Raw genomic sequence first — 144179 nt, 5'->3', positions numbered from 1 at the left:
CAGTTCAAATGTAAAAAAAGAAAAGTAAAAAAAAAAAGAAATGTTGGTTATGAAACAGCGAGAGCTTCCCATGCCTGTCATCTGCATTTGTCTTTGAGTCTCCGTTTCCAGCGGGCATGGCTGTGCCTGTGCGGCGGGCTTACCGAGCCTCTCCCATAGGCAGCCTGGCAGGACGGCAGCCTTCCCGGGAATGCCGACGAGCGCACTGCGGAAGTCTCGGCGCCCGTAAGCAGCCGTAACTCAAACAGATAGCTATCAGGTGGGCCCGCGCTCCGCTCAGGACCCCGACGGTGGCCCCTTCTCACGGAGTCGCCAGCACCGGGGCCTTTAAAGCGGGACCGTCATTGGTCATTCTCTACCCCCCGGTCGTCTCCGAGCACGGCTTGAAGCAAACGCTCACCAGCAGGCTTTGTTAAACTCTGCTTTCTTCTGCCCGGGCCTCACATGAAGACCCGACAAAAACAGTCGCAGTCATTACCCATCGCTGAATGGGCAGAAAACACACAGTGAGTGTGTACTGCTACGGTAAAAGTTTAAAGGCACAAGAATGAATGTGGGGTTCTACTTTGCATTTCGTGCAGGTGTATGACTATGGTAAATCAGAGCAAACACAAATGGACTAATTCTTTGGCACTCGAATTTTGCTAGGTGGCAGGTTATTGATTTGACTTAATTGTTTGGCAGTTTTTTTTCTGAAAATAGACACCACAGCCTTCTAGACATTGACTTATGACTGCCCATTGGACATCAATTACTGTTATAAAGCGACCATGGACTTGTTTTTCAGAGCTTGTCTTAACATCAATTATAAAGACTGGGCAATTTCAAGACAGCACAATTTTAAGACTGGCAGCGCAGCAAGCATTTTAACAATGTATGAATTAATGAAAGGTAGCAGAATATAAAGTATTATTTACATACTTGACATAAGCAGGAAGATTACTAGGGCCTTTTACAGATGGAAATGAGTAAGCTCGACTGAAATAATAAACTAAAAAACTGCATTGCGTGGGAAGCATACTGAATTGAAAAATAGCTTTGGGTTTAGCTAGAAACAGGATGTTTCTGTACTGGATGAAGTAACTCAAACAGAGAGACAGATAGAGGGGGGGGAGGTGGGAGGGGGGGGGGTAATAATAAGACCTTGGGGCGCAGCCTGCCACAATAATCAGAAATGCAGACGGTGAGATTAACCGAATTTTAAGTCGGGATACCCAGTGCTCCAGGTTTAATACAGGCGTAAAAACAGCTGGACACAGCATTAATAAGGCTCATACAGTGAACACGCAGTGAACATCTCACATATCAAATACACAAGAAAACAAAGTAAGCACAGTCGCGATGGGGACTTCAGTTTATAGTAATACCATTTATAGCCTTTGATACTAAGACCTCAGCCAATGGTGGTGTAAATTCAGGGTGTGTATCCTGTTTTCCCTCTGCAGAATGTTCGGCAGCGTAACTGGCACTATAAACAAAAACCTACTTGTTCATGCAATGACGGGTAAAGTGGTTCACTGTCTTTAAAAAAAAAAAAATCAGGCTAATTACTACCTAAGTAAATTTATACCAAATCCATTACGCCGTAGTTTCTTTTTCCAGATTACTTAGCATTGTAATGCAGCCTCCTTGGCTAAATGGAAACTGTTATTCTTCAGCTTAATTGACCTTTATAAAAAATAAATCAGCCAGCGTGTTTCCGTAAAGCAATACATGGAGCCTTAATATACAAAGTGTATTTCCATGAAAGTGGAGGTATGTATGAATAAATAATCAGCTAACCTCCAGGATTTGCCACGGATTATGAGTGTGTATGTGTGGGCAGGGATTTAGCAATTATATTTAAGCTGACACCCCTCCCCCCCCCCACCCCACCCCCTCAGCACCCAAAAAAAATATAAATAAATAAAATAAGTACATTTTAAAAAGTGAAAAATGAAATGAAGGATTTAGTATTGCAGAGGCACGATGTGGACCGGCTCTGGAAGTGACCTGCGCCAGGCTGTGAGGATGGAGGAATGGCTCCTTTAAGAAGCGCTTCGGCGGATGGATTCTCCGCGGATGCTGTGGGTCGGACACCGATAGGCCGATTCCAGGCCTGCGAGAAGGCGCTCAGATAAGGAGCCCGAGGCCGGAGGCACAGCGGGGCGGCGCCTTTTCAGCCAGAGCTTCGCCGCTTTTAACCCAGCGCTGGGAAGTCTGAATCCTGCGCGGGGCCTGCTTTCTGAACACCGCAGAAAGGCTTTGCTCTCTTCGGTATGCACCTGTGAATGAGGCATAGAAATCTAAGGTTTATGAGTTACCCATAAACAGGTAAGGGTTTTTTGTAATTAAGAAATATAGAACGAAAGCAAGCACTTCTTGCTTGTGCCCCGTAAGCAAGGGCTTCCTCAGAATAAGGTATTTGTGGAGATAAAATGACACAACATGACGTACAGTATGCAGAGCAACATTACTCACTATACATATATAAATATAAATATGTAATACTCACAATGGGCCTCATTCACGAAACATGCGCACGATCACATATGATCGTAAACTGTACGTAAGTACGTTTCCAAGAACATATCAGCATTCATCATTTTGGCAACGGTGCCAGTTTTCATTCTATATTTGCTAATGCGACACTGTGACTCCATATTTAAGAGAGCACTGTGACGCCCTAAGAGTTTCCAGAGCATGGATGTTTTTCTCATACTTTCTACAAATACGAAGTGAGAAGACATTGACTTAAGAACTAAGGGGAAAGGTGGTCAAACCCAACATTTTTCTGGGGAGGCATATGTGTACTACATCAGCGTGTATTTAAACTATTTTTTTTTTGGTTGATCCGCTAATAAACTGCCTCAGGAGGCTTTGTCTGTTCTGTGGGCCGTCCTGCTGTCTGCAGACATTGCACCTCTCTGCAGCGTTAAAAAGTGGCTGGAACGGGCCGGCTTCTTAAAAGCCATTTCAGAGCTAAAGCAGACAGACAGCTCCTTTTTTCCCTTCTTCTTTCTTTCTTTCTTTCTTTCTTTCTAAGGGCCACAGGAGGGGAAGAAATGCACTGGGAGCACTGCCTACTGCGTTCTATCACTAACGCCACGAGCTCCCCGGGCCCGCCAGAGAGAGCGGCGTGCCGCGATGTTCTGATGAGATTTTTTTGCGCGGAGCCTTTCAAGTGACTGATCTTGTTTTTCATCGCCGAAAATCGGGGCCAAGAGCCGCCGCCGCCGCCGTCGCCGCGGAGAAGATGACACCACGCCGCGCGCTCGCGGAGCGAAGGCGGCCGAGCTCGCGCGCGCGCCCGCGCCCGCGTCCGTTTCCACGGCCATGTGACTCGCCGGCGTTATATAAATACGCTGCGTGAATCATCGAGCGAGAAGTGTGATATCATGCCTCCGTCGTGAAGTTTGCATGAAACGCGGCTTTTTCTCCTGCGAAGGAGTGCGCAAGGCTGAACAACACGAGGGTGTGAATTGGTGCAGGGCTGGAAATGCGTGTGAGTTTTAGTCTCACGTTCATTGTCTCATCTGAGGTGTGAGCTCGAAGCAATACATCTGAAGCAAAATACCTCAGAACTGAGTGTTCTTCGTCTAAAAACCAAGATAATCACAGAGCAACGAATGTGCTGACGCATTTCCTTGCCAATATATGCTGTTGTCAGAGCATTTGTGCACAGAAATAGTTTTTTTTTTTTGTGTTTTTTTTGCTTTCGTCATGTCAATTTATAATTTTCATTTTTTTTCCAGAAAAGTCCCGGTAAAGCGAGTGAAACCAAACGGGGCTGTGCAAATAGGCCGGCGCGTTTCTTTCCTCATTTCCCCTTCCTTTTGTTATTCCGCTTCAAGGCATCTCTTCATTGCTAGCACTTTTCTCTGCTGCATCTGTGACTGACTAAATCCCAAAAAAGCCTCAACTCTCTAATTGAGTGGAAAGTGCTTTCTGTCAGGCTGACTGACGTGAAGTCCTGGGATCAGCTTTTAAGTTTTGATCGATCGAGACTGTCAAACCGAAGCCTTAGTCACAGTGTGGGAGGGGGGAAGGGGGGAAGGGGGGGGAAGGGGGGGTGGTGGCAGTGGTTGGCAGAGACCAGAGGAAAGGAAAGAGATACTGAACCACGCGTACAAACCTACCTCCAAAGTCACTAATTAACAAAGGTGTGACAAGCTTGTCACGGATTCCGTTCCAGTGTTCTTTTTGTAACAACCTGTCAATGCTATTGGTGGGATTTTGCGAGGATAATGTTCAGTCCTTCTACCTGTTCAGAAGGAAAGTGATGTGCCACTGATGTATAATGAGTAAAGGTGTAAGGGGTTTTTTTATGTGGAGCAAAGAGTAGAATTTCAGGTCTTTAATTCAGATGAGATTCACATGCTGGATTCAGCAAGAAACTGTCGAGAGTATTGTTTAATTTTATTTTTGAAACACAATTTTAATATATATAAATATAAAAAGCAGAAAGGGGAAAGGTGCATATGTTTCAGTCTAAAGCAGTCGCTCTCTGTTTGATGGTTTTTGATAAAACCTTAAGTGCAATTCCAGGAGTATCAAAAGCTGTTAATTGTTCTTAACGAGAAGCTTTTAAGTTTATTGAATAATTTACCTTCTGAATGACACAGCATGTCACACACACACACACACACACACACACACACACATTTAATCTAACAAAGAAAATTCCATATTAATATATGTTAAAGACAATCAGTCAGATAAATTCTCAGACAGCTAATGCTTTTGCTTTCTATAATGTGCTATGGCAAATTATTTATCTTGTAAGAAGTTACATTTTGTATCGATTTCACAATTTATGGACCCACATGTGACGTCCTTAATGCTGAATATCTTGGATGCCTGATCACTGCAAAACTACAACCGTATATTTGGAAAGCCTAGAACTCAAGGACAAAGCAAATGTTAATGAGCCGAGCCAAAATTGTGTTAAAGTCTTTTTAAGTGTAACATTACGGACCACATGCTGTCAGTAAGCTTGTTGTGGCACAGCTGTTATAACCCCCAGAGCTAACTTAATGTGATGTATCTCCACCTGATTTTCACCATCACAATTATTCAACTGCAAAAAAAAAGGAAAAAAAAAAAAAAAGCTTGCACGCGTATGTATATACATTCACTGCATTGTTCAGTAAGATTTTTAACAAGCTGTTTAATTACAGGCTAATTGAGGTGAATCCATCATGGACTTCTGACTGCTGCTAGTGGAAATGAATGCAGCCTCTATTCCCTCCTCTACTCATTATTTAAATCGAATCCTTTAAGGTTGGTTAACAGAAAAGTCCATATTGTGGAGTTTTTTTCTTGGAAAAGCGTTTAGGTGTTATTTCTTTCCTTTTATATTCATGTCACGGGCAAGAGAAAATGATTTCTTTCTTTCAGAAACACAAAAGCAGACCGCTAGGCTTTAATTATGTGCTCAATGTGGTACAGTATACTTCGCCCCCTATTTTGTGTCATGCCAGGCCAACTGACCTTTCTCCAAGTTCACACTTCACACTTCATGTGGTAAAGAAGTTGGGTTACTAGTTGGGTTATTTCCTCCATAAAATATTCTTTGATGCTAGCATTTTACTTGCCTACAATCTCAGTGCTATATGACTGTACATATTTATTTGTATTTCTTGTTATTTTTATACCTTTTCAAGTATTATATTTTACCTTTTGCTGTTGTTGCTACTTTCATGTTATGTCTTTATTCATTCCTTTGAATTGTGTCTGTTGCTCCCTGTTTCTTTAAGGAGCTCACTTTAAACACACGATATGTGCAAGTAAACGCTATTAATCTGAACAGATGTAGCAAAAACATTAACTGACAGGTACAGTACTGTACACCAGCTTTTCATACGAATGATATGCACAAACGAAGCACGTCTGAAGTGAGTTCAGGTGTTCAGCAACCAGATTTGAAATATTGAAATATTTAAAAATATATATTTTGAGCAAGAGTGGAGACAGGACGTCTGTCTGCCATTTGCATGCATTGGTATGGTCATATGGAAAATCACAAATTGACAGAATTGAAGTATGGGATTTTCTCTGCACTCAGAAAGTGTCATTATTTTTTTGGTTTCTTTCCGTAATTATGTCCCTTATGTAATCTTGCCACAGAAACCCACACACATAGTTATGACTAGGCATGGCAGTTTATCAAGACTTGCTTGGCAACTCATCAAAATGTAGAATCAGTCAATTATAAGGATGCACTCTCACTTACAAGCATAAATCAAGTGAACAGGACAGCCAGTATACAATCAATTTTCCTTTTGGCACTGGAAACACAGTCCAATTTGTTGTGATCAGGTAGTCATTTGTGGAGCGGCCAACCAACCATGTTGCTTGGAAAGAAAGTACTGCAATTGACTTGACTTAGCATGCATAGTGGAAGCAGTACTTGTCACTGTCTACAGTACTATTACTGAAATCAAAAAAGCACAGGTCCAATTTGAGTAAGGGGCACTATTGCGCGCCTGTGCAAATAACCTTAAAATTCTGATTTATTTGTAATTTTACAGATGGTACGTGAAATGTAAGGTTTCTTAGTCACCCTGATATTCACTCCAACATGACTCATTGATTTGAGCTTAAACGAAGAAGCAGAAATGTAAAAAAAATGAGTTTGTAGATTGTAGATTTGAATGCATCTTTCATGGATTCCATGAATTGATTGTAGTGACAGCACTCCATTGCACTGCAGGAGAAACAGTGAAATTTCATCTGTCTTTTGTTTCCACCTGAGAGATTTGATTAGTCTCTTGGCCTGGAAGTTGTCGAGAGGGCAGGGTTCGCTAGCTGTCTGAAGGATGTGTGGAGTCTGGCCTCACATCACACAGTGAAGCCCAGAGCCCCAAAGACAGATCCTAGCTGCCCCCCCGATCTTCTTTAAAGAATAAAGGCTCTTATCGCTGGGGGGGTGGTGAAAGGCGGACTTCAGAAAAAGGGTAGAGGTGAGAGAGGGGATCCAGGTTGTAGACCAGGTATGATCATCTTGGGTTTAGACCATGATCACTTAAATTCATCAGAATATATTGTGTAAACCGGTACCTATTTAATGGATCAGATTTACATATAATGCACAAAAAACTCACAAGTGTAACTCATATACCACTTATTACGTGTTGCAACAGAACAGGGAACGGGGAATCATATCGCAGGGTCAGTTTAACATTGTTTCAGTAGAAATGTGTTCCTGACATTGTTATTTATATCCAGAGCTGGCTGCTGGCATAAACACATATGTGATTGTTTCAGAACCACGCCCACGGATGGGCCACGCTATTCAGGTTTGAAATGTTTTTTGAAAGACATTTTAATTGCGCAGTATTCAGAAGATGCAAATAGCTTTTTCCAGAGCTATTGTTCTTGCGCCCGTTCCCCGGGCCTGCCATCACGGATAAATCCCCAAATCCCGTACCTGCCCTCCCAGCCCATCCGTGACCGCTTCGGCGACTCCGCCCCCTCCCCTCTGGTACGTGATTGGTTGCGCCAGGTTACTTCTTGTTTAGGGCCACAAAAACATGGTGCCTGCTCAGTTTACATCCCATGACTGCTAAAGAGGGGCTACTGAATGTCAACGTAATCGTTTAGAAAATGAATAGGAAAATACTTCGATAAGTTATAAAAATTTTAGATTATTCCAGCTTTCATAAACTGTCTCCCCCCTCCCCCCCAAAAAAAAGTTTTCCTCTCCTTTTCCTTTCAGTTTTCTAAAACTTTCCTTCTTGCCACTTTTTATCTCCAGACTCAAGCGGATACAGGGAAGTCTTTTTAGTTCCTGAAATTTAGCATCGGCACCACCAGGTTTTAACTCTACCTAACAGTGTAGAAGAGTGTGTGCAAAAAAAGGCTGCCAGCTTTTCCATTTCAAGGTTCAAATTTAAATAAATAAATAAATAAATAAATAAATAAATACAAAGAATTCTCATGCCTTATGTGAAACCACTTGTAGTCTAACGTGTGTGTGTGTGTGTGTGTGTGTGCACGCGCACATTCCGGTGTGTTCGTCTGTCTGTCTGTATAATAAATAGGCAGATAGACAGACCATCCCTGTCTGTGATGTCATCCCTTTGTTCTCAGGTACATGACATCATTCATCTGGGAAGAGACAGTTGTGAGATGAGAACTGCAGAAGCAGGCACATTGGTCATCCCAGGCTTGTCTGACCGCTGGCTCTCAGCAGGGCAGCCGTAGACTTAGTCCTCATCACCTCCCTGAATGGATGGGGGTGCCGCGTGTTTGAGCAGTCAGTGGAGATGCGCCCCTCGTTCCTACACGCTGTTGGCATTACGGCTGCTATGTTCTCCAGGGCAAATTTCTTGTTCTCTCCTTTTCAGACTTTTCCAAGTTCTTTCTTCCTCCGCTTCCAAGGCGCCGGGTGTTCATTTCTCAGCCTTTAACCTGCTCCTAGGTAACTAAGGATGGGTCAAATGCAGAGGACAAATTACCCCACGGGGTTCAATAAAGTGTATCTTCTTCTTCTTCTTCTTCTTCTTCTTCTTCTTCTTCTTCTTCTTCTTCTTCTTCTTCTTCTTCTTCTTCTTCTTCTTCTTCTTCTTCTTCTTCTTCTTCTTCTTCTTCTTCTTCTTCTTCTTCTTCTTCTTCTTCTTCTTCTTCTTCTTCTTCTTCTTCTTCTTCTCTTCTTCTTCTTCTGCTTCTTCTTCTTCTTCTTCTTCTAACCGGGGCAGGGCGGATCTCCTATCTTGTTTTCGTGAGACCGCCCCATCCAGCCAAAATAAAGCTGTGTCGCAAACGCCCTTCTTTGAAGAATCAGAGTCATTTTGCTCTCTCTGACGCATCTGATTTTGCTGCAGTTCTTAATGGCGGCAGGCAGTGGGGTGCAGAGAGGCCTGTAGCCACTCAGCACACAGACGTGCTGTTCTGACCCCGAGAACCGTTAGCCTCCTTCACTGTTAGCGTTCTCATGAGATCTGCTGCGGCGTGCGTCTCGTAGTGGCGTATCTGTGATGCAATGCAAATTCGCAGGCTCTCGACCAGAAAGAAGAAAAAATAAAGCACTCTGTGAAAAAGGAGATGGTGGATGTGATAAGAATCTGTCAAGAAGCAAAGGTCAGGCAATGTTTTGCATCTCCTCGGGGCTATCACCTTGAGGAAACTAGCGAATACATATGAGAATGCACGGCTTCTTATCACACATGCATGCACACACAAGCACACACGTCAAAACTGAATTAAGAGGAAAAGAGATTTTTTTTTCTAACATAAAACCAAATGCTCGGTTTGGTCATGCGCTCGTTTTCATCCTTCGTTGCTGTTTGGGCATCGGATGGGTGCGCTATATTTGGCCGCGCGGTTGATATTTCTCAGATGCCCTCTCTGACGTGCGTTCCCCATGGGACCGGGCCGTCAGAAACCATCCAGCGGCTGGGCGCTTCTCACGCCGATGATCAAATGGGCGGGTTTCCGCTCCGGTGCGCAGAGTGAAGGAAATCGTACTGATTGTTGGGAATGAGGTCAGGAACGCGGGGCCGGCACTTATTCGCGTACGCCGTGTGTGCGCTCGATCATAAGCGTTAAATAAAAACAAACACGCAAAATCAATTTCGCGAGATTTTTTTTTTTTTTTTTTGCGGGTTTCCCGATGTGTCCAGCGTTGCATATGAGGATTATAGCAGGGAGATGAAGGAAGTGCTTTATCACGTAAACCCCGGCCACTTATTTTGTGCAACACAAATTTGGTTTGACAGGCCCTGGTTTCCCTGGAGTGGTTACGGATAACATACCACCTTACGTTCAGTGGAGGGAAATCCTTTGTGTTTTCAGGGGAGTGAGATGGATGTTTTCGATGGATGGGTAATTGCGAGTTCCTCTGTCAAAATAATGAACTAAAAAAAAAGTAATAACTTATCTAACATAGCACTTTAGTTATTGGGTTTATGAAACTTAAAAAACAGAGTGGCTGTTGCAATGTACTAAAATGCTCAAGACAACACCTATCTGCTTGGTAACATTTTATAGTATACTAAGCTATCATTCAGTACTCATTATTTAACACCAAACCTTAATAAAAACATTATTTGTTACAGAGCCAATGTACACACCACTTCACCATTACAAATGACTTTAGGGCAAGCACTGCAAAACAATTCAATTCAACAAGTAATAACCTGCTGTACAGACTAATTGATGTTTGAAGCATTTACAAGTCATTTTTAAGGTTGAGTAGTCTGCTTTAGGACAGGAACGTCAAAACAATGAATAATGGTTAATGCCATTAATAGAAATTAATGTTTCATGAATGTATTAATTAAAGGTTAATTAACAGGGATTTAACTTAAAATATTATCATATGTTGGAACCTCACATAAAAATTAGTAGAATAAAAGTGGCTGCCGTTTAATCAGAAAAAAAGCCATTTTGTGAATAGTGTGTGCCAGACTAAAGACCCTGATATTACGGATGAAATACCATACAAACGAGCCAGGTTTATGGGTGTGTCGATGCCTAATGGCACTGATCATCTTTGTAGTCTCATTTGTAGTTCTTAAACGTGTCAAGCCGCTGTTCATATCCATTCAGTTCTGTCGTCCATGCATTATTGCAAAGAAATCACAGTGGAATTATTGATCTGATTCAGCAGCACATATTATTACCTGTGTTACTGTGCATTATGGGTAGAATATAACCTGAGGCCTTATCTCTATATGTCAAACGTGTAATAGCACACAGAGACAACTGCGGTGTCGGTGGCACTGTAAATGAACCCATCTTTCTTTTCTTTAGGCCAGAGAAGGGGGCTTGTGACTGTGCTTGTGGGTAGATTCAGCACCCCCCCCCCCCCCCCAAACACGCACACATACACACACACACACATGCCCACACACACACACACATAAACATAATTCATACCCCCGCAGCCATAAATAAGAAACATCAATTTAGCTGAAATAAATTGACCTTATAAAAAACCCACTTGTGTACGTGGGGCACCAAATCAATATAGTGAGAAATTGACTGCATCGCTCACGTCACTTATCCTCCAATCCACGACTCTCTTCTTCCGCTAAGAAAAGAAGGACAAAGAAAATGATTCACGTCTACAATTCAACCAGCTGCATGTTTGGGTGGGGGGGCGGGGGTTGGGGCAAGAGCAAATTAATCTTTAATCGCTGATTCGATGTTGGACAAACACACAAGCACGTAATTAAATGTATATGCACAAACAGACAATATAAATGAAAGGTTTGCTTGTGAATGAATAATTAGTCCTTAAATAGCCCACCGTTTCCATTTATTTTCACTTACTTAATTGACACACATCTGTTTAGAATTATTTAATTATTTTGAATGTGATAAATCATTTATAATGGAAATGTTTGGTCAATACAGGATTGAAAATAGCCACAAACAGGGGCCTTTTTCCAGACTTCCTACATTATTTCTATCCATCATGTACTTATCCATTGCTCTTTTACCTGTTGGTTGATCATAATGTAGGCTAATAGCCAAACCTGCATGGTGGACACGTTTAGATTCCATTTAGCTATTTCACATTAAACCCATTAATATGTCATCAATCTCTCATGATCTCCTTCCCAACATCATTTCAAATAATTCCAGCTGACCTTTTCTCCACATTTGCAGAAACTCTGCATTCTGGAATTCACTACGTTTGTGCTTATGTGCCTGATTCGGTTTGTCAGAATATTCCATTGAATTTGGCTCTGCATAAGGCATTGATCATTTCCAGTCCGGTTCATAAATCATTAATGTCAGTTAATTAACTGATGTCTTTCAGAAGAGGCATTGTAATGAGATCAGTTAAGGTTTGTAAGGGGTTTTGTTTGATGTCTCGTCCCTAAGGTAAACTCGGGAAAAAATGATTATAGCTGCAGTTTCATTTGAAAAATTGACAAAAAAAAAATAAAAAATGTGTTCGATACAGCACATTAAGACGGGATGTGGCCAAAAAAAAAAAAGATCAAAGATGGCGCCTGGGAAGATGATGCACTTGAGCATGCTCAGTACAGAGCACCTCGGTCGCAGCTCCCGCGCATCCCCCCCGGCGCATCGCCGTCCTTGTCCCCAGACCACCCATGCATGCATGCATGCGTGACATGACGCAGCAGTTCCTCAGCCGCGCCCCGCCCCCCCAAGGCCTCCCTCGTACCGGGATCATCTCTGCGAGTTCAGAGGAGAGAGGACCGCACCCGCGTGCGCCAAACCGGTCCGTGCGCGTCCGCTTAAAGCGCCAAAACGCCGCGCTGGGTTTTTTTTTCACATTTTTTATTTTTACATTCATCTAGAAGGCTGAGAGCTCACAGGCTATCCCCCCCCCACCACCCCAATGTGGCCTGCCCACTCGAGGGGCCCTGAGAGGGCATTCGTCAGGTAAATCAGCTGTTCACACGGGCGCTTCCACGCCCCCCCTCTCGAACGCAGTTTGCGGGACGTGGGGGCGTGCGGGAGAGCTCGCGTTTACGGCCTCGTTCTCTGGGAGGCAGCAGGTGTACAGGCCGATACCGGGATATTGCTGCATGAAATTGATGCTCCAATACTATTTATAGTCTTTTTTTTTGCAAATATATTCTCGCATATTTCTTGAAGGAAACTAGAACAGACCTCCTGAAATATACATTAGCCGGCCAGGCAGGTTTTGCCAAATTAAGCGGAGGTAAGCGGGCGGATTGATTGATTATGCCGGCTTGAGTTGGTACAGAAAATGGCATTACAAACCGTGATTTACTTAGCTTGCATTTTTATGTGTCATCAATTTTCATAGCTGGATATGTACCAATCATTCCTGGAGCGCTTTTCTGATGCATATTTACACAAATAAGTTGGGCTAAGCGCTTTGATCGGGGGTGTATTTGGTAAAGCCTCCCCTTGGGAATTGATTCCACCACCTTTGGGTTGCAATCCCAGATCCTGTCGCCGGTCCTTTCCAATGAATCGACCCGGCCTGTGAGCTGAGCACCTGGGGCACACCGTCATTCCCAGGTCCGAGGATGGAGCAGACTGGATGATAAATAACCCAGCATGTGTGTCCGCAGGGCCTCGCTGCGGCCTCTGTCCATCACACGTGCGGCGGAGAATCTGTTGTCGAAGCTGGCCTGTCACGTTGCATCACCACTGCTCTTCACGGACAGAGCGGATCTTCAAAACCCGGCGCCAGGGAGAAGTCACGCCATTGTGATTTCTCAAACGTTTATGAAAGGGTTCGAAAAGTCCAACGGATGTCCACTTAGGCAGGCTATTCAAACTGACGTTGTGCACATTTACATGTGTTGTACATGTGCCCTATTTTATGGCCAGTGCAAGGAGGTTACAGCCCATGTGAATTATCTTGATTATTGAGGACATAAAAGTTTGCAATCTACCAGAATCTCATTGTTCATGTGTTCAGCAGATGATTCGTGCAAAAGTTGAAAAGAAAAACTAATTAGTGGGGAAAAAAAAAACTTTCTGATCAAATGAAATCATCTGCAAGGTCAGATATCCAAAATTATGCATGCATTTCCGCCTCTGGTTAAATATAGTTATCTAAAATTGCTCTTCTGCGATAGTGCAAGATTTCTTTTAATTATTAGTTGTCCGCCTTATTTTTTGGCCACTTTGGGATTACCAGGTGCATTCTGGGTAACCGCTGTGTCACACAGACCAATGCGAGGATCACTGCTGCTGATGCATTGCTTTCCCACAAGCTAGTGAGGACCGTGGCCTACAGGTCACACAGTACTACAGGAGGGGCATATCTTACACTGAGAATAATTGGACCAGTCATGAGGTTTAAACGAAGGAATGCAGCAGTAACACAAGAAACCCTGGCTGGCTTAAACATAAAACCCAATCACAAGTACAGGACTCTGGGTAATAGTTGGCTAAAGATAGCTCAGACGTGTAATTACGCCAGGCTGCATTCGTGGTGAAATGCCTTTTATGGACTAAGCCATTTCAGTCCATAAAAGGCAACTATAAGCCCGAAGTGTGCCTTGGATGGGTTCGGCTGTACGGCGCATAGACTGTAGCTAGATTACCACTTAATTCTTCAAGCATAGAATGACGGGCTGAAAGGATGTTTCTGGGACGCTTTTTATTCGATGTTCACTGAATGCGCAGGGCCACAGAAAATGTGAGTGGTTTATGCTGAACTTGCCTTTGTGGACGCTGAGCGGGCGCGGGCAGCAGCTGCGATTCAGAAGGATTCTTTGTGCCGAAATAATTGTGCCTCTCAAGGAACGGAACATGCCATTCGGTTTAATGCCTGGTAATAATTCTTCATTTGCAGTTGGTAGCACAGACAGGGAAGTAAGGATGAAGACTTCTAATGAGACATTAAAGGGAAGAATGGGGCTGCTTGCATCTACTGTACCGTATCCAAGCAATTTGGCCTTTTCATTGCTTTGATATTCTTCAAGGGAGTCTCAGTACTACTGAGCATCCCCCCCCCCACCCCACCCCACCCCACCCCTGTTCCTCTGAAGTATCTGAATCAGACAGATAGCGGAGTCAGTCACCTTTTGTTTAACACACAGGGAAAGTGAGGGGCGCTTTGTTATGTCAAGAGGTGGCTTCGCTGACACGTTAACACTGCGACTGCACTGTACGCTGCGCTGCCCGTGACAGCAGAGTACCCGCTGCTTATTTTTAGTGCCAGGCGCAGTAAAAACAGGGCTCTGGGTTTACGGCTGACGCTGGCGGGCATGGGGATCCTCCTCACGAGGAGGAGCAGGTCACAGGCCCCGTGATCCCCCTGCAGACTGTGGGACACGTCCGATAAAGCCGCGATTGCGGACAAACACAGGTCCTTTTGTTCACCGCGTTCCTGGTGCCCCCTCCCCTCCCCTCACCCCCCCCTCCCTCCCTCCTCCCCCCCCCCCCACCACACCGGGGGTTCAGGTCGACGAACACAGCCTCATAGTCTTCTGCCGGTAACAGGGAACACGTTCTTATTTAATTGACCGGTCCCCTGAGACGTGAAAGGAATACTCGGCTCATTTAATCGACCCTTCAACGTTCAGCACTGTTTAATGCGAACATTTTTTTTTCTTCCTCTTTTTTTTTTTTTTTACCCCTTTCTGCATGCCCCTGTTGATTTTTTATTTCTTTTGCAATTCTGTGTAGAATAATTAGGTGCATTTATGTTGTTCTATGGCAGTTTTAATCATCTAAGAACTTTTTTAATCTCGCTTTGCATAAAAACAAAAAAGAAGAAATAAAAAGAAGTAGTGTTCAAAAAAAGAGAGCAGAGATATATTCGGAAAATAAATATGCTCTTAGTAATTTTTTGTTTTATGTTCTTATTAATTTTACTGTTTGGCCACTACCCAATAGTGTGTAGTATGGGCATACTTTAAAATGTCTGTATGAGCAAACTTTTCTGTAATGGAAAACTTTGTAAATTATATGGTCATTTGCTAATGTACATCATTTTGACACCAGTGTTTATTATTATTATTATTGTCTTATGATATTAACACATGTAAGAGTAACCATATAACAACAATATCCAACAGGTTATATCGATAATATATTCAAATTTATACATGGGTTTCTACTGATTCTTCAATTAAAAAAAAAAGGAATGCATTAATTATTCACAGTTTTAATTTGTAAAATGGCTTAATGAATGGGCAAGGAGACAGTAAAGGTAAGCAAATTTTCAATAATGAAGCCATTAATATGGCGTTTATGACCTCAGGCGATGGGACCACAGGGACGGTAATGTCTGGCTGGGACACGTTCACGTCACAGAGCTAATATACCTCTATTCCCATAAAGCATGCTTTAAACCCCATCTGGAGCAAAAACACCCCCCATTGTCCCCTCCGTCTGATGGAACCCTGCCAATGTCTGCTGGCAGTATATGGCGCAATTATAAATGCTTAATAAAGTATTATATACCGTCAGAGTGGTCTGTTGGTGGTTATCCAGACATTAATAAACGTTAGAAAATACGTTGGGATTTAAGGAGATTTGGCAGCTTGGCGGTTCATTTGGGATGGGGGCAGTGACAGAGGCTGGAGCAACTTCTTGCATTGAAGAAAAAATGCCCTCCTTCACCTAACAGCTGATTAACTGCAAATGAATCTATTATGCCTCACCATGAATAAATCATATGCTAAATTAGGCCTGGTGTCACCTTACAGTTAAGTAACCCCTCGTTTCGCTTCCGTAAGCGTTTGATTATGTACGTCTCGTGAGCGAGGCTGACTTGTTGTGTCCACGCGCAGCGTACGCGCTGCACAGGTTATTCATTATTACTAATCATTTGGCCTGTTCTTTTTCATTTGTTGTAACGTGGTTTGACATTATGCAGCCACATGCCTAAACTGGCACGCACAGCTTAATAAATATTGTAGCTAGCCAGCTACCGAGTGCAGGATTACAGGGATAGCCAGGCGAATCAAACGTTAGCCTTGGGGGCCAGTCTGCTTAAGATTCCAGACAACAACGCTGCCAAACCAAACCAATGGTTATGTAGGGACACCTCGGCAGCCTAGAACTCAGACTAGAACCCAGGGCTAGATAATTGAGACAAAAATTGTGCCAGCTGCGGATATTATTAAAATGATGTACTGTTTCTGAAATGGTCTTTCATTCTGTGCAAGGATTTCATTTGATTGTATTTATTTCTTTTCTTTTTTTTTTACATTAGATTTACACTTACATCTGGCTTTTTTTCACAGTCCCCGTTGTTACAGACATGCATAAAACACTAGCTTGAATAATATATAAACAAACATACAGCGTATAAATCCTGGACTGAACACCAGTAATGTTCTTTTTCATGAGGCTTATCTGAGTTTATAATGCTTTATTTGGCATTTCTACTTGCATTGTATTGTAAAGTGCTTACAGTCTTAATTTTGGAGACACACACTTTGACTGAAAGCCTGAAGTGGCACTGAACGTGGTGGTAAACTGGACGCTCCTGAAGGTAGCTGATGTGCTGTGCGGCTTGTGGGGTTATCGTGGGGAAAGATTCATCTTGAGAACACACAGCACAAACGAAGTGCTGACTAAAAGTCTTTGGAGAACTTTAGCATAGAAACGGCTGTCAAGGTGAATGAAAAGAGGTAAGATTGCACCAGTAAAGCATAAACACCCGTGTCAGGGGTCACTGCCTTTCATTTCCCTGCGTGACCCATTCCTGCACTCATCTGTTTGTTCCCGAGAGTCTTTTTAAAATTATTATTTCTTTCTTTCTTTCAAATATAAGGGGGCTGAACATCTGTCAGTTCAGCAAATCTGCTTGCTGGGTAATGGCCTGGATTCAATCAACTGTTGGCTTCAATCAGTGTTTGCTTAATTTTCTTCACAATGACAGTTTGAGAACTTCAGTGATCACCAAAATGTATTTTAAAAGTGGCTGCATAGAGTGTTGCTTTTTACGTCATTTTAATACAGTATGTAACTTCTGAATTCGGTATGTGAGTCATGTAGCTCTTGATAGCATGACAAAAAGCAACTGACCTTGCTTTTTTCCTGGAAATATCAAGCTCTTTTTTTTTCTTTCTCATTAGCTTATATTGAAGATTTTGCTCGAGAAAAGAAACACAGCAACAGAATGTATTTCTTTTAGCTACAACAACTTTGCCACTTGCCCTGACGCCTATTTCTTCAGTAAAGTTCTGTGGGAGCCAGTCAATCAGGTAGTGAGTAAATAAAGAACACTGACATTACTGCGACTCCCTGTTTTTCTTACCAAGAAGCAGAAAAGACCCTGACATGTGGGATTAATATCAGCATACAAATCGCATCTGAGAACAGAGTGACGAGAACTCCCCATTGGAACAGGCCTATCTAGGTGTTTTTTTTTCTTCATTGATGCTGAGCAACAGAAAATAGAAAACAAGCCCTCACACCTCTCGACACCAGAGAACCGCCTTCTCAGTAGACTCTCTACTGCTTATCATACCCGTCAGTCGTCAGTTTAATTTGAATAAAAGGTGCCACGGAGTACAGATTACCATAATAAATACAGAACTTTCTTTCTTAGGAGAATCTTTTACCACTGATTTTTTAAATACAAAAATGCTTTTGAATACCTGGCTTGAAATCTTCGCCTGACTTCATGTACAGAAGCATGTGCGAAGCATTGCCTGTGTAGACGTATGGATTTGCATGAAATGTTTTGTGAAAGGACCAATAAATGGTTTTCACATTGTTTTCATGATGGCGTGGCAGCGAAAATCTCGCCATCTTTATCCAAGGCAGAATAAATTAATTATTTTCTGGAGCATTCATGTAAGTGTGGGGGTTCAATTCTTTTCAGTCGCATTTTTGAATCTGCACCCCATGACTTTCTTGTTGGTGTGCATGTGATTTTTCTTTTGGACATTAGTGCAGGTACATTAAAGTGCACAAAAATTTCATAAGTAAACCAAAATAGGCACCCAGGTTATCCTTTGGAGTCCTGATTCACTGTGTAGTTCAGTAAAGATCATATGGCACTGGTCGATGACACAGAGACCAGTGTTTCCAGCGTCCTAGTAAAATGTGCTGACGTTCTCACTCTTGCCTTTTAAAAAACAAGTTTTCTGTTTTAATTGAGGTTTATACAGCAGTTATACCTGCCCACTGCGTGGAGTGTCACTTCTAGTATGTGCAAAACATAAAACAGAGAAGGCACAGAATGGAGTGCCCTTGTGTTCCAGTCAGATCAAGGCCAGTGGTCCCACCCACAAGGACAACTAGTGTGCACATGCCTCACATCTGCATATTATAACTGCATTTTTTTTTCAACAGTTTTCGTTCCCACGGCATGGCAATATATTTTTTTCAGGCAGGTTTGTAACCCCACGTGAATTATGTCAATAAATCACAATGAAATTTCATGTTGCCAAAGAGAGATCTGTACCCCAGTGAAACACCTGGTTTGTATTCTTATGAAATGGCCAGGGCTTCAAGTTAAAATTACATTCAAAGGTCATTCCCTAACAAGAGACTTATTCAAACCCGAGCTCCATTATTGTCCTCCTTTATCCTCCAATAAATTTCACCTTGTCTCAATTTAACTGGATAATAATAACAAATTGCACGGGGGAAATTCACCTGGATTTGCTGAAATTCCTTTGAATGTCATCCTTGTTGCCATTTTTGTAATCAGAAATGAGCCACAGTTTTATGATGAAAAAAGAGGGATCGCGTTCTGTTTCATCTACGACTGCCAGAGCAGGTTAGTCATCATATTTTTATTTTTATTCGTTCATTAATTTATTTATTTATCCGACGGATAGCGGTTACCTTATACAGACAGGTTTAGTCATGCCCTGATTCATCGTTTATGCGTGAAAACACAATTTTCCTTGAGCCCTTAAATATTATTATGTCAGCTGTTACACCTATATGCCCACAGACATTTTCTGATTTTCATTTTCTTTTTTTTTTGCTACATTTTGAAAATCATTTTATACCCTTTGTTCAGGGCGATGGTTTAAAATTATTACAGGGGCTGTCACCCTATCCCCTCTCTAAGGTTTTAGGCTAGCCATATAAACTGATGGATGGAGGTTGCACTGAGCATTCAATATGTTCAACCAATTTTGTGTCCCCAAATATGTATGACTTGGTAATTTAATACTCAATGGACACATAGTTCAGGGTGTCCAATGCTACTGTAATTGTAGAACCCTTTTATTGCCCTCAAGTGAATTTATGGGTTGACCATTTTCCTGGAGAACCTTTTCTCCTATTTTCAATGTAAAAAATACATATTTTCTCAGGAATGCTTGAAATTAGAGATCAAAGGTTGATTTACACAGTCTCAGTTTATTTAAAAATGATCTCACTATATGAAATCTGAATGTATCATTATATACTGGTAATGAAATTCTATATTATTTAAAAAAAAAATATTCAGCTTTGCACGTCTGTGTTTTCACACAAAAGCACTCAACATTTTAATGAAAGAACAGAAGAGAGAATAAAATTTAGAGAATAAAAGACTAGAAATTTTGAGGTACGGTCTGTATTGTTGTAGTAATCATGGGCAAGGACTGAGAGCTATGATCGATGTCAGACCCGGGCCTTGTACACTTTGTCACTGGGGTCATATATATCCTGCCTGGGTAAATCAGTGGCTGACAATTGCAAATTAATAATGGACCTTAAATGTGTTTGGAGAGTGAATTACGGCTCTTGAGATGAATAAGTAAGCAATGTAACCAGTGTAAGAAACTGAACAACATCTCACGTAATCTGTTTGATCCAAAGCTGGAAGGGACTGTGCCCGCACTGAGGATGTGATTTCCTGGAGGTTAGGGGAGATAACCTCAATGAATAATTTAACCAAGAAGCAAGGAACATACGGTATGCGGTGGAGAGGGAAACATGTATGTGTGTGTGTGTGTGTGCGTTTGTCTGCAGGTAATGGGACGGGCTGGCGGGGTTTACAAAAGCAGTTGACCCAGTTTCATTTGCGCAGCAGATGAGGAAGATGGAAAAAGCAATGCGGGCGACGGCGTACATCCGAATCCAATCTGGAGCCGACTCTAAACAAATGCGCGACTCGAGCGGAGCAGCTGAACCGAGACGGAAGAGAGGAGGCGTCAGGGCCCCGGTGGGACGGGCGCCGGAGGACACGAAAAGGGGAGGTCGGGTCAGGCGGAGGAGCAGACACCCGCCGCGCTGTGCCACGCCTCCTCCTCCTCCTCCCCCCCCCTTCCCGAACGGCGCTCCGGCGGACTCTCCGTCAGCACGTCTGGCTGATTTGGCGGGGGAGGCAATCACCGTCTATTCTCTCGAACCCGCCGGAGCGCGAGCCGCAGGTGCGCGGATATAAACGCGGCGAATCGGCGGCCCGGGCCCCGCGCCTCCGCGTCGGGCCGCGCCCCGCCCCGCGCTCCCGCCGATCCTATCTGACGTCCGCACGCCTGGTCCTAATTGCTCAGGCCGGGCACGCCGCTCTTGGTTTTGTTTGGCTTCGATAAGCGCCCGGATGAGCACCTTAAAAAGGCCTCCGGGGGCGGGCTCTGCGAGTGTCAGCAGAGCAGAAGCGGTGTCGGCCCTCAGACGCGGCCGCCACTCGTACATCAAGCCCTTCCTGTTATCAGCCAACCGCAGTGAGTCAGGATTATCCATGTGTGAATGTTTGGTGCGCCTAAATGGATATTTCCCAGGGCTCGGTAAATTTTTAATGATTTAATTTTTTTCCACGAAAGCTACTGTTCCTCTTAGATGCAGATTCCATTTAGATGCAGACGTTAAGACGTTGTGCAATAAACGATCGTTGATAATCCAGTCTCAAATGTCTGAAAAAAAAAAAAAAATATATATATATATTTATAGGTTTTCACATAAAAATGCTAGCTTTCCGCCTCTACCCTCATTCTGTTACCTGCTAACGTGCCACTGTATGAGGTTACCACCGCAGGCGAAACGCAGAGCCTCTGAGCATCACCGTGTAACGGTTACTGACCCCCGTCTTGCGGACCAGACAGACTGCGCTCTTCTTTATTGTACACACAGATCCCCGCAGAGAGCAGACTACAGATACCCGACTTTGGAAATCTGTTCAGACAGAGGAATTTGAGGAAGCCGAGAGGGTCACGCGGTGCGTGGCGGCTAGCTGTCAGTTAGCATAACATTCCTTTGCCCGGCGCTCGGAACAAATTCCGCTTGGTGTTAAGTGCCATGTCTAGCTTATCAACACCTGATTTCTCAACAGTATACCTCGGAGGACCCTTTTCAAGCGGCAGAGGAACGCAAGGTTGATGGTACGGCAGGTTTTTTTTGGCCACGTTTAGCCCATCGCCGTGCTTTTAATGTGGTGATGTGTTAAGACTGCGGCTGTTTGAAATAGCAGCGGGACAGACAAAGCAAAGCCAGGGCTCTTTGGTTTCTCAGGAACTGGGCATTGCTGGAAGTGAGTGATGTTTAAAACATAGCTTTAAATCTGCGAGGACTGCAGATATGGAATCCAGACAGTTTATGATTCATTTATCCGAATCAATTTTTCATGTCGTGACTTGAGAGAGGTCAAAAAATGATCCTGCGCTTACGGCTGCCAGGCCCCGCCCCTTCCCACAGCCCCGCCATCTTTTATTAAACGCTCTTTTACGGCTCAGCTGCTTTTCAATGGCCGCTCCTAAGCACCGTGTTTTCGTGAAGGCATCTGGTGGCGGCATATTGGCGGGAAAAAAGGCCTGTCGAAATGGAACGGTGAGTAATGCAGCCCACCCCGCCCGTCTGTCCGTGTGGCGGCCTGGCACCAGCCTTCTCAAGAGAGATTTGGGAGCGGGGAGCGGGGAGCGGGGGGCGGGAGGGAGGGGGGGTGCGGAAGGAGGGGGGGGGGGAGACCAGAGCTGGAGACAGGCTGGAGGCGGGGATAATTGAGCAGAACATGGCTGTGTGTGACAATGTGGCTTCCTGCAGGGGAGAGGGAGCTAATCCCTCTCTCGGCGGAGGGGTTTGGGGGGGTCACTGTCTCCGACTCGGCTGGAGATCCGACGCATGTGGGCGGCCTCCCCCTGTCGCTCGATACAGATTAATGAAGCGATCTTTGAGCCTTAAAGACAATACCTCCCGACAGACAGTTGACGCTACTGGCCATCGGAGTTCGGGGGAGTCTTTAGGTTGAAGACAATTTAGAGATTTAGACTGCAGTTCCCTGGCTTGCTTGTTTGTGGGGAAGAACAGGTTCTCTGATAGATTGGGGGTGGGGGTGGGGAATGGGTACAGAAACAAAGTATTTTTCTCTCGTCTTTGTAATTAGGAAACTCAGTCTTCAATAGAAGGTAGAGTTTCCCAATCACATCCAAGGTCAAGGGTCAATTTGGATATTGGCTGAAAACAATACAACACAGTGCATTTGACAACCCTTTTAATGAGATCTCAAAAGGACATGCTTATCAACACACAGTAACGATAGCCTTATTATGTATACAATCCAGGTCTCTGCACTCTGAGGTTATGAGAGGAAAATGACCAATTCCCTGGACTTAACACAATTCTAACAACATTTAAGATGGGTTCAGACAGCCTGAGTAGAAATTAAATCAGGTTTCCTAAATGATCGTTTCTGACATATGTGTCATGCTGGTCCTTAAAAAAGATAATCATTTCTTACCTGTGAAAAAAAAAACTATAAAAATATGTATAAATGCGACAGAAGCTGTCACAATTGCTATATGTGTTCACAGACACTGAGCTGGTTTCTGCAAGTGGCACTGAGATGATCTTCCTGCTAATGAGTTCAATGACATCCTATCTCCCGTTGTTTCTTTAGCATGCACACTTCTATGTGGAAGACCTGGTTTAGTCTTAATTGGCATCCAGATTGGCTGGAAAATCTGAAAATTGATTGGGCAGGAATGGGTATTGAATGTACAATACAGTACTCTGTGTGTGTGCGTGTGTGTGCTGTGTGCACGAAATAAATGACTATCCTCTGTCATTCTCACCATGGTTATGATGGCTTTGAATTTTAAACACACTAGATGACTGGCAGCTCTCTCTTTCTCTGTCACTCAAATATTATCTTTCTCTGTACCACTCTGTAGTTACTCTGTAGGAGCTGCACTTGCATTTATTAGTAAATCATAGTTAGGAATAAACAGGGATAAATGTTGATTGTGATCAAGGCCTAAATCTTAAGATTTTTTCCACATATGGCTTCCATATCTAGGCTTCTTTTTGGGTGAATAAATAATGACAAAGTAAAAAATGCAAGAATTGTGAGTCAGATGAGGCCAGATTTGTCTACTGTTAGGACTTAGTGAGGTCTAGATTAGGGTTATGGCCTAATATTTAAAACGATGCAATTTAAAGAGGGTGAACTGTCTTTTTCAAATCTCTATATATACATTTAACAGAATTTGTATGCTTATTAAAAGCTGTGCTGCTAGATGTTCTTGTCAGAAAAAGTATGGCCTTATCAGCACCCTCCCAGTAGTGAGATGGCTTACAAGTATATGTTTTTTTTTTTAAAATAAGTAAAACAATCCCTTTTGTTCTTATTTATTTTTCCACTCATGCATACCCTAATGTTCCAAATCTTTTAATTTAATATATGTATTTGTATCACAGCTTTCCAGCAGTACAGCATAGAATGTTTTGCAAAAAAATGTCATTGTCAACCTCTGCTGTAATGCTGCTTATTACCTAATGTTATTACCTTATCTCATCTAAAGGAACCTGTGAAAATGAACTTCTGGATGAAAGGGTTTTATCATCAACATTTCCTCAGAAAGTGTGATGCCAAGAATGCAAAGTTTTTACTTCATTTTGCATTTTATGCCACCTTGGGCCTCAGTCTCAGCTTAAGAGCCGAGTTGAGGAATACATTTACACCTGCATGTTTGTTTTCCTTTTCGTAAAGAAATATTCAGGCACAACCAACGCAGCTTTCATTAATCTCCGGTGATAAACAAGAGCAAAAATGAATGAATAAAACTTTGTCCGTCGAGGGAAAACCAATTTGCGGCGAAGTGGGGGGATGCGTAAGATCTGCATGTCTCCCCTTAATGCCGGCTCTCTTCTTCTGTTACCGACCTGCTGAGATGCCTGAAGAAAGCCTGTGAGATGCATGCATGCAGCGGTCCTGCCATCAAAGGATTCCCCGAAAATAATCTCCAATCTCATCAAGTGCTCAGACAGTGGCAGGGCACCACCACTGTGAAGGCATTGTGCACTTGCGAGAAGTTTAAAAGCGTGCAGGGAGATTTTAAACGAGCTTAGATTTAAAAAAAAAAAATTTTTTAACGAGTACCTAGGATCCCTCTTGGACTCATATGAACTGTGTCACTGTGAACCCAAGGACCCGCGGTTTGAGACTATAGCCAGTTCGGCAACTGCCTTGTTCAGATATTATATGAGAATTACTCATTAAGATCTGCATTTTGCATCTTGGTCTGTAACAAATCATTGGTCACATGGCTCAGTATGTGTGTGTGTGTGTGTGTAATGCAAAAGTATTCTGTAGTAGTGACACAATTATGGCGGTAGGAATTGCAGCCCTTTTAGGGGACCAAAAATAACTGGACAGTTGGCTGATCAGCTGTTTCTTGGCCAGCCGTGTGTCGATCATCCATCATGCGTAATTAAGCTAACAAAAGGAGTTTATTCTAGGTGTGGCATATGCATATGGAGTCTGTTGCTGTTGTCTCTCAACAAGAGGATCAAATAAGTGTCAATGCCAGTAAAGCAGACAGATTGCGCACAAAATTTAAAAACAGGCCACATTCATCATCTCATACACATAGGATATGCACAAAAACAAACGTTTTCACATGTGATATGGATCTCATATTGTTTTTTCATATGACCATTTTTAAAGACAAAATTAAGAATAATTTAAGAAAGGTTTTGTGAATGAGGCCCTTTGAGTGTGTCAAATTCAACAGTTTGATACATTGTTAATAGCAAGAATGCGCTGGTGAGCTCAGCGATAGCAAACTACCTGGCAGACCACAGAAGGACATTGTAGTGGATAGAATACCCCTTTTCAGCTGTCAAACAGATCAAAAATACTCTCCAGGATGTAGGCATAAATGTGTCAAAAACTACCATAAATAGAAAATTGTAACAACATAACCTCAGAGGGTTCCAGATGCAAACCAGTGGTAAGCCTCAAGAACAGAATGGTCAGATTATAGTTCGCTAAAAAGTACATTTAAAAAAAAGTCCTGGAACAAAGATTTATGGACCGATCAGATGAGTGTGGAAATAAGAACGGAAGTGCTCATGATCCAAAATACCACCGCCCCCTTCCCCCCTGCCCCCCTCATCTGCGAAACATGATGGAGGCGGTGTTATGGCTTGAGCATGTATGGCCGCTACTGGAACTGGCTCACATCTCTTTGCTGATGATGTTACTGCTCATGGCAGCAGCAGGATGTATTATAAAGTGTACATAAAAATCTTATCCGATCAGATTCAACCAAATTCCTCAGAACTTTATGGACAGCACATCTCCTGGCAGCAGGACAATGACCCCCAAACATATTGCAAAACCAAGCAAGGAGTTCTTCAGGGCCAAACAATGAAATGCTCTGGGCTGGCCAAGTCCATTGCCTGACCTGAATCCAACTGAACATGTGTTTTACTCACCTGATATGGATGTTAATACCCTCAAATTAAAGCTGATAGTCTACACTTTAACTTCATTGTTTCATTTCAAATCCGTAGCAGTAGCAGCATGAATCATCATTTCAACCACACAAACGCAAGCACGCATTTTTAAAAAATACGGTTACCATGTATTTATGTTCACCGATCAGACTTTCTTTGTTGCAAATTTAGTAGATTGGATTTGGGCCACAGCCTTAGAAGATGTGAAACAGAGGTTCTCTGTCGTCACTGAAGACTTGATTCTCAGGTTTAACTGCCTTCATAATCAAGGAAAAAGAAAATATTCTTTTTTCTTGTTTGAATGTAACGACTTTTCCAATTTTGTGTTTGTTTTTTTTTCTTCTGTAAACCTTGGCAGCACGCCTGAATTCGTCCGTGGAGACGGAACTGCCAACCAGTCTCTGCGATATACTGTACCTCTCTCCTCAGCAGTGCTCATTTCATGCATAGAATTTCAACTCAAAATTCAACACTGCTGAGTTATATATTAGTAGTTACTTTATTTTCACTGTGACTGCTTAAGCAGTCTTTTACTGAGTCTCTTACTGAGAGTATATATATATATATATATATATATATATATATATATATATATATATGCATGCAATTGTTTCTCCTGCAGATAGGTATTCACACCTGCAGATAGATCTCACATCTGTTTACAGGAGTGAGAACCTATAATTAATCAAACTGGATGTGTAACAAATATAATTCTGGCAGATTCACCGCCTGAAAGATGCCAAAGTTTATATCAGAGAGAAAAACTACGAGAGCTCGCAATTACGTGTTCTATAAGCAGGTCTTAAAATATAACGATACAACACATTTACGAGGTAATTATATTATGTGACATAATTTGAGTATAAATGATGCTCTCGGTAACGTAATTCAGGTTTCTGACTGGCTCGGCTCGTGAAATCACCACAGATGCATGCTGGGCCGTACAGTCTAGACATCACAGGTTTGAGCCTGTGCTGTGTCACGGGGGTGAGTGAGGCACGGCAGCGACTGGAAGGGCACACTTACTTCAAAGCTGAAGAGAAAAATGGGAAAATTGAATTTGAAATGAGAAAATTGTACAAGGGTATACTGTACTGATGTGCCTCAGGGGTGCATTGCCTTTTTGGAAGGGGGCTGGGGGGAAAGGAGGGATGGCATTGCAGATTTGTTAAGAAAGCATTTCTGCACAAAAATTCTATAGTATATAGCACTGTTTTATATTTAATAGGAGATTCTAGTCCACAGGTAAAGTGATGCATTCATGTTTTTTATTTTGGGTAAGCCTTTTTCCTCAATATTATGCTTGTGTACTGCATGTGCTCCCACTCTCTACTTTAAAGTGGGCTACATAATTTCATCTCTTAAATAACATGGATGGATATAGAAATAACAAAATTTCCATCTCCTTCCCTGAAACTGGCGAGAAACGTAACTTTCAGAATATGTGGTTTGAGTTTAAATGGGTCAAAGCCATGAAAAGTCATGATGTTGCTTTGATGGTAACTACAGTTAGCCAACTGCAGGGCTCTGTTATCCTTAACCCCCTCTTGACAGTGGAAATCAAGTGACTTCACCATACAGTATTTGATTACTCTCCACACCATGTGACACAAAACAAGGCAGAGCATTCATCTGCTATTCTAGGGCATGGTTTCCTTACCCATAGCTAGAAACAGGAAGATAACATAAAGGGAAGTATTTGGCCAATGAGACAGCTCTAACTCCTTTTTCCATTCAAGTACAACAGAATGGTCGGTCACCTCCCTTCTGTCACCTCAATCATCTTGACAGCTCTTCCCACCCACATTGACCGAGATAAGGGGACCACTGCAAGCTCTCTCTCTTTCATGCACACACACACGCACACACACACACACACACACACACACACACATACACACATATATGCACACACATGCACACACGCACAAACACATATATGGACACACATGCACACACACACACACACACACAGTTATATTCAGTCCTTAAAGCTGTCAGCTAGACATCAGTAGGCTTCAGAAAGAAGGGCTATATTTAGCTTCTCCTCTCCATCGCCTCCTGTCTTCTTTTTTTCTGATACATCTGAGATTTCAGTTCAACACATCTGTAACCTGCCCACCAGCCGGCCCGTCGTCACCCCGAGCCCACGCTCGTCTAGACGGGAAACGCGTATCAAACCCCGAGCGTAAATATATTAAATAAGCTTCGCTCTCATTTCTGAATCGTAAGAGCTTTGTTACTCTGCTCTTCATTACGGCGTTCAACATTTGCATATATCACTGCCTTTTTTCTTTAACCTTGCCTGTCTCGCACTCAAAGCAAACAACTTGATCAGCGAGGTGTTTCGCATTGTTGAAAAGGCAATTGTGAAGACCTCTCCCAGATGCATAGCCTGGAATACAAAAAAACAAAAAACAAAACAAAGTTTATTTGAAAATTCCATTGAGTGACTCCATATTTTCCCACTTGCAGTTAGCAGTCAAACAGCTTTGGGCTGCTGGGTGGCTCATTCTGTTATAGCACCGTGCAGTGGTGCATGGGTGATCATGCCAGTGTCATCTGTGGCCAGTAGTTCCATAGGGTGATGCAAAACTGGTGACTGCATTGCCCAGGGTAGGGGAGGGCTTAGCCGGTTTGAGGTCTGTGTTTCATTGCTGATCAGTAGCCACTGCTGGTCAGTCGGTCGCCCGTGGACTGCTTGCTGAAGCCACATATGAAAGGTCTTCCTTTGACTCCACCCTGTGAGAGTTTGCAGTGTGAAAAGAAGCAGCTGGCGACACCATGTGTTTTTGGAGGACAACCATGGATCTCTACTGAATAGGTAGTGGCATTCGCATTGCAAGGCAGCCGCAGTTATGGTTGCAGATCTTTGGACAAGTGGGAATTTGCTGTGTTGTGCTGCACATTGGGGGCTGAATTTATACTGTATACATGTAATTACTGTAAAAAGTCAAACAGCTTTAACACTGTGCCCTTAACCCCCGTAGGCCACTTTCTGTTTGCAAATAATGCACGCAGTCATGACAAGACCTAAGTACGCTCAAGGACAACACTTACAACGGAAACCGTAGTAACCTCATCGTTCATAATCATACACTTCAATTTCTTTTTGGAAAGGAATGATATTGAAATTTGTCATAATCAAGGTTGTAATAAGAAAACCATCGTACGGAAAAAGGCAAAAGAGTCAACTGTGCTCATCTGGGAGATGTTATTTTTAAAACAAGAAGAAAATGATATAGTTAACAGGGAGCTGAAAACCATTCTGGTGTTGATTTATTATGCATTGTACATGTTCTGTCCTTCCAAGTAGTATCCGTTTGGGGATTCCACAGGAAGCGGTGGCTGGCGGATGTTTCTCAGTATGTCAGCTTGATTGAGCTTGGCTGTTTAGTAACATTTGACAAAGACGAGAGACAAATTGGTCGTCCAACGGGCCCATCTGTGCCTGCCTCTCTTCTTCCGCCGAGCCACATTTGCTGAGCCTATAACATTCATTACATTTACAGATTAGGGTTGGAGTTGTTCAGCACATGACTGGAAGAGCCAGAAGAAGAAGAAGGATAAGAAGAAGAAGAAGAAGAAGAAATAAATGACTCAGAACTGTGCAGATTCTTCATTTCCATCCTTGGGAATAATGTCTGTAAATGCAATCACTGCATCATGGCAGAGTGCACATTATTAAGGGAACGCCAATTGTTTTTTTTTGTACGTCGGGGATTGAGTCTGAATGCAGCGCGGCATTAATTTATGCTTCTTATCCTTATTTTTATTTTGTAGTCATTACGCGATAAAGCCGGGCTCCTTTGTTTTCCTTGCCAACAGACGAGTCACTTTTGAACAACTGAGCGCCCTGAGACGGCGGGGAGCCGAGGGCAGCTCCGGTCTGCGGCAGTTTGTATTTTAATATGAATAAAAAGCCCTTTTAAGAGCGCGCGGATGCGGAGCATTAAAATAAATGACAGAGGTAATGACTCAGTTGATCTGCATAAGCGCGCGAGGCCGGTGCCAGGGGAACCCGGGATCGGTACCCGGGGCTCATTACCGAGAAGGTAATGCAAGAAAAGACCTTTTCTTCCGCGGGTCAGAGTCCCGGGCGCCGCTGGAAGAGGAAGCATCCGGGCGCACGTCTTCATTTGGCTTCACGCTCGGTCACGCCGGGTCTTATCTTCAGACAACATACTTGCGGAAATAAAAGGGCTTGCTCTCGCGCCGCCTTTCAGCTGCCCGCGCTGGGGCGAAGGGAGGTTTGTTTTTTTATTTTTTTGTCGGAGACGGCGTGCATATCTCCCGAGGTTCCCGTAGTTCTGCGCAGCGATTTCCACTCTCTGAAGTGTCTCCGCTTTCTGCACTCCAAAGAGGAAAAAAATAAAATAAAAATACCACCACCCCCACCCCGGCTGTCACTGTCCCCCATCTCCCATCTCTCCACATAGACGCACATCAAGAGCAGCTGTGCATCAAACGTCTCGATAGCACAAGCTAAATGCCACCATCAGATTTCACTCCCACCAAATCCAGACAGAATCTTCCTAACGTGGGATTTTTCTTCGTGAGAAAGGCGGCTAATGCTCTTGCAAATCACACTTTTAAACGGCTCACATTTCGAATGAGAGACAAGCAAGGTAAGACAGAATGGGAGGAGGGAGGGAGGACAGGGGGAAAACACAAATATGTTGGGGGGGGGGCGGCACAGATCCCTCAGCTTAGCACGAGATTCTGGGAATAAAACTCATCCCCGAACTCGTCGGTTTCCCGCTTTTGTGATAAGCATTTTGAGCGTGACAACAAGTGCATAGAATCCCAGGACTTGACCTTTTCGCCAGCCTTTGAGACAGAGTGTTTAGAAACGTGTCTGTGATTTTTCATGGATGTGTCAGCTCAAGTGTCTCCCAGATGAAATGTTAAACCAAGGTCCTGACTCACTCTGGTCATTAATGGCACCAATTTGCACAGAGTAGAAGCGGCTCCCTGGCGTCCTGTCCTCAACCGACTCTCTCCGAAACTGGCCACCAACTGTAACCTCCCTCGTTTAACCGACTCGATAAATCCCTCCCTCTCCCCCTCAGCCAATGGGCGGCGAGTGTTCTGATGCAAAACAGCTGCCGTACATCACCCGGGTGGCTCCTACACATTAGTAGATGCTGTGTCGGGCTTCCCACAGCCACCGTACCAAGACTTCGATTGTGAAAGGCGCTATATAAATGAAACCTGGCGTGTAGCTGTCATTGTTATCCAGGGCTGTGGAAGAGGGATGGGGCAGAGGAGGGGTCGACAGTCCAACAGACAAACATTATTAAAATACATCTCACCTGTCGCAGGGTTATCGGGCTATGATCTGTCACATACCTTCAGCACAGGACAGTTAAATGAACTGAAATTTATGTGATTACAAGGCTTGTCATATGAAGTCATATCATAACCCCCCCCCAATGCCATGCTGCCAAACTGTTATTATTCCCAAAAATAACATATACCTGGAAATTCCTCAAGGGTGACAGTACATAATGCAATGCACATTATATGATTTAATAAAAGTGTCACCACATTATTTTAAATAATCATTTTTTCCAATCTGACATTTAATATTCATGCGATGTGGCTTATTATTCATTTTCACTCACTCACACTGAACCCGTCTAACCCCTTAGCAGTCTCTGTGTCTGTATGCATGTGCAGTACAAAAGGATCTTTAATCGACATTCATATTTCTATATCTATTTATCCCAATGCCAGTCCATTAATCTAATTACCGTGTAAAGACACTGCACCTACAGAGTGTACATCACAGAAGGGAGGTGACCGACCATTCTGTTGTACTTGAATGGAAAAAGGAGCTGGAGCTGTCTCATTGGCCAAATACTTCCCTTTATGTTATCTTCCTGTTTCTAGCTATGGGGAAGGGAAACCGTGCCCTAGAATAGCAGATGAATGCTCTGCCTTGTTTTGTGTCACATGGTGTGGAGAGTAATCAAATACTGTATGGTGAAGTCATTTGATTAAATTATTCAAACGTGCTTAAGCAAGCTTGTTGACTGCTTCTTAACCTCGCACATTTCAAGTATGGCTTTTAAATAATTCATAAACACACTTACATTTTCTTTCATGTCTTTTTCATTGTGGATTTTAAAAGGCTACCATATGGTGACAGTATTATAATGCACATACAACACAACATGCCCTGATGTGTAGCTTTGCTTGATTTGCCAGAGACGCCCGGGTGGGATGATACGGATGAGGACGTGACCGGGAGAATATCACATGCAAATCATTTCCAGCAGCGGTCTCTCTCTCTCTCTCTCTCTCTCTCTCACACACACACACACACACACAACGTTCAGTGGGCACAGTGATTTGTACTTTGGCCTAAAATTATCCCTTGGACATGAGCACAGCTGTCATTTTTGAATAAATCCTACGTGTCCTCAAAGATCTCGCGGGAGCCTAACCAAAGAGGCGTAAGCGGGCCTTCTTTGGCCACGGGGGCATAATTGCAGCGAGCCCGGGACGGTAGCGAGACTCGATTGTACGTTTAGGACGGCGTTCCGCGGAGACCGGCCCTGTAATTTTGAGACGGTACCGCCTTTCCCTCTCAACGGTTTCGCTCATTTTTTGTGTGTGATGTCCTCCACGTTAAAAAAAAAGGGGGGGGAGGGCCGCGTTTGAAAGGCAGACCGGCGATCCAGAGACGGATATAACAGCGGGAGGAATTACACGCTGGAGAACTCGGAATAACATCCCGGGCAGCTTCGGTAATTACGCGGAAATGAGACGCTCCACCGTCAGATGCGCGCCGCGGCCCCCGCCAGGCAGCCCCGCCAAGCGCCACGTCGGTCGCCGCCGGCCCGGGCGGTCACCCGGGGACCGTGACCCTCGGCCTCCTCTCGGGCGAGCACATCTCGGCTTCCCGTCCCGGACTCCAAAACATTTTAAGGTTCTCGAAATGGACCCCAGAACCCCAAGCACACTGGACACCCGGCCTGCCAGTTAGGCTCCCGTGACGTGTTTTGGTCCCTCCATTTCTTTGTGTGTCACTGACAGATAACTCTATGGACTTAACTCTATGGATCTTAAAAATGGCAAGCTAATTATATGCAGGTGACCTTATTACACAAAGTCTTAATTAAGGCAGTTGCATAATTTGTGCGAGAACGTTTCAGTACTTTCAGTCTTGCTGAAGCTTATCCATTTGTAAAGAATGGATCTCTACACTTTATTATTATTATTTTTTTGATATAGCACATGAGCCTTGGTGTATTTCTGTGGGGAAAAACAGCATGGAGCACAAGGTCTTACTCCAAACACCACAGCAGCCTGTCACAAGGTCACTGAGCCCATCCATCTCTGTGATGCTGAAAGCCAGGCAGCTCTTGTTATCGGCGTTGGCATGACAGGGAGCCTGATTCCAAAACCTACCGGTGCCAGGGACTCGTGTGAGACATTACTCAACGAAGACTCAAATGAATAATTATTTGAAGGTAATACATACATATGCTGTATGTAAAATACCATTGGGTGAGCAAACAGAACATTCAATGCAGGCGAGCATCTTTCATCTGAAAATATTTTCTGATGTAGTTTATAAATACCGCTAATGTGCTTCGGCTCTCGCGTCTTCAGGAGATGTTCTATCGCCGGCTCTCCTTCCCCTGAATTAATTTTTCATCTCAAACCAAGAGAATGCTTTTTTCCATGACGTACATATTTTATTCATGCCAGGCTTTCAAAACATAATCTAAATTATCAAAACATCCAATGTTCACCCTCCTCCTTTCTAATGCTAGCATTCCGATTAACTATAGTTCATCCCGTGTAAATAACTAATCATGCCTGTGCCACATGCGGGTGAATTTTGAAGAGCCACATCCATTTTGTAATTTTGGGATACATACTGATGAATAGACATTTTGTCTCCGTCTCAGTACTGTGCAATTTATCTGGAACTGAGCATTGTCTTCCCTCTTTGTTTTTCTCACTGCTGTAGCTGTAAAATTTAGAACTGAGCGCCCGAGCAGCAATTAGCATATCAGTCTGCAGAAACCCTGTAAACAGAAGGTTGTGGGGTTACATCCCAGATGGGGCACTGCTGTTGTAAACAGTGAGGTACTTAAACTGAATGGCTACCCAACTCTAAGCCTGGATAATAAGGAAACACATAAGCTCCTTTAGTTTGCTGTAGCGGTGCCTGCTGAACAAACTAATTAAAGCAAAGTGAAAATCATCATTAGTTTTCAGTCCTTTTTCTGGATCCGCTAGCTGATTAAACCTTACACATTTAATAATGTATTTTCTTTATACGTATGCATGGTCAAAAAGCAATAGAAACAGTCTATCGATGAACACCTACGCTGATTCCACATCTACGGATTAACAAATAAAAATGTGTGCTCTTGAAATCACCATTCAGACGAAGACGACATGTCCGTACCATCTGTGCAAGTTCACAGACGAATAAAGTAAGCCTGACAGCACAATTTCTTTCCATCAGTGTTTTCAGTTCGTTACATCGATGTGGCCTTGTGACACAGAGTCTTCGGGGAGGAGACATCAGGACTTCATTTCCGATCTTCACCCCAGGCAAAAATCTACACTTTATAAAAACACCCAGAGGAAAAAAAAAAACAATAACAAAAAAAACCTTTTGAGCCCAGAAAGCTCATGAAAGCGGTGAAGATTTGGACGATTTGTCACCGTCTCTCCAGCTGCATCCGCTGTGGCACGTTCCCCTGCCCCTGGAACACAGTGCAAAGGGGCGGCCATTTCTTAGAATGCGTCTCTGTCCAAATAAAGTCAGGCAGCAGTCCCATGACTAAAACTAAGTGGACACAGCATGTCCAAAATCAAATAAGCTTAAAGAATTCACCAAAGAGCTTCTTCTCCAGGATCTCTCTCTGGCTAAAACCATTTCTCTATATGTGGCCAGTGTCCTTCTTGAACACTTGTAACAGGGATCACATGTGGAATTGTTCTGTGGGAAAGAAAGAGGAGCTGTTACTTTGAAATAATAACCAATATATCTTCAGGTCCCCTAACACTGCCTTATGCAGTAGAGACAGGGACATGGTTTCCCTTGTTCCTGTCACCTGAGGCATAGCCCGATCACATATATCTCCTGGCTCACTGTGGTGAAATCATTTTCCTCAAAAAAAAAAAGAAAAGTCTTGTGCAAGAAAGGGTTCTGTGTTTCTGGTTTAATGTTTTTTTCTTCTGAATTTTCATTCAAGATCTCATCACAGTACTGTCTGTAAAACGCCAGTCAAAATCCTGAAAGTAGGTTAGGAAATGGAGTTGGAAGGCCTTCGCTCCAAGTTTTCATTAACTATGGTATATAAGTATATAAGCATGCATTATGAATGTGTAATGGCGTTCACATGACGGGTCCAAACATACACACGTCTGAGCTGAGAGCGAATGTCGATTGAATCCAAAGGTATTTTCATTACTGTAAGAGTTGTTATGCTATGTATACACCTATATACACTACATGCTGTGGGAGTGGTGGGTTTTCACCATGCCATCCTGGCATAGTCACAGCATGTAAAGCAAAGGTCATGTCAGTGTAGCTGAAGAATGAAAATAAAAGCCGCTCTACCTGGCGGTGGGCTTCGCAGACGCTTTTCGGATTTTTGTCAAACGTCGGGGAAAACCGTGGCATTTAAACCGTGTCCGACAGCGCGCCCCCAGCACGTGTGGAATACCAGATTTCTCCGGCGTAGCCAGGCCCCTGGGTTTGCTGCACCCAACAATCTGAATTTGGGGAGATGGGGGGGCGATTGCTACCCGCTGCAGACGTGTCTGGGCATGCAGCTGGCCCCCAATCAGGTGATTCACCGGATCACTAACTCTTGACAGGTACAGAAATAAAGTCTTACCATGTTTGTTGGTGTCATTCTCTTGTTCTCCCATTAGCATGGACTGCTAATGTTGCGCATGCCTATACGTGTCTATGGAAGTTTTGCTACTTTCTGAAATGTTCTTGACCAGGTTTGCAAACAGTGGTGGGTCTTAAATGGTGGATTTCGCTCTTGTGCAAGCTTTTACCAACATGTTGCGTCAGTGTTATCAGTGTTTGGCACACATAGGGCATCAAAGTTTGTGCTGAGAACACAAAAGGTTTTGAATAATTGCTATAATGGCAAATGGGAAGTGGGGGGGGGGGGTGTCTGACAATTAATTATTAACCACGAGGGATAGGGAGAATATAATTGGATTCACTATGATGAATAATACTAATAACTGCTCAGTCAGGAGAAATGTTGTGGTAAATTATTTATGCTGTAGTGCTAGAGGTGGAAAATCTCAGAAGCTTTTGGCCTTGTCTGTACTCTGGGACGCGGGGAACCTTGAGCCTACATGTCTCGAAGCCGAATGGCAAGCCCCAGGCATGAGAAACAGGCTGACGTAGACACTCACGACATGGCCGAGAAGCCGGGAAAAGAAAAGGGGGACGGAAAGAAGTTGGGGGGAGGGGTGGGGGTTAGGGTCAGAGGTCAGCGAGCTGAAAGAGTGGCACCGTCCACCGTAATGTCTCAGCGCACTCTCGAACGAGACCCGATTTCCTCCTTCAGCAGCTCTGATCTGAGTTTCGCGCGGGACGTGCCATTTTGTCTGTCACGTCGGACGATCGCGTGCTTCGTTACGGGCGCTGCTACGCATGTGACATCAGGTCCGCATAAATGCTGTCGAAAACAGCCAAGGGAGCACCAGGCTGAGAGCCCAGTGAGGGGTTACACGTCGTTTAAATCTCCAGTGCCCCAGAGGCTGACAATCGGGTGATGGATTCTTACGGAAAATACGGCTACGAAGCGATGTGAGCGACCGTAGCCGAGGTTGTGTGCCACTACGCGGCAGAAGGCCATGTTTCTTGTACTGTGTGCTTATGCACGTCACAGTTCAATGACTAACAGAATGAGATTTTGCATTTCTTAGAAGCTCTCTCTTGTTCTGTACACAATTTCTGCAAAGTCAGTTTTGGTCAGTATAACTACCGAGAAGAAAAAAAGCAGAGCATTGCCGGTGTGCTTTCGTACTTTGACTGTTTTGTTATCTCACATGACCCCGTTTTGCAGAGTATGTCCACAAAAGTAAAAAAGAAACTGAACAGTGAAAATGGGCTGATATCCACAGTGATGCAACACAATTGATGTCATCTAGTAATAGGTAGGGTTCCTTTGATAGCTCCTCCTACAAAGCCTATGTGCCAGGTACCGACAGCTTAAAATTGTCTATCAGTGAAATTCCTGACTTCTCCTCCTGTTATACTTGAGGCCTACAGTGTGGATACTGGTCCTTGGCTCATGGGATAGTGTCAGGAGTAAACTTCACCTGTGCATGGGTATGGGTGATACAATCATGAAACAACACACTTGCTAATTTCAACTTCAGGGGGGAAAAAAAAAAACAGTACTGCTGCTTAGATCGAATGACCTTTTCTCATCTTCTCAGTCTTCTTCTTCTTCCTCTTCTAGCCATGGCTGTTCTGTTGTATTAGATTTGTGCTGACTACTGAGTCTAGTGAAAAATGTGAAACCCTTGAAAACACTTTTCCCAAGGGGCTCAAAAGCAAAATATTAAGCCTCGCGCTGTATACGGCATATGCTTTCTGTCAGATTTCACCATGCATTTTTCATATTTTTAAATAGCACTGGCAGCACTGATCACCGTTTCCTCGCTGGACACTGGGGATTCGCCAAATCCATTAAATATGCATCTTCTGTCGTGGTTCTGCTCTGTTTTCAGAGCAGAACAGACGCTCAACCAGAATAAGCTCTGCGTTTCATTTGTTTACTTTCCCTTCAAACGTGAAGCGACGGAGGATGAGAAGATTGAAGAAAGTAGCCGTACAGAAAATTTCACCCAAAGGAGCGAGGAATTTTTTTTAGGGCCCCCATCCCTCTCATTAAAAAGTACGTATGAGAAAGCTTCACAGGCACCTACCCAGAGTACAGGCTCTTTGGTTAAATGTAGATAGCTCCTACAGTAATTACGCCGTTTCAAAACAAGTGCCTAAAAGAGTAGTGAGCCAGAATTTCTTTCCCTCTGGGGCAATGGATTATGTATATTTCATTTCCTTTAAGATTAAAGGGAAAAGGCAGTACTAAAACAGCCCGCGGCAATCATTTTTTCATGGGACTACGTCAGATTAAAATTACGTTTGGACTGCATGAAAGGTGCAGGTTTGGTTAAAAAAATTGTTATCTGTGCGCCAACCATCTTTGGAGGAGCGTGGTGAAAAATATTAGCCGGACCCGAGACGTCTTCTTTTAGGTGCGAAGCTATTTCTTATCCCCCGAATATTCATCTGCACACAGAGCAACATTGGTCTGCTGACAATCGGCATTAGGTTACCATGAATCTTTTTTGTGTGGCACTGACAAATGACTGTGTGCTTTAAATAAGTTTGACCAAACCTTTACAATATTGCTCTGAGGCATTACCTCTCGAACGACTTGTCAACCGAACAATTACCCTCCCGAGCGGCCGATTGTGCTGTTCCATATATTACCCTGAAACATGGCCGCGCACGCACAGAGCAATACATCCGAGCGCCTTTTTTCTACGCGTCCCCGTTTCCCCTCCTCGGTAGGGGCCTGGCGTTCGCGGCGCGATGGCGCGCGAGTCTTTGCGCGGCGCGTTCGTTGATCACCCGAGCCCCCCCCGGGCGGTGCGAGAGACCTCCATCCGTCTCCCGTCTCGTTACCCCCCCCCCCCGCCCCCCCCGGGCGCCCTCACCGTGCTCTGACGCGGCTGAGCCTGGATTCGCCGGCACGCGTCCCCATATGTCAGTCCCTGCGCCACCGGCTAACGCCATAAAACAGGTTCGCCATTTACGCCAAAGTACTTTATCGCTCTTGATTTGGGATGTTGTTCGCACGGCCTGTACAGAAAAAAAAAAAAAAAAAAAAAAAAGACAGAGCAGGTAATGGCGAATCAGTGAGCAGTTGACCTTTCCTAACTGTAAAGCTTTTTGAGGCCGTTAAAAGGGGTGAAAGGTGCTATAAAAGTAATTCACTATCATTATTAAAAGATAACAGAAGCAAACAACACACTTTTAGTAGAAAAAGGGATTTTCTTTCCATTGTGAATGTTTCTGGGAGTTGGGATGAAAAGAAAAAGGACACTTTCTTTTTGCTTTCTTTGCAGTTCTTAAGCAGAACCCATTCGTTTAAATAACTTAAAGTAACAGTCAAAATATAGCCTTTCAAAAATATGCAGACAATAACAGAATGCAAAGATACAGTATGATTGCAAACAATAATTCAACACCCAGAGGATGACACATTTAATGCGCTCTGCTTCATAAGATAGTGGTTGCAAAATGTCAACAAATTACTAAAGAAAATTCAGTTTAATAGTAAAAGTATATGTATATCAACTTTCAAACCCTTGACAACTTTCTTTTGTCTTTGAGATTTCAAAATCAACACATATGCCTGTGCAGGGACTTATCTTCTGTCAGTCAGTGGAACTGGCATGTCAATATGATATTCCTATCTTTTAAACTTTATTTTGAAAGACAGTATACCCAGCCATTTCCGTGTTTCTTTCACCTCAAGGTCCCATATCAATGCAAACCATTGTCAATGACGTCTATGAGATGTTGGTGTAATACATAAAGGCAGCTGTATGATAAAAACGTTTGATATAAAGCCCGTAAAAACTACGCAAAATATATTTTGTACATATTAGTGCCACACAACAATTAACATAAGTAACAAATTATATATAAATTGAAATGAGAAAATGTGAACATTTTCAGTTAAGTGTCCAGTTCAACAATAAAGAGCAACAATAATAACAATAAGCAGCTACTGGAACTTTGCAGTGCCAAATACTCATTCTACTTAATGCCAGTTCACCGATTTTCTAGGAATTAGATGCATAATGTTTAATTATTTATTGATTAATAATTTGCTGCCTTGCAGTCTATGGTACAAGGGAAATGTAAAAATCATTTGGCATGCTCCATTTTTGAAGTGACTAATTCTTTGTTCATGTATAAATGCAGCTAAAACCTTCTTAACTGCAAACGTAAATAATGGCAGTGGTGTGTTGGAATGGAATCATTTTGCATTCTGGTGAACATTTTTAGTTTGGGAGTCTATTATGCCCCGAGCCCTATCCCCTTAGCGGGCGTGGGACTCATCATTATCTTCTCGACAGGAAAAAAATAAAATAAAAAAGAGGAAGCCGCAACTCCCTCACACAAACTCCCACATGCTGAGGCAAAGCACTCAAATTTGACTGAGTCAAATAAGACTCTCTGAAGTGACTTTCCGCGAGTATCTGCCTGTCACTGTTCATTTCTATCCAAACTGATGAGAAGCCTTGAACGGATTCTCCGGAAGCATTTTCTGTCTTTCAAGACCGGTGACAAATAGTCCCTGGCGATTAACATTAACCGGCACATTCTGTGGAGGAAACGATGCGCGTGTCGTCCTCAGCTGTGCTTCGTTCCCACCCACTGGCGTTGCTAGGCGAGGCACTGTTGACATGCAAACAAAGTTGCATCAAATAAAGAGACACAACTCAAGCTGACAGTCATCTTTCAGGGGATTCTCTGCTGCCTGTTTACTTATTTAACTTTTTTTTTTCCCCCTGCATGGTTGTTCATCTATTCTTTATTTGATCTGTACACCCTTAGCATTTGTTAGGGAATTTTTTTTCCTTTTGAGCAAATAAAGCTTTACACTCAATAAAGATCACTTCAAAAATCTGTCATTCCCATGAATTTCAGATCAGAGGTTGGTTGGAATAAGCCAGTATTATATATGCCATATCATGAATTGCATTATGCACACACACACACATGCACGCACACACACACGCACACACAGACATATATATATACATATCATATACATACTGTATATACATATGTAATATACATATAAATATACAGTGAGCTCTGTTTTTTTTTTATTTGGCTCTGTACCGCACACTATTAGTTTTGAAATCAATCAATTCACAAGTGTATTTTAATAGACAGATCATAAATATTCTTCAGGAGACAGGCATGGATGTGTCAGAGACTACTATCTACAGACTACTGACTTCGTGAACAGAACTACAAGAGGCTGCAAGATACAAGATACAAACCACAAAAACAGGATGGTAAGGTTACTGTTTGCTAAGTAAGAATATAAAAGAGCCTGCAGAGTTCTGGAAAAAGATCTTGTGGACAGATGAGACCAAGATTCACTTGTTTCAAAGTAATTGCAAAGTATGGAGGCCCGAAGGATCTGCCCAAGATCCAAAGTTAATCCCCCCCCCCCCCACCCCACCCCATCATGCTTGCAGTAGTTTGGGCATGCATGGCTGCCACAGGTACTGGTTCACTTGTCTTCATTAATGATATAACTGCTGATAGCATCTTATCTGCTCAGATTCAAGCAAATGCCTCCAATCTCTTTGGACAGTGCTTCATCGTAAAGCAGATGGAGTATAGAGCCAAATCAAGAAAAAAAAATGTCTTTGTCACAAACATGATGGAGCTTACTGTGTGTGTGTGTATATATATATATATATATATATATATATATATATATATATTCCTTTTACTAGCAACTTGAAGCTTTCAAACCAAAGTAGCATTTGAACACGATGAAGTTTTTGGAGGTGATGTGAGGTGAAAATTAAAGAAATAATACAAAGGAATGACAGAGACTACGAATTTCTCCCAAGAGTCTGAGGTTTGTTGCTATTTGAGAGTCGGAGTTATATCTCGGATAACTCAAAGAAATAACTTTGAGTCATCAAAAACGCGGAGGGGGAAGGGGGGCGCGCGAGAGTTGGGATAGGGGAAACCGTGACTGCTGATAGGCTGTGGGAACGTCTGTCCTTAAGGGGGTGATTAGGACCTTCTTCGGGGCTGAGAGATATGGACGTTCAGCTGACACTGTTCCTGTAGCAGCAAAAAGAAGCAAGCAGCCGCCAGGGAGGTTAAAAGGAAACTCCGCCACAAAACAACAACAGAAACAACTGCGGTGAGAAACAACGCCATTCCGGCAGGCTCTGAACATGGTGTGCCAGTATCCACACGCATCTCTGGTGTGCCTAGGGCCTAGGCTGAATCAATATTTGTCCTTAATCTTGGATTACAATTTTTTTTTTCCAATGCAATGCAATCAAACTTGTGTCCATAATGAAAATAACAAGGCCCTGCAAAGTGTTTTTATTTATTTTTTTTTTTATTTTTTTAACAATTAGAAAAGCCTCCATGTCAGCAAAAAGAAAAAAGAAAACGCCCCAGAACCAGCCCCTTTCAAATGGCATTATATTAGACATATAAACTGACGTGTATTACAAAATGCACCCGTGTTAATATAATTCATATAATTTATTCACTTCACAAAATGTTCACATATATTTGCACAACAACATTCTGAGTGTTAATCCAACTCTAAGGCATTGTTTAGACAGGAAGTTTAATGACTCAAATCTGATTTTATTTTATTTGCAGATCTTGTATGCATCTTCCTTGAAGTATAAAAATAGAATAATTGCATGGAATCAAATATTTTGCATTTTTAGACTACATTTGTATATTTTACTTTTTATTGCTGCTAAAGGGGGTTCTATAAGCTACTAAATCACAAATTATCTGCATGTTAGTTTATTTTTGGTGAATAAATAATGACAAAGTAAAATCTGTTATGCAATAGTCATTACGTGAGGTTATATTTATTTACTGTTAGGTCTTGGTGATAACTTAGATGAGGGTTAGTTATGCCCTAATGTGAAAGCATAGAATTGAAATAAAGTGCATTTTATTTTTTTCTTCACCATTGCACAATAAAAAGGACTGGATCTCTATAGTGCTCATTTATGATGCCCATGAACAGGCTGTTTGTTTCTGGTGGGAAGAAAGCTTCTTAGGACATTTTGCATTTTCTTATTTAAGGTGAATATAATAGCACACCATAACAATGATATACCAAATGACTTTGCCTTTCAGATGAATGAAATGCGCGTCTAAAACTGTAAACGTGCAGGAGTCCTTCTCCCAGATTCAGTTCATTAAGTTTTGTTTCGAGACAGTATTAGTATTTGTTACTGGAAAACATTACGTTGTAAAATATCTAAACAGATTCTCTCAAGTTTAACTGCATTTGCTTTCCTGGGAAAACTTTGAGAAATTCTGCTGTCCTGGGAATGTTAAACAAGAGAAAATACTTTTTTTTAAAGCAAGCACATTTGAAATATATGTGGATAACCAGAAGGCTTTGGAAGTCAGAAAACAATACATGTGGTTTGGTTTTTATACTTCATCATTAAATGATCTTTCTTACAATGAATTTTTGCACTGCAGTTTAATAATTAAATGTGTGGTAAACCAATCTGGGGCAAACAGTTCGCTAACTTTTTGTAAACAGTGCTGGCTTTCATTCTGTTTTTTCCTTTTTTTCAACAAATGAAAGAGAATATTTGATGAGTTTCTCTGATCCTTCAGTGAACAGAAATGCATACAATAATGAATCTCCTTGCTGAGTAGTAACCATGTAAACCAGAAGATCAACATGAACATATTCCTGAACGACCTATATCAGTTACAAAATCCTATGGTGTTAGTGCTCTTAGCATACTGATTCATCAGGGCGTATCGACAGTGGGCATGGAAAAAGTCTTAGCTTTATGTTATAATGCAATCATGAAATATTGTGTTAAGTGAAATGTTGATTGTTGGTTGCTTCTGAGTCCTGGTGTTTTGGGAGTCTGTCTTATCTCCAGGAAGGTTGCAGGTTTGATTCAAAGGCAGTGGCAGTGCTTGCCTTGAGCAATATAATTGATGCACAGACTTGCTTAAATTGCTTCAGCAAATATCCATCTGTAAATGTTGATAATGTGCCTGAGAAGCTGCACAAGTTAAAGATATCTTCAGAGAAAATAAATAATACAATGAATTTATTATTACTATTTTTTAGGCTTTTGTGGCTATGTCTATACATATTGTCAGAACATTTAATCTGTTCTGATAGAAGGGGAAAAACACAGCACTCCCCTGACAAAATCGACTGAAACATTGTATGATGTGTTTTTCTGTTTTAAATATATTAATAAAGATCCAAACCACACCTGATAATCTTTTTTTGTGTAAGCCCCCTGCCCACTGCTAATAATATTAATATCTTTCACATTTGTGTTACATCTCCCTATTTATAATATGTATATATTTAGAGATATAATGAGGTATAGACACCACAAGAATCAATAGCTGTCAATAGTTTGCTTGCTTGCTGCAATTATTTCATATTTGTTTTTGTTTATGGATGAATGTCATCGTTTTTGTTTTTGTTAGTTAGATATTCCTTATCATCATATTGCAATTATTACGGCACCTGACATTATTAAGCCACTCCAGAGGAAGCAGATATGTTGCCGTGTCTCCCTGCTGTGGCTAATTGAGCTGTTTTGTATCCGCGGCTGTTTATGCTCATATCCTGAGTGGCTGTCTGGGGAGGGACGCTCTCCCTTTCAGCATTAAGGCTTCAAAGGGGCTGAGTGATGTCTGAGAGGAGCGGGATCCATGGCGCACAATGGCCTCGCACAATTCCAGCGCTCAGCCTCTTCCCTGTTCAATTAATCATGTCTGACTCGCCTTGTACCTTGTCTGTGTGTGCACAGTGGTCCCACTGATAAAACATTTCCTTTCTACTTTCATTCTGCTATATTGCTGATTCGAAAAACAAAAGCACACAGGCAGACAAACACACACATTATGAACACCCTCCAAACCCCTCATTTTTTTGTTCAATTTCTTTGTGAATATTCTTTTTCTTGATGGTTTTTTATTTATTTATTTTACAGATAATAAATCTGAAGGGTTAGTCTGGTGATTTGTCCTATAAAACAATACCCCAGGTGTTACATTGACAACTTATTAAAAGCTGAGCAGGAACCCTTGAACCCTGACTATTGTTAGAGGGCTGAACTCAGGAGCAGACCGTTGAAGGATCAAATCTTTTGACAGGATTCTTCCACTGTACACATCAGCAACATATTTAAATACCTAAATTGCTTCAATGAGCATCCGCCTTTGTCTGTGTGTGATTACTTTGCCAAAGCAAACATCCAGATGTTTGAGGAGAGGGTGTAACTGTGGTATATGGGGTATGTTGGAGTTTCTGTTAGCAGGTTTTTGTTTATAAAATGACATACAAACAGAATAGCGGTACTTGAATGCCAAATGGCAGCGACGCTGCTCTCTTTTTGACTGTTATTTGCGTGGGATCCAGGAAACACAGATGACGGAGCGGAAATGGCTCTCTCCAAATCACAGAGAGAAAGAGCAGCCACAAACAAAGCCCAAGTGTATCAAAGCAGACGTTTATTAATACAAATTACAAACTAAAACGCAAACCAAAAACAAACGAAAACCCACAAAGTCCATGAAACAAAAAGATCTCCACAAAAACCACAAACTACACATACAAAATATCCACACGACAGTCCTAAAGAAACTCCCCTCAGCTGCCTACAACAGGGCTAACATAGATGATCTCATGCAGGTGGATGCAATCAAGCAATTAAGCAGTTTGGTAGTTAACTCCACCTGCGCTACCCAGGCAATCAGAGGCAGGGAACGTAACAGTTGGCTGTGCAGAATGAGCCCGGGAAGATGCACGGAACTCCTGTGGAAATTCAGGCAGAATTCAGAGAGGGGGAGCGACACGCAGAGCGATGGGGAGCGCCGGGCTCTCTCTGGCCGAGACCGAACGATTTAAAGGCGTCGAGCTCGCGGGGGGCCGAGCCCGCGGCGTCCATTTCACCCGGTGTCCCCCGCCGTCTGCGTCGCGGCAGGGAAGCGGCCGCCTGAGATCACAGCGGGCTGAGAGAGGTGCTGTCGTGACGTAGTCAGGCAGTTCAGTCCACCGGGTCCAGCGCTTTGGGTGGTGTACAACCCCACCCCCCAACCTCCCCCACCCTTCCCAAATATATCTACACAGTCACTTGCACGTCAGAAAAATGAGCTGCGATTGAGTGATGAAGCCACAGACTCTTGTGCCCTGATCTGCTTGTGTCTCCCCTCATTCGTACGTTCGTGTGGTCTGTGTTGGTGTTTCTTGGCCTGCTGTGCATTGTGCTGATAAGCTACATAGAGGGGTGGCAGTGAACAGAACCTTTGATTTATACTCTGAACCTGTTTTCACCTGTTCTGTCCAAATAATAAGCATGCCAATTTAAAAGAGCATTACCCTTTAGCAGTCAATACCTTTAAATTTCTTTGTGCATAATGTGCTTAATTAAACTTTTGTTCACCTGAAGCATGAACATTGTTATAATGAAAGAAATCTAGTCTTGCGTTTAAAATGCTACAAGCTCCTTTAATACACTGTTTATGTATAAACACTTTATTAGGTACACCTGCTTGTCAACACAAATAGCCTGCTCTACCAAGCTGTGAATCATGGCTTCAGCTCAATATATATATCATGCAGACATGGTGAAGGGGTTTCGTTGTTGCTAAACCAAACATTAGAAATGGGAAAAACACATGATCTAAGTGACTTTGACCATGGTATGATTGTTAGTGCCAGGTGGGATAGTTCAAGCATCACAGAAACAGCTGCCCTCCTGGGATTTTAGCACACTACGGTCTGATAAACAGAGAATGGTTTGATAAATAAATAAATAAAAACATCCAGTGAGCAACAGTTAAATGGGCAAAGGTACATTATTAATGAGAGAGGTCAGAGGAGAATGGGCAGATCTGTTACAGCTTACAGAAGGGTCACAAATCCTCGATTTCTGCAGTAAATGATCGAATCAGAATATGGGATAAATAGCGTGAATCCATGGCTCCATTATGCCTTGTGTCAACGGTGCAGGCTAGAGGTTGTGGTGAAATGGTGTGGGGAATGGTTTTCTGGAAAACATTAGGCCCCTTAATACCAATTGAGCATAATTTCAATGCCACATTATACCTAAGCATTGTTGCAGACCATGTGCATTCCTTTATGATCACAGTCTACCCTTTTTTTAAAATTGATATCTCCAACAGGATAATGTGCCATGTCACAAAGCAAGCACCATCTCAGGCTGGTTCCAGAAACATGACAGTGACTTCAGTTTTCTCCAATAGCCCGCACAGTCCCCTGATATCAGTCCAAGCGCCTTTGGGATGAGGTGGAACAGGAGGTTCACAGCATGATAACGTGGCCCAAAAATTGAAAACTGAAACTGTGTGATTCTATGGAGTCCACAAGGACCAAACTCTCTGAGGAATGCTTCTGGCACCTTGTTGAATCCATGCCGTGGAGAATTCAGACTGGACTGAAACTGGGTGCACATAGTACATTGTAAAAAAATCATTCTGTAGTAAAACTTAGTTTTTCATTAATATGTGTATAATTGAATACTTCTCTTGAAAGATTTTCTTTGTCATATCAATTCAATATTTTTGGTTAAGTTTTAATGAATTCTTTTGTGTTTTTTATTATTATTTTGATCTACTCATTTTTAATGGATAACTTTAAAAGGCCTCAATAAATTGTTATTAACTCAATAGCAAACATGGTTATACTTAATCAACTATATTACTTGTAATCTGTTGCCACAATTTTATTGAGTAGATATAGCGTATATATTTCATTTATGGACATTTATTTTTGACAGGCTGTGCCCTGCATGTGTAGTAACCTGTAGATTGGAGAGAGAGGAGCCATATCAGCTGGCAATGCCTACATGGGCACAATTTCCAAAAGACAGTTACAAGGCAGACAGAATAAATTTTACATGGGGCCTGCCCTTCTCCACCGTCAGAGGTGACACTGTTGATGAAGTACTGTCCCACAGCGCACCCCCCCCCCCCCTTCCCCCCCCCCATCTTATTTAGCAGGAAACTGAACGCAGATGGAGGGTCCTGGTGCTTTGAAGTGACTGGACAAGCTCACAACACAAATGGAAGAATGTGAGGTCTGGGTAGTGGGGGTGGGGGTTGGGGGGTGGGGAGACATGATTAGTGATCCTGCTATACCCCGCTAGGGTCTGACCTTTCGTGGGCTGCGATGATTCCTGGCCTGAGTGCCAGATGAAGAAGGCTGCAGGCTGTGTCCGTGTCCACGCCACGTGTATCTGCTTTCCTGTCTTTCCCCAAGGGCCAACCAAGAGGACGGCCTGTTGTCTCCCCCTGAATGGTGGCGGCAAGCGAGCCGCAGATTGGGGGGGGGGGGGTCAGAGACTGCTCTCTGTAATTAGCGAGCTTGCCAGTTTCAGTGATCACCCATCAGCATTAGACTGCTTTCTTTCTTAATGGAGCCAAATGTTGTTGCATTAACTTTGTGCCACTGTGCATTAAACAATTGTGACAAATAGCGATGGGCGATATATCGCGACGATAATTATCAATTGCAACAAATAGGGGTGGGAGAATATCGCAATGATTATTATCAAATGCAATAATGGTTGTAGCCCCTGTGTGGCGTATTACTTTTCTTTACGTCTTTTTCTCTTTGATTATACCTGATGCGGTAGTAACAACCACACTTCAGAGGCTGCATGAAATGCTTCTGGAAAAAAAAAGGACTCGCAGCTTCCTGTGATTGGCAAAAACACATCACATGATCACATGGAAGCTGTACAACCCTGGAGTTGATTGGCTAAAGGCCACAGCTGGCCTAATACTGTTTAGCCTTTATATATCACATCATATATTGTATATCATGTGTGGGGCATCATTTCATAATATAAATGAGTCAAACATGCATGCAGATGGATGGCCAATATTTGACCACTTTTCCATTTGCACAGCAACACCCACAGAAAACACAACTTACCATCAGGGAGACATATGGCTCACCTCCAATGGCCACTATTACCGGTAGTTGTGTGTAGATTGAAGGGTGCAAACTAGTCACTGGCTCATGGGTCAGAACATCTCTTCAGACTATACCTGGACTAACTTCCATCACTCTGTGTATCATTTCACTTTAAATCCCCCCCTTTCATGACACTGATGTTACATGTACCCCCATTACAGCACTTTTTGTAATTTGTATTTGTCCTAATATTGTAGCTTGTTCTTCTCCCTAGTTTGGTCAGAATAATGTTCACTGCGTGAACTGAACTGTGTTCTTGACTATGAATAGCTGTACGAAATTAGTATTGCACCTTATTGAACCTGTGTTTTGTAGTTGTCCAATGACCATGATTTGCACTTTTTGTACGTCGCTTTGGATTTTTAGCGTCTGCTAAATAAATGTAATGCAATGTACATCAGAAGAGAAGTACTGATGTACACACAGTAAAATGTTTAGTGTTAAATCAACTCTTACAGAGTTTATTTGAGTACACCACAGCCATGTTGGACTCATATAAACTCTGCTGGAGTTTAATTAACACTGGACATTTTACTGTGTAGGTGTGGGTAGCACAGAGGAAACTTTAGACAGATAACCTATGATCGCAAATGATAGAGAAAAAAGGGGAAGGTGAGGGGAAGGGAAGAGAAATTATGATGACCAGGTGTTTCAATTTTGCCTGCTCTGAAAAAAAAGTGTTTTTTTTGCCCATTGCAACACTAACAGGCATCATATCGTGTGATACGAGGCCATAGTCTTGCTCTCCCGACAGAAGTTCATATCAGGATTACTCACATCAATCAAGGTAATACAACAGCAGTAGGCAAGGTCTGGCATGAACAAGTGCTGTAATCTGTGGGTGCAAAATGGCTTGGATTTAATTTACTGCAGGACTAACAAAATATAAATCAATTATAAAGCTTGTATAGCTTTGAAGAAAAGCATGGTTGAATAAATTTACAATCACAAACTTTTATTTATTTATTTATTTTTAAGAAACAGAGGTACTATTTGAGTGCACTGGTTAGTCCATGGTAGACTACTACCATGTGCTATGGTCGATGGCTTGGTTCACGTAAATTCTTATAGCACATCTGGTGTGTCATTTTGTGTGTCATTTGTTTTTGTAATTTTGCATTTGTATGGTGTGAAACCACTGGAAAAAAGTTAGCAAATGAACTGTGATTTGCACTCAAACAAATTATCTAGGTGTGAAAGCCACTTACCAACTCACAGTCGGTATACAGACCAGGCTTCCATATCAACAGGTGAATGATATGCAAATTCAATTAAAATGCCTTATACATAAATGCATTAACACGTAAAGATATTCTGTTTTGTTTTCCCTAAATAAAAACTTTATGTGTGCAATGTGCCATATGATAGCACAGGAATTTATGAGCTCTGCAGTCTTTTGAAGTTAGAAGTTACAGTTTTATACAAACAATAATGAAAGGACTGGAAACCCAATAAATCCTCACTGTTGGACACGTGTAATAAAAATGAAATGCTGCATATCATCTACAGTGACATCCATTCTTTTAGGTTAGGGTAAGAAAGTGGCTGCATTATGTACTACAATCTAAAGCATTGCCATAGTAGTACTAGTAGTAGAGGTACTTATAAGCAGAGGTACTTCAGCAGTATTATGCAATTGTTTGCATCAGTAATTACCTATTGTTTTTTTTTTTTTCTAATCTATCTAAAGAGGCTCCTGTCCTAAATTCAATTTCCTCATAAACGCACGTGACCTTTACTTCCACCTTACAAATAAGATCCATATGGTGTTTTACTTCAGGGCAAACATGGCTGAAAGGATGTGCGGACAGTTTCCCTTATCAGACGGATGCCTTCCCGAGCGCAGCGAGAGCACATGACAATGATTAAGTCCTGGGCACACCACTGAAAGCGACGGAGAATTCATAGATTGTGCAGTTCATAAAAAGTATTTACCAAGACACTGGCCTCACTGACCACGTCGGGCTCATAGCTGTGACTCGTCTTTCTCCAGTGAGGTATAACCCAACCAGACGACAGTTACTACTCCTGACAAATCAGAAAATTGTGTAGGCTGGATTCCAGCTGCTGCTGTTGATTCCAAACCGGGACATTCTCTGGTGGTGCCTCAGTAAATTATGTACTGTTCACACTAGCCACACTTTTTGGGCACATCAGCAGGAATTTTGGGCCCCATGAAACATTCTCCCTTTGGGCCCCACCACCCCAGAAAATCCTGTGTTCTAATATTGTCTGAGGGCCCCTGTCAATCAGGGCCCTTGGAATCATCCTAACTTTCCCCCAATTCGACGCCCCTGGGAGCACGTTGATCTAGCCACCATAACACGACTCACCTGCAAAAGGCAGTAGGATTACTCGGCTAGCTAAGTACAAAGAATTTCGGCTAACTTTTTAACTATTTAATCAAATCACCACTGTGTGAACTTCATCCAGAGCCATCCCATCCAAACGCTGCCGAAACAGCCCAGTTTGCTACAATTTACTCCAGTTTACTTTTTTCAGCTGAAACCCTTCCCCTTCACACACTTCACTCGCTCCCCTGTATGAGAAGATAATGAGCGTATGACTGAAATGATGGCATTCTCAGGGCATTGCTGCTTAGTTAGCATACTCCATACCGTAGGCCAGGCTTAATAGACCACAGTTTCCGCTCACTGTCCTGTGAGCAGGCACGCAATAGTTTGGATTTGAAGCAACACTTTTCAGACAAAGACGCTGCAAAGTAAAATTGCAGCAGTAGACTTAAACCATTGTTTGAAACCTCCAGAATCGAAGTGCAAGGTTACTATTGTCCTCTGATGCTTTTTGTGCCAATTGGAAAAGTGGAGATTAATACAAAAGAATCCTGCTGGGGGTGGGGGAGGTGGGGGGGTTGGTGTGGGTATCAGTGTGTGTGTGTGTGTGTGGGCATGTATTACTTGCATGTATAACCAAATGTCCCCACAAGGATAGAAAGATGAGGAAAATCACGCAGAGGCTGTTTTAGGGTTAGGATTAAGGTTAGGGTTAGGGTTAAAATTAGGTTAAGGTTAGGGTTAAGGTTAGGCATGTAGTGGTTGGGGTTAGGGTTAGGGTTAGAGGTTACCGAATGAATGTAAGTCAATGGGAAGTCCTCACAAGTATAGCAATACAAACGTGTGTGTGTGTGTGTGTGTGAAATTAAATACAAAACCAACCAAAACCATTAACAAAAATGTGTTGATTTCTTTTCTTGTCCAGCAAAACCTGTGGTGTGAAATATGGATCCATATGCAATTAATATTTACAATCATAAAAAAACATCAATTAAAAAACAGGTCCTGGTACTTGTTGTTAAACTCACTTGTTTTAAGGGAGTCATGATTGCATACAAAGATTGATGCAGAGTGACCACATACAGTTTTAATGATACAATATTTTTCAGATTAGCCATTAGCCAAGTAATTACCCATACTGATTGTTTGTATGTATTTGAACACATATTTGGCAAGTTCATTATCATTTGTAAGTCGCTCTGGATAAGGATATCTGCTAAATGAAAGCAATTATATATTGTAATATAATTTTGTTTAGTATGCATTTTTCTCTGCTAAATGTTGTTGGTCATTTTTATTTGTAATGAAAGCTATGGTCCTGATTGATGCTAGAATTATTTAGGGATAAGACAGCTCAGTACTGAGTACATTTTAATGGCAGAGGTTGTTTGGAATATTTGAAGGTGATTTAATAATACACTAGTTTTAATAATTTCCATTCTTTATTGATTTCAATCCTTAATTAATGTAGAGACTATCATGATGTACCGACAAAATTCATTTCAAGACAACCAATAACAAAGCCAGCAGTATTCAGAATTTCATTATTACAAGAAACATGTTATGTTCTGAATGACACATATCCTTTTCATTGACCTGTGATCAAATACATGTTAGATCATTATTGCCAGTGGAACACAATGAAAAGCTTAGAAATACTTGACATTGTCCGTAAATCTTCTGGCTAATTCTGACCATTTATGTTCACTGTGGGGGCAGTCTGAATTAATTTCTGTACAATTGTAACCCTCATCCAGTGAATGTGAAGTGTGCCTTTACCCAGCCATGCAAATAGGTCTGACTAATCCTCACTTGATCAGCCCGCCTGCTAATGGTCTGCCTTTTGATATATTCACTATTACTGCTCACTTATTTGAATGCTAGCTCCAAGCAAATGTGCTTCAAATTATTTTACAGATCAAGCTTCAACCTTTTTTTTTCAAAGTACACTTTTGCTTTGGATGTGCGTAGCCGCTCCCAAGTTTCAAAATTGGCTATTTACCAGTTCAAGTCAGAGATCAATGGCCAATTTAACTTGGCCATGTGCATTTCAAGTCAGTTGGTTGCATCATGAGACAGAGCAACACTGGGAGGTCACAAACAGTCTGGCATGGCTGATAGACTGGATTGATTTGAGTCTGCCTGAAAGTAATTGAATGATCTAGTCGCTTGGTTTGGAGGCCTAAAGAAGGAGCCGGGAAAGGGGAGAAAAACATGATTTCTGCAGATTTTTTTGCCACGTCCATCTCACCCCGAGCGTCACGGGGTAAGAATTTAGATCGAGAGATCCACATAACGCAGAGCTGTGAACGGCGTCCTGTCGGTCCTCGGTGACATCTGGAACGCTGAATCGTGAAATTGAGCCTTTGGCCCTTTGTGCTGACAAATAAATGCAAGTAGTCATTTTTTTGTTCACAACTTCACAAACAAAGTTTTGTTTGAGTTCAGCAATCTCTCTGATTGAGCCTGTGAACCGTAGGCCTGTTTTCTAACAGAAAAGTTCCAAAAAAAAAACAAACCATAATCAAAACACTCATGAATTATTTAAGGTTTAAACAAAATGTGATTGAATCACGGGCTTTGTCTTTGTGTATTCAAAGGTCTTTTCCGTGTCCTGAGAATACTAGGGGAGGAATATTCTGCGCTGTGCGACACCACGACTCCCATCATGCCCCTCTGTCACAAGCAGCTCATCACCTCTGTCCTTCCACCACATGGGTAGCTTACAGGATACTGGACCTGCCGGCACCAGCTGTTTGGCACTGCAGTACTTCGGCGCTGTTTGCTACGGCTGTTTAGTATTGTTTGGTCTTCAGACGCCACCTCAACATGAGCGGCTATCAATGCACCGCTACCGTAATCGCCAGCACGCCATGGCTAAGGCTCCAAAATGCAGCGCATCTCTGAATGCTGCACACCGACTTGCCTGTCATTGCCAAAATATCTGGGTTTTGGAAACTTTCCAGGTAGACTTGCACAAGGTCCAAATGTGCACAGGAGTAAATGAGGCACACACACACTTTGAAGTCTTCCATCAAAGGATGTTTCAGAGATAATTGCCGGCAAATAATCAAGCAAACTTCAAAACACTCATTCTCCACTCATTGTGATTACAGGATCTGTTTAGCAGGTGACCATTAAAGAAATAGAACAAGAATCTCGCTATCAGCTTGCCTCCCCAGTAAGACCATCTTACTCGAGCGCTGACTGCCCTCTTTGATGAAACACAACTAAGAACACCAGTAAACTATTACACAGCCCTTGACTTTGATGTGCTCTGGGACAACTGAAGCTGTGTGTTGGGCTGAATTTTTGCCATTGCCCGTGTCATTAGGCCTTTCTTTTATTTTCCCATCTGGTTTACGTTAAGGGACCTTTCAACGATACCTTTATGTCTCTGTAGCGGAGGGGGGGGAGGACAGGACGCAGTTGTTTACGACTCAAACTAAAGGGCTGTGCACACAGAGCTGAAGAATCAGAGGCAGAGTAGGACTCTTAAAACACTCTTCTGTAAACTTTCCGGAGCCTTTATATGAAGCTATGCCTGGGTGGCAAAAAAAGTTTACCGTTCCTTTACGAGTGGATTCTGCAAGTTGTTTCCTCTGAATTTAATGCTCTGTTGTAAAGGTAAACACACGTTTAAAATTTCCTGCTGGGAAACTGCGTGTGTTATAATGCCATTTAGAAAAAAAAAAATCCCTAGAACTGTAGTTGTACAGGCTAGAACACATCGCTGTGGTAAAAGAACTCCTTTTTTTCTTCTGGTGATGGCATCATGCATTTTATTGAGATCCCTTTTGTGCAACTGCGCAATGCAGAAATGTAGGCTTTTGAAAAATGCAATTTGTGATTCAGCAGCTGTAGCCCTGCGCATTGCCATGCAAGCAGGGCGCCTGAATTGTTAACAAGGCCCCAAACGATGATCAGCGCCCATGAATTATTTAATAATTGTGGTGATTGTGTGTGCTGGGATCCAGGAACACTATGCAAACTCTCAGAATTTTTTTTTTTTTTGACATTGCTTCCTCACTGCCGACTGACAGTTTGGACTTCATGCATTACTTATATTTGGAGTTGCGTTTCACTTCTAATCTTTATTGACTGGCTGAGAGGAATAAACCAAGAACTATCTTGTTATTTTATATTAACATCAAATATGTAGCGGTTTATTATCTTGGTTTGCAATGTCCTGTCTGCCCAGAAAATATACACTGCACCAGCGCACTCTGCTTCTACTACTTCAGGAAGACATAAAATTGATTCTCTTCCCCCTCTCCCACTCTCTCTTCCTGTCTGTCTCTAATCCCTGGTTGAAAGAACAAGGAGGGGACAGTTTGCAAGAGGAACAAGCCAGTTGTTGTTCGTTCTCTTGTCTCTGCCAATCAGTCAGCAATATTTCCTTCCAGCCATCTTTTTCATCCCCGCAATCCTACAAGCTTGCCAAGTGACATTTCCACTCCAGGAGCCCGACGGGACTCACCAGTATATGAGCAGTGCTTTAATGAGCCCCTGCAAATGAAACAATGTCCAGCCAGTGGCCCGTTCACAGGCTGGAGTTTCATGGGAAGAGAGACCGCATGCATGAGGCACTTCTAAAGCAACCTCGGGGCAAATAAATCACTCCCCCCCCCCCCGCCCCCCTCCTCCACCACGGAAACTGGAAAACAGGCTGCATTCAGACATTATCGATTGCGAGTCAAGGGGAGTAAAAGCTGTAAGGGGGGGAAAGCGTCGTTCTGTCGTCACCGCTGGAACGTCTCCTGCCTGTGCCTGCCGACGCATTTTCAGCGGCTTGGAGTGAGTGGCGTGTGTCTGGAAGGGGTGGGAAGTGCATGTTTTCACCAGGCGAGCTGAGGGGTGCGTGGGGGGGGGGGGGGGGGGGGGGCTTCAGCCCTGCATCTGATGTTGGCACCCCCCGTTACCCATGGCGATACGCCACGGTGCTGCGGTGGAGCTGCCCATCACTCACAACGTGCTCTCTACACCTCGCTGGCAAGGGGAGGGGGGGCGGGGAGGCGGGGGTGTCGCCCCGAGCCAGCTGGCTGTCACCTCCCACCAGGGGGTTCAGTTTGGGACGCGGGCCCGCTCGAGCGCCGGCCTCCAGAATCTACGTTACCGTCGACTGATGCGCGGGATAAAGCGACAGAACGAAACAAAAAAAAAAAAAAAAAAATGAACAGATAAATCAAAAATGAAAAACAACAGATTAAGAGGAAATTTATGTCGCGGCTCCACTGCCGCGCTAATCTGGCCGTCGCGCGGCGGCGTCCTCGGCAGAGGCGCTCGTGCCCGCCTATCGCGCCGAATAAATATTTACAAAGAGGTCATTAAACGCGTCTGCGATCCTGCGCCCGATGGGTTTTGATTTGCAACTCAAACAGCAGCGCCCCCCTCAACGGGAATGAATCATTCTCCACCCTTGCTCGGCTCCTCGCTGCTTTAAGGAGGCGGTTGGGGTGGGGGTTGGGGGTGGGGGTGGGGGGGGTGTTCATGCTGCAAAACCGGACGTGTTTCTTTCTTCGTGTAAATCAGTCTGACTGATGGGCGCTGCTATGAGAGCGCAGTCTGGACCTAGAATGGTTCAACGCAGCATTCCAAAATGCGGGGCAAGACGGGGGGTTGGAGGTGGTGACCCCCTGTCATCACGCTGGGTTCCTGATTGAAATGCTGTTTTCCCCGGTGGAGATGCTCCTTCCGTCTCACGTGATTGAAGGATGCCATCCGGCAGTGGCAGAAAAGCACACGCTAGCATCCCACAAAGCAACGTTATACTGACGTCAGCCTGCTTGCCTTGCTTGTTCGGTCCGTCTTTCGGATGAGATGTCAAACCAAGGGCCTAACTCACTGTGGCGGTCATTGGTCACATGGTCATGAGATCCCATAACACCTGTAGTTGACTTCCTGCGGCGCTATCTGGCTATAGGCTAACTAAGCTGTCTAACTGAAAGCAGTTTGACGCATGCGGCTCACTGTGTTTGCGCTCGGTCCATTGGTTGTGGTGGGTTCTCGTGGCTGGCTTGATGACACATAACAGCAAAGTATGGCACCCAATGAGCAACTCTGAACTGTCAAGTGTCTCAGAACATGCTATCAAGCGCACACACACACACGCCACCGTGATGACTCCATGACACGGTCGAAAACGGTGCGCTTCCTCCCAATCAGGCACACTCCATACACGCAGGTGTGCGCCTGTTATTACCTTGAAAGTGTTTAGAGCACCATCTATGGTGAGCATGTGAACTAAGAGTGCAGGTTAAGCGCAATGGTTCCAACAACACCGACTGAAAGAGTAGGGGGTTCCTTGGCATCCTGGCTAAATTCCCAACTTGGCTCTCAACTTGCTACCTAACCATCCCCCAGTTTAACTGGCAAAAATACATTGGGGTGAACATTTTGGTCATCACCCAAGTGGTGATACAAAGCAACCAACACATTGGTGGTGGCTGAAGACAGTTTCCTCTCAATAATGTAAAGCCTTACAGTGTAAATGTAAAGAGTTTTGAGTGTGAGAAAAGCACTATATAAAAGCAAGGTATTATTATTATTACTATTATTATTATTATTATTACCTCCTTAGACACACACAATATAACCAATCAGTGGCCTTGCAAAATATCACTTCAGTGATTACCCCAGAATATAAAGCTGGCTGTAAAGAAAAGACATGGTTTATTGAGCATTAAGTGTCCATTTAAGCAGAAACCACAGAACACCTTTAAAAACAAACTCCATTACACAATGCCCATAGGTAATATGTTCATGAAACAATTTTATGCAGGAGCTCAGCATGAGTTGGGACTTGAGTACAAGTTGATACTTGAAATGATGTTGGGGGGGGGGTGATCTGGCTCATTATGTTGAAAGACAAAAAAAAAAAGCTTTGGCTGTGGAAAAAAAAAAAAAAAGTCAGAACACAAAGTGGCAAAGCAACATTGATTGACAGGCAGGATGAGGTAACCATGGCAACCTTACAGTAAAACAGGCTGAAGAGGCAGGGGTGCTGTTTACGTGCCTGAGAGCCTGAGAATATTCTGCTGTTCCACACTGCACCAGAACTATATTTAAATAGCAGCTTTCAAAAAGGAATGTCTGTTGTATACCGTAGAAGTATGTTAGTGCTTCAATGAAGACTACGTATTAGATCAAATTTAAGCCATGTTTACTTTTTTCCTTTTTTATGTAGTGCAGTTTTCTTATAGAATAAAATTAAACCACTTCTGAAATTATAATAAATATTATTATTAAATATGCATATTATTAATGATTAAATATGACCATAAGTAATGCTTCATTATAATTTGATTTTGGTAGAGCTACTAGTTGGCTTATCAGTGGACAAAAATGCTTCTTCATCCTTCTTTGAGAGATGGAGGGAATTGTTTAAACTTTTTTATTCTTTTCTCTAAAAAAATTAACATCAGAATTGATGTATTGCTTAACCACAGGGACCAGATGAGGTTGACCGAATGTGAATCTTTTTTTTCTTTTTAATTATATATCTGATTGATTTTCATACTATTTCCTTGCCAGCACCAGAACCCGACAACACAAGGTGATACAGGCAGATGGTGGAAGCCACAGAGTTCAACCGCAGATCTTTCAGTGTTTAAAAGGTGGGTAGTAAGCAAGAATGCAATTATTGCTTACTTTCAGCTATATGCAAATGCACATATTGATTCAGATTTCATTACTAATAGCCTCTTCTGCTAGGTGAAAAAATAACAGTAGAAAAAGTCTAACAAATGTGCTTGTGTCTACACCAGACCTGGGACAAATGCATATTTGATATACTATAACCCTTTAGATGCTTGTAAAATAAAATAAAAAATTCTACTTACGACTGAAATTACCTGAGAATTTATTCACTTATTGAATAATTTTGCATAATTTTGCTTGGAATATTGGTGGGAAAATACATGCACACACACACGCACACACACACAAACACACACACACCTGGTAAAAGCCATACCAAAGGTGGCCTTTGTCTGTTGCCAGCTGTTAAAAACGATGGTGGATTGGACTTGTAACAGTATGTGTAGCCATCTCATGGGAGTCTTTGGATATGATGATTGCTCTGCGTAGTTTTATAACGGCCAACTAATATGAAGCCATGTGCATCAGGTGCACCTTATGGTGAAAACACTGTTCGCTTATGATGTCTCTATATTCCAATAACGGCACCCCCATAAAGGACACATTGGTAGAGAAACTAAACAAATTCATTCCATAGCCTCCACAATCACAAGATCTGAACATCCTCGAACATCATCATTTTTTGGAAGTTCTGGAGTGCATAGTGTGAAATAGATTTCCACCTCCATCACCCCTCAAGGAAACAGAAGCCTTCCTTGTCGAAGTTCAGTTCAGACAGTGTGTAATGGGACATTGGACACACAGTGAATTTCACCTGTATGACAGCATTCCAAGAAGGAATGAAATTGTCCTGAATGCAAAGGGTGGGTGGTCCTACACCTTCTCAGTTGCGTGGTGTTCGTATATTGTTTGGTGGTTCCATTGTTTTGAGCCAGCCCCTGTGTACTGTATGTGTGAAACCCGCCTTGGCAGTCACCTGTTGCATGGCAGCCAACGTGTCCACGATGGTACTTTATGGTACTTTCACTTTTTTTCTATATATTATGTTTGCATCGCAGTCACCTGCAAAACGTGTTCGCCAGTCATGCTCTTGCTCTCCCAGAGGAGCTGCATCGATGCATGACAGCCACATGGTAAGGGCCGTGCCAACTCCTTTCAATGAATTGCATTATCTTCTTACGTTCTGGGTTTGTGCGTGTGTGTGTGTGTGTGTGTGTGTGTGCGCGCGCACGTTTTTTTACTTGTTACAGTGAAATCTGCTATGGCAGATTTCACTGCACACGACGGCCATTTTCCACTACTCCCCTTAGACAGATTTCACTGTATATATTTCCATTGATTTCATGTAAATGTGTACATGTGTTTAAAAAAACATGGGTATACATTACACTGCTGCTGCTTTTTTTTATTTATTTATCCATAACAGTTATGACCTTTGCCCTTTGAACCACTTTGAACTCACTTTTTTTTCATCCGACTGGATTATCACGTCTCGCTCGGCCAATGGGAGGCGAGGCATTAGGTGGGTACCCTTTCAAAGGAATCATTTTCGGGACTCGCCTGCCCCAATCCCCCCCCCCCACCCCTTTTCCCCTCGGCCGACAGATCCCCGCAGGGCCCAATCCTATTTACGGGATATCACGGTCGCAGCAAGCCCCCTCCATATGGGCAGCGAGATTCACATTTCAGCCCAGCAGCCTGTTTCCTTTCCATTAGCCGGCGCGGCGCACCTCCGCGCGGGTTCATTCGATTACACCCTCTGTACCTGCCGGCGGCTACGCGCGCTTCCCGCTTTTCCCCCCCGCAGCACCGCTGCTGCTCTTTGGCTGGCCGGTTTTTACCAAGGCCGTTGCCTACAGCAGCCGCCGAGCAGCAGCCGAGATGCCCAGGCTTCGGTGTCCGCGGCAATGAAGGAATGTTGTGTTCCGGTGACGGACGATCCTTGTTTACCTGTGCGCTGACGCAGTTAGGCTATGTGACACTTTTTTTATTTTTTTTTCCGCAGGACGTGTAGCCATTGTATTGGATCCATTTAATCGGTGTATCCCTGGTAAAATAATAGCATAAACACTGTCACAATACATTATATTTCTTGATGTATGGCAAAACACATGATGAGGGGAATAATGTTTGCCTTATTGATCTAATCATAAAATAACATTCCTTGTTTTACTTACAAATTCACTGAAAGGATTACCTTTCATGAATTATAGCTAATTGTATTCATTAATATTTATCATTTGTTTGTGCCATTCTGATGTCAAAGGAATGAACAAATACATATATAACCAACATGTAATTTTATTAATCTGCTTCTATACACAGTTGATCTTCCATTATTGCGAGAGGGCCATTGTGTTCTTCAGTAACATTTATAATTCAGAACACTAGTGCAAGACATCCAAGCCAGGTAGCAAAGATATTATTGAAAAACTGATACTAGCTAAAAATAAGATGCATACAAATAGATTCATCACAAACAGGCTACCAATGTTCCAAGGGAACCAATATCTCCAAAAAAACTGTTTAAGTGTACATTAATATCACAGGACACATTACTCTCTTCTGTGTCTTTGGGGTCATTTTGCTCTAATGCTTTTACATTGTCACATGCAAAGACAGAGCATGCAAGCTGGTAGCTTTTCGAACTTACCAGCAAGTTTCCAATTAATAGCAATATTGTACAAGAGAAACACTGACAGTGATTGTATAAAGAAATATATGAAAGGACGTCATCTTATACATTCAGTTTAACATGGGATTTTGAGACTGCAAGCCAACCCACCCCTGAGAAATTGCTTGGTTTATGAAAACAAAACAAAACAAAACAAACAAAAAAAAAAACATGCCGTTTTCTAAAAGCCCTTGTCTCTTATCTTCGCAGATTGTTTTGTGTTTTGCCACCGTCCCCTCTGCCCTGGCATGGAAGCCGACCGTTCCTTATCTGAGAATAAAATGAAAAAATAAAATAAAACAAGATTTACCACCTCAAGCTGATATTGTTTCCCTCTGAGACGTGGGTCAGCCTGTCCGTGCGGCCGGCTGATCGCGAGCTTCGCTCTGCGCGGCGCGCGGCGGGCAAAGGTTCTTTTGACGCCGCCCCGGTCGGCCTCCGCGTGCTCGTGGCGCTCAAAAACAGTCAGGCCGGTCCGCGTCCCCCCAAAAAGCGTCTCGCCTTGGTTATTCAAGGCGCAAGAGGCAGAGGGAACGGATGCCAAACAGCTCTGGTGTTCACTGACACTCGCGGTTACTGGGTCTCAAGGCCAAAACCCCTTCTGCATGCGACCGGCTACGAGGGCCAACATGCAGTGCCTTGCTCAGCCACCCATGGACTGCACTGCCTGCGCCAGCCGAGTGTCCGGTTGTCTTTGCCGTTCGGCGTGGCAGACCTGGGGCCGATAACCAGGCAAACAGAAAAAAACCGGAAAGAAAAAGCTTTGGGTCAGCAGCGTGGACGGACCACAAATCAGTCGGTGCCTCCACCTGATGCCTAATTTGTGCCTTAAATTGAGCTGATTAAAACCTTCCCCCGTATCGATTGCGGCACAGTCATTCTCTGTCACCTCGGATGCCGGCCCCCTTTATTTATTCCTTCATTCATAGGCGACTGCTGTTAAGCTAATATCAGTAAATCCATTACCCCAGCTACAATATTATTCAGGCGCTGAAGAGGGTAATAATCAGGTGGAATTGATTATTCACTTTTTTTTTTCGCCTGCCAAATGGACAATTAGTGGCGGATCCTGTACAAGATTATTTGGCTTTATGACAGCAATATCCCCCCAGGGATTAAATGTGAATTTTTGGCAAGCCCGGGCACATATCTCTTCCGGGTGAATGACAATGGGACTGTAATTCTTATGTGGCATGCTATTCTGGTGGAGAGGAGCAATGACAGCCCCCAACATGGCTAAATTAAACGAAACATAAACACAAAATATACATTAGTACTTAACGAATCTGATACTTGAAAAACAAACATAATGCTTTATCAATTTATTTATGTATACATTTTTCTTTTCATATGCTTATTCAAATATAATCCAGAAACAACCCAGCTCTATGTATTGTGAGGAGGGACTTGCCTTTTCAACTTCAGGTAAATGCGTTATAGCTAAAATAGCAAAACTGCTAAGAGATTTGCATGGCCATCACTAGCAGTAAGCTCTTGTTTTTACGTTCACGCCCCACTCAAAAATAGAAAAAAGGGGCTTGCTGTCTGCAAAGCATAATTATGCTCGTTGACAGGTTCACATCATAATTGCTTCTGCTGCATTTGGAACCGTAATTAGCTTACACAACACACAAAGACCAGTATTAAAGGGTTCACTAAGGTGACCTCGATATTAGTTTTCTTAAGATATACCCGGTAACCCTGGGGAATTAGGAGCTAAAAAACATACCGGCTGACGTCTGGAGAAAAGTCAATGAGGCTGTGACAGGTATTCACTAGTGGGAATATTTAGCAGCTGATGAATCGGTGAAGATTAGTGAAGGATAGGCCTACTTTTGCACTCGCAAATTCAACAGATCTTTTACTTGGCAATTTGTGAAGCCTGCAGCAGCCACCACTTGATTTTCACAAACATCCCTGGCTCACTCCGTATTAGCTGCTTTGTGATATTCGTAGTGTATGATGAAGTGGGTTTGCTTTAAGGCGAAATGGGCTGATATCCACTCCTGATGTAAGAGCGAGCACATTCAGTTATCTTTTTACGTAAGTGGGAGCAATTTTATTGACATCACTCCAGAACTGGAGAGATGCGCTTCCCACGGACGCATAGAGAGGATAAGGAATTCATCCCGTATGGAATTGTGACAATTTCTCCCTTTGAGACGAGTCCCAAGCGGTGCCGCGTCTACTCGCCTATTTTGATTGGCCGGAGGTTTTTGAACCCAGTTTAACCATTCAAGCTATTACTTTGCACTTGCTGGGGCCGTGTGCCAAATGAGAAACGGCTTCCATCAAGAAACGTAAAAAAAAAAAAAAAAAAACGGGGCAGACTCTAGTTAGTCACCAGCGGCGAAGAAGAAGCGCCTGCCCAGCATGGCAATGAGCGTCATTTCGTTTCGCTGAGGAGGGAGAGAGGACGTGCGCTACAGAGCGGCTGCACCGGATTGATTGTGGGGGATGCTACAGTTTTATTCTTCTGTATAGTCTCGCTTCTAGCGCTTGGTCGCCTTGTCTTTATTTCACCCAACTCTGTATCAGTCTCATTTTGCTACTTAACTCAAGCGGAAGAGAAGCCTTTATTTGGAGTGTTCTTAAAGACTGATGGTGTGGAATGTTCTCCTGTCATAGAGAAACATACGCAGTATAGACGCTAATGGGACCGTTCGTTGGAACACTGAGGTGACGGAAGCATATCTGGCAGTCTGAAAAGGTAAGGGCTGTGTGCGTTTACATTAATCGTATTAATCATTTTCAATAGGCTACGCGTGCTGTGTATGAATATCGTTCATTATTTACGATGAAATCAGAAAATAATGATTCGCCACCACCTGAACAAACACAGTCTTGAGATGGAATGAGCGGACTTTTGGGTCCTAGAAAAATGGGACTTGTCTCGCAAACTCAACGAGGATAACAGGCTTGTTACCCCGACAGGGCATCGAAACACGAACGTAGCTGTTATTGTTAGTGGAAACAGCCACTTAAATGAAATGTCACTTGAATTATATTCCGTCATAACGTGTTCGAGGAGACACTTTGTAAGAATTCTTAGGTTACTAAGCAAGAAGTGCCTGTGTCCTGAAGACAAAAGTGGCGTGTGTTTGAAGGCTACAGCTGCTAACAAAATTACGACTGCATTTACCTGTGTTTAATATAGCTATATTTTAGTTCTGTCCGATAGGATGGAACGCGCAAATATTAGACTATCAAACTGGAATATCACGTCATAACACGCGCCTTCAACCACTACACATTGCTGAGCCTCCTTCTGTGCCAACCAGGTTGATGATTTTGCATTATTGTTATTTTTTTAATCGAATTTAATTAACAGCATTATTTATTTCAGTTTTCGGTAGAGAAAATGTTTTTCGTCAGCAGTTGAATCAATTTGGACAGTATGCAAATGAGCTGGTGAGGCATCGATGTGTTCAAACTTGTGGGGAAAAAAACCACTAACTGAAAATACAGCTGACTAGAATACAAGATTGGGTGAACGGGATCCCTAGCGATGGAGCAGTCTACTAATCATTGCTATGCAGAGAGTGATTTCGTCGTTCTTTCATGTTCGCTCTTCCATTCAAGTCGGTTATTCAGCTGTTGGTCAGCTGGTGATTTACATTTATGCCGATGCATGTAATTGCATTTTCCTCCACTTTAATAAAGATTATGATCACCATTAGACTACTTTACATTTGATCGAACATGCAAATGAATAAGGTCTTATTTGGTAAAATACAAAATGACAACATAATATTTACAACCATGTGAATAAGGGTGAGTAGACAACGTGTGATGACTGTGCATAGCTGCTGTTATCGACTATTAAATGCTGAAAACAGTGTCACAAAGCAGTGGGCTGCATAGACTTAAAAATAAAACGGAATATAGATTATTCGCTATAGTAACTCGGTCTGTCAATATGCCGTTGTTTTAAGCGAGGCATATGCCACCACTGAATTTTTACTTGTTTATTCAAACACTGCATTGATAAGACACAAGTGCCCGTAGTCGGTCATCTTGACCATCGTTTCAAGTTTATTCAGTATTCATGCCCACAGCTGAAGATAGCTTCTTTCAAGCTGGCGTAGATTCTCAGACCCCTCTCCTATCTTCACGGTACTGTTATGGGCTACCCAGCGAATGCATTCAGCCCATCCCCCATCCGCCCTTAGTTCTTTATCCCTACGTGCGAATAATAATGGCATAAAATTGTTTTCTTTACCGTATATAGACGAATTCTGGGATGAAAAGGATATTTCAAATTTCCAAAACATACATTTGAAACTTTCTTCTTTTTTTTGAGAGCGAGTTGTAGGTTAACTTTGTTAGTGTCCGAGGTAGACGAATGCATGGCAAGTTATTTTCCATTTACATTTCGTTATTGTAACATTTTTCCAGGTTGCACCTTTTACTTTTCACACGAAAGGTTTATGTCTGGGCTTTAGCTTGCTCCGATCTTTACTTGAATTTTATCCGCACATCGAAGATTATAACATAGCCTATTTTTAAGTCACCATGACTTTGACTCGTTAATATCTTCTATCACAACATAATGATACAAAAGACGTTATTTATATATTCACTTTTGTTGTAGGTACATGAGTGTGAAGTACACTGGTCAATACACCATGTTTAATTTTTAAGTTAATTCAACAACAATGTATCGGGCAATTATATTAGATGCTTATATTACAGGTAGCTGCAACACTCTGTTCTCCTAACGTTTGTTATAATAAATCCGGCAATAGTTTACTTACATAAACAGTGGCGAAAGCAGTTTGATCAATTTTAAATGTGCCATCAGTTGCCCATTTAGCTGTCACTGGCCCATGTGCACGCTCCATTAAATTAATTCTTATATGCCTACAATAGCAGTAACAATTCAGATATACAAAAAAATTCTACTGTGCGGAGAAAAGCTAAGAAATGATACATTTTGGAGTACTCTGCAGCATTACCAGACGTCCTTGCAGACGGGACAAAACCCATAACAAATCAACCTCCCAGGTCAAACCACTGAATAACGTCGAGGCTAAAGGGGGAAGAAAAATTCCCCTGGACTATGTGCTGCATTTCAATAGAGGGTGCTGTTGTACTTTTGGAGGATTGAGAGCTCCGTTTGCAAGCAGGGTATCGTCTCTAAGGGGCATTCAAAAAGATGGAGCGCCACCACCGGCGTTACCCACGGTCCCCGGGGACGTAGAATTCAATCTCGCTGCGGCTCCGGTTAATGCTATGTCACTTTGTCAGGATTAACATCTTTCTAGTCAGTGGCTTCTGTTACCATCGGTGTCACATTACCACCTTGGAGTTCTAGAAAGTGAAAAAGAATGGAGCTCTCGTTTCTTGCTCCGTGCTACGCTCTTCCCATTTGCACATTGCTGCGGGTCGATGGAACGGATCAATCATTTTCAACAAATAAAAGCATTTGTTATTTCACTGCCGGATTTTTCAAAGGAGCTTGTCCCCCCTGCTGGATTAAAAAGACGCGGGGACACGAAAAATTACCTTGAAATGAAAGTGGATCCATAGCTCTGTTGGATAGGTTTAAACTATTTTCCCCACGCGGAAGTCGGGTTGCGTAGCAGTCACACATTCATCCCCAAAATAATTATGTGTTGAGTTTTCTGGCATAATTTCCTTATGCCTTTGTGTGAACAGTGTAGGCCAACATTCAGTAATCCTGCTATTATCTACATCGATATTGCGGGATTCGGACTCCTATTAATTAGTCAATGGTGCAGCGCAAATGTCCGTTTTTCTGCCAATCCAGCGATCACATCATATTTGCGGGACACTGGAAGTATTAGGTGTCATTCACTCCTCTGTGCTCCCATTTAAATGCACCGTGGGACTCAGCACCGTCCGTAGATTCTTTGCAGTTGGTTTAGATGTTACAAAGTTGTGGGCGCGGTGATAATATAATCTAACTCTTTGAGGACAACGCCAAGGACAACGCCAACGTCCCAGAACTTCTGACAACGGCACACTAATATTACGCCATGTCATTTCATAATTATAATTAGGCTGTCTATCTCCATCTGAATGTTCTGTCCGTGTTTTGTTAATTTGTTTTTACATCCAGTGAATTGGATAACACACTTCTAACTAACCCCCATTTAGGAGTTTTTATATACACATTTTGAGCACAATCTTCAAATCCTACTCCCTCTCTTCAAATCTTGGTTCCCCTCTCATTCCCACTCTCCTTTTTTTTTTTTTTTTTCAGGTTATGGCCTTTTTATGGCTTTAGGTCATATTTGTTTATGGCTTTATGTTTTTTTTCTTCTTAGGGCTGGGTGTGGGTATAGTACATATATATCTATGCATTTATAATATGTGCTTTGCTTGTTGGTTAGCAAAGCTAATGGTGGTGGTTATTGGTAAATTATTCCTGAGCATAACAGCATGACAATTATTCTGTTCCCAGTTCATCACTAGGTTATACCTAGATGTAGCAGTTTGGCATTAGGTGGTGGTAAATTATACTGTACTTCAGTTCAGTGGTTAGTTAATACCTGAACATAGCAGGGTGGCATTAGTCCTGACCTCAGTCTAGTGGAAAGTTATACCTCAGTTCTGCGGTTAGCTAATATCTGAGCGCAGCAGGGTGGCATTAGTCGTAATCTCAGTCTTAGTGTGAAATTATGCTCCAGTTCAGTGGTTAATCTGAGGGTAGAAGGGTGGTACTCCTTAGCCACCATCTCTGGACAGTCAGCCGCTTGCTGGGAGTTGTGGGAGATCAGACTATGTTGCTGTTAGCAGGCCCACGACAAACCGATTTCATGCAAATATTGATGTAATTTACAGAATAATTAACAGAATAAGTGAAGCAGTGGGTAAGAGGAAGACTCAACATTTTGGCAAGCTGTGCAAAGATGGGTGCAAATGGGGAATATCTGGTTTATTGTGGAGGGAAAAAATCGGAATAACTTTGCACATGAAACTATCTGTGCAACAGTGAATGAATTCCATTTCTGCGTTCATTTAATTACTTTAGGGTGATGCACCTTGTTTTGTGGTACTGCAGGATGGCAGTGAACGGTGAATAGAATGATATGCTCCATTCTTTTTGACAGAATGAAAATTAATGCTGCACTTGACCCCGGGACTGGAGAATCAGTTCTTTTATAAGGTGCAACCTTGGAGGGAATTGAAGAGCAGCGTGTCTCTGAACACAGAATGGATGTTTTAAACGAACTCCACATGCCCTCGTGGAGTGAGAAAAAATGTGGGAGGAAGCAAATAGTATGGAAACGAAAAATGGAAAGAAGTCTAGCTGTAATTTAAGATCAAGAGTCCGCGACTTCATTATTCCACCAAAGGCATGCCATTTACTTATTGCTCTGCCGCAGCGCACCTTATCCGTGTCATTGCCAAAAAAGGGACTGCCGTCTCCTCCAACTAAGTTGCATCATCAGTGTTTTGACAATGTTTTAATAATAATAATTATTATTATTATTATTATCAATAATAATAATAATAATAATATTCAGCAAACTATTCAATGTTACCATGGTATCTTGGTCCAGAATGGTATCCTGACTTTGCCTGTGGCCTACTGTGGTTGGGCATACCATTGCAGGTCATAGCCTACCTCACAACTGCTTGGGGAGGGACAGTATCAATTGGTCAGCTGGGCGCCTGCTGTCTGCATATGCTAGATACACATGAGGTGCAATCCGCCAGTGCAATGACTTCACGGCAGGGCTGCTGGGCCTGCTGCATATTTTACAGATTTTACAGATGTGCAGCTCTGAGGACTCATGCTGGTAGGCTAGTCCCCCTAATGTTGCTGTGGTTGGGACCATACCTTCAAAACAAATACGATTGGAGTGTGCTAAACCAGGGGGGAAATTATAAGCAAGGGACAAGCATTGGCAACAAATATAACCTTTCCCTCTATTTTAGTAACATGGAAATAAATTGTGAGCAAAGATGTGTTTACATCCTCTTCAGATGGTTACCGAGCAGGCTGGAAAACTATGGGCAGCTGACGGAAACGCTTTCTCTTGAAGCAAGTGGTCGACTCAACGTGACTTACCGAAACGATTTAACGAAATTAGATTTTTCTGTGGACAGTACAGTGCAGTGCGGTGTGTGTGTGTGTGTGTGGGTTGATGTGATGCACAAAGAGGAGGGTATGAAAGGGTTTGGTTTGAAGTGAGGGCTTAGGTAAACCTCATTCACACGTTTGAAGGAGCGTGCCCGTGGCTGAATAGAAATGCGTGCTGATATGGGATTCGCGGGGGCGGCCTTTGTGTTCATATTCATGCTCTGCAAGTGCTGTCACATTTGCACTTTGATCAGCCCATGCATGGGCATTTATAACGAAATGCTTTTTCTTTTAGCTATGTGGGCAGCCTATCGCGAATTACCAAAAACTCTGACTCTCATAATGTGTTTGGATTACCGCTCGGAAGGAGGAGGAGGCTGTCTGTCTCTGTTCCTGGAGCAGCTTAGGCTGTAAGCTCGCTGGGCCTGTTAAGCTTAGACCTCTCAGAATAGTCATGAATATGCATCTTACAAAGCTGTGACAAGGATCTGTGTGTAATTAAGGCATCATACTGTTGCCTTTTTCAGCACTTTGCCTACAGTCCTACACACCTTTGAATAGAAGTAACATTAATTATCAGGTAATAATAAGTGTATATATAAAAATTAAAAAAAAATAGAAAATGGCGGACCTCAACTGCCTCCTCTCATCGTCGCATGCAAGTGATGTTTGGTTATGCTTGGAATGCACTTTATTGGCCTGGCCGCTGTTTAGGCCTTTCAGTGTCCCTTGGCTGTTGCTCCTGCTGCTTGTCCGGGCTCACTAATAATAACCCAGTAATTGCCCTTGTGGAAGCTCTTCTGGTCAGCGAGAGGATATTGAGCAGATTCACCGATGCCTTTTTTTCCTCGTTGGGTTTCGGCGAACAGCGAGGAGCTCTCGACGGCCGGTGAAAAATAACCGTTTGATAACATAATGCGCCCGGTGGAAAACACAAGCTGGTTTCTGCTGTTTAGTGTTAGTTGCAGAACCGCAGTAAAAACAGCAAGGGTGCCACAGAATAATAAAGATCAAGGGAAAAAATGCACTCCGTGTGCAGTAAAGAGGGCACTGAGCCGCGGTAGCTATATGGTACTGCTAACACCGGAGACACAGGTGGGAATGAATGATGGGACCGTGGAACATTACCGGCGACTCTGTGCATCCTGCACTGCAGAGATACGCAAATCTGGCCCTGGGGTCCAGTTTTCTCTTTTCACCCGATAGTTAATGGATCGATTAATGCCACCGATTGGCCAGAGATTTAAATCACCTCGTGTCCCAGGTTTAAATCCGTCCTGATTAAAGGGGGGGTGGGGGGTGGGGTGGGGGGGATGAAGACCAGTGGTACGACTTTCCTGGAGGGCCAGATTTGAGTGTCCCCTGCTTTACCGATTACTGAGCGCTCCATAGGCTAGCATCAGAGACTAGCGCATGAAAACTCAAATCTGGCCCTGAAATCCAATCAGGCCCCCAGCTTTCTTTTCTCCCAGGAAAATGACTGTGCTATTAGTGCTACTAACTGGCCACGCTGTCTTCACACCTGACTCCCAGGTAAAGAGAGGGTGGAAAAGCAGCGGTTCTTGGCCCTCGTGGACTGTGATTTGAGTAGCAGGGGACACGTGACTGGCACGGTGGGGCTACAGTGCGGCTGCCATGCCTTCAGTGGCAAAACATTCTGCAGTGTCCCGAACGGAATACTTTTGTCATCTTTACGTAAATCGAATGTAATACGCATGTCGTTGTCGTATTTGTCACGATTACGATTTTAGCAGCTTTTTTTATTTGTTAATTTTCAGTCTCAAAACACGTCATACCCAAGCATGCACACTCACACACCAACACACTCAAACAGAAACAAAAAAAATAAATAAAATAGCCTTGATTCTGGTCATAAGTTTATGGCACCTTTAGCCTGGAAGAAATTAATAAGACTGCCACTGAGATTTAAAGTGCCTTTACTTTGCTAAATTTCCATATCCATACTCAAAATATTCAGACATGCTTTCACTGTCACTGACTTGTGCATGTATTGGATCTTTCCCATGTCTAAAAATACAAGTTTGTGTTGTGTGAATATGTAGGCCAGGCATGAAACTGTCTAAGATCAAGTCTAATTGAGCTATGTTAGGCTTCATCTTTTAATTGGACCTGAAACCTGCCCCTCTTCTGATGACTGTGCTTGTTGTTCCCTTGCCAAATAAACAGGCTGGGAGATCTCACGTGGCATAGACAGAGATTTCTCTTGCTTCTCCCTTGGAAATAACAGCGCAAACATGACATTTCTGATGGGGGTTTGTAGTTGGGAACATCTTCATTCTTCTTTCACAGTTTGGTTTAGTGTCAAAGAGCCTCTCTGCAAATTATGCCCAGCGCCTTTTTGTGCGACGTCAGCTTTGGAGGGAACATGTTAATTCAGGATTTGTTCCTGTGATGCAAAAAAGAAAAAAAAAAGGAACTGGATGACTCTACCCTGGCAAGCTTAGGACTGTCAGATAAATGTTCCTGTGGTGAGACAGCTCTCGGATGAAAATTTCCACATACAAGCGTAGTCCCACAAAGCAACGTACTCCCCCCTACCCACACACACACATGCACACACATACACGGACACGTGCAGGCAGACAAGATCTGGTGATCTTTTTTTGGTCTCATAAATACATTTTTTAAATAAATGAAGCGTAAGCACAGTTTGGCAACTGATCTTAAGATCAGGTATAAGTTTAAATCCAAGACTTAAAAAAAAAATTTTTTTATAAATGAAGCCCCAGCTCTTTAATTGCAGATCAGTTGCTGCTGTGTAGATGAACTGAGACACCAGTTAAAGCGCCAGACCCTAACCAATGGCTAAGGTTGCCTAACTGGAAAAGCCCAAACTTCTTTCTTTGTTTTTGTTATGATGCAGCACAATTCTCTATAGAACCTAACCGTGACACTGCAGAAGTGTTACACTTTCAACTGCAGCATCTCAGAAAGTAGAGCATCGTTAGCGTGTTGTTTTTGCTGGATAAGTCCTGCCATTTGACCTGGATACACTCGCGCCTCTCTTTGGGCTTATGAAGGAGCGGCGAGAGAAAGGAATTGATTAGCAATAACATGCTCCATTACCTTTCTCCACATCTGCAGTCGTCCTAAATTGCAGATGTCAACCCCCTCCACTGTCCCAACCCCCCGTGTGTGCCCCCACCCCCCACACACACAAGCACACACACATACGCGCGGACGCACAGTCATTTTAGAAAAAGAGTCTGCGTCAGAGGGAACAACGCAGCAGGGCAGTTATTTACATACCTTCCGTTGCGTACCCCTGCAAAACCCCCCGCATCCACCCGCACCCCGTAATCCGCATCCCATGCCTTTTTCACTTACAGATCATCCTTACACTGCGACCGGGCTGCTAGGCGCGCGCGGTTTGTTCATTATCAGGTAGCATATGGCGGAACTGCGCATTTGCATAATCAGCTAATGCTTATTTCGCCTCTCTCCTCTTTATCCTCGGCGTGCTATTGACGGTTTCGAGATTTGCCGCAATTAAACTTCTCCGAGAGATTTGTGTGTTCGCATTCAGCGGGCTAATGAAGACTCAGAGGATAATAAAAAAAAAACGGCGCGGGTAAACGCGACAAATCACAACCTGTTTGCCGTCCCAATTTGGATTGGGTGCGCGTTTCAAACGCTGAAAATATGAAAGGGGCCCATCTTAGCCGTGTGGTAATATTCTGTCTTCGAATATTTAATCGCTGGCTTTGCAGCTTAGGGGATGGGCTGAATGGAAAGGGGATTGCTAAGCAGAATAGCACAGCTTTACAGAATCTGAAACACTGTTTGCTGCGGCCTTATCTTTACATTTCAGCAGCTTCGTATCTAGCTTGTGGCTTTCCAAGGGTTTGCCACTTTACCAGCGTAGATTATACCGGTTAAATACCAGCACATCTGCATGAAATGCAGCTCCCTGCTACCTATGTTAAATCAACACATACGGATGTTCGTTTTCTTCCTCGGTATTGTAAAAAATAAAAAAAATAAATATATATATATATATATATATATATATATAGGTCACATTGGATGGAATGCAGACCTATATTTGTTCACTGGAAATCAGCGGATTCTCATATTTCTGTGGGGACAGTGCCGTGGAGCTCCACTGGCTGAGGTGAGGTGTGTGAAAATGTGAAAGCCTCACGGATTGGTGCCGTAGTTTGGAGTGCAGCCCTCGCGAGTCAACAGACCTTCAGCAGCTTGACTTCCTTTACATTTTTAATGTGGCTGACGGTCTGCGGGGCTTGTAAGGAAGGGAAGGTCGAGAGGGGCGACCAGCGCCACCTTCAGAGCCAGGGTGCAAATGTTAAATGGGACGGTAATGAAGGACACTGAACTTTCATCATTCACCTTGCCGCCCTCCTCCCCTGACACGCACATTTTTTTTCACCTCAGTTGGAGTTTATTACCAGAATACTGATATTATTTCATTCATTTCATTTTTGGCATCTAGCAGATGCTCTAATTCAGTGCCACTTAGACGTACAATCCATTTGCGCAGCCGGATTTTTAAATGAAGCAATTCAGGTTAAGTACCTTGCTGAAGGATACAAACGGTAGCGTCCCAGCTGGGGATCAAACCCTCAACTGCTGGGTTGCGAGCCCAGCTTAATGACTGCTACATTGTTAGAGTTGTCAAAGGCACTTCTGTTTTTAAAAAAAATAGCAATGAAAAAGATATTCTTGAATCCAACAACAGTGTGTGTGTGTGTGTGTGTGTGGGTTAAAGTTACACAATGCAGTTTTTTGCGGCCCTTCTAGACTTTGGGTTTGTCTCCTCCTCCATCCTCAAACCCACCCACACCTCCACACCCTCGAGCGCTAGAAGCAGAATGTCAAGTGAAGAGGTGAGGTGGTCAGAGATACTGAAAATCCCATTTTTAGCAATAGGAATGATTCCATATAGATGATAACAGCAATTAGGCAGTGTTATAACAATTTTTACACTGAGTGCACCCCTTAATGTGCGAGAATGTTGTATGTTTCCTCGTTTGGTATTTAGCTATTCTGGACATTAAGTTAGAACTGGAACGTACACACGGAATCGTTACATTAGCAGGCCATAGGTACATTATTGCTAGCTAATACACTTACAAAGTGAATGACTTTTTCTTTTACTAGTTATTTGTATCCTATTCAAATATTAGCCTCTTCATTTACTCAAATACAACATAATATGTATGTGTTCATGGCTACGGGTAACTGGTACTTTATGCAAACTGTAGCTACCTTATCTGACCTGTGTTCTGTAGTTCTTCCAACGTCCAAGCAGACATTTTAAACAGCATTTTTAAAAAAGCCATCGGCCGCTGCATGATAATCGGGGGGATAATCAGAGGGTGATATTACCAAGGTCTGTGCCTTTTCTGTATTTTTCTTTAGCAAAATGATACTGCCTTTTATCATCCCATATCATCTCTGCCAGAAGAAAAGCAATGGATGAACTGTGTTGCTGCTGCATACGATGCTGAGTGCCAGTGGCTATACCCTAGCCGTTGACTTTGTGTAACCTTACCGCATTCCTCAGTTTTATACTCCTGACCGCCATTTTCACCGCACAAAATCACAACACGACATACATTACGACTGTATTCAACATGTAAACAAACTATATTGCGATAGAACTATCTGGTGGCCCACTCGAATTGTTTCGACGGGCAAATCCCAACTGCCCTGCAGCCTCTGGCAGAGCTTAACGCCACAGCAAACGGACATTCTTTAGCAGCGCATATTTGTTTTCTGCTCATCAAAAGGATTTTGTGACAGTGTTTTCTTTTCTTTTTTTTTTACATTTTAGATTCTGTGCCTTTTTTGTGCATGCAGTTGAGCGCATGAATGAGGGCCTTAACGTAAGACCATCAAGCGAGGCGGAAAATCTTGTTTAGTTCTGCTTGTAGTAGTTTTTCTAATGGGGTGTTATTGGGCATGCATGTGCAAATGGGGTCTTGGCAATAAACCTTTGAGTAGACAACGACCGTTTTGTTTGACACAAGAATTCTATTGTGCGCTGTTGCAGTTGTCAAGTGCCCGGAGAAGGCGGTAAGCACGATGGCGGTACGGCGAGCCTTTCAGCCAAGGGCCTCGCAGGCTGTGAGATTGTGTCCAGCCTCTTTTCATAGGCCTTAAGCTCTTTATCAGTCTCCAACAATGATGAATTTAACACAGCTCTGCTTCTCCAAGGCCTGTCTTTTAGCGTGCTGGATTGGGGCAGGCCAGGCTGGGGGTTGGGTGGGGTGGGGGGGGTTGGGGGGGTTGGTGTGAGACTATTTTTGGGGTGAGAGGGGCGGGGTGAGCAGAGAAGAACTTACAACCACAGTTGACCACGCCAGGCTAGTGAGCAAGACTTTCAGAAATGTTCAAGGTCCTGTATGGGGCTTTTTTGAATGACTGTAGAAAGTGGAAGCTGTTAAAGGAAAGCAGAGGCACCGAAGGACGCTTGGTGGGGGCGAGGGGGGAAGAGAGGGCGCCCGAAAGACAAACTGCTTTAGAGTCTATCCCTACATCTGCTTTGGCAAAGTTTGTTTAGTGTGAACTGTCAAAGTCACTTCGCAACAGTGAGCCCATTCATGCCTTTGAAATGGGGAGCCATTAAAATGGCATTGATCTTCGCCACTGCGCCTGTTGAGAGCCATCTTGATTTTGGCAGCGGTGCTGTTCTCATTCTTATCTTACTGAGATTTCCATTATTCAGCATGTGGGGGATTTTTCTCACTGTGAATTCAGAAATTGCATTCATTGAGGTATTTTAAGGTACTTGAAATGATGTGCTGCTGAGATACAGTTGTACATACATTATACATGTATTCGTATGTATGTAGAGAGGAAAAGAGAGAGAGAGAGAGAGAGAGGAGGAGGAAAGAGGGTCCGGCTCCTGTTTACTGTTGCGTAAAACCTTTGTCCTTTCATGGTCGCCTAAATGGCCAGTTCCTGTGGGTTTGTGCCCCGTTTCTACGCGATCCGTTCCTTCTCCACTCAGCCATTACGGCTCCCACTTGACTCTGAAAACCCAGATCCATCAACGCAGGCCTGGCAGCTGCCACCTTTCAAATCTGTTCTGATAGGGGGAAAAAAAACAGAGTTCATCTCCTTAGCAGGGCAGTGAAGATAATGCATTAGCAGGTCCCTTTCATTAAGTCCTTGTCAGTTTTCCCCCCACAGACAGGCTTTTAGTTGATAAAGCGTAATGCTCATAAACCAATTTTAAGTTCTGAGTTAAAGCAACCATATGCAGTAGCTACATACTGTTTGTGCAGTGAAATATAAGGTGTATGCTTTATCGAATATCAACCAAATGGGGCTAATGCATCTTGGGGACTCATTAGCTTGCTGGACAATGGGACTTATCATTTCTGTCAGCTAGTTGTCTCTACTTCAAACTATCTGAAGCCATGTCCTTAGAAGTTGCGGTGGTTACAATGTGGTGGCGGATATAGTTGTGAAACTACGCTCACTGTGTGTGCTGTTACACCTGCAGTCTCGGCTAGGCCTCACTTGTAATAGAGGTTATAATCTCAGTGTGTGACATTCAGGTGAAATTAAGACTGATGATGTCGTGTGTGTGGTCGAAGCTGCTCTGTCCCCTGCTCTTATATCTTTGCACCAGTCAGGCATGCTGGGAACCACTGTATTTCCTTCTGGGTGTGAGTGACAAATTATACTTTGTATTTTCATATTTTAACATGAAAGCAACTCCCAAGTCTTCCTGACCCGCTTATTATGGCGAGGCATCACAACGCAGTGAAAGGAATGAGGTGAGTCCATTTTGGCAGTTCATAACAATTACGGGCCTCTGTCCATGTCCGTTCTTCGAGGGGAGGGTGTTCCTCTTTTGGTCTCTCGCGCCCCCCACCCCCGCTCAGTTTCTTGCAGACTAAGTGTTCTGTCAGCGAACAAACGAGCGGACCGGACCGGACCGGCGCGCTGATTGGGCTCCTGGAAGGAAGCGCTGGGGTGCGGGTGCTGTGATTTGTGCTCGGTGGAAACGCTGACGTGTCGTGTACCCTCGTCCTTGGAGTCCCTTATCCGCGCCCATCTCCTGTTTGGGCTCGGCAGGTTGCCGTGGTAACTGCCAAAGGATAGATGAATTGGACTTTTCTATCGCCCTCTCTCTCTCTCTCTCTCTCTTTTTGCGGTAATGAAACACTCGCTTCGCGCTGCTAGAGAGGTAAACATCCCGAGTTCAATTCTCCGTAAGCAGCTAACGCAACTGTGTGCCTGGTTAGAAGGCTACTTTCTTAAACAGATACATTTAAAAAAAATTTTTTTGAAGAATATTTTGTTGCTAACTTTGTTAACATTGTCAACATCAGTTTTACACGGAACATTTTGACCTAATTAAATATCAGTGTTTTGAACATCAAACAACTACTGGCCATCAATATTGCTAGTCGGCTAGTGACGCACTATAAGCTGGAGGCGTGGCTTCTCTGCGTTTTCACCCGGCCAGGGAGCTCCTCAAAGACGTTCCAAAGATGTTGCGCTAAATAAATAATTTTTTCTCACAAAAGTAACGATCCGTACCCGTTTCTGCGTTTAGAAGCACATTTGCTGCGTAGGCTATAAATAAGATAAAACTAGCGGAGGCCCAACGGTGGCCCGCCGACTATACCCTGTCACGAGGAAGCGGCAAACGAGCGGGCATCTGTCTGAAAAGGCTCGGAAACCCGCTAACTTTGCCTCCGGTGCGCCGCTTGTGGCCCGCTCGCTCTCTGCTACATGGTGCCATTAATTGAGCCGGCTGCCAGCCACTTCGAAAGGACGAACGACTGTTTAAGGGCGACGTTCGTTTTTATTTTTTGAAGTTTCGTATTTACCGCACCGCACTGGCACCGAACCGCTGGGAGTAGGTGGATGTTCTGTCACTCGCCCCCCCCCCCTCGCGCTACGTTGCACTGCACTTCCTGCATCAAGCAGGATGCTTGAAATCAGCGCTTTGAATTTGGGAACCAAACGAGAAACCGAATCACTGCGCTGACGTGACGTTCTCTCCCTGAACTCGCGCGCTGTCAACCCGCATTTCAAACCTGCGCCGTTCGTTCCCCTGCAAAAGAAAAACAAAAAAAAAACGCTTGCAAATTAGTATCTCAAACTCCAGGTTTCCAAGAAGCTCCTGTGCCAGGCCTTCCGTGGGCTTTCAAAAGCAGGTCAGTTTTGTTTTCCAATCTTGTTGTTGAGGCTGGGGGGGGGGGGGGGTGGCGGAGTCAGGATCAGCAGAGGTGGAAAAACTATGTGATGGGATCATGACAGTGTATGCAAATACAAGTACTTTTCACAAAAGTAACAATTTGTATCTTTCTGTGGTTAGAAATACATTTATTGTAGATGTAGAGATGGAGCCCATGTGTCAGTGTTTATAAATATTGGTTCTCTACATAGGCCGCATCCCGACCTCGGTTACTGACACCGATATGGTCCAAAAATGGAAATACCGGCCCAATATATTGGTCATCCAATATATCGGTCGGGCTTAAGTGCTGATGGGAAGTTGAGTTTCTGGGCTGTAATAGTGTGAACTGAAGGCTGGGTGTTTCCAGTCACAGACATTGTAGACTGTGACTGGTTTACCCCAGAACACGGGCATTGACCCGGTCACGATGCTGGATGTTACTGCGCATGGACTCTGAGGTTTTTAAATACATTTTTGTTTTCAGCCAAAGAGCGTGCCTGGCGATAAACAAAAGACCCAGAGCTACTCCTGGATAATAATACATACATCTTTTGTTTTTTAATTTCCCAAGCTGTCCTTGCCGTGGTCTTCGCAGCCGGGTCTGCAAATGAATCAGATGCGCGCTCCGCGGGGCTGGTTCCTGGTTTTACAGTTCCCGTGGAAACAATCTGCGGGGTTTGCAGGGGGAAATTTAAGCAGTGTGGGTCGGTGATAGCAGGCAGATGTGGCTGTTTATCACAGGCCTTTGCCTTGAAAGAAAATCAGCACCGGCGAGCTGCGGCAAAACAGGGGGAAGAGGACCTGGAGACAGGGCGAGAGGGTGGGAGGAAGTAAACAGAAGTGAGAGCAGGTTTTTTTTTTGGGGGGGTGTGGGGTGGGGTGGGAGGCAGGGGCGAGGGTCAGAGAGAAGGGGGAGGAGGAGGAGGGCGGGCTTTAAACTCAGATTACAGAGTAGATTTGCTCAGACACAAAGAGCAGTTCTGACCCTAACCCCTCCCTTTTCTCCCTCCCCTCCCCTTCTCCCTGGCCTGTCTTTGGCACATTTCCAAACTCATCACCGCACACCCCAGTGAATCTACCGCACGCTCGCCCCCTCCCGCCCCGCTCTCAAAAGTCGCGCATCACAGGCAGCTGAATGGGTTCAGCGGGGCCAAATCTCTCCAATCCAATGGCACCAATTCTAAGTTGGGGAGTTCGGTCTCGGGCCTTGGAAAGGAGTTAAATGGAGTTGACCCTCACCTCTGAAGTATAACCCCCCCCCCCCCCAAAAAAACATAGCCGGTCACCCCTATTTTACTGTGAGACGGCTTTTCAATTACATACCGGGGCTGCAGGGAACGGGCGCTTGACAAAAGCTGTGACATAAAGCATTTGTGCTGCAGCTCCATCATAGCTCCCATTGCTAAAGCAGGCTGGACAGTCAATTTAAAAGAGAAATTAATCGAACATGGTTTCAGGGAAACAATAACAGATTATGGCTAGCCGGTGGCAGCTCACTAAATCCACGTGTTGGAACGTCAAAAATAAAAGGTTTGCCCGCGGTCTGGATGAATGGCCTGCCCAGAAAGTTTCTGAAATTTCTTTGAAGCGTCAGAACACACAGAAGAGTGTGTGTGTGTGTGTCTTTGTGCTTGTATGGATAGCATCTCATCAGCATTGATTATATAATCACATCGATCAGTGTTTAAAGGGTAAGTTCGCTGTGGTATCTGTATATGAACTCAAGGCTTTTTGAAATTTATTTGTGTTTCATGCATGACTCTCCTGGTGTGACTGACAGGATTTTATCACTTTTTTATGGGGGGAGGCACTGGCCTGTCATGCGAAAGGGACCACTTTATAATTTGAAATGATGTTGTACTTCTTGACGCTCAGTGTTCTTGTAGGTGTTGGCCACATCCAATTAGCTGGCCTCCGCAACGGAAGGCGAGAGTGGCAATTATTTCTCCGAGTCATCGAAATTATTAATGAGATGATGTTCGGAAATGCATTTCCTCAATTTAGCGCGCGGCGAGGCCGTCCAGTTTCGGGGGGGAATTAATCTGAAACCAGAGGGCTCTGAGCATTAAGGGGACTGGATCGTGCATTATCGTTCTCCGGCAGGAAGTGGCTTGTAAGATCAGGCTGTTTTAGAAATAATTTTGCAGCACTGCCTGCTCCATCAATCACAAGACGCGCGCTCGGAAGAGGAGTAATCAACGCAGAGGGCAACTTGGGGTGGGGTGGGGGGGGGGGCGGGTGACAGGGGGTGGGGCACGCGCAGGGGCGGGGGAAAGGGGAGGGGGTGGTTAAGAAAGAGAGAGGAAAACGGCGAGCGAGGAAGAACGAGCGCGAGGGGCGCTCGGAGATTGTAGGTGGAGGGTTGTCGGGAAGCGAGAAGCTCATTTCACAGTGGATGTGTCGCTCCGGAACTAATCAGCCGCGATGGAGCGCTGAGCAGCGCTGGCCGGGAACATTCGCCGCGTCGAAGGTGACAGATTTAGTCATTAGCGCTGGAATGGTGCGCGGGGCGTAGATCCTTTGGCCTCCGAGCCAGTGGGTGGGTGTGGCCGCGTGTGGAGGGGTGTGTGCGGGGCTTGTTCGGCTGGCAGTCTGGAGGAACTGACCCTGAATGGCGAAAATGATTGGTTTTTGAAGCTGGCTCATGAAACCATGGATACTATGATGAAAAAAAAAAGAACAATCAAACGCTTGTCCATCTTAATAGTAAAAGGAACAAATGAATTTAGCTGTACATGCAGAATGTACCTTCCAGCAGATGTAAATCATTTACATATAAAGGAGCCCCAGAGCTAAACGTCTTTCTCATTAGTTCTTCAAATCTCAGTTAAAGACAGACAGGCAGTTCAATACTTCAAGAACACAGTGACAGGTTGATACTTTTCAGAAGGCTTCACAAACCCCAAAATGGGTGGAGTCATCTTGTGTAAATCAGTGACTTGATGACAACCAACCAATTCTTTTTGTCAGCATCAGTGACCGTGGTCTTCTCAAAGCCTCATTTGCTCATCACAGTGCCCAGTTTAAACCCTCACCCATGAATAAGCTCTGTTAAATTATTCCCCGAGGGCTTCAGGTTATAGACTTTTCTCATAACTTTGGATTTAGAGCAATACCAGTGCCTGGTCAGATTATGAAAGATTAATCTGTGGGAAAGAGGCAGGGGTGGAAAGCGCGAGGGGGCAAGAGGGGAACCATGTTTGCCATTCGCTGAGCATGTTGTACCCCACCCTCCAGGCCAGTGTAATGGATGGTAGCGTCTGTTTGAATGTGGAAAGTAAGGCTAATGGAAAGACTTATTCATTGGACAGCATCCACCTGCACCCTGCACAACGTGCGTTCTTATCAAGATTGCAATTTGCCGATGCGGGTTCTCCTGATTGCGGAAATAAATACATAAATTATATAAATAAATAAATAATCGGTCACTGCAATAGGTCACTTCCATCGAGGGAAAAGGGGAAGAAATGGCACTTCCTTATCGTGTGTAGATGGAGGTTCCTTATCTTCTCAGGACGACGCCTTCGGCTTTCAAGGGGGAGAATCACAGCTGGGTCGATGCTAATTATGTCCAAGCTATATATTGACGGTGACAATCAAGTACAGCGGAGTTCTTGGATGTTAAATCTGTCACAGGTTAAGAGTGCTGGTCGGTCCTTTTAAAATGAGCCGTCTTTTCTTTAAAGAAAGCCTTAATTATTGGCCCATCTGAAGCTGCTCCGTGACTTCCATTGCCTGCCCTCAGCAGAGCACTTTGTATCGCACTGCATATTCTCCACCAAACACAGCCTTGATAGAGAACCAAAATAAACCTCCACCTCAGCACCACTGTATAATCTTTATGGTTTGTTCTCATGCCTACTGAGTTTCGCAGACCTTGGCAATAAATTAATAAAATGGAGCTTCAGCAATATCAATCCAACTACAGTACAAATCTGTAATGTGAACCAAATAATTTGTGCTGAGAGGCTAAGAACATATACCACAGTGTTTTTTTTTTCCCCCCTTCTGTCCTCAAGTGGAACATTGTTTATATTGGGTATAAATCATGGAGAATCTGACACCCACGGCATCGGGGCTAAATGCATGTTAAAAGCATACTGAATTTCCCCCAGCGGTTGGCTTTCACGTCAGTAACACGATTCTCCCGCATGGGAGATGGGTCTGTGCGGTTTCTCCCGGGGGCTGGTTGGGTGAGCCTGTGCCAAGGGAGGGCCCCCTGACCTCTATCCGGAGGAGTGAAGGACAGTCGCTCATAATCTGTCCGATACATATGCAAAAGCTTATCCATAAACATCACTCAGGGGAAGAAGGGAGACATTGCTCTGAATATAAATACTGAAAAAATGAAATTGGGGGTTGGGGGTTGGGGGGGGCGAGTGGGATTTTAAAACCCCCCTCTCCCATCCACCTCCACCCAAATTTATTAGCCGCGCAATCTTGCTTAACCCCTTCTACTGCGTTCTTACATGGGTGTCTTCACCCACCTCGGCTTGGTAATCTTCTCTCCGGAAAAAAAATAAAAATGCTGAGTGTCCCCGATAAGCCTAAGAAAGGGAGGGGGGGGGAAACTCATTACTCGGTGCACACCCTTTCCCAAGATTCATCTAAAAAAGATGCTTAGCCATTGGAAAAAAAAAAAGGGCGGCCTTTCATTTTCCGTCCACCATCTCAAACGTTAAACGCTCTTTAGAGTGGTGGTGGTGGGGTGGGGGCGGGGGGGAGAAAGGAGAGATGGGGGGAACAGACTTGAATAATCTCATTTCTTTTTTATCAACAACTCAATGAATGTATTAGAGAGGGCAGGGAGAGGGGTCGTCCGCTGGCGGAGCCCGCGGTGTCTGAGAGGAGGCGCGTCGCGCGTTCGTCAGAGGGGCCGTTTGGATCGCCACTGAGCGGTGACCTTTCCGTTCGTTCCTCCTCGTTCTGGGGGGAGAGTTTCGTTCCCGGGGGCTTGGCCCGGTGATCTCGGGAACGTGCGACGGGACGGGTCCGTGCGCTTTGTGTTATTGCTTATTGTTTTTTTTTTTGTTTTTTTCCCGCCCATAACATTGCGGTGGGTGAAGCGTACGATCTCCGGTATGTCAGCCCGTAAGTGTCAGATTCGCACCTGTTTTTATGGAGGCGGGCAGTAGTGCTACATCACATTACATCACATTACATTACAGGCATTTAGCAGACGCTCTTATCCAGAGCAACGTACAACAAGTGCATCGGTTCAAAGTGCAGATAGCGCTGGTGTCATTAAGGCTTTCGCACGTTCTTAAGGAGCTTAAGGAGGCCCGTCTTTTTATTGTTTTCTCCGCGTGGCGCGAGGCGCAAACACAATAAAAAGACGTCCTCCTTAAGCTGGAACTGGAACCCTGTGTGGATGTCCTCCCCCTTCAGTTTGTTTGCTTATGTTTCGGTGGAAACAGGACGTCGGACCGTCAGTAGAGCTGTCTGCGGTGCTCCTACGCATTTGCGTCCTCTGGGAGATGCACAGTTAAGATACACATTTATTTAGATCGTGCATTGACATGGGTATTTTAATAGCTTTGATATCTAAATTTACATTCTGCATATTCTCCCATGAAACCTAACCCGAACAGCTTTTTTTGAATAAAACAATAAGCATAAATAATATATTCTATTCAGGCACGTTTCCGTTCTGTCTGTTATCGCATCGAGAACTATTTATTTTCTGCACTTGAGCTGTACAAAAGGTTAAACTGTGATAAGACATAAAACTGTTATATTCCAAGGAAATACATTTCAGATATAGTGCTTAAAAACAACACAAAAAAAACAGGAAGAAAAGAAATCATGGTTTAGAATGGAATATACTCATAATCTTTTTGGGAGTGCTGTTGTATTACTTGGGAGAATATTATCTTTTTTAGATAAAATACCGTAGGTGAAAGAGTACTTTGAGGAAGGACCACCGTCTGCCCAAAAGCATTGACATTCACTCAGGACTACAGCTCCTTGGCTCAGTGCCCGTCCGTATTAAAGAGGTGTAGGCTTTTCGGCCTGGCGCCCTGAAGATTGTTTGGAATTGGGCCCCCCGTACAAGATTGGTCTGCCACCTGGATTTTGTATTGCTGGGATATCATTACGCCACCCCCCCCCCCCCCAGACAGCAAACAGCAGTCAGTCTGTACTGCCATGGCTTAATTACAGCCCCCTTCTGGCTGACTCTGGCTGTGGACATGTGGTGGGGAGGCAGGAGTTTCAGTTTCCGTGGACAGTTTTGTGTTGGCCGGCTATGGCCCACTTATTTTATCCTGTGAGTTAACTGGTCAATTTAGGAGCCCTATTTCCCTGACATGTCTCCCCAAATGCCGCACATCGCCCCAAGTGCATTACCCCAGCTGATACAGGGGAGGGACAGTTTCCTCAAACGGCTCTTCTTTCACCTTCTTTTCTTACTCTCCATCCATCATACAGTCCTGTGAGCTCAGACCTGTCTGCATTGCTGCACATTAAATCGTGTTTTCGTGGTCTGCTGGACATATTTTGGCAAAAATAGAGAACTTTTCCGTGTGCTATCATCTTTAAAAAGTAGTACATTTTGGGTCCACAGCCTGCCTGTATATAAGTGTAAGACAGACAGAAGCTGGTATTTCAGATTGTTTGCTTGTTGCCTGTGAGGTGCTGAAATGTTGCCACTTCTTCTACGAACAGGTAGCTCCGCATCTCCAATGCACTATATATTTTGAAAATTGTATGAGTGGTGACAGCAGAAATGTCAAACTTGGAGCTTCTGTGACGCATGGGTTTTGAATATCGGAGACCTGAGTATGCCTCAACCGAAGGATTCGGTCGAAAAATACGACTATAGATATCGCTGAACTAGCTTTTTTCTTGTTAACTTCCTCAGCATGATTAAGCTACACGACATAACTCGGGGACGCATAAAAACCCCCAACTGTTTTTTGCCTAGGCTTGTGGCTATCTCATTTATCGCGCTTCTGTTATTTTCTGTAGTCAAGTTTCTGCGGATGGATGAAAAAAAAATGCTCATACTCGCACCGCAGCTCGGTCATCGCCTTAGCCCTCACAATACCGCCATTGTGTCTTTCTTTCTCCACAGTCCTCCCGCCATCCTGCTCATTGCTGTGGTTCTACAGAGAAACCGCTTGCCAAAAACGCTGCTGGCATGCTACACACTGAATTGAAATTTTCATTGGCTCTTGGCAGCCCTTGGCTCATGAAGTCTGACATCTCAACAAAATTTCATGACTTGTCTTGAAATTGAATAATAGCTGGAAGTTGCTTGAAAGAACAATTATTGTGGCTTGTGAGCACCTGGCACACTGCACTATCTACATCCACTGTAGGGGCTAAAGTTTATTAATAATCATAACAAACACATTTTGACTATAATAAGGTCTGCATTTTAAGCTTTGGAGACATGAATGGCTACAGATATTTCAAAATCATTTTTAAATAATTAAAGATGGAGATACTATGCTGTATGGGACACTGAGCTACACAAAGCAAGATGAAAAAGGATGGGTTCCTACTTTAAGGAAGCAGGAAGCATATACATTGCTTCTTCATGGCCCCATACTGCATATGTTAGGATAGCATATTTCATTACAATTCGTATCATTGCAGAAGTAAAGATGCAGTACCTTTCATTCTGATGTGACCATTTTGAGCATCAACTTTGTTTTTAAAAAAAATAATATCCATTACCAGTCTTGAGGAGTTTTAGCATTGCGTGTTAAAGCTACGAAAAATGGAACAGGCACATATGTGTGTCAGCTTGCTGCGAATGTTTGAACTGGTTTTCCGAGGAAATATTTAAAGGTTTGATTTAGCAGGTCAAATCTCGCATTTAGTTTTTGTGAGCCCTGAAGCCCTGACTCGCTGTGGTCACATGGCATTTGATGAAAGGAGTGGAGGGGGTTCCCTGCGCAGCCTGGCCGCATTCCCAGACTGCATCTGATCATCCCCGGTGTAATTGGCTCCATAAATTCTGTATGCTGATGTGTGTTGAGTTGTTTGGGTGCAAAATGGCTGGCGTGTATCTACCCCGTTTGGTGCTACACATTGGTGGTGTTTGAGACGCAATCCACTACCGCTACCAACCCTCCCCCCTAGAATCCCAGCCTTTCCCTGTGAAGTGTCTTGAGATCCCTGCAATGGAAGTATGCCACTGTATGCTGTAAACGCAGTTAATTTGTTCATTCATTGGCCTCCGCTTATTGTGTGTTGCTTTTTTATTTATTTTTTTATACCAAAGTCTCAAGGGTGGGCAGGAAACGCTCTTTATCTAAATAGAAGCTGGGACGCTAAATGCTTAGCCGGACTCCAGGGTCCTCCCGCAGTAATTATGGCAAAAAATAGGTCTGCTTCACTCTACCAGGCCAGAAGCATCTGATTTTCGTTAGCATTTGAGAAGCCAGAACAACTGAAGAGAATACGCTACGGTAATAAACGTGACTGAACTGCATTCAGAATTCTCAGTGGACCGCAGTGGGACCTATTAAACCATCTAATTTTTCACTCACGCTCTTCTTGATATGCCTTCCTGCCTGTTTTAATCACAATACTGTTCAGTTTGCCCTTAACCGGAATTTACTGGAAATATTTTGAAAGAAAATATACAGTAAAGATACTCTACGCATTATAGTGGGAAATATGCTAATTATTGCTGCTTTAAGGTATTGCTAAATATTACGCTGCTGGAAAATAGATTTTTCATTAAACTTCCAAACATATGCGCAGATTTTCAGTATATTGCTTTTAAAAAGCATAAATAAATTTAAAAAGCATATGGCGTATGGATACTAAATATAGTTCTTGGGTCAACAAAACTTGCAGGAATGAAATAATGGAAAATAGACACTGTGCTCTATAAATTAGGGTGGAATACTGCAGGTGCAGGGCGAAAAAAAAAGGTCACAGAGGAGTTTGATCACACTGCACAAAAGAAGCCTTCATTAGAAACTCTCTCTCGCTCTCTCTCATGTGAATTGTATGATCACAAATATAAAATTCTGCAGAGGCGGATGCATATATATATATGTGTGTGTGTGTGTGTGTGTGTGTGTATTCTTTATGTAAAATAGTGTTAAAACCCGGGATAGAAAATGTTGGTAAGGAACCATAAAAAAGCATATCTTCAGCTCATTAAAACACCTATGGCAGCACGGTGTGTGTGTGTGTGTTTGTGCTCATTTGTGTGTGTGTGTGTCTGTGCTTTCATGTGTTCATGGTGTGCGTGTGTGCGTGCGTGTGTAGTAGTAGCAGTAGCAGTTCTGCCCTGATACATTAGCAGCACTGTATTTCACATGTATTACTGCTTTGCAATTATCAGGGCTTGGAGATTTATCTGTTGTGAACTATCTTTGAGATCATACACTGGAGTGCAGTCGTAATAACAGCCTCGCATGTAAATCATGACCATACCAGTAAATACAAGGGCTCTCTCTCAGAACCACCCCAGTAATATGCCGGTCACGCAAAGCATGGGTAACTTGCATGCGCCTATGGCTGCAGGAATGGTGGGAGAAATGAACCCGCTGAATTTTCAGTTGAGTTGAAGGGGAGAATTTAATAGAATTGCCAAGGTAGAACTGCCAATAGACGCCTTTGTGAAGAACGGAATTTTTTTCTCTGTGGAATGAATTGCTGAAAACTGGACAGACATTCCTAAAGCCTTCTTGCTTCCCAGTGTCCTCCAGGCTGGTCGTTCATTTCTGAAACACGAAATCATGAAAGAGCATGTCTCCATTCAGATGAACTGCTTTTCTGGAAAGTTCTAGGGGGCAGCCAGAAATGTAAGTGAGCATTTTATTGCTGGTTTCTTTTTTTCTTTTTTGTCTTGAATTTTTTTGTGAATCATTGCACATGGTATCACGTACTCGTGTTGAGGTCATGAAGTGGCTAGTACGGTGTCAGTTTTGGGACAGACGGCTCCGTTCTCCTCACCTCTCCTCCACACGTGCCCTGTGTCGCTCACTGCGTAGCGGGTAGCCTAACTCCAAAGCAGACAGTTTTCACTGGGGATGGTACTCCTTGGCGGATTCTCAAGCCAGCACTCCCATTCTTCATATTCATAACAGCCCCCGGGGGAATTGTCCTAATTAGCTGAAATGGGTGCAACGGCGGCCAAATATTTCCGCGCGATTGAGACGTCTGAGGAATACGCTCGTTTGTGCGAAGCGCAACGCACCTCGCGTTCCTCGCTCTTTCTGTGCGCGCTGCCGGTACTTTCTGTTTCCTCTTCCTGTTTCCACCGATGCCGTAGTGACCGCAAAGCAAAAGAGGACACACAACAGGGGATTACTCACGCTGCATCTGCATAACATTGCGTAAGGCGGCTCAGTCACAACCAAAGGTAAGTGTTAAAGCAGCGCACTTATGTAATCATGGATAATAATTCCTAGTGCAGTTTCCCCACACTATTCAGTGGCAAGGCGTCCCGGTGCGTGATACATCACTGTTTGGTTAGCGGCACCAAACCACGGCCAGCACCCTAGCGGGAGGGAGCAGAGGGCAACCGGATGTGAAATCAGTGAGAGGTGGAAAATATGGATGTTACGTAAGCCCTCCGTTTTTCTGGCTCAGTTTGTCTGGCGGTGTAATTAGATTTTGTGCTTGGACGTGAGATGGAGATTATGCAACAGGGGGAAGTGCAGAGTGCAGACGGTCCAGCATCCCCCTGTTTGGCACGCGCCTCAGAGCGAATCTCAAAAAAGCAGAACAGCAGACACCCCGAATCGCCCCTTCTGGTGTGTCATCTTGGCACACAGGGCTGTGATTGGTTCTGCAAAGGCTGGCTGAGATTGATAAAAAAAAAACATAAAACACTAGAGTGCTTCTAGATATGTGTATTCCAGTTGCGCCTCACGGGTATTATTCTTTGCTCGAATGCTTATTTGCATCAGGGTCTTATTCCCGGAGTTTGTATGTGATAAAGTGTGACATGCCGTCTCTGAAATCCTGGGAAGGAAATGCTTCTTCTGCCACACTGGAGAAGGCAAGGCTGAAAGCAAATAAGTCAATAGGTTCTCATTAAACAAAAAGAATTAAGCAGGAACTGACAGTTGCGTGCGGTGCAGACTTTAAATAGAACATTTGTGAAGGTAGGGGAAGGTAAAATAACTGTAGATGTGCCAACCATTTTATGCTTCTTTGGTATCTCTGTGACTCTTGTCACTGAAAAGTTTGACTTTATTCCTTTAAATGAAAAATAAATAAATAAATAAAAATCAACTTTGAATGACCTGCTCAGAACTTTATCTTGTGTTGTGCAGGCCCACTTTATAAATGTCACTTTGTATGACAGCGCGGTATCAGAGCAATGGTAAAGCAAGTTGAGTTATAACAGACTTAATGGCTTTACAGTGGAGAATTGCACTTTGAGATCTCTTTTTTATTTATTTCTTTTGCTTTTTTTAAAATCAAGCAGTCTGTAAATTGTTCCTGGCAAACTGTTCTGTGTTCAGGATTTAGAATCCACCGGAGTCTATTTTTTTTTTTTTGTGTGTGGAGGAAATCAGAGAATACATAAAGCTCTCTGCCTCGCATTCCAGATGTCTGTCTGTGCGTCCCGAGCGTGCAGAGGAAGCAGAGTGAGTACGTATGTGCGCGCTCGAAGGGCACATTCCAGCATAAACTGGGGGCTGCTCACACGCGTGGAACGCATCATTTCCTTCTGATCCATCAATCAGTCAATCCGTCAGCGAGGAAGAGGGAAAAATATCAGCACAAATGAGGGAGGGAGAGGTAGAGAGAGTTAGAGAGAGAGAGAGAGAGAGAGAGAGAGAGAGAGGGGAAAAGTGAGTACATCTTGCTGGTGACCTCTGACCCGGCCTGTTAGCTGAATAAATCACAGTGTAATGGCGACGTTAACGGAGGCAGTAACCTCTCACATGGGCGAATGACCCTGTTGTCGCTGTCGATTTAGCCAAAGCGGGTGGCTTTGAGAACGGCCGCCAACAGAGCAGCTACTGTTGTTCAGCTCCGGATCGCAGGTCCACTCTGAGAGATGCGCTGGAATGGCTGGATTTATGGTCCGGTTGCCATGGTAGAGGGCTGACGTTCTGCTAGCGCGGTAGTTGGGTTGTCACTGAAAACAGATTAACCGCCTTTTCCCGATATCATGGGATGCGGTCCATCAGGGTCACCAGATCCATCTCCAGGATAGGGAGGAGTTTTGTGCCTTTGTTACATCACAGATATGTGTTCACCATGACTATCAAAAAGGTTTTTTTTTTTGTTGTTGTTTTTTTTTACGTCGAGCTAAAGAGCTGGTTTTCAGGATAGGGATGCACCCAGTTGTCTGGTCTTGAGTCCTGACCAATCAACACTGGCAAAAGCGCATCACCTTACAAGAGTGACCTCTCTGGTCTTGCAGTCTTCCAGTACAGTGACACACATCTCTGCAGGTGGACTGTAGGGAGAAAAGAATCGCTCGCCAGTTACACCGATTTCCTGTCACCCAATGCATGCTGGGATAGGCTCTGGCACCCCCCTGTGACCCTGCCCAGGATAAGCGGGTATAGATATGGAATGGATGGATGGAAAATTTGTTAGGGAAGTATACTAGAGACGTAACAAATCACTGCTGTCAATACTGAACTGCAGAAGCTCTGGTCCTGGGTGTGTTTGAGGACGTTTTCTTCATTTGGCTTCAGCTAAAGTTAGCTTTAAACTGCACGGCTTCTGGAGGCAGCCAAATCAAGGTTCAGCCGAGGCCTCAGCATGCATTTCACAAATCCCCGAAATCATCGCTGAAGAGGCCCGTGTTATATGAAATGCCGTCATTTACCCCTTTCACTAAAATAACTAATGCTGCACTATTTTCACTGTTTTTGATGACTAATTCAAACGTATTTTAAGGTCTGTAGTGGATACCCTGCCAGACTGAGGAAAACATAGAGAATATATGTCACTCCAGGGCTAGTCAATAGCGCTGAGCTTTATACTGCTGACTACTTTAGCACTGCTGGTGTGTCATGGTTTATATCTTACGCATGCATACACATATTTACGCTAGTGGGGAGGCCTCCTGTCTAAAATCAATACATACTTTATTTACTCATGACTCAACCATATTTGTGTTTCTCTTTGTTTTCTTGTGCAAGAATGTTGATGAAAACCACACTGACTGTCCTTTCCATTCTTGTAATGCAATATTGAGGGGGTGCAGCATTAAATCGAGTTAGTCCTCTTTATGGATTTGTGTTCAAGAGGTTAGTGATATTGCAATTAGAAAACTAGACCCGCAACATCCCTGGCGCAGGTGTGCCAGCCATATAACACCTGAATCCAGTCAGGAAATAAACGTCTCTTCCGGTGGGATTACCGTGGCCCATAAACCCCCCAAAAGAATCACATTGGAAGATACAGAAAACAATTGTAATCCCGCGAGGATTAACAATCTCATTTCTCCACCCGCCGGAACACAAAAGAGGATTTCCCCTCCCCTCCTGGCCTCGTTTGATATATCTGTCGCATTAATATCTTATTAATTTCTGAGGGTTTTTCCGCGCGAACCGCCATACGGGGCGAGCACTTGAGCGCGTGCAGCTCGGATCCAGCTCGCCGCCGCTCCCTTATCCCGCCCGTTCTTTGTGTGCTCCCGAAATGGCGGATTGGACTCACGCCGTGGCTGAAAGCCACAGCTACAACAGGCATCCCCCACCCCCCTTTTTCCGAGTCTAAGAAAAGACCATTGTGTGTACTGTACGTTAAGAAAGAGGTATAAGCCCGGGGCGCGAGACGCAACCCCCAAGTAATGCTGCATTAACTGCTTGGAACGGGCCCAGGGAAGATCTAGCCCAAGGCTCACAGGCACCAGGAGACGAACCCAGCCATAAGCCGGCGTCCCCCGCTCTGCTCTTCGAGTCTGCAAGCCAAAGGTTACCCCTGTCATCAGTCTGGGAAATTACAAGCATTTTCATGGTTATAAAAGCAACATTGTTTATTGGCTTTGGCAGGGGCCCTTATCCAGTGTGACTTACATAGCGCACGCATGATCCATTTAAACGCCCGGAGATTTACTGATGAAATTTAGATTAAGTACCTTGCCAAAGGTTACAGGGGTAATGCCTCACCTGGGAATTGAACCAGCAACCTTTTGGATATGCGCCCACTTCCCCGCTCAAGCTCTAAAACAGCCAGGATGTGTCTTGTTTACGTGTCGGAAAATAACAACGATAGCAAGGCAATTGTGCGTAAATATGTGCTAACTATGGTACCACTGGGCACGGTGCAGTCTTCTGATGATTCTTGAACAGCACTTTGCTTTATTGATTATGGCTATTACAAGCAGTACGCCAAGCAGTTTTGATGTAGCGCACTGCGGGAACCCACTGAGATTGTTAGCGTTTGCTTTGATCCCGCGGGATAACAGCAAATAGCGCTACTTCTTTAATGCACAGAAGCGGCCATTACTACGTTTCCAGCATCTCAGTCTTCGCAGCTCACAAAAAAAAAGACCACATTTAATGGCGAGCCAGAGCTTGAGGTTGATGAATACCCCTCATAACGTCTACACACAAAGGAGCAAGAATCACTCCGGTGTTCCTTTCAGGAATCTTAGGAGACAAAGCCTTCTTTGGAGACCCAGCATGCAACAGCCCATCTTTCCATTCTACTTCCAATTAGTAACCACAATACCGCACTACAAAGAACAGAGTGATGGACAGTCTTCCCCCTGGGGACCGGTGAAGGTTCTGAGGTGGATGCAGTAGACTTTGTAATGAGGCTCATCAAGTCGCATCATCCGTTGAGCCGACGGCATGCGATTCACGTGATTCCTGTATGCAAACGGGTGTGTCAAGGCCCCCCCGATGCGGGGAATTAGGGGGACAGCTTATTACCTGTGGCGTCCTGAGGAAGCCAGGAACATCGAGGACGAGCGGCCTCATCTCCGCTCTGTCATCTCGTCCCGTCGGCTCCGATGCGTCTCCGTCACCGCGCGTTTAACCGCCGATCCCGTGATCAAAGTACGCCGGGTTCCGGCGCTGTGCATCAAAACCGTAGCCAGCTCAAAAAAAAAGAGAGAAAAAAAAAAGCCTCCCATCATGCTGCAGTAGATAGTATCTTTGGAGGGTCAACTTGTCAACAGATGTTAGGGCTCAGACAGAGTGTCTTTGTTGAGCGTGCAGCCTCCCAGGCAAGGTTAGAACAATCCACACCCTGTTCAGCAAAAAGAAAAAACACTCACAATGGGCTTTTTAAGCCTTTGTAAGGTGGACGATAATTTGAAAAAGTGCCTTGCTGTGAGATACAGGCTTGTCCCTTCTAATGAAATGTTCTGGAAGCACGTTCAGTCTCTGTCAGGAGACTGTGAAATCCTCCTTCCTTTACCGTTGGTTTGGAACGAACTGTTGATTTTTATTTCTCACCAACAGTGCGGTAATTTGGTTTATTTGATGTGCGATAGCGGCCTGGAGCAATTTGAAGAGCAGTTTTTTTTTTTTTTTTTTTTTTTTTTAAGAGACATGAGCGTAACTCTGCTTCTTGCTGTAGGCTAGGGGAGCATTTAATGCACAAGGAAGAGAACACTTGGCTGACTTACGCATTTCATAAGGAGACGTGATCTTTGGAAATGTGCGCTTTCTTTTTTTCTGCAACACCCACTCTGTCTTTTTCACTCTTTCTCCCTCTCTCTCCTTGCCTTGACATCCTCTTTGTGAGCTTAACGATCATAGAGATGGTTTTGAGCCCGTTTCACTCAACCACGAGTGAGATCAGTTCAGTGACTATGAAATTGCAAGTTTAGCGTATTCGTAATATGCTACTGGAAAAGCAAGATGAAGAGACAGATTGGTTTAGTTCTATTTTCTCCCCTTGTGGTGTGTGTGCAGGATGTTCGCTGGCGGTTCTCTGTTAAACCTAATAAAAGCATTCTTTTTTAAGGAACAGGATTTGGTTCCTGCTCATGAGCACCATGGGCACAGGCTTGCTGGTTTGAAACACAGACTCCACTGGAGGTACCATTTTGCATAATCCAAACAATTGTTCTATTTCATGAATGCTTTTATGATACTTCGTGTTATATATAAACCTAACTCAGTCAGTTTCACACGGTAATTTGTCAGTGGCACTATTCCAGTGGCAAGATTGAGTCTTTGGCCTCAGAACTTTTTGGCCTTAGTGTAATAAACATTTTCGTTTAGATTTATTACATCACTACCCTGAACTTTTTGCTTGAAAATATTATGAAATACCTATGCTAAGGCATATCTATGATGCACTGGCAATCTCAGTCTTTATACACTTTAGCCAAATTTGTGCACCTGAGTTTGCACCTAAAATGTGTTCTGGATGTTTCTGGGCGTGGTGCTCTTTTCTGTGTGGGAAGGGGTGGGCGTGGCTACAGAGCCTGTGGCAAGAAGTGCTTGGTAGCTGCTGCTAAAAGTTACCTTGGAATTACTTTTCCTGTGTAAAGATCATTATAACACTGCCTAATTAATGTTAATACATTTTGCTAAAAATGCTATCTCAGACCACCATTTTGCTTGTAGCGTTCTAGGGTGTGTCCTCGACGGAGGTGTGGGTGGGGTTGAGGACGAAGGAGCAGACGGCTTTGTTTACATACACTGAGCCTACAAGGGCTGCAAAATCCTACATGGTATACCTTTATTATGCATTATGAATTTGCTGTTAATAATAACATGTAGTTCAACCAAAAATTTGAAAGAAACCAAAAAACTTCAAGCGCTTTGAAATGTAATTTAAAGAACGGTGTTGTCGAAACCTGATTTTTAATATTTTAAGCTTTCACTTTATCATTCTCACCATGACAGTTATCATATTAAAATTGCACCTCAGATTTCATTTAGCAAGGTTTTGATGATTTAGAAGTAGACTGCCCCAGAGAGGGTCTGGTTGAATGGCTGTCAGAAAGAACATGTATCTGTTTTATTGTGTGATTTTATATCTGGCCCTTTCTTATTAAAAAATAAATAAAGAAATAAATTGAACAAAGGAGGTGTCAATCATTCAAGGTGGCCAGATTCATACTTGACAGAAATCTCACTAATGGAACACACACACGCACACACACACACATCCACACATGCACTCGCACAAACACGAACACACGCATACACACACACGCACATACGCACATGCACTCGCTCACACACACACACACACACACATGCACATGCACACACGTCTTATTTTATTACAGTTTAGAATATGTACAATCGGAGAATATAAGTAATGTAGGTCAAGGAGACCTGTTCCTAATAATTCATCTTTTCTCTGTTTTTGCTTCTTCACCAGGTTCTAAAGTATATTCTATCTCTGGGTTTAATCTTCATTTTGAACCTGTCATCCTTCCTTCCCTCTCATGGCTGCAGTCTGGGCTCTTTCGTCTCCAGTTCCCCGCTTCTAAGAATCCCAAGCATTTTATTTTTCCCTTCTTTTTCCTAAAATCAGTCCCAGACGTTGCGGTATCCTGCCCCCCCCCCCGACTCACCCCCTTGTGTCCCAATGGGATGGGGTAGTCTGAAACTGGGGCCACTCCTCCTGGCTGCTCTTGACAGGGACCCAAAAAGGTTCAGAGAGGGCGGGGGGTGGAGCGGTGGGGGATTTGGCGGTTTGGAGTCTTTGTACAGCTGGAAAATAGATGCAGTCACTTCCCCCCTTGTGTGAAAGGAATATTCTTAGCCTTTGTATTGGACAAAAAGGGAAGAGACGTGGCATTTATTAACCTCCCATGTTTAATTATAGATGAGGCTCCTTGCAGCTGATGGAAAAGCTGTAGACCTGCAGATGTCTTCAATGACTTTTTTTTTTTTTACATTTTTTATTGCCGGGTCGTTAACATTCTTGGATACACATCAAAAATCTGAAATGGTAATTAGAATGGTATAATAATTACAGCCCTAATTATGACGTTATTGATGTGTTCAAAAAATCGGTCTTTACAAATCGTGAGACACCCTGGCATTTTGGTGCGCAGCATGACTTCGTGAATGCGAGGCGCTGGGTGTATTCGCCGCCCTTGGTTCCCTTGAAGTAGGCCTTCTGTACTATAAATACAGAAAGAGAGATTTTGGTTAATGTCGGCGTTGCTCGGAATTAAAGCGCACTTCCTCATTTTCGTTCGATTTGACCTTTTTTTAAAGAAAATGTTGCGCTGTATTGATCGTTCTTGCATTGGTTCTCATCCCGGTCAATTCTGTTTACTTCTGCTCCTCCGTTTGTAGAAACAATTATGGATTTCTCAAGAAGAGGGCCAAATTAATAAACCGAGGGAGCATAAAAAAATGTAAATTTATGTCTATAAATCGTTCATTTTGATAGATTGTTCGGTAGCTGGCCTATAAAATGTATGGCCGCTTACATTTTATGACCTGCTCCATTATCAAATCAATATCCTTTTTAGTCAAAACTGTTATTTTGCCATCTTGTGTATTCAGCGGTCATCTGCTATATATTATCCTGAAATAAACCCTATAATCTCACCACATGCAGGTCGTTTGCTCTGCTACTCTGCAGATATAGACATTTGCATTAACAAATGTGAGAATGGAGGAACATTCAGTGTAATATAATTTTCTTCATTTCTGATGGCGGCCGGTAAAAAATGGGGAACAAGACAATTGTCATTTTAAATGTTTTTTTTGTTTTTTTGTTTACAGATTTAGAGTTTGCATATAGTCACCCCGTCTCTTTTTGTACTTTATTTAGCGCTCCAATGATTTAGACTTCATATGATTAAGTGATGAGTCAGCGTGCCATTATTACCTAATAACACGCTCACGCACAACTAAAACTTAAAGAAAAATGACTGCCCGACTGAAGTTAGCTTCCACAGAAGCCTTAAGAAAGATGATATACCCTGATTATGTATTAAAATGTTATTAAGTTATAGTAAACATTTGATTAGCAAAATGTTCAGGTCAAATTTCGCTATATATGTTTTGCATAATAACCACTGTGTACAGCTCAGTAAGAAACAATCCAGTTTAACTGCCTTGATCGAGTGAACAAAAAAGTAAAGATCTAAAATTCGAACCTGCAACCTCCTGGTCACAAGGTAATCTCCACAACATCACCCTGTCGCTTACTGCTGTTATTTTTCTGGCAGCTGGTTTGTTTCTAATCCTTTCTTTCTTCTCTTTATTGTCCTTCATTGAAAGTTGCATCTTGCATTGAGGCTCGTTGACAAAAACAGGTCCTGCAGTAGTTGTCCTCTGGCAGGTTATTCAGGGTAAGCCAGCCATTTTACTGAGCATTGTTCAGCACCATAAAACTTTGCTCTGTCAAAAAAGACTATGCTCCGTCGACGATGTGCACCACGCACTGCCGCGGATGGGCCTAGCTCAAGCCTGTTGTGAAGTGCCGGAGCAGTCCTGGTCTGCCGGCATTTCCCTCTCTGCTGGTTATGCCCATCTCAGTGACTGCACCGGTGATGATGCTCCTGGCCTCGTGAATCAAGGCTTGTTCGGCTGGTTTTTTCGCCTGCCGTTGCCACGACTGCCGTCGCCTCGTGCAGCGCTGCCGTCCGCGCGCTACGGTGTGACAGCGGAGGCCGCCGCTCGCCGTTCGCCGTCGCCCAAACCTGTCATCGCCGCGGCGGAACGCGTCCGCGATTCCTCCTCCGCCCACTGCAGCCCGGGGGAAGAAAAGCGCCCCTGCTGTCAGTCACCTGTTTGAACACGAACCTGCCCGTCGCCGCTGGAAGACGATCAGCGCTGCTTTGCTGGCGGCGCGCGCGCGAACACCTACGCCGATTAGCCCCTCTAATTGAAAGGCAATTAAGCATCGGGTGGCAGTCGAGTGAGTGAGATCGCAGGGTTCTCGACTTTCCATTAAGGAGAGCAGGAAGCAGACAATGCTAATGAGCAGCTGAGTTCCTTTTCCCTCGGTGGGGCCGACGTTCTGCCACTGAAGGCCAGTTCCCTGTGATGTCACAAGGCAAACCTTTCTGTCACGGTTCAGGCATTTAGCAGTCACTCTTATCCAGAGTGACTTGCGCAGCTGACAGATTCTTTGCACACATTTCTTTCTTTCCATTTTGTGCAGCTGGATATTTACTCAAGCGGTTCAAATGAAATATCTTTCACAGTTGTACGATTATGGCAGTGACCCACCTGGGAATTAAACTTGTAGCTTTTGAATGACAACCTCAGTTCCTTAACGACTGCGCCACACTGCCACCCCTGTAAGATCCGTCGCCCCGTGACACAGTATCGTCATCCGTTTTTACTGCTGTATGTAAAGGAGCCTCCGTCTAGCTGCGTGTTACACGGAACAAGCTTCTTTTTTTTTACGTGTGTCTCGCACAGAGCTTTTAATTACGACCCGAATGCGGCACGCCCAGAATTTATTCAAATTCGCCTGTGCTACGTTGGCATCTCTTGACAGCGTGATTCATACTGTGAAGACATTGTTTTCCACGAGCAGAGCTGTGATTTATTTTCTTCTCTTTTCTTTTTTTTTGCCCACTGGGTTCTGGAGAGTTGTGCCGCTAGTCAAGGAGAGAAAACTGGAGTACAAAGAGCTTTCGGCTCTCAGAAGAGGTTTTTTTTCTTTCCATGAACGAGTGCAATTACCTGTCAAACTGCGAAACTGTGACAGAGGGCAGGGGATTGCAGTCCTGGGCTTTGATCGCTTCACCCCAATTTGCTGGACTCCACATAACGGGGATGCGGCCGCGGTTTCATTAATACATTTATGCGGACGTAATGACGGCTCCATGCAAAGGTAGAGGAGGCAGAGAAACGCGAAAGAACAAATCTACCCTCTGGTCGTATGAAAAGGTCACGGAGGGAAACGCAAAAAAAAAAAAAGTACAGAACTTCTTGGGAAAAAAATAGTTCTGAGAAAGATGGGGTCCAACAGAGAGGTGTTGTAACGCGCGCACACACACAGACAGGCAGAGGCACACCTGCTTTCTCTATCAAAGCGATGCGGAAGACCTCGGATCCCCGGGAAGAGACGACCGCAGGCCCATCTGGTTCTTAAAGATGACGCTCAGCCAGCTTTTCTTCTCAAGGTCTTTAAAAAAAAAAAAGAAAAAAGTTAAATCACAGACAAATTACTGAAAGATTGCTACCCCAACAGAATTATGCCAAGAAATGTATTTGCGTTGTGAATTAGTCCGTGCGTTATATTTGATTCAATTAGTGTTTCCTGTCTGATCTTTTTTCCCCCCACGGTTTTTTTCATCCTGAATAAATGTGGCTGAATCTGAAAAGTTGTGTGGTTACAAAAAAAAACAATAATTAAGGGATAACAGCCTAATATTAAGATTCAGATTCAAAGCTGTGCTATTTTGAAGGCGACAAGGGGTGTTGCTTACAGAAATTAACCTCCTGCAGACTCACTGCGATTTTCAGCAGTCATACCTGCCTCATCAAAACAACTATTGGCAGCATTAAGTAAATGTAGATTATTAATTTTTTTAATACTTGGTCTAAGTATGTAATTATTGAGCAGTATATGTATTAATAAATACATATGGTGCTAAATTCACATTCTCATCCACAGCACTGCACTGGAACACTTGTTATGCGAGGTCCATCACGATAACAGGACAGGAAAGCAAATTAAATAGCTATTTCCCATATTATATTGAAATATTAACCTGTTTACTAAGCTGAGAAAACTCAAGACAGATAATTATCTGGTAAAAGCCAAAACTTGAAAATGTGTGAAGAAACACAGGAGGAAAAATAATATTTTCCAATTCCCTGTCACACAAAAGCAATTTCATAGATAGTTGACTCAGAAAGGTTTCTTATATAAGTCAAACGATAATTAAAAAAGGGGGAAAAAAATGGCAACAGGATAAGTGTTTATTTACTGACTTCAAAATGGTTGTTTTCTGAAAATACTGGGACGTCAATGCCTTGCTGAGGAATTCCCATGGCTGTATTTTTTCCGGTTGAGATTTTGGTAGCGTATGAACAGATATGCGACTGCAGACCCAGGAGCAATGCGGAGGAATCAAAGGTAGAATCTCTTTTCACGGCTGCTCGTGAAAAAAAAAGAAGAGTGTTCCCAAAACAATATAAGAGTGGGGAGGGGGGGGGGGGTAAAAAAAAACCAGTAAATAAACAGCGACTACTCTGCCGTTGCAGAAACGGTCTCGACGGACTCTTCTTCAGCGGCTCCTTCCCGCTCTAAAACCTGGTTAGGAAGCCGAGAGGGCAGCGCCGCGACTCATGGAAAATTCATTTGGCTCTGTGTTGGCACGCCCGCCGGCGTCGCCCATCTGCGGAGGCAGGAAGTGCGTCCGCGAAACCCGCGGCGGCAGAAGGCAGATCCCTCTCGCGCGCCGCGGGGGGGGGGTCCCGGGGCGACGGAGGCATGCATCACATTTACGCCGATGTGACTCAACTTTTATTGGCTGGAACGGGCCGCGTCCGACGCCTCCCCTGATTGCAAAGCAACAAGCCAGCAGGAATGTTGATGGTGAAAGAAAGTGGGGAAGGAGGCAGAGAGAGAGAGAGAGAGTGAGAGAGAGAGAGACAGAGTGAGCGTTTTTAGACACTGAACTGTTCTGAATTCTTTTTTCTTTATTTGTTTGTTTGCTTCTTTCTTTCTGTCTTTCTTTTTTCTTTCTTTCTTTGTTTCTTTGTTTCTTTCTTTCATTCATTCAATACATAAATGATTTCTGTAATAACTTCCAGGGGGAGAATGGAAGAAGAAATAAATAAAAAAAACGTGTGTTCCACATGTGTGTTCAGGATTTTCTCATTCTGTAATCACCTCCAAAGCTGCAACAGAACTTTTGTTTTATCTTTTTTTTTTTTTTTTTTTTTTTTACAGCCTGCCCCACTTGGCTGTGGGAAAATATAATTAAAAAAACAAGATGATTGTCAGAATTTTAATGAGCTCCTACGCCCGTGCATATTAGAGCCCTTAGCCGGCGCTTAATGATGCAGTTTGTGGAATGTTTGATTGGTGAGAGTATTCCAGAGCTGCCGTCCACCGAGACGCTCGCTCTCACAATGATTTATGTGCGTGGATGAAAAAAAGAAAACGCACGATGTATGGAGGGGATTACTCATAACGTTAGCATACTGATGTGTGTCCTGTTTAACATCCTTCAGTCTTACTCGTGCCCCCCAAACTCCCATAAATGTGCTTCAGGAGCCACTTTAAAGCGTTTCCGCACTCTATGGTCTGGTCTGGTACGCAGCACGTTGAAATATGCAGGCATGGCCAGTGCAAGGACAAGCGGTAAAATGACCCAGCCATTTGGCTAACAGAGCAAGATCATTTTTCCGCCTCTTTCCACACAAGCTTACCCCACGATTCTGTCTTTCCTTTGACTGGGTCGGTGAAAGGTTATCAGGGCCCCGGAGTGCTGGGTTGCAGGTTCAAACCACCAGAGAGGTTCTTTTAATTGTCCCCAGTTGTCAGCTTGCTATATTTCCCCACAGGCCGCTGTTCTCCCAGTGACAAATCCAGTTACAGATTAGCACTAGAGGAAGTGAATATGCTGCCTGACAGTCTCGCCTTTTGTGCTTTTGCATTTTACCTTATTTTTTTGAACAAGGACACTACTGTACTGCACTGTACACACACATATATATATATATATATATAACTTCAGCCTGCAAGTCAGATTAATCTGGGGTAATCGGTTTGTTAGAATCTGGACTTAATGTGGTAGTAAGTTGCGCTTCATAAATATACATTTTTTCATCAGATCCAGAGCCAGTCCTTGGTAAGGAAATATGTTGAAAGGGGTGAAGGGGCGAAGAACAGAAGTGTAAATTCCATAAGTGGACATTTTAAGGATAGATGAGTCAAGCCCCAGATGAGAGGCATGGTCTCTGAATCACAGGGCTTTTATTGCTCAGCAGATGCCAGATAGCTCTCTGTGACCTCACACAGGAAGGTGCTCGGTGTGCGACTTGTTTGATGCCATCCTCTGTGTTTTCATTTGTCTCCCTTTTTCAACGAACTCGCCTTTCCTTTGCCAGACCGAGCGTCTGCTCCGACGGCCTCTATCCACAAAAAACCAGATGTTGCGAGCGAAACAAAACATTGGCCCTCTGTGAAGCTTTTTCTTTTTCTTCGAGAGGAAATGCGCCACTCGAGATGCGGGCCAGAGGCAATATAAAAAAATAAAAAAAAAGCACTCCCACGCCAGGCCCCCGGATTTGACGTTTTGGTGGCCGCGTCGATAACGCGAGGGGGGGGAGAAACGTCTCCTTTTCAGAAACAGCTGCCAGTTTACTGCCAGGGACTTGGAGCGCGCGCGCCATTATCGGGCCTTCATTATGAGCGCTGACAGAGGGGGCCGGTGGGCTGAGTTAGGGCCGCCATTTCCCTGCCTCACTGCCAGGCTCCTGTATGCCATCTGTATTTACTGCTCCTGCAGCGCATGACAGAGCGCTCGGCTCGCCGCGCTCGCTCTCGCCCTTTCTCTCATTGGACGATCGGGGATTGTCCCAGCGGGCTAATTTGTTCCTTCTGTCCGTCGCTGATTGGCCAAGCAGAACCTGAATGGTTAAAAAAATAAATAAATAAATAAAATAAAAGAAAAAAGCTATCGCTGGGTTGGTGTTGTTATCTCGTTGCGTTAATTTGTGATGTGTAACACGATATCCACTCACGCAGGACTGCACTTGTAATATCACCAAGGATGATTTGACACACCAGAGCGGTTATTTGATGTTTAACCACCTGTATAATCTGCATTACGCCATATGTGTGGGTAGCCATGCATGCTGATTGAGATGATGTGGACTAAATGAGAGGTATCTGTTGCATTGTCTTCGAGATGCACTGTTACAGCAACCCCCCCCATGCTTTACGATTGTATCCATAAAAATAGGGAGATGAAACCTTGAAGGTGTTTTTGAAATTCAGTTATTCAGGAGATTTTCCATAAGAAAAATGTCAGGGGATGATCATATGGAGCTCAGGGTGATATCTCCGGAATAATGTGCTCAGTACGTCCAGCTGGAAGACTGATCGCGAGAGAAAAGAAAAGCCTCTATCTTCCGTACTTTTAGCTCTGAAGACGAGGAAGCGCTTTTTGCGTGCACAGTGCTGGGAATAGGTAAATTCACATCTCAGGGCTTAACTGTTGTGATGTCAGATTAAATAACAATAAGTGGAGCTCATAACCTTGCTCTTTTAATTAGAGGATCGCGCCACAGATGAAATGGATTTGTGTGTTCATATTTTATGAAGTCAATTAAAATTCAGTTTGCAGAAAATTACACGTTTGCGTGCGGAGCTCCTTCTTCTTCTTCTTCTTCTCCTTTCTGTGTGTCTGAGCACTTCCTGTTCTCTGCGTTTCAGAAACCCCGGGAGGCTGACGGCTGAGCGAGCAGGGCTGACATGGTGCACAGAGCCGACGGCGGAATTCGGGGGTGAAAGGGTCAAGGGTCAAGTGTCAAGGGTCAGCGCACCGGGCACTGCTTAGCGAGGCGTGTGGGGCCGATCGGAGGGCTCCGGCGGAGGGATACGTCCAGGGGCCACAGCGGAGGAGCGGCGCGGGAAGGGCCCGGGCGGACTACCGGTGACAGGCGGACGGGCGGCGGAAGAAGCAGGATGTGGGAGGGGCTTGTGCTGCAGGTGATTTTCGTGTGTTTGGGCGTGGCCCTGTGCAGCCACTCCCCTTCACTCCAGGACCACGCCCACCGGAGGCGACTGTCGCCGCACAGGCACAGGGAGCGGGGCAAGGAGGGCCAAGTCCTCCACCGCTCCAAGAGGGGCTGGGTCTGGAACCAGTTCTTCGTCATAGAGGAGTACACAGGGCCGGACCCCGTGCTGGTGGGGCGGGTGAGTGCGCTTTCAGCTGCTCTTTATTCCGTTTCATTTGATATTTTATTCCGCTTATTCTGTTTTATTTTATTTAATGTCTTTCACTGCGAATTCCTAATGAAGTCGCCTGCATTTCCATGACAAAGAAGGAAGTCCTTGCGCTGTATCATTCATCCATTTTGCTAAATGCAATCAGATCCCCCCCCCCCCCAGTTGATTAAAGGTTATGAATTGGATTCCCTTTTTAATAATGCTCCATCTCCCGGAGAGCCTGGGCCCTGGGAACCCGGTGATTTATGAGTCCTGAGAAATGACACTTATGAACATGGCTCCACTGTACATTTGTTTCCTTAAGTCCTCCAGGAGCCGGCTGGCACCTCCGGTTATTGGATGAAAGTACCCAGGGTCAAAAGTTTCAGCTCTTTTTATTGCGTCTTAAAAGTTCACGAGCAATTCTGGGCATCGATCGATAAACAATAATGAGCACGAGAATGAGTTATATATGCCAGGTTCTCCATTAATTGACAAATTGAATAGTTTTTTTTTTTTCTGCGTTCTGCCCCTCCCGGGCATGATGAATCGATCGGGGAATAATTGTGCACTCTGGCATTTTCTGTTTTTCGACCTCATAAGCGAGGGTGACAGGTTCCATAGGACAACGCGCTGCGTTCCGCCATTTGTTTTCTCCTGGAAGCCAATTACTCTCGCTTGTTTTTTTTCCCCCCCAGACGATTCTGTCCTCGTGTCCCCGCAGTGCATGGCTGGTGTTTTGAAATGCGATTCCCCCTCTGCGTCCCTCCATAGTGACTCGTTCTGTGTTCCGCAGCTGCATTCCGACGTGGACTCCGGCAACGGCAACATCAAGTACATCCTGTCGGGGGAGGGGGCGGGCACCATCTTCGTCATCGACGACAAGACGGGGAACATCCACGCCACGAAGACGCTGGACCGGGAGGAGCAGGCGCAGTACACGCTCACGGCGCAGGCCGTCGCCCGGGATACCAACAAGCCCCTGGAGCCACCCTCGGAGTTCATCGTCAAGGTGCAGGACATCAACGACAACCCGCCCGAGTTCCTCCACGGCCCGTACTACGCCCGGGTGCCCGAGATGTCCAGCGTGGGTGAGTACGGCCAATAGCAGGGCGGCCCTCCCCCACGTTTCCATAGCAGCACGTATTTAAGCAAAAGAAAAGAAAGGTGCATGCTCTGCTAGTCCAGGTGTGTATTTTATATTATGTCTTTGGACATTACAGTATGTGACTTCATCAGGATAGTGGAACGTAATCGTCCAAACGTCCAAACACTGGTAAAATGAAATGTGCGGTTTGCCTAGTTTGAGGACCAGGATAAATTATTTCTGTATCAAATTGATGGCAAAACAAGCCAGGGTTAAACTTGAGGAGGAGCTTTCTTTTCCTTGGCTTTTTTTTGTTGTTGTTATCCTCTAAAAATGGCGCTGCGCACTGCTTGATGTGGCTTGTGTTAGGAAGTGAAAGAAACAGAATGTGAATTTCAGAAACCCATCATGGTCGCACACGCCCATCCTGTGTGCATGGGTACGGGCCAGACACCCAACCGGCTCCCCCAACGATTCATCATCTGTAATGCGGACCTGTCACTGGGTAACGATCTGTTACCGGGCGATTCTGCCAGCTGACAGCCTAAGCGATGCTGGCTGGGTGCGGGACGGGGCCCGGCGACGAGCCTCATTTCCAATGCTCAGAACTCCGATCGCGAGCACCGTCAGCGAATTGATTTGTATCGTTCAGACTCGGAGAATTAGTTCTGCTCCTTGAAATTCCGACCCCTCGCCGCTGACTGACAGCGAATAAATGGTTCGCCGTGCGCCAGAGAACTCCGCCAAACGACGGAGCCGCGTGTCCGCGGGTTTTCGCCAACGACTGGTGGCGAGATTTCGCCGCCCGAGATTTTCGGCGTGTTTTTTTTTTTTTTTGCTCCCAGGCTCCCAGAGTGCAATGTGGGCGAATTAAGAGACTTTGGCTCGGGCCGGGCGGACAGATTTTACTCGCCCGCCGGTAATCCAGTCCTCGCCGCGGTGGATTTGTTCGTAATCGCGGCCGAACGCTCGCTCGCTCGCCCTCCCCGCGGGCGCTCTGTAGCGGCAGCTGGAGCGGCGCTCCGCTTTGGGGATCCGGGCCTCGCTCACGCCCCCCCCGGTGCTCTGCCCCACGCGCAGGTACGTCGGTGATCCAGGTGACGGCCACGGACGCGGACGACCCCACCTACGGGAACAGCGCCAGGCTGGTGTACAGCATCCTGCAGGGACAGCCGTACTTCTCGGTGGAACCGCAGACAGGTACGGAGCACGCAGACCGCACGCACCCCCCCTCCCCCTCCGCCGGGGGCGGAGCCAACAGTGTGCCGTGAAGGTGGAAGATTTTTTGAATTTATTTCAAAGTTACACTCCAAAAAAAGTCTGTCTTAACAAGTGTTGTGATGAGGCTTGAAGTCTTGTGATGAGGCTTACGATCAAAATAATTAGAAAATATTACCTTGTGTTAAGTTATATTTTGGTTGTCAAGAGAAATTTTCTCACCCTTTGACAAATTTTGAAATTAATCTCTGTCTCGCCCCGCAGGGATTTTTCTCAGCAAAATTTTTTCCATAAAAAAGTAATATAAATAATAATAATAATTTTAAGACCGAATATAAAACTGACTTATTTTTGGTTTTTGAAGTGTATTCATTGTTAATGCATTGCTGTATTACATTATAAATTAATGCATCTTGCTGTGGGTGGTCATGTGGCCTCCTGGTTAGGGAGCTGTAAGGTTGCAGGTTTTAATCCCAGGCAAGACATATGGGACAGTCATTGTCCATGAGATTTCACACGCATCGCTTAATATATGACTCTTTGAGGAGACCGTGTTTAGAATATAAGCTGTGAAAGTTGGATAGGAGAATAGGTTAAGGAAATTCGTAATGGGGTTTACTGGCATAACTAAATCAGCACATTAGAGCCATCATTTATTGATGGTATGATATGATACTGGATACATATATATAGCGCAGTGTATCTAGCTATTATATAAAGTGCTTCTTACTTCCTCTTTATACAGGCATGCTAAGCAGATCCTTCCCTGCATAGAGTGCATGCTTCTCATTGAAGCCTGAGAGCACCTCTCTCTTGCCAAACAGGCTTTACTTGCTACCAGATTGATGAAGCGATATCATAGGTTGGAGGCGAACGCTTTCCAATGCCAGCTTTCTGGATTGGTGCTGGGAGGGGGCTGGTGGTGAGAGGGAAGCGGGCGCTTCTAATAAAACCAGGGCTGGAGAGCGTCCAGGAATGCCATCGCTAATTCTTTTTTGGAACCATCTGCGATTCCCGCGCAAAAAAGGGGCCAGTTAAATATCGCTGCCGAGCGACTGTCTTCCCAGCGTCCTCTGCTGCGACGGCGGCTGCCAGCTCCCCTCGAAGGGAGCGCCGCTCTGGGCTGACGGGTGGGTTTCGGCGCGGGAGAGCGGTTCCAATCATCCGCCTGAAAAAGCAAAAAGCCCCCGTGCTCCGCTGCACTTTTAGGCAATTTTTAGATCTCTGTTAGTAAGGTTCTTTTTTTATTTATTTATTTATGTATTTATTTTTGCCCAGCTGTATCACAGAGGAGTGTGGCGTAAGGTGAGATTTTTCGCCCAGTTGAGCTGGCTCCCATTGCAGGGCTGTCCCCCACAGTTGGGCAGTGTTCCATTGACCTCATGCTCATTAGTTTAAGGTAGATTCCCTTAAACCCATTGGTTGGCCCTGGAAGGGGTTGGGTTAAGCCCAGTAGACACACTTCTTATGCTTGATGCACTATAATAGTTGCAGTGTACGTTCAGTTGTTGTTTTAGAAAATATAAATGGTTTATATTGACAGGGACCCCGTGACCCAGCCCAGGGTTGGCTGGTACGGATAGTGGATGGATAGATGGATATCGAATGGGTGGGGTCAGAGAAAATGCATTTGCTGAGAAAGTGTGGGAAGCGCTGGTTTAAGGTCATGTGGGGCATTGCCCGTCTGATGCAATGCCACCTCTGTGCAGGGATCATTCGAACGGCCCTGCCCAACATGGACAGGGAGGCGCGGCAGGAGTACAACGTGGTCATCCAGGCCAAGGACATGGGGGGCCACATGGGGGGCCTGTCCGGGACGACGGAGGTGAAGATCACCCTGACGGATGTCAACGACAACCCTCCCAAATTCCCTCAGAGTGAGTACTGGAGTGCTGGACGCTGTTCTGGCTCGCTGGCCCTTCTTCATTAGCATGGATAACAGTACACCCCCACCACTACACACACACGCACGCACACACACACACACACACACACACCTCTCTGGATGTGCAGGTGTGCTGGGTCATAATCTGTTTTTGACCGTCCAGCGCTCTCTCAAGCCAAGCCTCAGAAGAGATATTAAAAGCTGGTCTCTCTCTTCAGAGACCTTGGAAGGTACTGTCCTTTCTCCTTAATATCTTTTTAAGGGAAATATCTTTTTAAAGCTGAATTATTCAGTGTTTTTTTTATGCTGAGTCATCAGTATTGCAATGGCAGAGAATTCTCCCGTCGTGGAAATTCAGAAAAAAAGTAATTTTATAAAAAGTGTATAAGTGTGTGTGTGTGTGTGTGTGTGTGTGTGTGTGTGTATGGGGTGTGTGTGCGTGTAGGGTGAGTTGTGAGCTGTGTGACTGCTTGTTGCATGGTGAGTTGTATGCTATGGTGAGCAGATGCATGCTTGAGTAGACTTGTGCGTGTGTGTTTGTGTGTTTGTGTGTGTGCATGAGGTGTGTGTATTTGCGTGTGTGTGTGAATGAGGTGTGTGTATTTGCGTGTCTGCATGTGAATGTGTGAATGTATTTGCATGCGTGTTTTTGTATGTGTGTGCACGGACGGAGAACGTGCGCATATCTGCGGGCATCTGCGTTTGACTGTGTCCATCCCTGCAGTTAAACTGCAAAATCAGCCCTCTGATTTTACTCCTCCCTCTGTTGCATAACAGGCCTGGTCAGTTTCGTTCCCCCCCAACACCCCCCCCCACCCCCCCCACCCATCATATTTGGGCAGAAATCGGCAGCTATCTGAGCTCTAGCGAGGCCTCTCCCTTCTGCCGTTTCAGCAGAAGTGGAACCAGAAATAAAGATGTAGTTTGAGCGCAGCGGGTCTGTTTATTAGAGGATGAAATTTTATGGGCAGGCCTGGGGGGACCCTCGTCTCCCTTTCCCCAAAGTGTGCTGTGCACACCGGACATGTATCTGAGCGCAAATTTGGCAGGTGCAGCGGGGGCGCTGGAGCATCGCGGCTGCAGTGCCACGTGAAATTCGTGTGCGATTCGAGTGCGTGATTCATCTCGCCGGTGTTCCTAAGGGCGGGTTCGTAATTCTGCGACCTCACCTGCACGGTCTTCCGGCAAACGTTGGCTGTTCCTAAAGCGCCCTTTTTGTCATCATCGTATCGCCTGTCTGCGGCGCGTTTGTTCCAGTAACTCTCCCATTTGGGTATCTCCTGCATCTATCGAGCCGCCTCCATTTCAAGGCCTCCGAGCGGCTCGAATGCACCGATCACTTCATTATCGCTGTCAAACGCTCGCCCACTCAAGGACCGCGCCGTTTTTGGGAATAGATAAAAGACTCGTGACGCGCTTGCTCCTATAGACCGTAAAAATAAGCGGCCTGCTGGGAAGAAGCGCTTCTGCGTTTTTTTTTTTTTTTAGTCCCTCATTTTCCATCCGCTCATTAGAAACGACACTGTTTTCCAACATCGCCGCCCTGCTGCCTGTGCATGCGGTGCTGCAGCTCAGCCACTCCCCTGACGCGTTCTCCCACGCGCCAGTGACTGTCGTACGCGCTGCATGCCGCACGATGTACCGCAGGAGAGCTGGCGTCAATCGGAGGCAGACCTGGGTCAAATACGTATTTGTTTTGGATTCAAATGCCTTTCTACGTTTTACTGATCTTGTCTGGTGTATTGGAAGCAATGAAATACTCTCAAAAAAGTGCAAACCCCGCCTTCTGGTCAAATTGGCAGGCTCAATTACACCAGGCAAGATCAATAGAGCACAGAGAAGTATTCTGTAGTTGACCCAGGTCTGATTGGAGATCAGGCAAATTCCTCACCTCTGATAGGTTAGCGCTTTTTCGGTCATAACCCCAGGATCTATAGGGCGGAATTACGCTGACCCGTTCCAGACGGGAGGTAGCCAGCTGTGCTCCGCCACTGTGGGCTCCCAGTCAGTGTCCCAGCCTCAGCACAGTACAGCCCACTCAGAGCTAGTGCTATTACACCGAGAGACGAGGGGGGGGGTGGGCGGGGGGGGGGGGCAGGCAGGCAGGGGGGGGGCTCAGCAGGTATTTAATCACCGGCAGTGCTTTGCGTTTCCAGGTTAGGCCTTGTCAGCTTCCTCTCCGTTTTGAACCGAATACAAATGAAGGCATGGTTTTAGAAATGCGCCGCGGCACCCCCGGGATGGGCGATGGCGCCGGTAAACAACGTGAAACGACAGAAGAAAGACAGTGATTGGCTGAGGCCGCGAACTGTTTAATCCCACCCTGGCAATGGACCACCGACACAGGTCCTGCCCCTTTGTCTCCCTGTATACAGATCTGTCAGCCCAAAGATAAACAGAGGAACAGAGCTCAGTTCCCTGTAATATATTTGACTGGCATATTTTCTATTTTTTAAAGTTTGTTATATTTTTTTTTTGTTTTTTTTAGGAGTAAGGAAAGTGTGGTAAAATAAAAACAAAAAACTTTATATTGCACTATTCTGTGTCACAGCACCTGTCTGGATGAGCATTTTGTTTCCTGATCTGAAACATACCAATCTTAAAATGTTTTGACTTCATCATAAGTGAGTATAAATGTGAGAAACTGTAAAAAAATAAATAAATAAATAAAAAAGTTAAAATTAAATAGTCAGCGTCATGGATGACCTTTTCTCAGCATTTACAGTACCAGAAATGTAGCTGAAACGGACATGACAGAAGGAAGGCGTACTCCAAATTCCCTGTGTTAAAAATGCGGCTCTTGTGCCCTGTCTGACTGAAGCAGGAGGCCATGCACACTGTCTGACCTTTTGAGAATGCTCTCCTGCCCGTGTCACAAGTATTTCCTAAATGAGGCCCGAGCCTTTGGCTGTAAGCCTTCTGATAGGCTGAGCTGGTGAGGCTCAGAGCTATGGGCCATTCCTGATTAGCCAAACCAGTGGGGGTTGGGGGGTGTGTGGGGGCGGGGGGGTGGGAGGTTGGTTGATTTGGGGTGGGGAGGGTCTGTGGAGGTTGTCCACGACCTGCCAGTGGTGTACCAGCATGCCGGCAGATCTGTGCTTTTCGTCATAGCCAGACTTTGCCGGAAAGGTCACTGAGCAGAATGTCCTCAGTGGAACCCTACATTCTCACTCACTGTGAGCTGAAATTGAAAATGAAGTCCCCAAACAATGACAACAATAGTATTAATAGTGATGCTTTAAATATGTAATACTTTAACCTACTACTACTATTAGTACTACTACTACACTACCACCACCACCACCACTACCACTACTACTAATAATAATTCAGAAATGGCCCAAATAACAAAGCCCAGTGTAACTGAAATCTGTTTTTGTGATCTGACCCCTGTCCCTCCCGCAGGTACCTACAGCATGTCCGTCTCGGAGGACAAGGAGGTGGGCGAGGAGGTGGGCCGGCTGAGGGCCAGGGACCCCGACCTGGGGGAGAACGGCCTGGTGTCCTACCGGCTGCTGGACGGGGACGGGATGGGCACGTTTGAGATACACACCGACTCGCACTCCCGCGAGGGCGTGGTCAAGCTCAAAAAGGTGAGGGGGGGGGGGGGCGCCTGGCTTTAAAACGGAAGGCTGATACCTGACGCTCGCATTACCATGTCGAAATGGGCCCCTGGGAGGTTTGTCCCGCTGAGAGACTGAAGTTGCGGTGTTTTGTCAGTGAGTCCTGACCCTGCCGCTGCTCACAGAGCGAAGCTTGAGTGGTCACGCTGTTGCTGAGGGAGGGAGAGATTCGATATTTTTTTTCTTCGTCTCGGTGTGCAGATGGATTCAGTATGCAAGGTCAAGTGAGAGCAGTGTGAACCGGGATTGTAAGCAGGACGTTATAAGCAGGTTTGAGTCTTGGGATATGCAGGTTTGAGTCTTGGGAGGGGCACTCAGGGTTTTTCCTTGCATGAAAATGGGCTTTGGCTCTCCCCGTAATTGGGCCAACATTAATTTGTGTGTCATTTGGATTTTATTGATTCCCATTCTGATTCTGATTGTGCCTTTTCGAATCTGGTTCTTAATGAATCCTAGTTCTAATTTTCCACCTCAAATATTTTTTGAGGTGGAAAATAAACCTAAATGTTTCACGCAAAAGCTGCCTTCATTCTTGGCAGATTTAGGCTGCTGCAAAATCTAAATGGTCAATAATTACATGATAAGGTGTTTTCTTTGATTTTGGTTAAAAAAAAAAAGAGAGCAAAACACTAGCTGAATTTGGAGTGTTACGAATGGAACAGGGGACATCAAAAACAGTGCAACGCTGAAGGTTTACAATATGCTGCAGTAAATGTTTCGACACCCCTTACATGAAATTAATTTACCACAGTGGTTACATTTTGCTCTATCTGTATTGCTACTTTCTCAGGTGAAGCATAGCTGCACTTTAGACCATTTACTCCAGTCAGTCGTGTTGTAAACAAGTCTTACCTGCTGTGACATAAAAAGATTTCTCTATGCAGGGAAAACCTTGGACACTGTTTTTGTGCCTTTGAATGAGGGTAGTTAACCGGCATAAAAGATGTAATATACCGGTCGTATACCTATCATGGAAGCAATACCGTCTTCATGTGTGTGTGTGAATCATTCTGTCACATCTCAAATCGGGGTTAGGTCTCGCAAATTTCCTGGCAGATCAAAAGATCTGTGTGTGCATGTGTGTGTGTGTGTGTGTGTGCGTGTAAATGTGTGAGTGATGCCACCTTTCTTTTTATGTGTGGCATAAGCATCACATTTCATACCCGGCTCTCTCTCTCCAGGAGAGTGCTGTCATCCCAGCAGTCTGGTCTGTAGCCAGATTTCCCGAAGCACCTCCACCCCTCCTGAACCCCCCCACCCCGGCCCCCCCCACCCCCCCACCCGCCACGGTGACTCGGAGTCACGACTTGGCTCGGGGGCTGCCAGTGATTGACAGGCGTTAACCTGCTGAGTGCAGAGATTACGGCACCTCCCCCTCCCCCCCCCCCAGACACAGCAGGACGGCCCCTGCTGACGCAGCGCCCCCCCCTGGAGGAGCCCTTTCATTTAAGCGCCACCCCCAAACCCAACCCCCAATCCCCCAACCCCCACCTCAATCCCCTTTGCCATTCGTGAGCTGAAGATCCCAGAGCCCTCGATCTCTCTCCTGCCTCCTCCACCCTCGGCTCCTCCAGTTAGCGGCGCTCGCTGCTCGGCTGAGCCACGCCGTACGGCGCGATCAAAGATGGAGCTGTTGCCTTTGCTCTGCCCGCGCTTAGCCCGACTCAAACAGGGCCCTGCTGCTGTGGAGGAGCGGGACGGGTTTTTGCTGCAAAGCTGAAGTCGGGGGCTGAGGTGTGCGGCCTGGCGGACTCAAGCAGAGCCGCGCGTAGCTCGCGCACGCCCCTGCGGCTCCCATTAAAGACAGGCAAAACGATGCTAACGGCTCTCGCAGATGACAAATTATGTATGGAAAATGCGGGCTGGGGGAGCGGGAGGCTTGAGTCGTGAAAAGGACTTATTTCATTCTGACTCCGAAGGCGGGAGGGGGGAGGAGTTTTCAAGGGGCTTCTTTAACAGTCGCTGCCTTGCTCCACCGATGAGGAGTGCGTGAGTGTGTGTGTGTGTGTGTGTGTGTGTGTACGTTGGGGGGTGGGGGAGGGCAAGGTCAGAACAGGCAGTGCAGGATCCCGGCAACAATCGCATCGACGACGGTCTGTTTCGCTCAGTATCCTAACTCCTCCCCCCGACACAGCACACCTCTCGGGAAATCAGCACCTTTTGCTCTTCAAAGCCTGTTGGAAATTAACGGTGAAATCAGTGACAGAATTCGCCGTGGTTTTTTAATCAAGTATTCCGTTTCAAACGCGGGCAGGCCGCACCGGCTGCACGCTGAGATTCGGCCCCGGCATTGTTGCGCATATTATTCGCCGCTGATTAGTTTCAGCTTCCCAGTCATCCGGTGCCAAAATAAAGAATAGGCGAGGGGGGTGTCGTCGGGTGAAAATAGTTTGGTTACACTTGTTTTTCAGGTGTCGGCAGCTTCATTTCACAGACTATAAATGAAGAAAGAAAAAAAAACTAACTGAAGGAATCTAATTCTGAACAATCACAAAGGATAATGTATCCCCCCCCCCCCCCACACTCCTCTCCCTCTTAAAAGCGGAATTGTGCGTGTTGTAATTAGCAAACTGAGAGGCCTGAGGAGTGACAGAGCTTTAAATTGGTTATTTTGGAAACCTCGCTACGTGGGCAGAGGTTGCCTTCACTCAAAACGTCCGCTCTTTGTGCCGGAAGACGGCTATTTTTGTTTTATCCGGTGGGTTTTCCTCCTTGCATGTAAATGAGTTTTCAAAACTGGACGGATGTTGCAAAGTCTTCTTGACAAGCGGTATTGGCAGAATTTGTATAATCGCCCCTCCCATTTAAATGTATGTATTTGCCTGTAGCGCGGTAAAGAGCCCAGCGATTGAAATAAACAATGCGATTACTATTGTTTAAAGCAATTATGGTCACACACATCTCTGAAAACGGCCTCACTGCAACGGAAACGTTTGTGTTGGTCACGTCTGCTGCGTCTGGCCACTTCCTAATATCTGCAGCAACAGTGCCCTCTAGCTTTTTGCCTCAGTAATAAATGTATTAACGGGAAATGATATGGATGATGTTGCATGAATGAAGCGGTCCATGCTTCGTTGTCACTGCAGCTGTTTCATATTCCTTTACAATCCATGCTGTGGAAGATGGGTTTGAACCCGATGGGTATTTATTAGCAAGTCTGGGAGCAAAATCAGCATGACACACAAATTGCCCAATCCCTGTCGTGCTAATAACATTATGTTCTCCTCTGGGTTTGAAAAGAAAATTCTAAGAGACTTATCTGTCATTGTGTTGATTGCTGGTATCAGTGGGCAGAACCCCTACAGAAATATTTATGCATTTAACATTACAGAAATATTTTGGTTATTGGACCATAAAAACATAAAATTGGAACATAAAAAAATACACATAAAAATTGTTTATCTCAGAAGCCTTGACCTCATGACCATATTCTCATTATACATTTACTGAACATTGCTTTTTGTCAATCTGGTAAGATTGACAAAAATTCCTACAGCCAGAAGCCTGCTACTGCTTCATGTTGCATGAGGTGTTTACAAAACAGTTTGGTAAATGAAGAAACATATACTCTAATTAAGGTAAAGCAGTTTCAGCAGCATTTCTTTCTGCATTCAGTATAACAATAATAATAATGATTATTTTTGGTTGTGTGTGTAAATATATTCATGTATGTATACTAGTTAGTATACATAGTAATAATGGATAAGTATGCTGGCTGACCCGATGCCGATCCCTCCGCAGGCGGTGGACTTTGAGACGAAGCGTGCGTACTCGCTCAAGGTGGAGGCGTCCAACACGCACGTGGACCCCCGCTTTATCGCCTGGGGGCCCTACAAGGACACGGCCACCGTCAGGATCGCGGTGGAGGACGCGGACGAGCCGCCCGCCTTCACCGCGCCCAGCTACGGCTTCGAGGTGGAGGAGAACGCGCCCGACGGCACGTCGGTGGGACGGGTGCACGCCAAGGACACCGACATGGCCAACAGCCCCATCAGGTGCGAACGGAACCCCCCTGCTCGATCCCCCTCCCAAAATCCCCCCCCCCCCCAAACCAGACTCCTGAAGGTCCTGAAACCCAGCTCCGGTACAAACTGTCCGTGGTGCAGAAACCATGACAACAAGGATGCTAGTCTCCACAGATCACGTCCTGCAGTAGGATTCTGGCAGATGCTGTCTCGCTTATGTCTGTTTATACGTTCAGCCCTGTGTCCACTGATTCCGTGCCCAGTCAGACCATCACGGAGTGCATTTCCACGAGGAGATGAAAATCCATGCTGCCGTTGCTTGTTTCGGTAAAATGAAAGTGTAGATTGTATCGGAGAAAATTGATACATAAATATATGAAAATGAATATATAATATTATTTTCAAAAATTGTGAAGAGAAAAAGGGGTAAAATTCACATAAAGGTTTCTGGCCGTCATCACAAGACTGTACAGTCAAAGTGCATCTTAAAACTGCCACCATCCCCCCACGCCCCAGAGAACTTCATATTTCAAGTTGCGTTGATATAAATATTTTGAAAGGTTATTTAGTTTTTTTTAAGAACAGCCCCTAAGAGTGCCCTTACATGAGTGCACTCCTTCTCTGTCCAGGTACATGATCCCTCGCTACACTGACCTGGAGCAGTTCTTCAGCATCGGCCCAGAGGACGGGGTCATCAGAACCACCCGACCGCTGGACCGCGAGTCGCAGGCCTGGCACAACATCTCCGTCAGCGCCACCGAGATCAGTAAGGCCTCGCTGACGCTCGCGTCCGGTCCAGCGCAGCTGGCAAACCCAGCCGTGTACCCCGGGTACCACTGCACACATTCCGTAACTCTCAGTACAGTAGCTAATTAGCAGAATAATAAATACTAGTAGGTATAACATTGTTTTGTGCGATTACATTTTATTTACCCCGCCAAATTATTTAGCATTTTGTGCAGGGTGTCAGACCATCAGAATTAGTGGATCAATCTTCTCTTTAAGCCAGAATGAATGAAATATTGTCTGAAAAAAATCATATCTATCAATTTAATATTTTGTTGGTCCTACAGTAGAAAAACCACCAAAATCTTCACTGAATTGAAGTTTGGTGCAGGCTGCTCTGAGCTAGCACTCTATACAGTTAATGAAGGGATTTAAGTTAAAAGGGCAGCCTGCTCTTTGAAATGATTCAGTTGATTTTAGTTTTTAATGAAACCGTTCGTCATTATTCTCATTTTATAATGAGTCTTGAAGGAAGACTATGTTATAACAAGAGACACTATTAAGAGAGCTTTATAATAGCTTAACAGGGGATTATTTAAATAGTTGGCATACTTGTTAATCAAGAAAAATAACTGAAAAAGGTTGATTGCCAATGATCGGTTTAAACGTAATGTTTTAAAAGGGCCAGTCAAAGATCCCTTGGTATACTATTAGAAAAATCTGATTTCTGGATCTGAAATATGCAGATGTGGGATCACACTTGATTTTGTAGGAATTCCATACGTTTAACCTGGGTTTTTATCTCCTGCATTGTGGGACATTATGTGTCAGTAACATGTTGGTGACAAGAGAAAATGCTATCTTTACATTTGGACCATTGGCTAGCATGTCACAACAGATTAAAGTCATCATATCAGGAGGCAGAAGAGCAGTACTGGGTACAGCAATAACACAGTAAATGAACATAAAGCTGAAAAGTGACTGCAAGCACACATCTGTCATCAGTCATAAGTACAACATAATATATGTAACTGTACCATAATCACATGCTAATTGGGCTTGACAGTTGCTTCCATCATTTGTCTTTTTCTTCATTGTGTTGTTCAGTGTTCAAGACAGTGCATGTTGTGATTGGAGTAAATGCAGTGTTGACACCACAGCTCAATTAGGATTATGACTGTTCACAATTCCCCGTTCTCCTCCGCAGGTGGGCATCACCAGGATGCCAAAGTCCGCGTCAACATCAAAGTCAAAGACGTGAACGATAACGCCCCGGAATTCGCCACGCAAAATGAAGTACTCGTGTGTGAAAACGTAGCGCACGGCAAGGTAAGTCTCCTTCAGATGATTGCGATCCACTTTAGAGACGTAAAAGGGACTTAAAACACCAGAAGGTTGCAGATTCAAATTCCATGTGGAGCAGCTGTTGTTGCTCTCATTGGTAAGGTATTAAAATGTGGGCTCCTAACTAAATTGCTTCAATAAAAATCCGACCGCATAAAAGGCTAATAGATAAATTTTGAGGTCTTTTATTTTGGTCAATAATGTAATGGAACAAAAATATGATACCAGACAGTACTGATTTGAACTAAATTTATGAGATTTAAGTCTGAATTTAATCAGCAGTTACACTTAACTTTTTGAAAAATATACTATAAATTGGCTATAAACTGAAGCAACTCCGAAAGCTGAAAGATTATTTTATGCCTTTTTGAACTTTTTGTTTGCAGCTACCAAGAATGCGAAGGCATAGTATATGTTGTAATCTGTTTCTAACCACTAGAGCAATGAAAAATTCAGTTCTTAAAAATTAGAATTTTTTGTCAAGGTTATTTGAACAGACAGAGGCAATCCCACAACACCAGATTAGAAATAACAGTATTTTTAAAAAAGCAATTCAACCCGTGTTGTATCAAAACCTTTGTATCAACACAGGTTCGTTCCAAAAGAATTCAGAGAAAAAAAGGCTTTGTTTATTTTCTCGTTTTTGCCGAGCGAGTCTGGCGCATGCTGTTTGTGTGTGGTTGCCATGGCGGTCTCTCTGACACCTTCCCTGCCCTGTGCTTCAGCTCATCGAGACGGTCAGCGCGGTCGACAAAGACGAGATGGCCCACCGCCAGCACTTCCGATTCAGCCTGGCCCCTGAGGTGGCCAACAACCACAACTTCTCGCTCAAGGACAACAGAGGTCAGCAGGCACCCGGACACCGCACCCGCTCTACCACATTTTACCTGCAGGGGGCGGCAAAGTGGAAACACCTCATTTTGGAATGGCAAGGCTTCGTGAACCCCAAAGTGGGAACAGCTGCCATATGCTATTTATTGGTGACTAACAGTCTGACTTACGCCAATTTTTGAGGTTTTTACTGTAGAGAACAAAACCTTTGGCTTATTCAATAGGTAGAACTCACTATTATGTTTCAAATGTACCGTCTAATGAAAAGGAAGTTCACTCTAAATGGTTTTCTATGTTTTGCGACACTCCTCAGGGTATGTGTTGGGGGGGGCAGGAATATTGTCTCAATAATAACTGCTTGTGGGGCAACAGATTTTTCAAAAAGCCAAAGTGTGTAATTGGCCATATATTGGAGTTTAAAGGCTGCACTCTGTCTCGCCTGCGTCATTCTGCAACCTCAGTTCAGTTCAGTCTCGTTTTTCTTTCACACAACGATTTGACGGCCCTGAATATGCCCCTTGCGCATTGTTCAAGCAAGTGAGGGATTGTGATTGTCGCCAGAATGCAACCCTCTCTGTCCAGTTCAAGAATCTTTTTTTTGCTAGACACAGGCTGCCTGGGATCCGCATTATCCCTTAAATCCAGTGTTAAGGTCTCTCCTCTCTTGGTACCTCTCCCCTGCCTCGAACCCTGTTCCGTAGCACCCGATCTGCGATTTCCTCCAGCGTGTAATTGTAAATTCCGCTGCCGGTCTTCAACATTAGGCAGCCGACTGAATCCAATAGTCCTCCTTTCATATTGATGGTGCCATTTTCTGCTTATTTTCTTAGAAGACACCTTCGCCCCGGGAGACTTACTCGGCATACATTTCACATATTAACCATTTATGTGACTAGATAATTACAGAACTAATTAAGGCTATGTTTAATGTACTAATTAAGTACTTTGCTCAAGGGTACAACAGCAGTGCCCTCTATTGAGCGCAGCTCTGTCAAGGTAATCTGTCTCGGTGATCAGTTATGATTGAAAGAAGCTGCTCAAAGATGGCGGATATTGCATGACTGAACACATGAATATTCAGCAGAAAACAAACTTCAACAACATTCCTATGATTATTCTGGGAGATTATGATGATTACCTTCGGGTTAATCCATTCTATGCTTTAAATTGCAATATGAGCACGGCAGGTATTTCAAAATCGTCTTTGATTCAATACAAATGGTATCCTTAAATTACTGCAGAAATCAATGCCAGTGCTTTCTTAGTACATTTTGTTGAGTTACTGACCCGCTGAGCATTACAGACTACGCGAAGGAGAACAAAAAAATGAACAATTGCCTTTATTATTGCCTGTGAATCAAAGTTAAGGACAAATATCGATTGAAAACAGGCCAACGTCTGTATTTTTGGAGTGAACAAGGGCCACGTCTATTATATTATAACGTACTGTATGTTGTGGGTCTCTATTCATTTGCTCAGTGTTTTGGATGTTGTACCAGTAGGAATCGCCTCTGGCTACATGGAGTGATTAGAGATTACTGTCAAGAAATCATTGTTTGTATTAATACTGGAGGCTGTGTGATCTAATGCATTAACAGGATTACATGTGTCCTGGGGAAACAGGCATTCCCATTTGGGAGAAAAATTCATTAAATTGTTTGACGTGTTTCATACACACCCCGCGTAATTGGTGCGGAATCCAGACATAATTCATCTGCAGTTTCCAGGATGAATGCTCTTCTGTTCTTTCCAAAAGTGACTGAGGCAATTAATGGGCACTGTTAACTGTCACTGAGAGGATTTAGGCGTCGTCATTGTTAGTCTGGTCAGTACAGTGCAGTCTTTTAGCAAGCGTCCAATGAATGTATGTTCTAAAAAAAAATTGGACTTGGAATGCATTACAGACCAGTGTTGCCTCATGGGAATTGAGGGAATCATGTTCATTCCAGTCTGAGATGATGTGTTTGGAAAATCAAGCTGTTCCGAGTTATGCGGTCTTCCTCATTTAACGGGAAATGGAAATTAGCACGTTTCAGGGGTGACTATGACGGTTGAAAAATGTAAATAAGAAAGGTGTCTTGAAACAGATGAATTTAGCTTCATTCTGATTTCCAAAGAGAATTATGTTTTATGTACTGTATGTCTTAAAGAAAGCAATTCAAATCTGCCTATTTTGAGCATATAGTGTTTCTATTGATCATCGCTGATCTTAGACTAACACAGGTTGAATGCTTCATGCTGAAAATGGGCAAAAGTTGATTTCTGTTCTTATTTTTCCTCATCCCAGTAGTTTTGAAAAGAGCACAGATAATAATCTGATGAGAGCCAAATCCACCTGTTTCGCTCCACTAATTGTTGAAATGCATTCATGACAAGAAAGGATTTGTACATGCCCCTTACACTCATAAATTTGAGATATGAAAGTTGTTTTCGTTAAAATTGCACTCTAAATCAGCAATGCATTGGCCTGTTGCCCTTGTACAGGTATTGAAAACATGCAACGCTTCAAATGAAACAGACTAGGTAAAAGCGAATGTTTGAATTCGTGTCTGTGTGTATGGACAGTTAGAGAAATCACTGTATCTGTAACTTTCTTAGCAGGAGGTGGTTCCTATTATCAGTGGAAGGATAATGGATTATACCGGATGACTGACAGTTAATCAGCCAAGGGTCTTCTGTTGCCCCCAAGGCAAACACACAAACACATACACACACACACATATATACATCATACGTAAACAGACATATTGAATCCAGTTGTAACAGAATTTGATCCATCTTCTTTTATATCCCCACCACTCTGTTGTGGTTATTATCGGGCTGTCTCTTTCTCGGTCTCTCTCTTGCTCTATCCCTCTGCGTCTGCCTGTCCTTTGCACGTCTAACTCTACCACTTCTTCCTGTTTCCCTCTCTCTCTCTCTCTCTCTCTCTGCAGACAGCACGGCTGGCATCTACGTGACCCGGAAGGGCTTCAGCCGGATGACCCAGGACATCTACCTCCTGCCCATCGAGATCAACGACGGGGGCAGCCCGCCCATGAGCAGCACCAACACGCTGACCATCCGCGTGTGCAGCTGCGACAGCAAGGACACCATCCTGTCCTGCAACGTGGAGCCCTACGTCCTGCCCGCCGGCCTCAGCACGGGCGCCCTCATCGCCATCCTGGCCTGCATCATCATCCTGCTGGGTGAGGGTCCAAACTCTGCCTCTCCCTCTATCTCTCTCCACTCAGCTCTCCCTGTTTCTCCCGTCTCTCTCCCTGTTTCCCCAGTCTCTTTCCCTGTTTCTCCTGTCTCTCTCCCTGTGTCCCCTGTCTCTCTCCCTGTTTCTCCCGTCTCTCTCCCTGTTTCTCCCGTCTCTCTCCCTGTTTCTCCCGTCTCTCTCCCTGTTTCTCCTGTCTCTCTCCCTGCTTCTCCTGTCTCTCTCCCTGTGTCTCCTGTCTCTCTCCCTGTGTCCCCTGTCTCTCTCCCTGTGTTTCCTGTCTCTCTCCTTGTTTCTCCCGTCTCTCTCCCTGTGTCTCCTGTCTCTCTTCCTGTGTCCCCTGTCTCTCTTCCTGTGTCCCCTGTCTCTCTCCCTGTGTCTCCAGTCTCACTTCCTGTGTCTTCGTCTCTCTCCCTGTTTCTCCCGTCTCTCTCCCTGTGTCTCCTGTCTCTCTCCCTGCTTCTCCTGTCTCTCTCCCTGTGTCTCCTGTCTCTCTCCCTGTGTCCCCTGTCTCTCTCCCTGTGTCTCCTGTCTCTCTCCCTGTGTCTCCTGTCTCTCTCCCTGTTTCTCCCGTCTCTCTCCCTGTTTCTCCTGTCTCTCTCCCTGCTTCTCCTGTCTCTCTCCCTGTGTCTCCTGTCTCTCTCCCTGTGTCCCCTGTCTCTCTCCCTGTGTCTCCTGTCTCTCTCCTTGTTTCTCCCGTCTCTCTCCCTGTGTCTCCTGTCTCTCTTCCTGTGTCCCCTGTCTCTCTTCCTGTGTCCCCTGTCTCTCTCCCTGTGTCTCCAGTCTCACTTCCTGTGTCTTCGTCTCTCTCCCTGTTTCTCCGTCTCTCTCCCTGTGTCTCCAGTCTCTCTCCTTGTGTCTCCAGTCTCACTCCCTGTGTCTTCGTCTCTCTCTGTTTCTCCCGTCTCTCTCTCTGTGTCCCCCGTGTCTCTCCCTGTGTCCCCTGTCTCTCTCCCAGTTTCTCCTAACTCCTTCCCCATGTTGTCTAGCGCAGTTCACTCTGTCGCCTAGCTATCTCGTGAAATTTCCCTTTCCCTTGCTCGATGATACTTGGTACTCCTAATTCAATTTGACTCAAGCAACTGCAAGAATTCACTGAAATCACAACTTAATTTAGGGAAAAAATGAGACTCAGGCTATTAATGGGTAGCAAGAACAACAGTGATAATAACATATTCATCACAGTAATAACCACCATTGATCAGGATGCTTCCCAGTTAATAAAAAGCCCTAAGACAATACAGGCCTCCAACAACAGGGCTGTGGAATCCAACATTTGTTGAGTTGGCAGCAGCATATACTTGAAACAAGGCCTTGTGCTTATTTTTTTATTACCTTGGGTACTGAACATGTAGGGTTATCCCACTTCATTTCAGTTAGGGCTGAACTCACCAAACTGTTTTACAAAAAAAGCATTAAAAATAAAATTTAATTGCAAGTCAGTCAAGGACAGATGATGATTAAATCTAGGCCATAATATACTAATTACTGTGTGATTTTTTAGTGAAATAATTGAGTGTTTTCACAAGGTTCAGTGAGAAAGTGGCATCCTGTTACACAGTAAAGTAGCGGCAGGTTTGGGGTTCTGCTGTTGTAACTGAAGTGTGCCCCCCGCTACCCACACCCCACCCCCCCCTTTCCTGTGCAGCGATCGTGGTGCTGTTTGTGGCCCTGCGGCGGCAGAAGAAGGAGCCGCTCATCGTGTTCGAGGAGGAGGACATCCGGGAGAACATCATCACCTACGACGACGAGGGCGGGGGCGAGGAGGACACGGAGGCCTTCGACATCGCCACGCTGCAGAACCCCGACGGCGCCAGCGGCTTCCTGCCGCGGAAGGACATCAAGCCGGAGCTGCAGTACGCGCACCACCCCGGGGGGGTGCGGCCGGCCGCCAACAGCGTGGACGTGGACGACTTCATCAAGACGCGCGTGGTGGACGCCGACAGCGACCCCACGGCGCCGCCCTACGACTCCATCCAGATCTACGGCTACGAGGGGCGGGGCTCCATCGCCGGCTCGCTCAGCTCCCTGGAGACGGTAACCACGGACTCGGACCTGGACTACGATTACCTCCAAAGCTGGGGCCCGCGCTTCAAGAAGCTGGCCGACCTCTACGGCACCAAAGACTCCGCCGACGACAACTCCTAACACCCGGGAGATTTCCGTTCAAACGCCCCCCCACCCCCCCCCATACCTCCCCCCCGACCCGTTCCACCATCGCCCCTGCCCTTCCCACCACACCCTCCCGCCTCTACCTGTCCCTATACCGACATTTAGTGTGTGAAGTTTACTATAAGAGTTTCATTCCACATAAAGAAGACCATCTATTTATAGTAAACTTTTCTGCTTGTTTGTTTTAAAGTATACTTAGAGTGTGATCAGTCTCAGTCTAGGGGTTGAATCTGGACCAAGTGGAAATAAGGAGGAAGGCGGAAGCTGAAGTGAAGACACCTCAATGGGATTTACCGGCGTGTCAATCAAACGTACCGTTGACGTGGCGACGAGAGAGATAAAAGAACATTCGGCGTTTCGCGTTTGCCTGCCGGACGGCTAGTACAGCTTTGACTTTACAGCGGTTTGCCAGGACAGGGACTTACATCCAGAAGAGACATGAACCTGGAGCTACTGATACTGTGAAAATGCTCACCATGAAAAAAAAACAACAAAAACGAGACAAAAAAAGCCGTTGCCTTATTAAAAAAAAAAAAGATTTAAAAAACACAAAAAAATTCACAAAATAACATCAAACTGAGATTGAACGCTTCTAGAGCACGTCCATCTTGCAGATTTTTTTGTCCTGACTAGGGTTTTTTTCTAGATTTAAAAATGACAGAGACTTTTCTGTGTTTTTTCAGACTCAAAGAAATTCCAACTTCCGCCAAATGAAGTATCAATCACAAAAAAATAAACAAGCTGTGAGCTAAAAATGGCCTTAAATAATGGACACTCTTAAGACACAGTGCATTTTTTTTGTAACTTGAAAAATATATATCGTAAAGCTAAAATCCATTTAACGTATGTACAGTACGATGTGCAAATATGTCTCTTGAGGATCAAAACTTGCGCCGTCTTATTCTTTACACTTTTTTTTTTAGTATTATATGATTACTATTATTATTATTATTGTTATTTTTGGTTCTCCTTTCTTATTTTCTTTATTGGCAAATTGTATTCTCCTTTCCGTAAATACCAATCTGTCCTGTCGCGGTGAAAGATGCCTAATTTCTAATGTCAATTTATGGTATCTATTTGTACAATTTTAAAGGTTCTTATTTTAGTATACATGCAGATATCAGTATTTCAACATGTAAGAAAATGTTACCACATCGCTCATATTTTATGAACATTGTACTGTCGCTTTACTACGTGCTTCGGTCTGAGAAGCGGAGATCTTTGAAATAAATGCTCTTTTTATAAAAAGACCGATGGCGGTGGTAAATCTGTAACGGCGCAATACGGTTTGAGTGGCCCAGCTCACTCCCCGCTGCTGTATAGCGCCTTGAGAGCCGCGTGCGTGTGTGTTCGTGCAGGGCCTGGCGCGGCGCGGCATTAGCCCCAGCGGTTAGTCCTTCCATGACTCGTTTCCTGCGAGAAAGCCATCGACTTTCTCCGCGGATTTGCTCGCAGCTTGAGGTCACCGCGCACTTTAAAAGGGAGAGGAAAGAAACGGGGGGGGTGGGGGGGGGGACAGTGCTGGAATCTGACAGGGCTGGACGGAGGCAAACGCAGAGAAATAACTCTCCAATGAAAGCCTGTTTTGTCTTTTGTAAAGGCAATACGTTCTAATATACATCAAGCATATCAAGATTTAGGACAATGCCACCGATTGGTTAGGCCTGGGCAATGTTGCTTTTATTTTATTGTTTCTAAATTGTCTCCCTCCTAGTGTCTCCTGCTGATGTCAAAATCAAGACAACGGGAGACTAATCTGAAAAGGAACAAGCGGCGTTCTGGGGCTGGGATGTTTACAGATCTGAGTTATCTCTGCCGAAAGAAATGATTTGCTCCTCGAGCCGTCGGACCTGCGGCAATCTTTTATTTTCACACCACACCTGCTAATCGCTGCTCTGTCTTTACCTTCCAGAAAAAGAGTCTGATTATCTTTCTTTTTTTTAAATAAGGCTTTGAGTTCACAGACTGTCTCTGCTGTGGCTTAGTGTGCCGCCTACAGTCAGAATCAATGGGGACTTGGGACTGACAGATCAGCGGTATGTGGGCGTAGTGGGGGAAAGAGAGAGAGAGAGAAGGAGAGAGGGAGAGAGGGAGAGGGGGAGAGAGAGAGAGAGAGAGGAGAGAGAGAGAGAGGGAGAGAGAGAGAGTGCCATATAATACCCACTACTTGGCAATGGGGACATAAAAAAAGATGGATCGTTCTTTTATAACCAGGTACTGTACATATTTGACTGGATCAGGCCAAGACTGGATCAGGTCCAGCAGCACTGCCAATAAACTAGAAGCAGATTATATGAATCTAATGAATAAATAAATGTGGAATGCTTTTCTCCTGGATTGGAATTTTTGATAAATTGGGTCTTTCCTGTTATTATTCTAAAATTATCCTAATTCCAAAGAATGGAAAGTCGGAATATCCATGCCTAAGTAGTCACAGGCCTGGATTCAGCGTATGTATGACGACGATGAATACTTGCTAACTTACTGGTAGCCTCTTGGCTACATGCTGGATAACTGCAAATGAATCACAATGCTTATTCTCTATGACCTGCTGCTATTAAAGTCAAGGAGCTGGCAGCTCGCTGGCATTTCAACATGAAAATGCTTTCTTTACAATGTGTTTGTATCCCCCGAGGCTCATTTTGCAGAGCTCAGGGAATCTCCTCTGTTTTACAAGGAACAACGGACCAAGCCACCCACTATAAACCGGTTTGCCCTGGGAGTCCACTGGCCTGATGATGTTAAAGGTCAATTTATTTGAACTTTGAGTGCATAAACTTGTTCACGGCCCACCGAGTACGTAGGTGTGTAAATCAGCATAATAAATGCCTCCATTGAAACAATATAGCTCTCCATGCATTGTAGCACTTTGCCATTATAATGTGAAAGCTGCTTGAAATTGTATGAGATCCCTCAGTAACACAGTAATATGTTGTCCTCATTCCAGTATAACAACGTGGCTTAATAGCACCTTATTATATCAAAACCACTGAGAACCAAATACGGATTTGTAGTTTGTGTAATTACACTTAATGGTTACTCTAACTCCATGCTCGACTTTTTGTCTTAATCCAAGTGAGACCCATATACTTACCTCGGCCACAAATGAGCCTGAACTTTTTTTTTTTGTGTAATTGTACACCTCGCGGAGCGATGTAAAACTGCACGGCAGTTTTAGCAGCATTACCCCGTAATTGCAGCTTGCGCAGTTGGTTCCACTCCAGGCTTCCTCCCTGTCATCGTGTCACGGGGCGGTCCCACCGCGGTTGGCCTACATTCTACGCCAGCCCTCGGTGGCCTGGCCTGCTGTGCATTAGGGCTGTTCCCCCGTTTTTATTCACAGAGCTGTGCTGGAGAAGGATTACTGGGCCCCCAAAAGGTCCCCCCCCTGTGCGCCCCAGGGCCTCTGTCATGCTTGTGGACTCTGTCCACTCTCAGCAGGGCAGGCCCATGGACTGCGGGCTGTCTCTCTCCTCCATCATCAGTAAAGAGAGCTGTCAGAGTCCGCTGCTGGAGAGCCTGAATCGATATCTTTGAGCTGACAGCCCCCAGTGGCAGACACAAGCCAGGGGAGACGGTGCTGAGAGAACCGTGCAGATGGAGGGCGAGAGATCGAGGGGAGGGCCAGGGAGAGCAGCCATGGTGGGACAGCCCAGTGGCAAGGTTTTATGGTGGTTTGCGGTTCCTGATTATTTACCTGTGTGTGCGTGTGTGTGTGTGTCTAGGGGAGGGTTGAGTATATGTGCTGCTTTGCTTATGAGTTTTTTGCTGGGTACTAGTACATTTGAACATCTGGACAATGCTGGGTGTGCCATAGATGCATTTAAATTTATAATTTCTGAAGTGGGCATTGGTAGTTACCTAAAAACAGGAATGGTAACACATTCAGATTTAAAAGAATACTGTAAGCACTATATCGACAAGCTGCTTAATCTTATACATGTGAAAAATGTGTGTGTGTGTACAGTCGCACATAATCTCCACACTCAATCAGAACTGCTGGAAGAGAGGGGTGTGCCTCTGTCCCAGTGAGAGGACACCCAACCGCATGAGGGCGGATCCACCGTGTGACCTCACAACGCTGACATCACAATGCATATGCAAATGAAGCATGGGAAATTAGCAACAAGTATGCGAAAGCCTTGGTTATTCTTCACTCTGCGCTGAGTTTCTTATTCAGGGAGAGGGATTCAGAACAGAGGGATGCGGTGGTCCGTGTGGGAGTCACTGGGGTTCCAGAAACAACTTTCCACATCGACGGCCGCGGCGCTTGCCGGCAGCACCCCGCTTAGGCCCGCTGCCGGATCGCAGGACAGGAGAACATTTATCTCGCCATCTCGCTGCGCGCTGGCATGAGATTTGCACTGTAAATTATGCAGGGGAAGCACGACAGGGACACGAAACTCAATCAAGTCACAAACGACTCCTGCTAACTGACGCTTGTAATTGGATCATATTCATCACATGCTATCGCCGGAAAACCCTTAGGTTTAAAAAATGGCGATTGTCTGTTGTTGTTTTTTTTTCTTTCTTTCTTTCTTTCACAAGGCATCGTCGCTCTCTGTCGCCACCTCTAGGCCAAGCTGGTCGGTTCACACATGAGAGAAATACAGGCCATTTTGCAGCCAGCACTTATTTATATATTTAAACCAAATACTCAACATCTGACAGCTTATTTCCAATTTTGTATGTTGAAGCTTTAAGGCATATTGCTAATTAACTACTCATGCCAATCAAATTTTTCACTTTTTTTCGGGACATTCTTTCCAAGTCTGAAATAAGCATGACTGGTGGGAACAGGGAGATCAAAACACAGATGAATATTTCTGAAAAGTGTGGAGAGAAGGGTAATTTATATCTCTCCGCACCTCTCCAAATGGGTATGGAAAATCAACACTGTTTTTCTAACACGACATTTTGGTGCTACTCATTGTGCTGGAGTGTCTTGAATCAATTGTTCGAATGCAATTAACTTCACAGAATGCCACACAAATAACCGGCCTCCACAACAATGGTCATCATTTTACCAATGTCACTGGTAATAGAGTCATATAACTCTAACCACTTCTGTATCGGTTCTTAACAGTATGAATTGTTGTAGATAGAGGCACTTTTTTTTCCTTTCAGTCCTTACAATTTTTTCATGACCACATTTCAATGACCACAGAGCTACTGTATTAACACAATATAAATAAATTAGATGAACGTATTTAAATTTTAAATGTTATTTTAAATTAATAACAGGGTTATATTAAGGTTAGTGTGAAAAGTGACCTTGTTTGATGGCTTTCAAGTTTGATTAAATAGAGAAGCCTTACTTGCATAATGCAACTCTCAGTGAAACATTAATTTGCTACTGATAGCAAATCTTCAAGGGAATTCAGACATGGGAAATATAATCCATTGTAACATAAAGAATCTCCACATATTACCCCTTTTCCCATTTTTAGAATATGTATCCTAAAAAGCAAAGGTTTTATACAGTAAATTACTCATTTCTTTTCTGATGTGTATGCTTTTTATGTGACAGCACTTATTTGGTGTACATGTTCATCCAAATGTACATCCATTACAGTTGGCTACACAAAATGGCTCATATCTAACCTTTAGAATTTTACTCAGACAATAGGCTTAAGAGGAACCCCAAAGCAGCAGTCCCTTATAAGGGCTTCAAACATTCTGCCCATTTAGCCATTAGAAAATATAACCCCTCCACGCCCCATTCTCATCTCATAAAGGAGAGTTGGGGTTAGTCAGCCATTGTCGTCTCCGAGAGTGCCTGACTAAAATAATGACAAGTAAATAAAAGGCTTCCTTTATCGGTCATGATGGATATTTGTGCTTAATGTCGTCTTGTTTAGCTTTTGTGTGGGGATGGCATTGTACAGGAAATCCTCTTGCTCAACTGGAGAAGTCTGCATAGGAAGATTAATTCTCATGATCCCATGAGTGCAAGGCTAAGCCATCATTTCCCCTTCTCTGTTATCCGCAACAGCAAAGCTCGCAATTTAGATATTCTGCCTGTCCTTATTGAACCGAGCAGGGAGCTTTCTTCATCGCAGTTTGCAAAATTATTGTGGCTTTCAGTTCTGACATTCAGCTAATGATATTTGGTCTATGTTGGGGAGCCATCAAATTTCTGTGTGAGGCTGAAAAATGGAAAGGTCTCCATTGTTGTAAATACAAGAGGCTGACCTTGGATTTTATTTGCCTGTAAAAAACTGAAATCGACTCTTTTTTTAAAATATCTAACTCATACCATAACAATGTTAATTAAGGACATGAACTTGTAATCAGTAGATTTCACGTGTCCTGGATGGGTCAGTACCGTCCAGCTGCCATGTGGCAAAATGAAAAAAATAAAAAATAAAAAGCACACACACACACACCCACACACACACACACAAAATGTCTCGCCTCTCACAATCCACACCCTTGGCTACATTGATGGGTGCAAGTGTGAGCCTTTTCTCACAGGCTGATCAATCCTATTTTTAGAAAACAATGTTAATATACCCTGCTTTCAGTCATTGATCTGAAATATGAATACTTGAAGCGTGTCCACTCTGTTCTCTTTCATTAGGAATCACACTAGTCTTTATTTTGTGTTCATGAACCTCAAACATTGAACTAACCATACTGCATAATGCAATTCTGAGCAGAATGTTTGAATGCAACATTGGATATGAAGTTAGATTTCATTGATATTTAGTTGCAAAACTAAAATAAAAGAGGCAAATTTTAAAAAAAAGGTACTATTAGATACTATTATATTTTTTCATATTTTTTTTCAACCAGTTGTTGGTCCCCATACTTATATATTTTTTTCAATTCATTATGAACAATATGTTTTATCCCTGGAAAGTTCTTTGTCAATCCATAAACAAACAGAGAAGCATGAACGTGCTTCTGTCTGACTATTGCTTCTTCTACTCTAAAATTCATCAGCTGACCTGTGCAACCATTTGGCCAGAGAACTACAAACTGTACAGTGGGCCCCAAAATGACCTTTTTTTGGCAAGGGGACATCCCTCCCGAAGTAGCACCACAGCCAATAGGGCTACAGTCAGCACCGGTGTGGTCAGGATCCGTGACCAAGCTGCAAACCATCACACGAAGGTCTGGATTCGATCAATGTTTGCCCTCAACTTTGATTTACAAACAAACGCAAGCCTAACCACTTTTTTTTTTTCTCTCTCTTTCCAGACGCACTTTGTCGAGTTAACTAGATTTCTGAGCGCTCAAAAACCGAAGAAAATCGCAGCGGCTATAATATAGATGTGCGTCAAAATGAAGGACAAACGTTGATGAAACGAGGGCCTGGGGGTAACAGATGGGAACGTGCCACGGCTTTTTGGAAACGCCTGCATCAGCAGGAGCGTTGTGGGGGTTCAGGGACTCAAGGCGCGGGGGGACTCAAGGACTCGCAAGGCTTAGGCGGACATTTTGTGCACGACGAAGTCTCGTGTCTCTCTCCACCCCATCATCCTCCCGCCGCTGTTGTTGAGCGCTGGAGGAAAAAGAGAGGAAAATAGTAAAAAAAAAAAAGAAAAAAAGGACTCATCTTGTGATTTATGGCATGTCGGCAGTAAATAGCCGAGAGGTGGCCTCCATAATTCACAGCCGGTCCCTCGGAAAGCTTTGGGGCACCGTTGCTTTTCCTTGTCCGTGTCCCTCACTCTTGAAAACAGGGGTGTAAATCCTTCACTGGCTGCAGTGGTGCAAAACATCCCCTCAAATCCTGTCCACACCTGTGCCAGGCGCTGAAAACAAGGGGGGAGGGGGACGGTGCCTCCCATCAGAAAAGAGAGGGATACAACGAGATATTAAAGATGATCCTACCTGTAGTACTGATAGTCTGGATGCACTTTCTGGTGATGTCATTTGGGGGATCGTAGTTTTTATAGTGCTGGGGACCTGTGTAAACCAAGCAACTTCATGGACATGGATGTACTGATACACTGTATTACCAAATTCTGGAGATGTATGGTAAATGTGGTGCTCAAAGACTAAGGACCAGTTTCACAGACACAGATTAAGCCTAGTCCTAGACTGAATTCAATTTTAAATGGAGATTCTCCATACAAAACTCAATTTAGTCCAGGACTAAGTGTAATCTGTGTCTGTGAAACCCGAGCCTGTACGTACAGTCTTTTGGTTTCTAAGTGTAGGATGATTCGGTTTCTGACATGCACAGCAAAATCTTCAGCGTTAGATCAATCTCGGATATATTTTCCCAATTGAACTTGAATAAACACAGCTAGAGTTTAATTAACACTGACCGTTTTACTGTGTTGCTAATGCATACTCAATAAGGGGATTTTGCTTCAATCGCATCAGCCCAATATCCAGCTGCATAATTGAACATTGCATGTAAAGAAAGCAATGAAAGTTGCCCTGGACAAGGACACATGTTAATCAAATAAATAATGTTGGAATGTAATGAACCACAATGAAAATTTAATTCAGGGATGGCAAATTTAATTAATATCAAGGAAAATGTAATTATGCCGTTGAAGAGCTAAGGGAACATTTTGTGAAGTGACCTCAAATATACCATTTAAGCCGCATTCTCTTTTGGCCTTAAAATAAAGAATTCAAGCATGCTGCTTTCATTGTGTAAGCAGTCATTTAGATTGGTGAAAAAATCTTGTGGGAGCTGGAGGCCTGCTTTGTTTCAGTGGGTTACACTGAATCTAAGCCTCTCTCTCTCTTTCTCTCTCTCTCTCTCAGAAAGCACTGCAACTAAATGAATACATGATTTATAAAACACAAAACATGCAGGCACATATGTGCACGTCAATCCATCTCACTTTCTTTCTTTCTTTCTTTCTTGGAAAACATCGCGACTGAAGGGATATATGAGTCCTGAATTAGTGAATGCTCGTAGGACCAATACGGCACAAATGAGGAGGGTTTTCCATCACGAATCACGACATGGAGGAAAATCACAAAGATGTCAAAGAGACAGAGCTTCAGAAGTGAAACTGGTTTCTGGTTCAGCTGCTGTCCTAGCTGAGAGCTGACTAATTTAAATTAAATTTACCTTTAAAACTGAAATCTCTCAACCACTGTGAAAAATAAATAAATAAATAAATTTGGTTACCTATTCCTGACTTTTAAAGTGTATTTAATACCCCCTTCATCGGCAGAAAAGCACTAAAAAACACAATCAAATCCTATCTACACTGCCATTCAACCTGTCTGAAATTCATTCACTGATTGCTCTCCTTCTAATCATCCATTACAATAAATTAATGAGACTTAGTGTGAGGCTCAACAAGCGTTTTATTTTGAGCAATAAAATGAGTCATCGCCCTTTGACTTTTTTGATTACGTTTATCAACTACATTTTGCGATTATCATAAAGCACTAGTAAAAACGGCATCTCGCCAATCAGTAAAACAATAGCATCGGCTGATTTCCCGAGACTTTAACAAAATCACTGATGGAGACATGTAGTGTGTCAGAGAACATAATTTCACTTGTAAAAAGGTATAATGAAATGCCATTTTTCTGCATTGAAGATGCTTAATTAATAATTGAATGAACATAATTGAATGAAAGAAAATGAATTATGGAACACAAGGTTAGTCAAACGGGTAGTTGAATATAAACAATGTCAAGTAGGAAAGGCATCTAAAACAGAACGCTTGATTTCTGAAATCAATTTTCAAGACAAGCACTTAGTTAATGTACTGCATATAATATAAACGGAACCCCTTATTTCTGAAATCAATTTTCAAGACTAGCATGTGGTAAATGTGTAAAAGTGTAGCCGTAAGATGAGAGTTAAAACAACTCAGTTCCATTATTTTGGTGCATAAAAACGGAAAGCGGCCTCCCCTCCATGTTTAACAGTAAGAATAACTAATGGATTAGTGCTCGCAGAGCGGAGAGCTCACTGAGGCTGGTGCATGGTCAAACAGCCATTAATGTATTTATATGCTAAACCATTAAGAGCTTTAAACATCAACGAAAGAACTTTAAAATCAATTCTAAAAGACACGGGTAGCCAAAGCAGAGAAGTTTCTTCGTAGCCTATTTGTTTGATGCCACATCAAACTACCAGTAAATGCTAGGACCTGGCTTTTTTCATAGTCCTGAAGCTTTCAAAACCCAATGTTTCGTCTGTTTTCCCAAATTTTTCACTATTTATACCAGTGAAAAATTTGAGAAAACACACAAAACATTTAGAATTGTTTTAACAAACAATAGTTTTCTCCCTTACCCCCAACCAACCAGAAGCAGAACCAAACGACCCCCCCGAAGTGCCCTCCCCCCCCACCCCACCCAGGCAATGCCATGGTCAATTATTCATTGTTCTGTGGGACACCAAGTCACACTCGGCACTGGTGCAGTCACAATTGGTTCTGAACCGCCGGGCACATCACTGCATTAAAAACAGAACCCCCCGGATGGATAGACCGTCCAGGAGCTGCTGCTTTTAAATAAAGTTGTTGTTGCTTGCTTCAAAGCGGTTTCACATTTGCATTTACTTCAAATGTTTTCTTTTAAAAAAAATCAATATTTACATTTTTTTTTTATTTCTTTGCCAAATAAGATGGAAAACCTCCTCAATTAATATTTCATTTTTTATTTAAAAGTCTTTGTTTTACAGGTCTCCTGGCAGGTATCTTGATGCTGGTATTGATCTGATTGCAGCGCTACTGATCTGTAGCTCTAGTCGTGGTTTTGTGGTTTCTCAGCCGTGTTAAATGCACCTTCTATAAGTACCTCTGGCTGAAAGTGTTTAAATGCACAATATGACCAAAAGTGACGGAACCCCCCTCGGCCTGGGGCCGTTGCAGTGAAGGCAAATCTTAATGACGGGGAAATGCTAATGGGGAAGGCCCTTTCCCATTTCAGCATGACGATGAAACCGGGCACACAGCGAGATCCATATAGAAATGGTTTTGTCGAGAACGATGACTGGCCTGCACAGAGCTCTGGCCTCAGCCAACACCTTTGGCATCAATTGGAAAGCCAGCTACACGCCAGGCCTAATTGCCCAATCAATGGAAATTAATGCAGCATTAATGTAGCATGTATATATATATATATATAAATATATAATTAAAAAAAGAAAATGTATTATTATTATTATTATTATTTTATTTTATTTTTTTTTTGATATTGGCCTAAAAAAAGATGAGACGAATGACTTGATCGGGGCATTTTTTCCCAAATCACTAGTTGTCAGGTGTCCACATACTTTTGGCCATATAGAGTACCTACAATGTAAATTAGGTCTGATGTATTTGAATAGCTGGGGGGGTGTCAGGCCATTTGTATTGAGGCTTAGGGCCTGTATTTTCAGAAGATCCCTGTTTTTGCTTCTATTCTTTCCATATGGGCACATACTGTTCCCTTTTTTGTCTCTCGCCAAAGCAAGAGGCACAGAGATCAGTCACTTGATAGATGTTTCTGGGTTCAAGCAGAGAACTGTGGAGCTTTTTGCCAGTTGGTATTCATTCTGTTTAAACAGAGACGGCTCTCCACAGTGAGCTCCGACAATGCACATTCTCTGGGTGCGATATTGCTGCTTCAGGTTTTTTTTTTTTTAACAGCTTTTTTATTTATCTTATTACATTTTTCCCCTTTTCATCCCTCATTTGGAATTGCCATCTGAGCCTCGCCAGTCTCTGCTGTGCTGCTCTCACCCTCGCAAGGAGCTTCGGAGCCAAAGAGTGTGCATCCCTCTGATACAGTTGCCTGCGAGCTACAATTTTCCACGCTGCAGGATGTCCAGTGGTACAGGAGAGCACATTCTGATTAAAAAACGGACGCGTCCCACAGACAACAGCCGGAGAAACCAGTGGGCACCCAGCGCGTCGTGGGGAGGTGGGAACGCTAACGCTAATCCGAGCGCCGCAGCCGGCGCCGTCCCATCGCGCCGCTCGCTGAACGCAGACAATCGCCTCTCGCTGTCGTCTGGCGGCGCGGCGCGAGCTCCAGTGTAGCGATGTTTGGGAAAATCACTCGGGAGGCCCATCGCCTCAGGTTGTGAAGGAAGGGTTGGGCGCCAGAGCAAAGCGGGGTCCCTCCAAAACCATTCCTTTGGAGGCAGCACGGGAGATAACATTACAATAGAGGAACATTTACAGAGCAGGGCCTCGTTTACCAAAATCACTTCAAGCCATGGCTGATCATAGAAGTAATCTTTTGAAGCAGCTTTCATCCATGAGGTGTTTCCCTACTGCTTCGTAACTAAAGATGGCTTTATAAATTATTGTAGATTAGGGAGTGCCTCAGAGCAGTCGTAGAAAGCTAAGCACGTCTTTAGGGGAAACCTGTTGATGCTGACTAAAAGAGTTTCTGATCGATGGATGTAAAATATCACCACTTACGTACATAATGTTGATAATTAAACATTAAAACAGAGAGCTGTAGACTGTTGACACCATTATTGTTTCATGTCAGAAAACCATCTGTTAAAATAAGTTATTGTTGATGCAATGGGGTGGCGGGTAGGGCCGGGAAGGCATGAATGTATACATAGGGCTAATTTCATGGTTTAGATAGACTGAAGCAGGAAACTGGAGTGGCAAACTTCGGTGAATATTAAAAAGCAAGAAAAAATGAAACAAAATACAAATGGCAAGCGCTGCCTGGTGCAGAGGTGTGAGCTTTGGGGAGAAGAGAAGCTAAATAAAGTAAAACACTTTTTTTGTTTGGAAGACTTCCAAATCACGACCGAGGTCTTAAATGCAGACGTTCATTTGCAGACAGCAATAGCACCTAGCAGCGTTTGTTTATTTGTTCTGCACCCTTTTCTTGGTGCAAGATTTGCAAAGGCATGAATGTGACCCAGAGTCATGTTTTGTTCAGACTGATGACATTCTTGTTCAGAATGCTGGCGTCTGCCTCTGGGATTATAAAACTAGTGCATTCACATTAAGCCACACTATTGAAGGTCAGTCAAAATTAGACCATGTGGAAACAATGTTGATGTAACACTAATTCTTCTGTTTTGTTTATACAAATATTATATGTTGTCCACATTTTTAAAAAAAAATTGGTTTAGCAGACAAGTGCGAAAATGAACAAACATCCTCAATCAAGTCTTTACTTCAAAAATCATTCGGTAACAGGAAACGATGCCCCGATCAAGCCATTCATCTCATCTTTTTTCTACGCTGATATCGAAAAATATTTATGTAATTATGTAAATCAATTAATTAGAAAAAAAATTATAAGAGAATAGACAATAGTAAAGGACCTAAATTTAATTGCAGTGATAAAAATAACAAACAAGGTTACGTACAGTAGGGCGTGCAGTAGCAACCTGGGTTAAGCAGACAATCCCCTTGTCTAACTTCATCTATCTCTATTTTATTTCTCTATCTTTCCCTCTTGCAATCTCTTTCTCTCCGCAAATTTTCCTTCTCCCTGTTCATGCAGCACCCCTCGATTCACCCCTCCTAATGGCTGTACCACATCCCCATAGCGCTTCCACCCTGTGCCTAGTGCTCGGCTTGATTAGTGAATGCTGCTAAGGTTGAGCCATCTTACACACACACACACACACACACACACACACAATAGATCCACGGACAGTGTTGAGCTTGCAGATAAATTAGCCAACATTAGAGGTCATGTCCGGGCAGAGACATCGAGTCCCCAGGTAACAAAGTGTTTGCCAGAGACAAACGTGCATCACTCTGTGCAACCTTATTGACTGCTTGTGTATCCTGTAATAAATGCATATATACATATATTGGATACTCCAGCTTCCCCTGCTAAGTAAACTAAGATATCTGTTGTCCTATAGTATTAAGATAATGGCATGGGAATAATTCCAGTCACAGCTCAGAGCAGAAGGATATTTTGGTCTCTTATCAGTTTCCAGGGAATGATTAATTATCGGGTCTTCCAGCCTGACTGGCTCAGAAGGCTTGACCATGATTGCATCTGATTTGAAATTTCCCTGTAACACACAGGCAATTTACTCAACATACTGCTTGGAAAGCTGCATATGAGAGATTTATTCTTTTTTTTGCTTGCCATTTTGAAGATTTTCATATCTACCCCCATGCACTGTGAGGCAATCTCTCACAGATTAAATGTGACTCCTAGATCATGTTCATTCCGCAATAAGAAATAAGGTTTGTCTATGAAAATAAGCAATATTTGATGGCACTATTTGGCTCATCAGTTTCCATTTAATGTTTTTTAATATTCACGCAAAGTTTAGTTTAAAGTAATGGGTTTTTCCCTCAAAATATATATATATTTTTATACATATATATACATTTATATATACAATACAGTTTAAAGGCCTTTACCAGCACCCCCTATTGTTCATTAAGATCCTATAATAACGGGAAATTAAAAATTGTTTGGATTTAAAGTATGTTAAGCATTCTGCATTTATTTATTTACATATATATGCAGGCAGAAGGTGATTTTATAAGATATGACACTGACCCTGGCTTGGCTTTCTTTGAAAAAAACACAATAAATCAATCCACACCTTGGAGGAAATGAATGTTTGTGCTCTAATAAATAATTGAATTAAGGCTGCCACAGTTCAGTCCTCAGAAATGAAAGATTCCCACTATCACTAACTTCCCATCAACAGGCTGGGAGTGGCTAGAAAATCACTGCTATATGCGAAAAGAAATCTATTTGAAGAAGCTATGCAAATAAAACCAGATTAGAGGCAGCACTGAATGTCCAACATCAACCCAGTAAGTAAATTATGTCAATTCTACTACTTGTACTATTGCTATAATTAATATTTTTATTGCTCATCATCATTAATAACAACAACAACAACAATAACAATAATAATAATAATAATAATAATAATAATAATATCAATTTGGATCTGACTGCTGTCAGAATGCAGTCACATGACCATTTGCTCAATTTTGCCGAGGGCCGGGCCGTCTTGACCTCAATAAGGATTCTGGCCGGCTCTCCAGTCTGGGAGCTCAGGTCCGTCCGTGCTCATGCCAGGAAGGGGACCCGCCGCACAGAGATGAATTTAGGCGGGAACAAACAGCGGTGGCGAGCGCCTCGGCGGCCGGGCGGCGGAAGGTCGCGCTTGTAGGCAAACCCGACGCACGAGGTGACGGAGACCCGGATTATTAAGGGTTATTTTTGGCACCGGCGAAGTAGGGCTGGTGTGAAAACAATTAGGGCTCCCCCCCCCCACCTTCCCCCCTTACCCCTCCTTCTTTAATTAAAATTTGACTTAATGTTATTGTCTCACAGGTCTAATTCACCAGAGCCGTTCCTAATTAAAACATATATCCTTCCAGCTCTCTTAATAAGTAGGTGTTACTTGAGAGGTCGAGGGGAGCTGCGGAGGCTGATGGAGTAGATACAGCCCTTTCTGGTTCCTGACACTCTGATTTAATTAGAGCGGGGCTCCGTGATTGGAAAGCAGCTGCGGCGGAGGGAGGGAGGAACAGAGCCGCCCGCCGCACCCCGGTGCAACGCGTCTCTCCCCGCTCTTCTCCGAGAGCGAGCGCCTCTAATTGCCTCGGAATGCATGTGTGAGGTGTGGTTCTTTCTTTTCTCTTTTCCCAAGGCTAACAATTAAAAATCCTCCAAGATTAAAATAAAAAAAGTTGTACATCGTGATGTTCGGGTGTGTGACCTTTAGCCGGAATTAATACAGATTTGCGGGGTTAGAGTTAGATGAGCAATAAGGTTAGTGATAGAGTTAGTAAATGTGTGTCAATATGATACCAACGATGCCAACCTGAGGGACAGCATGGAAAATGGCTTGGACCCTAACCTAAAAGCGTTTCATTTTGTGTTTTAATTCAGTACTTCAAGGTGATCTCTCGCAAAGGCAGCCTGTGTCACTATACTTCAATATTTAAATAGGATATGAACCCTAACCCAGTCAGAGCACAAATTTCACTTTTTTATCTTATTTATCTTATCTTATTTTTCAGTCCATCAGGATTGGTCAGAGGCTTTTGGCACCACCTTAAGAAAAAAGAAAACATTCCACTCGTGATAACAGCCAGGGAACGCAGAAGACCCAGCTGCATAAACACTGAAGGCTGGAAACCCTTGGCGGAGGAGGCCATCACGGTGGGCGATCGTGCCTCAGATACTTTGCTCTTTGTCTGAAGTGAGTGTTGGTGGAGGAGCTGGCGGCCATGATAAGTGGGTGTGGCCAGTGCTCACTGAAGTGCTCTTGTTTATACGGGCATTTTAGCAGATGCTCTTATCCAGGGCGACTTACATTGTATCCAATTATACATCTGGGTATATGCTGGAGCGATGCAGGTTAAGCACCTTGCTCAAGGGGTACAACGGCAGTGTCCTACCGGGGAATCGGACCTGCGACCTTTGGGTTACAAGGCCAGCTCCTTAGCCGTTATGCTACACTGCGGCCTATCGGTCGGCACATGGTGAGGAAGCCGCGTTCAGTGTCCGGTTGCGCCACCGGTGTGTGTGCGGTCACTCTGACCAGAAGCACGGTTTAATTCTGTACTGCTCATGTTCGGCGGTTATTCCAACGCAGAAAAAGGCATGGGAAAGGGCTTCTCACTGAGGCACAGCAAGTGCTACCGTGTGACACTGAAAACAAGCAAAGAAGATCTTACAGCTGGAGGTTTCTATCTAGTTTAAAGAGATAGATAAAACTGTGTGGACAAACAGCTTACCCATGGTTCATTTAAAGGCAAGCTGAAACATTTGATCATCATAAAATTGCAGACGGTCAGAGCACACAGACACACCGCATGCTTCCTGAATGGATCAACCGCCGATAATGGTCTCCGCGACGGCTAAAGAATTCTCCTGCAATTCTGACTGCGAGAAAATGTTTTTCTCTTTCAAACTCTTATTTAATTTCACGGTGCGATTTCCATTTCTGAGGGCCGCAAACTGAATTCTGCTCGTTGTGATTACATCGACGCGCGATCCCTCGCCCGATGTGCCTGGCCCTCCGGCTTCTCGTTAGGTTGCATTCATGCTTGTGCCGCCATTCGCTTGATCGAGATTGTACATCTGCACTTTGCAAGCGAATGCGAGAGGGACAGATGTGCGCAGCCACAATGATGAACATTTTAAACATATTGATCTGACTGCCACGCTTTTCAGGTGCTCTCTACCAATTCACCGGAGACATTAAAAAAAAAACAAAAAAAAACAGTTTCCAGCTTAATAAGTAATTCATTTCTGAAAACATCAGAAACCATTAAAATAGAATCCGCTCTCCTGAGCACTGCAGATACAAGCTATATTTACTTCTCAGCGTGGGAGGAATTAAGAATGCATCTGTCAGAATATGGAATAAATATTACCACAGCATAAAAGGTTCCATCTGTTATGTTTGTATTAATTCATCAAAACAACCACTTGGTGTTTAGTTTACATACTTGTGATTCTGTGCTGCTTCAAGATAAGTATTTTTTTTAATAGAAATTTCTGTGTGATACGGGCTTGGATTTTCAGCATTGTTGAGTTCTCAGTCAGGCAGTTGATCGCACCCACGGTGTCTTTTTGAAATGCTTGATTTCGCCATGCCCTCCTTAAATGAGCAGTCATCTGTGGAGGACCACAAGGTCGCGCTGGTGACGGTCCTGTCCTTGCGCACCGAGGCCTGCATTACCATGTGACCGCTTAGCCTGATTTCAGGCTTAGCCGTCGAACGTTTCGCACCGAGCAAATCGATTCCAAACGCTGAGGGAGCCGGGATCACACTTGCTTGGCTCTGCTCCAAAATGGCGGTGGGACTCTGAACAGCGGGAACCAGTGGGGGGGGGCGGGGGGTGGGTGGGTAGGGGTTTGGCTTTTTTGATGTTCCTCCTACACTCGACTGCTTTTCCCATAAATAAGAAATTAGGACCATAACTCGAAAAGTACTCTTCAATTTGCACATGTGGTAATTACAAACCCTTTGAGGGGATGCCTGCATGTCAAGTTATGCAGTGATCCAGGGTGCCTTGAAAACAAAGGGCGGTTTGACTTTTTGTTGGGGTTCAACTTAAAATAAAAGGAACATCAAAAACACAGAACAAAGCGTCCTACTGTTTTTTTGCCTGGTAGGTAAGGTGTCTTGCTGTCAGAGACAGCAGTCTTAGGCCTCAAAGTAATCACTCCGGAAGGGAGCCTATGTCCCTATACTTCAGCGTCTTGTACAAGAGCCAGTGTTCACACCGCAGAGGGCTTACGGACTGACAGCTAAAGAAAATAATGTTTTTTAAATGATCTCTATAGCTAGCTAGGTAGCTACACTGTTCAGCAAAAATAAATAATTATAACTGTTTTGGTAAAACTCCATGATAATTTTGCCTGATCAATACATTGAGCCCACACAGTTCAGGGGGCTTGTAACATTATGGCAATTAGCTATCTAACTTATTACTGAAATTATAATAAAAATTATATATGTAATAAAATATATCATGTTTTACACATAACCCCAAGTGTCTTTGCCCAATCATGGCAGTGATACAAGCCATTATTTTAAAAAGATAATTTAAAAAAATTAACACGTTGAAGCTCATCATAAAGATACATTTGATGCTTCTTCAAATTTGAGCACATTAAGGCACCTTGTAGGCATTATTCTGTGATCAGACCAGTACTTAAAATGAAGATCTTCACTTCTGACCTTAAAATGGTGTCTTACGGTATATTCCATAATTTTTGGTGAAAAGAGCACAGCCAATAAGTTTTCTATGTTTTATTATTTATGTAAAAATCTCCACAATCTCCATCTCGTTACACTGTGCACTGTCGCTCATCCTATTTATATGCATTTCAGTAAAAAAAGGAATATTTAGAAGTGTCATGCTCACAAAAAACATTTTTTTTTCCCTCAACAAATCAACACTAATCCCACCATCCCTCTGCTGCTTGCAGTTCTAACTCCACCTTTGATTTGTTGACAGCACAGCTTCTCCAGGAGCCCCGATGACACACTGAAGACACGCTGGTCTTGTTAAGAAACGTCTTTTTCAATCCTTGTTTTAACCGACGCTGGAAAGCAGCAGGAGACGTAAAGCACTCTCTTTGTGTGAGGGCGCGCCACAGAGAACTCCACAGAAACAGCTTTTTGCCAGTTTGTACTTTTTAAAATTTATTTATTTTTTCAGCCATACCTTATCCTTGGGTGACTTGAGGTGTAATTTTTTTTTTTTGAGGTTTTATCAGTGCTTAATTTTGCACTTCAGTCTCAGAAATAGACCTAAGATCATGTAAATAAAAAGACAGTACAGATGCATTTTGAAGGCAAAAGGAGCCTGTCCTGGACTGAAAATTATGTACACATGCTCTGTGAAGGGCGACTGGGATAAAAAGTGTTGAAAGAAAATTAAAAATTAATTGGTTGATTGGTATATGACGAGTGCCAGTGAACAGTTGATTACACAACCTCCCATCTATGCAAATCTGCACATCATCATTTTGTATTGTGAAGCATAATTATGCATCACAATATCCAGTGATGTCATAACTATCGCATCTTAACCTGATCTGATGTTGTTCCCTCTTTTCTCCATTTGAGCATGAAATGTAATAAATCGGAAGGGCCAAAAGTTGCAGAAGATGTGCACCGCAAGTACATGCTGGACTGCATAATTCTGGCACTGCAGGTTGAAGTCTAGGCTGTGTCACAATAATACAACCATGACCTATGTGTCTTTGTCTGTGTGTGTGTATATGTGTGTGCGCGTGTGTGTGTGTGTGTGTGTGTGTGATCTGAGGTAAATTCCATCCCCACAATACGCACTCTTCATTTGCTCATAATTTGTATACACT

The 144179-nt window shown here is 44.0% G+C and overlaps 1 protein-coding gene across 2 annotated transcripts; it reads left to right on the top strand.

Annotated features, from left to right (window-relative positions):
• Nucleotides 1-63745: 63745 nt before the first annotated feature.
• On the top strand, nt 63746-125692 carry LOC135255704 (cadherin-11-like). Of its 2 annotated transcripts, XM_064337228.1 has the most exons (13): nt 63746-64125; nt 94526-94599; nt 103895-104377; nt 105186-105480; nt 106557-106676; nt 108404-108571; nt 111985-112172; nt 115944-116197; nt 116797-116933; nt 118101-118222; nt 118963-119080; nt 122005-122256; nt 123919-125692. In XM_064337228.1, exons 3-13 carry the CDS (start codon nt 104147-104149, stop codon nt 124416-124418), a joined length of 2385 nt encoding a protein of 794 aa, XP_064193298.1. In that variant the 5' UTR covers nt 63746-64125; nt 94526-94599; nt 103895-104146; the 3' UTR covers nt 124419-125692. The 2 variants fall into 2 exon arrangements, with proteins under 2 accessions (XP_064193298.1, XP_064193297.1); XM_064337227.1 differs by lacking the exon at nt 94526-94599.
• Nucleotides 125693-144179: the final 18487 nt, after the last annotated feature.

This window comes from Anguilla rostrata, chromosome 5 (genome assembly GCF_018555375.3).
Source record: "Anguilla rostrata isolate EN2019 chromosome 5, ASM1855537v3, whole genome shotgun sequence".
Classification (NCBI taxonomy): Eukaryota; Metazoa; Chordata; class Actinopteri; order Anguilliformes; family Anguillidae; genus Anguilla; species Anguilla rostrata.
This window is presented reverse-complemented; position numbering and strand designations above follow the sequence as displayed.

Excerpts from the sequence above, each read along its gene's own strand:
- LOC135255704 (XM_064337227.1), top strand. The coding sequence starts at position 104,147 with ATGTGGGAGGGGCTTGTGCTGCAGGTGATTTTCGTGTGTTTGGGCGTG. Across the intron at positions 104,378-105,185 it reads ACCCCGTGCTGGTGGGGCGG|CTGCATTCCGACGTGGACTC; the intron begins GTGAGTGCGCTT and ends TGTGTTCCGCAG. Across the intron at positions 122,257-123,918 it reads CTGCATCATCATCCTGCTGG|CGATCGTGGTGCTGTTTGTG; the intron begins GTGAGGGTCCAA and ends TTTCCTGTGCAG.